We start from the raw sequence: 137,307 nt of genomic DNA, 5'->3' as shown, positions 1-137,307 counted from the left end.
ATGGGTGGTACAGCAACCAGAGCTAGTGCACTTGCTGTTGTTTTCTCCGGCGATGATGGATCGATCGGAGAGTGAAATGAATCGTGATCCATCTCAGGGCAGGTCTGTACAGATTCCGTGGAGTCAGGTCCCCTCTGATCTACAGCAGCAGCAGCAGGGGCAATTGGCGGCATCCTACAAAATGTTCACAGTATATTAGCTTATTTGGTTGGAACAAGTAGCTATGACGATTACGACACGGCAAAGAAAGCAGATCACCGCCCCAGTAAAAGTTCATTCTTTCTCATTTTACTAAACTAAGGGGGTTGAATTGTATGTGCCATAAAAATTGGTCTTATTATAGGACATTTCATATAAATTACTTGAATAACAATGAGCACAAAAATGCATGCTACCAGAATTCACAACCATAAGGGAAGAAGATTTGAACAAAATGCATTTCTAATGAAAAAAAAATGCAAAATTTAATTACCTAGCAAGTGGTTCAGGCGCACAAGCAAGACCAAGGAAATCAGGATCTTCGGAACTAGGTGGTGGAACGAGAGCTTCTTCAGGATTTGGCTCCATTGTAAAACTTAGATTATCCAGTTTATCACCATAGGTAATCCCAGCCTGGCGCAGGGTCTTGTTGTCATCTCTAACCTTCTTTCCTTCTTGAAGAACACCAACACGGGGTCGACCTCCAAGGATAGCAGTAACAGCTTCCAATACTGTCCTCTGCATAATAATTACAAGAAGACGTAAACCAGAGTTAAAACACAATGTTCTGGAAAAGAAAATGTTGTTCGACTGAGTAGTCTGCTTAATTGAAGTAAATGGAAAATTATTTTCCATGATTGATGATTCTCAAGTCCGATTCAAAATCTAAAACTGAACACATTGAAAATACTTTCTTTTTCTGTAAACTAAATCAGGTACATGTTATCAGAAACTTGTAGCTAATTACCACATCCTTTTGTGACTTTTACGACAGTCAATCATCAAAGTACAAATCTATATGTTGTAATACAGTCCATGGCTGTCAAAAGAAATCTAATAATAACATTGAAGAAATGCACAATGACAGTGTTATGACAAGAGTACAATAATATTGTATACCTTCAGGGAACCAACCGTAGCAGTTTCAGGAATCTCAATAACAAGTTCAGGCACCTTAAAAGACTTGATGCTGAGTTTCACTGGAGCAAAAAAAAGAGAGACAAGATAGCACCCATTAGGACCTGATCATCATGTCGGGATCAAAATGAAAAACAACATATAATCCAACTATTTACCATGGTAGTCTGGCGATTCATAGCAACAATTTTGTCCTGTCGTTAATGACGATGCACCATTTGCTGCAAACGTAAAAAAATGAATCGTCTCAAAATTCAGAGGTACCCAAACTGGTGCATGTAGCATGTCAGTAGCATATATATATATATATATAGATAACAAACCTCCACACAAAGTGGCATGTGAATCGTCTGTTTCTAACTTGATCCTGCTACTTTCAGACATTTTTGACAGGCCTTCACCATATATCCCTCCATCATAAGGTGATACCGGGCAATGATCAAACAACTTCCTTCTCTTGAAGGAGCTCCTCTGAGTTCTTTGGCGAGTATAACACATTCTTTTGCCTCTTAAAGCCGGCTTCTGTTCTACATCTGAAATGAAAAAGGGAATTAAGCTTGCTGAATGTAGATGTGAGAGCTTACTACCTGTCATGTCACCAAGCACAAGAGGAAAACATCACACGTACCGTAGTTAGATGTCCCAGCATCCTGCAACACTGTTGGAGCTACTTTCCGGAGTTTAGATGACATAAGCTTCCTTATCCTACGATCACCTATACGCGGCATCCTAGAGGTTTTATTAGCAACGGGAGTAGGGTGAGTGCATCCAGAAGAATTTTCGTCATCATCTTTATCTGCAGCAAGATCCATACCATCTTCCTGCTTCGGAAAGGAATAATTACGAGAAATATTGTTCCTAAATAGGGGAGCTTCAACACTGCTGTCAGAGCTAACCAAAGGAGGTTTGACATCCATAACCAACGGATCATCCAAACTATACTTATATGGAGCATTCCTGTCCATGAAATTTCCAGCCACCTGTTGCTCAGCTACTAGTAATTTCTTGCCCCCATCTTCTTTACGGTCATATGATTCCACAGAACTAGAAGAAAGACTACCCTTGATACATTTTTCAGCAGCAGCACCAACACCATGTTCAATTCTACTACCATCACCTCCGATAGCATCCTCATCTGATAAATCAGATTTTATGAAAGGAGAAGCAGGTCCCGATGATGTATCTTTCGGGACATTTGAGTTCTCCTTCAACTTATATGTGATATGTTTTTCAAGGGCATTTTCAGGACTGAACACAGCCTCATTACAGCTTAGCCAATCAAAACCTTCACATTTCAGTGACTTCTCTTCATCTATTTGCTCTTGTTTAGCAGTATCCCTTCCTGCAGCAGCGTTAGACGTTCCAGTACTGTTACAAGGAGACGGAGAGCTTTTAATTTCTGACAACAATTTGCCTGCAATGGTGGCAAGCAAGTCGAATGCATACGTCTGGTTGTCCTCGACCTTCTTTCTTGCGGATCGCTTTCCCTACAGATGTACCATGATGAGTTGCACAGAGCCCAAATGCCAACCAAGAACTAAAAGAGCAAATTGGGGCTACAAATTTACCCTAGCTGATCTCGGTAAATGCGGCATCGCAGGGGCCCGGTAGCCACCGCATGCATAATCCAACCTCTTCTGCAACACCATATCCCAAACACAAAGGACAGGATGAAACTCACCAACTGCAAAAGAGAAGCAACACTGAGTTCACAATCTGCCGTCAATTCAGAAAAAGCAGGCAGCAAGGCCTCGACGAAAGGTCGATCATGCAAAATCCATGATTCGGATCAAGAGGAATTGCCAAACATCGGCGAATTCAAGAAACAAGAGTAGAAATTTCCCGCAGATGTTTTCCACGAAAGATGCTGCAAATACACGTTTTTCTGCAGGAAATCAAAATCCCCGATTACCTCTCGATCTGAATCGAATAACCCAGGAAAGCTACATCTCCAACCAACCCTTCGACCAAATGCCCCCATTTTTGGAGTTACCGGAGGAGGGAATTGCTTGGGGAGTTACGAGAGATCAAAAAGGAAACCGCGAGCTACATCTGCTTAGCATCATCACGTAATATCAAAGATGTGCCATAGCTTGCAGGCATCGGAAACCCAAAACCTCTCACACCGCCATCCAGCGAGTAATTTATACCGACATCAAAAATAAGAATAGCAGGCATCTTCCTGAATTACAATCGAGCAGAACAAAAAAAAAAAAAGAAAAAGATTTATGATTAAAAATTACGAAGTATTTTTCCCATCCCAAGGATAATCTTTAAAAAATAACGAAAACCTGGAACGAAGCGATCAAGACAAAAGCCACAAGCAAGGGGATGCGAAAGGCTCAACGAATTCGTGTTCCAGATCCAAGAAGAAAAGAAACGCAACGAGATCGAAGTAAATCTGTGTGCTCGAGATGAATTGCGCAGGCGAAGATCGGATCGCGATCGAGTTCCACCGAATTCAAACGAGAAACGCCAAAACTTTTCATCGACATCCGGATCGCTTCCCTCACGAGGCAACCAGGAGAAACTCAAGGAATTAGGCACGGAAGGGCGTAAACCAGGCAGATTTCACGATTTTGGAGATACAAAATGGACAAAAATCGTAGCTTCCGACACCAACAGAAGAATCATGCCGCGAAATGGAACAGAACTCCGTCTGCTCACCTTCCGAAACAGCAAGTGGGACTATCTCCTCGTGAAGATCTCAAATTGCCATCGGATCACCGGGAAAGCGCCAAAATTCCCGTTCGAATTAGAGCGGAAACGAGATCGGAGACTCTCGAGATGCCCAGCTCCAGATTTCAATCGCAATTCGCATCCAAATCTCTCTTCGTCGATCCCTTAAATTCTTCCGAAGAATCGCTCTTGCGAAACGAAAGAAACGAACCCCCTCGCCCTCTCTCTCTCTCTCTCTCTCTCTCTGCTTTTATCGACGGGCAGAACCCTTTTACGTCTCATTTCGCTTAAACCCCGCGGTTATACCTTTGACCCTGACAACCGGCGCTTCCGGTAACGCTCCCGTCGGCGCCACCGCCAGTGCCCGGTCGGCCAACCCAACCAGGACCAACCATCCCCCTCCTCTCCCATCCGCTCCGATCTCCTCCACGTGTCCACCTCTGGGGATCGTACGGCGACGGACAAAGCAAGCGACTTCCCACGGTTTTGTGCGTTGAAGACGACTCAAAAGCTTGGTCAGAAACGTGACATCACCGCGTTTCTTCCGGTAAGTATGCCTTGCGGACCCCATCCACGAGTTACCCGTCGACCTACCTGCATAGTGATTGCCACTGGCGTTGAAACCATGCGGGTCCCACTCCGTGGCACCTAAGCTAACATTGACGGCTTTTGGTCGGGTTTAAACTTGAACCGCTTTTACTGTTCCCAGAGAGCTGAAAGGGAAACGATACTAAAGATAAATAATCATATACAACATTTGTTTGTAACGGTTAGGATAAGACTTGCAATTATTTGTGAACCGGTAATCGAAGGAGGGAATTCGTGGATGGATGTTTTTCTCTAATTTCCTTATTTAATATAATAATTATAAAACGTTTTTTTAGTGGTTGGGGTTAATGCGAAGGTTTCAATTTATATTCCCTGCATTTGGACAGTAAATCGAAATCGTCGTTTAGCAAAAGCTAATATTGGATGCAAACTCTTTCGTACGGTGGGTGTATCGCAATCCGTCCCGTGATCGGGCCCTCACATCACTTGACGAAATTACCCTCGTGGCCGGAAGCAGTCTCCACGTGAGAGGGCTACCGTCGTCCTTTTGGTCCGGAGGAATTCTCCACTGAGGGGTGCGTTCGCTGGGCCGTCGATTTCGACGCCAAGGGAGCGAGAGATGACGTGGAGGAGACTCAGCCACTGGATCGGACCGGTCGGACCTGAATCGGAATACGGTTCTGACATCAAGCTCGAACCGAATCGGAAACAAGTCTGATGTGTCAACGAACAATGTTCGGGTCGTGGTGGAGACCGTGTCTTCGTACTCGACGACGCGGTTTAGCGGTGTGGATCAATCATTGGCGGCTTTATACTGCGATTGCATTAGGTTATTGATAAGCCAGCTGGGGAGTAGATGGGGTAGGGGGGGGTTTAAAGCCGCAGGCCACGTGCCACGGGGAATCTTGCAACGTGGAGGCATTACCTCAGGGGTGCATGAACAACGTGCATGAACAACGTGCATGGGTAGCTTTGATGTATGTTAATGGAGTGTTTAGCTGTAGGGGTAACTTTGGTGTATGTTAATGGAGGGTTTAGCTGCAGGTAATCACGTGCTACGTAGATAGACGTGGTTTATTTCGACAGGCGGGTGGGGCACGGGATCCGCGGCAGCCAAAATTGAAGGGTCACTTCACGGGAAACCGTGTCACGTGAACCGACCCGTCCACATGCGCTCACCAAATACAAAATGCTATGGATGAGATCGCCATCGATGGAATCTCCACTTGCTTACCGCCTCGCCCCTCGGTTGGACTCCGTCGTCGTCTTACTGCTGCCGTGAGGGGAAGGTACTCAAATGGGAGCTTCTTGCTGCACTTCTCGTTCGTCTCCCCTGACGCGCTTCCGCCGTCGTCCTCCTGCACGCTAGCAAAAGCTTCGTAATGTTCGCCTGCTCTCACCGTAATAATTTTCTATTTTTATTCAATATAAAATAGAATTACCATACACACGAATGTTTTTTATGTGCTTGTGCGGATTAATCTTGTTCTGTCCAATAATAATGACGGACTAATCTTTGCATCGACTCTTTGGCTTTATCATGTGCGTGAATCCGTTGACTCTATGTTGAACATGATCTCTGTTCACATGTCGGTGACCTTCCTCCTCCATGTGAGGTGTGGTATCTGTAGCTGTCTCCGCTAACCATCAAATCAAGACACCTCTCCTCCTTTCCCAAATAAAAGCTTAACACCAAGGTTTTGTGGTGTTCTGTTTCGGACATTTATTTCATGGTGGGCTCAACATATTCTTGATGGGACTACATCAGGTTTCGATCATCTAAAGCAACATTGGTACCATCGCTCCATACTTGGCTCAGAAAAGGATAAATCATTATAACTGGATTGCCATAATAATTTGATCCTGGTGCGACTTCTCAAGGTATAAATTTGATATAAAGGAAAATTTCGGTGAACAAGACTTCCACTGATGCACGATGTGACAATGATCAATGTCCATAACCTTGTGCAGGAAAAGAGAATTGTTCAGACTCAAATTTGGATCACCTATGTCCAAATCAAAGGCATTGGACATGCCAAACAAAGGCCAGAACTGTTTGCCACAGGCCGAACTAGTGGCAGGGAGAGTTTATTAAAGAGTGAGATGAGTGGTGGAAGGTAGAACCGAGAGAGGCGAGCAACCTAATCCTCATTCTTTATGTAGCGGTGGTGGTGACATATCAGCATCATCAGCAATCACCTTCGACCCTCTAATACCACATATCAAGTCCCGTTGGTTTCTTCTGCCTGCTTTCTCTGCACCAAAAATTTCAGATGAGGAATCTCCTATTGGACCACCATATGCATTAGTGACTGGTTTGGTTGTGCTCAAAAGTTGCATTGTTTATTCATGTGTGGCACTTGAGAATTCCAGTGGCTGTTCATTATTCTCCCAAGCAATAGAGTGAGAATGCCATTTGCCTGAACTGCAACACTCGTTTTACCCAGCAAAAACATAAGCTTCGGGCCTCTAATTGAAGGACCTGTAATATGATAACCTGCAATGTGTTGACAAGCAAGACAGAGATCAGTAAAATCAGTAGGGTGCAATGTGTTTTACCCTTATCATCAATAAAACTAAGTGAATCTTGAATTCTCTAGCTGGATTATGATACCTAACTGCTGGCGCGTTCCATGCTCTCTCGCACACACACGACAGGAAGGTTACAAGCTACCTAATAGTAATAGCACATTCGGGGACCAACAAATCATGACTTATTTTGGGTCAAGTCTTAAACCTTTAATAAAATATGATAATGATTTAAAAAGCACTAGGCATCAAGAGACGTCAATATCCCAAAACGCTCGAGGCGCTAGACACTCGCCCGAGCGAAACGAGACGCTCTAAAATATTAAAATATAAAAATATATAATATAATTAAAAATATATTTATTTAAATAAAAATATGATAATAAATTAAATATATATTGTTAACAGTATATTACTTACTATTAATAGTAGTTAGAGGGGGAGAAAAGAATTGTTAACAATAACAGAGGGAGGGATAAAAGAGTCACTAACAGTGGAAACTGACAGAAAGTGACAATAATAACAATAAGAAGGTAATTGTGAGAAGCTGGTAGTAGCAGCGATGGAGGGTTAGTTTAAGACAGCTACAGTAGTGCTGCGAATGACAACAACAATGGTAGCGACGGAAGCTCCAGAGAGCATTTGCTGGTGGCGAAAGAACCTACGATCCTCTCCCTCGATAGTGGAAGGAACTACACATGGAGCGACAACGGAAGAAAGCTATGGGCTCTTGCTAGGTCGTCGGACTTGTCCATCGACGACATAGGAAGACTCGGTTCGTTGCGTCTGCGATGGAGGCAGTAACAGAAAACGTCAATGGTGGAGGTAGAAACAACGCTAGGGTTGGCTCGGGATCACACGGGCATGAAGGGTGGCTTTTGAGGGTAAAAAACAGTGTTATTGAACCAAACCAGACTTAAAAGTCTAGTTCAATTCACTTATTTGAACTGGGCACTCACCCGAAGCATCCACGGGAAATCAAGGCTACAAGTTCACCAAACTTTGGACAACTTAATCATCCCAATCCAGTCTGACATCATGTTGGGCCAAATCCATACTGCTTATTGCATCAGAAATTTAGCAACTGCACCCACATATTTGTTTCAGCTAATAGAACATAAATGTTGAAAACCTAATTTCAACATTCAATACAGTAAAATATTGGTGTTAAGGAATGCTGAGAACAGTTCCTTCAGCTTGTTGTGACTTGTGACTGAACCAACCGAAACCATACCTCCTCATGATGAATCACTTAAACTAAAGAGTGACTTAACATATAAGCTGAATCCAAGTTCACCATTCCTTGCAGCTACGACAATACAAGCATTTCTAACCATTATAATTAGGGAATAAATACAAGATCTTCTCCTCTAAGACTTTCAACCATTGGTTGCCGACCAAATGATAGAGGAATGCTAGCGCAATTGTAACTTCCACCAATATTACATTACAATGACAGTCTACCTGCTACAGTTTTGGGAGCGCACTGCTTCCAAAATATTGAATAACCATGGCTGCCCACTTAGAAGGACAGAAGAAGCCTAAAAATGACACCAACAGCCACGCAGAACACAAATTGAATATCTATTTAACTTGGAGCTATGATATTAGGGGATATCTGTGACTGCTACAATTAATAGGGAATAAGCATGTCAGCAATAGTAAACAATTGGGTTGAAAGAATGAATTGCATAGTATTTAGACCTAAGATATCTTGACAGTTCAGTGTCTATGCCCTAAATCACGGACCAAATTTTACTGGAAGGCACAAGCTACAACTTTTTGAATGAAATTGAGCTCGTAATCAACAATTCACGCTCTCCGCGTTGACGCTATGTTATTCATCTCCCCAATCACAGGCATCAAACCATTTCCCTTTTCTATCCCACTATCTTCGGATTAACACAGCAGATGGTCATCAATCAAGAACATAAACACAACAAAATTTACCACAATATGCCACACAACACAACAACCAGCATAAGATTAGAACCGCAACGTCGATTTCAGATAACTACGGCGAGAAAACAAAATGAGAGTTCGCGAGGATTAAAGTACCCGACGGAAGCGCGGCAAGAAGAACGTGGGCTTGATCGGAGAACAAAAAGAAGGGCGGAGTCCCTGCTGAAAATGAGAGTTCCCCACCGATGCCGCCGGCGCAGGAACGAGACCGTGGTGGGCTTAGGGTTTCCAAGAGAGCGGGAAGTGTCTCCTTCGTCCTATATTTCCGTTATTGGATAACCATTTTGATGGTAATTGTACAAATCACATCTTTAATGATCATTAAGAATAATTAATGAGAAATTCCACGTAATATAAGATAATTATATTATATTTCATTTACTCGTGTAAAATAGTTAGTCAACCCTTTTATTTTGACTCTTTTGATTCTAACAATTAATTTCGTCAAATTACAATTAGCTAATTTTACCGGACTAAATAGTAAAATGGATGAGGAAAATACAACGAAGAATAGGATTGCAGGGGCTTCCCTACAAGTAAGAATATTTAAAAGGACTTTCATGCAAAATTGACAATGAATCCCGCACATGGCAACATTTTGGGCCGGGTTGGTACCCAAACGGGTTGAGCTCTCGTGAACCGGGTCTATCTCAAGATGACAAATGATTAGGGACCAATAATTACATATATGCGTGCAGTGATCTAATAAATATTCTGAAAAATCATTCTCATGAATCATGATAATATAGCTTAGTTGACCTCTTCTTTGTCACGCACATCAACGAAAGCACAATGCACAATATTAATGCACTGTTTTCATAGCTTTCCTTTTTCTACAAAGATCCACGTATAATTGTTCGTGCAGCCATCTGCTGTTTGACCGTCTCGAGGACTCGAACGAAGTTTGACTCTCGACGTCGTCACCAAGTGGCATATCTGTACATATATCTGCGGAAAAGAGGTGCGAAGCTTATACGTAGCCGTAGAGATATAATATCAAAGCCTTATCAGGAAAGCTAACAGCACATGGCATGCAGAGAAAAGAACACATTCTTTGTGATGTGGACTCACTAAACAATCAGAATTATATATATTGATCGATTCATCTTCCTCTTCAATTTCACAAGAATAAATTGTTGCGATATCAACTCATGATTGATCATTGGCTGCAAGAGTTGGGACTTTTCCTACTACAGCAGATGTAAGCAGGTGAGGTGTGTTACCGGTCGAAGTGAGAAGGTAGCGTCCTCCATGACTTGATGCAAACTTTTGGGATCGAATCTGGAATGCAGTCAAAGCCTGTGAATGGAGAAGCCGTCGTCTTCTTCCACACAATTGCTGCGGCAGCTGAAAGGTTCCCCAAACTTTTCTGCGCTTCCGTTGACGAGGAGGAAACCGACCTAGTGCTCCAAAACGCTTTTGTCTTCCGTTGACAGCCGCCTTCAATAATGCACCAAGCCACATGAGAGGTCCTCCTCCAAAACCTTAGTTGTATTATCTTCTCAGCACAGTGGCTGCACTGTGCCGTGAGACGTGGCACGAGACGGCACCTTTCTCGCCTCATTTGCCGTGACCGAGACGACAGCAGCAGCTCCGCCACCTGCTGCATCACTGCAGTCACGAGTGCATGCACCAACGGACGGCGATGGGTTAACCACGCATGGAGAGCAGGTCTAGTGCAGCATCAATGCGAGCGTGGGCGGCGGGACAAGTACGATGCTACCGCCACCGCATCAGCCTAGCAAGGACGACGCGGCCGATGAGCAGAAGCAAGCAGCATGGCGTTCATCCCCCTCAAACACGCACGTCCATTTCTAGAGTTTCTAGACGACAAGTCCTGATGTGGGTACTGTTAGTGTAAACACCTTTTTTTTTTTAGTTAGTGTAAACATCCTTTTTTTTTCTTAGCCGTGACCCGGGAGGTCGTCTCGGCTCGTTCGGGGTCCGAATGGCGGGGATCTCCCTGGGGCGGTACTCGTCTCCACCGGGGTGGTCGGGTGCGGCCTCGGACTCGGGGCGATGCGGCGACTCTTCCCGGGCGGGGATCGCCGGCGCGTCCCGGACGGGAGACCTCGGCTTGATACCTGCACAATGGTCGGGTCCGCTCGACCCGACCCCTCCGACGATCAAGTTAGAGAGATGCGATGGCGGTTGTTTGGGGAATCCAGCCTGACCTCTTCCCTCTGGCTTGAGGACGTTTATAGGGGAACCCGGCATTCTCGGGTGCGCCATCCCGTCGGTCGGGGCCGTATCTCTGATGGCGTCCGACGTCGCTGAGGACGTTGCGTATGGGAACGGGGGATCGCAGGGTATGGGCGAGCTTCAACCGCTACCCACTTCTGTCTCGTCCTACTGTGCTGGGTCACCTGAAGGGCTGCGGGCTCAGTGAGGCTAACGTCCGGACGCAGACCGTTGCCCTCGTTGCTCTCCCTAGGGCGCCGCGCCTGTCCACGTGCGGGGGGCGTCGCCGGGAGTGGGGTTTACCATTTTTTGCCATATCATATCCCCCCCCCCAAAGGAAGCCATGGCTCGGCATCGGACGGTGGGGATTCGAGGCATGGCTTTTGATCGGTAAGCGGCGGTTCTTTTCGTGGGTCGCGATTGGGACTCATGTCCGGGGCGAGCAGGCCGCGCTGCGTAGGTGCTTTGGTCGGGGAGCACGTCTCGGGCGGGCTGGCCGCGCCGAGGAGGTGGTCTCGGGAAATATGCGGCCGAGGAGCACGTCTCGGACGGGCTGGCCGCGCCGAGGAGGTGGTCTCGGGAACATGTGGCCGAGGAGCACGTCTCGGGCGGGCTGGCCGCGCCGAGGAGGTGGTCTCGGGAAACATGTGGCCGAGGAGCACGTCTCGGACGGGCTGGCCGCGCCGAGGAGGTGGTCTCGGGAAATATGCGGCCGAGGAGCATGTCTCGGACGGGCTGGCCGCGCCGAGGAGGTGGTCTCGGGAAACATGCGGCCGAGGAGCACGTCTCGGGCGGGCTGGCCGCGCCGAGGAGGTGGTCTCGGGAAAACATGCGGCCGAGGAGCACGTCTCGGACGGGCTAGCCGCGCCGAGGAGGTGGTCTCGGGAAACATGTGGCCGAGGAGCACGTCTCAGACGGGCTGGCCGCGCCGAGGAGGTGGTCTCGAGAAATATTCGGCCGAGGAGCACGTCTCGGGCGGGCTGGCCGCGCCGAGGAGGTGGTCTCGGGAAAACATGCGGCCGAGGAGCACGTCTCGGGCGGGCTGGCCGCGCCGAGGAGGTGGTCTCGGGAAAACATGCGGCCGAGGAGCACGTCTCGGGCGGGCTGGCCGCGCCGAGGAGGTGGTCTCGGGAAACATGCGGCCGAGGAGCACGTCTCGGACGGGCTGGCCGCGCCGAGGAGGTGGTCTCGGGAAACATGCGGCCGAGGAGCACGTCTCGGACGGGCTGGCCGCGCCGAGGAGGTGGTCTCGGGAAATATGCGACCGAGGAGCACGTCTCGGGCGGGCTGGCCGCGCCGAGGAGGTGGTCTCGGGAAAACATGCGGCCGAGGAGCACGTCTCGGACGGGCTGGCCGCGCCGAGGAGGTGGTCTCGGGAAACATGTGGCCGAGGAGCACGTCTCGGACGGGCTGGCCGCGCCGAGGAGGTGGTCTCGGGAAAAATGCGGCCGAGGAGCACGTCTCGGACGGGCTGGCCGCGCCGAGGAGGTGGTCTCGGGAAACATGCGGCCGAGGAGCACGTCTCGGGCGGGCTGGCCGCGCCGAGGAGGTGGTCTCGGGAAAACATGCGACCGAGGAGCACGTCTCGGACGGGCTGGCCATGCCGAGGAGGTGGTCTCGGGAAACATGTGGCCGAGGAGCACGTCTCGGACGGGCTAGCCACGCCGAGGAGGTGGTCTCGGGAAATATTCGGCCGAGGAGCACGTCTCGGGCGGGCCGGCCGCGCCGAGGAGGCGGTCTCGGGAAGCGTGAGGCAAGATCGTCGTTCTTTTTAGGCGTTGAGAAGTCGTAGTGGCCGTTCTCCACGTCGTTTCCTGCAGCGGCTTTGGGTCCGCATTTATGATAGGGTGTTCGTTGGTCTTCCCTGATGCGAGCGGGTGTGCGGATGAGCTGTCGGCCGCTAGGGGGAGACGAAGGGACGTCTCTTTCGGCGGGTTTTTTCTTACATGAATGGCGTATCCTGCCCGTTTTATGATTTCTGCTGCTGAGTCTTGGACCTCGTCGTTTCTTTCTGCCATCGCACCTTCTCCTCTCCTACGCCACCATCCCACAGTCGCTCCCTCGTCGTCTCTCTTGTTCGTTCCAAAAGCCGGTAAGGAATGTCCTTCTCACCTGTCTCTTCGCCTTCGTCCCTCGACAGAGTTCGGGAGAGCATGCCTCCGTCTTCCCCGGACGAGGAGGCGGCGCGAGCCCTTGAGGCGCTAATGTGGCCGTACGACCTCGACTCGGTGGTGAGCGGGTCGTCGCTGGAAAAGCTCCGGGAGCGTTATTACATCCCGGAGGAGTTTGTCCTGGTTGCCCCTGATCCGGGGCAGCGGTCATACGACCCGATCCCCCGAGGTTTTGCGCTGACCCAAGATGCCCTAGAGGCTGGGTTGCGCCTTCCCCTTCACCCCCTCATTGTTTCCTGCCTATCTCTCTGGCGGATTTCGCCTTCCCAGGTGACGCCTAACTCATGGCGGTACCTGGTAGCGTTCTTAGGGGAGTGTTACTATGCTAACATCACCCCTACCCGAAACCTCTTTCTCTCATGTTTCCGCCTTCTCAAGGGGCCGGGGGGCTATTTCGTGTCGGCCCGGGCTGGCTTTCGCGTCGGGGGAGCCCCTTCGAATAATAAAGGGTGGAAGGGGCGGTTTTTTTACGTTAGCTGGCCGAGGGATTGGGGCTTCGGGGTTCGGTGGGCGGTGAGGGTGATAGATAACACAGTCCCGGACTTGAACGACGAGGAGCGTCGGGATTTGAAGAGGCTTCGGGCAATCCTTCCCGGTTCTCAGGCCATCCGAGCTATGACCGAGGAGTGGCTAGCCGAGGCGGGTCTTAGCCCGGCTTTCGGGGGTATGTTTATAGAGGGTGTTCTCCACGTTTTATTTGTTTCCACAGTTTGTGACGGTTTTGCTTGTCTTCTTCGTAGGAATGAAGCTCCTGTCCCTCCGTGGTGGTCGCTCTTCGTCGGCTTCTTCCCCGCGCCAGTCCGCTGCTTCCCCTCCGCGTTCCCCAGCCGACCCGTTGCCCGGTTCGGCGGGTGCCCCATTGGAGATCCCCGAGGGACGTCCGTCAAAGAAGGCGAGGACGACGGGTCCGGGGAAAACCAAGGCGGGGACCACTCCTTCAACAATCGTGGGCGCCAAGCGGACCACTCGGGAGGAGGGGCCTTCCCGATTTGAAGGGCCTAGCCAGGGGGCGGCCGGGAAGAGGGCGAACCTGCCCACGGTGGATGATCTGTGCGGGCTACGCATGGGGGCCGACGAGCCCCTATGGGCAGCGGTGATGGGCGAGCTTCCGACAGGGGAGGCTTCCGACCCGCTGGTCGCCCGATGGAAGGGGCTGTCCCGAGGGGACAAGGTATGGGCCGGGGGAGATCCCTCGGCCGCCTTCCTTCGAGGCGTGCTCCACCCCGACCTGGCTCGGGACCTGTACACCCTGCCCTCGGAGACCATGCTCAGCAAGGCGGGGAGGTTTCTGACATTGGTAAGCATTTCGCTAACTCCGGGCATCCCTGCGACTGTGCGCTGACCCTTATTTTCTTGTGGCAAGGCCTCCATTATTCGACGGCGCTGATGGACCGAGTGCGCGACGCTGGCCAGATAATCTGGGACTTCAGCGAGCGCAACTCCGAGTTGTGTCGTCAGCTAGAGGAGATTCGGACTGGGTCGGGCCATGAGGCGGTAGCGGCTGCGGAAAAACGCGTGACCGATTCCGAGGAAGAAGTGGCACGTTTACGAGCAGAGCTCGAGCGGTCGGGCGATTCGGTCAAGGAGCTCCGGGAGTTCCTCCGTTTGGATCGGGCCGAGCTCCGCTAGTCGAAGTCAGAGGCGCTTGGTCTCTCCAAGAGGGCGGAGAAGGCCGAGGCTGAAGCCCGCGCTGCTTCCGAGGCGTTGGCTGAGGAGGTTCGCCTCCGCCCGTCAAAGGACAAGGAGGCGATCGAAGCCTACAAGAAGTCCGAGAACTTTGAGCTCGGACTGACCCGAATGGGGCGAGTATCCTACGAGTACGGATACAGAATCGCCCTAGGTCGCTTCGGTTCGTGCCCTCCCGGCTCCGAGGTGGAAAGGGATCCGTTCGCCTCTCACCCCGTGGACCTGGAGGTGGACATGCCGGAGGACGTGCCGTTCGACGACCGCCCGAAGACTCCGGGAGAGGGGTGAGGGTCGTTTTTGTATGTCGGGGTCGAGGGTGTGAGGGTTTTGTGTATGGGTTTTGGCTTCTGTATCCCCTCCTTTTTAATAAGATGATCTTTTCCTCCGATTTTCTGTGTTTGCGTAGTGTCTATGTCTTCAGACGAAATATTTCCTAAGGTTCTGTATATTTCAAGTCCGGGGCACGGGGTCGCCATCCATTGTTGCGAGCCTGAATGTCCCCGGTCGGGATACTCCGATGACCCGATAGGGTCCCTCCCACTTTGGGGCCAGTTTCCCCCTTACTCGGGTGGGGTGGCTGACCTCGATTTTGCGCAGGACCAGGTCCTCTAACTTTATCGACCGGGGTCGCACGCTCCGGTTGTAGACCCTCGCTACGGCTCTTTTGTAAGAAAGGGCTTTCTGGTGTGCGTCGGCCCGTCTTTCCTCGAGCAGGTCCAGGTTTGATCGGAGCCCTTCGCCCGAGGCTTCTTCGCTGTAGTCTGCCGTCCGCGGAGTCGGGACGGCTACCTCGGGTGGCAACACGGCCTCGGTCCCGAACGTGAGGCTATAGGGAGACTCCCCAGTCGGGGTCTTGGGGGTAGTGCGAAGCGCCCACAGGATGCTCGGGAGCTCGTCGATCCAAGCCGATCGGGTAGCGGATACCCTTCTCTTGAGTCCGTCGACGATGGCCCGGTTGGTTACTTCAGCTAGCCCATTCGCCTGGGGGTAAGCCACCGAGCTGAACCTCAGTTGAATTTTGTGCTTGGCGCAAAACTCTTGGAATTTCCTGCCGGCGAACTGAGGTCCATTGTCGGCGACGATGGACTGGGGCAGGCCGAAACGGGTTATGAGGTTTCTCCATACGAACCTTTCCACTTGCGACTCCGTGATGGTTGTTAGGGGCTCGGCTTCGACCCATCTGGTAAAGTAGTCCACTCCCACGATGATGTACTTCCGCTGGCCGGAGGCGGGCGGGAGAGGCCCGAGTATGTCCAGTCCCCATTGCGCGAATGGCTAGGCACAGTCGACGGGGGTGAACAGGACCGCCGGCCGTCGGGCGGTACGGGCGTGCTCCTGGCACGAGCTGCATCGCCGCACGAGAGCTTTTGCGTCCTGGCGCATGGTCGGCCAGTAGTACCCCTGTCGGAGTACCTTGTGCGCCAGGGCTCGCTCGCCTATGTGTTCCCCGCAAGCCCCTTCATGCATGTCGGACAGAACCGTCCAGGCTTCGCTCGGCTCCAGGCAGCGCAATAGGGGGCGCGAGAAAGACCGTTTGTACAACCGTCCTCCTTCCTCGGTGTACCACGCCTGCGTCCGACGCAAGCGCCGAGCTGTAGTTGTATTGTCGGGCAGGGTCCCGTCCTGCTTGAAGCGTAACATCTCCTGTACCCAAGTGGCCGGCGCGCCGTGAGCGACGGTGGCGACGACCTCTATGGCTCGGCGGGGGAGTTCTTCGGTCTCGGGTCGAGCCCAGGGGGACGGGCCGGACGCCAGTTTAGCCAGGGTTTCGGCTCGCTGGTTCTCGCTCCTGGGAACATTCGACAATTCAAAATGGGCGAACTTGGCGGCAAGGCTTCTTACCTGTGCTAGGTATTTCGCCATAGTCGGGTCCCGGGCCTCGTATTCGCCGTCGAGCTGCCTAGCCACCAGCTGTGAGTCGGTGATGACGCGTATGTCAGTCACCTGCATTTCCAGTGCCAACTGGAGCCCCGCCAGGAGAGCCTCGTATTCTGCCTCGTTGTTGGTGGCTCTGAACCCGAAGCGGAAGGAGCGCTCGATCGAGCGGCCGTCAGGTGTTGCCAGTACCAGACCCGCGCCGGCGCCTTTCGCGTTGGCCGAGCCATCTACGTGGAGGGTCCAGGTGTCGCGCAGCGGCTCGAGTTCTTCGCCGGTATTCGGGGTCAGCTCCGCAATGAAGTCTGCCACGGACTGGGCTTTGATGGCGGTCCGAGGTATGTATTGTATGTCGTGCTCGCCGAGCTCCACTGCCCATTTGAGGAGACGCCCTGCAACATCGAATTTGGACAGAACAAGCCGAAGCGGCTGATCGGTTATTACCTCTATCGGGTGGGCCTGGAAGTAGGGGCGGAGTTTCCGCGCCGACAGGACGAGCGCCAGCGCCAGCTTTTCGATCGGCGGGTAGCGTTCTTCTGGCCCGCTCAGCATGTGGCTGACGTAGTAGACCGGTAGTTGATCGCCGGAAATTTCTTTGACTAGAACCGAGCTGACCGCGTGCCGAGAGACGGCAAGGTAGAGACTCAGCTTCTCCCCCGGGGAGACCGAAGCAAGTCGAGGGAGGCTGGCCAGGTGTAGCTTCATCTGCTCGAAGGCCGTCTCGCATTCCGCCGTCCATCGGAAGTTCTTCGGATCCTTCAGGGCCCGGAAAAAAGAGTGGCAGCGATCTCCCGATCGGGAGAGGAAACGCGATAAAGCGACTAGCCTCCCGTTAAGGCGCTGCAGGTCTCTGATCGTCCGAGGAGGCCGCATGTCAATGATGGCTTGTATCTTTTCCGGGTTGGCGTCAATCCCTCTCTCGTGTATGATGAATCCGAGGAATTTTCCCGAGGTCACGCCGAAGGCGTACTTGGCGGGGTTGAGGCGCAGGCCGAACCTCCGCAGAGTGTCGAATGTTTATGCCAGGTCGGAGGGATGAGCCTCCGCCGTTCGGCTCTTTACGATCATGTCGTCGACATATACCTCCATGTTTCGTCCGATCTGGCGGGCGAACATCTTGTTCACCGTCCTCTGGTAGGTTGCCCCGGCGTTTTTCAACCCGAACGGCATAACTTTGTAAAAATATATCCCTTGCTCGGTGAGGAAGGCTGTATGTTTTTGATCTTCGGGTGCCATCCTGATCTGGTTGTACCCGGAGAAGACGTCCATAAACGAGAGTCGGGCGTGGCCGGCCGTGGCATCGACCAGCTGGTCGATCTTCGACAGGGGGTAGCAATCTTTTGGGCAAGCATTGTTGAGACTGGTGTAGTCAACGCACATCCGTCAGCTTCCATTAGGTTTTTTGACAAGGACTACATTTGAGAGCCACTGTGGGTACCTTGCCTCTTCTATGAAACCGACCGCCAGAAGCCGGTTTACTTCTTCTCGGATGGCCAGTTGCCGATCCGGGGCCTGCCGCCTGGGCCTCTGTTTCACCGGTCGGGCGTCGGACGAGATGTTCAGGTGGTGCAGCGCGACTTCCGGGTGGACTCCTACTAGGTCGGCTGGCGTCCAAGCGAAGATGTCGGCGTTGACTCGCAGAAGGCCGACGAGCTGCTGTTGTTCTTTTTCGGGGAGTCCCGACCCGATTTTGACTGTTTGATCGGGCCTTCCTTCGACCAGTGGCAAGTCGACGGTGGATTCCTTCGGCTCGGGGCGGGGGGTTGGTTTTTTTCCCTCCCGGGGGTCTTCCAGCGGGGATTGGATCCTTGCTCTCTTGTTTAATGACACAGCGGTCAAGTAGCAGCGACTGGACTCCCAGGAGTTCCCCGCCACTTCCCCGACCCCATCGTGGGTCGGGAACTTGATGGTTTGATAGTAAGTTGAGATGACGGCTCGGGTCTTGTTGAGGGTTGGCCGTCCTAGGATGGCGTTGTATGCCGTGGGGAGGTCGACCACCAGAAAGGAGGTCATCACAGTTTTCGCCTTCGGGAAGGCTCCCAAAGTTAGGGGCAGGGTGATGACCCCTAGTGACGAGATTGAGGCGCCGGTGAACCCCGTGAGTGTTGAGCATACCGGCTTCATGTTCTCCTTTACCAGGCCGAGCTTTTGGAACGCGTCCCAATAAAGTATATCGGCCGAGCTTCCAGTGTCGACCATGATTCTTCTCACTTGCGCGTTGGCGATTCTGGCTGATATCACCAGTGCGTCGTCATGCTCGGCTAGTTCAGATCCCTCGGTCGGGAAGGTGACTTCGGGGCCTTTTTCAGGTTTGGAATCCTCAGCCCGGGAGGCCCTGGCGTATGCCCTTCCACCCGCCGTGGAACTCCCTCCGGACGCCGGCCCGCCGGTTATGACATCTATGTGTCGCTCGATGGGGCCCTCCGGGCGTGGCGAGAGCTCCTTGTCTGGTCGGAGGTATGAACCGAGGTGCCCTCGGCGGATGAGCTCCTCAATTTGCCTTTTTAATTCTCGACACTCCTCGGTGTCGTGACCGGGCTGCCGGTGGAAACGGTAGTATTTAGAGCGGTCCGCGAGCTCGCGCGGACTCCTCATCGGGTAGGGGTCTTTGAGAAGGCCTTTCTCCTTAATATGGAGAAATATCTCGGTCCGAGAGGAGTTCAGGCCCGGGGGAGGGGACCTAGGTACCGCATCGTTGAGGCCGCCGGCCCTGCGTCGGGAGGTGGCGGGCTGTTGCTGTTGGGACTGCTCTGGCTTGACCCTTTTGCGCTCGTCACGCTTCCCGACCATCCATGCCTCGGCAGCGATGTACTGGTTCGCACGCTGCAACATTTCGGGAACCGAAGTAGGGGGTCGCTCCACCAGAGACCAAAAGAATCGGGTAGGGCGCAGGCCCATCATGAATGCCTGCATCATCAAAGAAGGGTGAGCATCAGATAGCCCGCGGATTTGTGTGGTGAAGCGGTTCACAAAGTGAGAAAGGGGCTCATCCTCCCTCTGGTTGAGCCCGAGGAGCATCGCCACCGACGGTTTCGGCTTGGCATGAGCCAGGAAGTTAAGCTCAAAGTCCCTGGCCAGCTGGTCGAAAGAGGCGATGGTCGCGGTCTTCAGATTGCTGTACCACGCTCGGGCTGGGCCCCGCAGGGTTGTCGGGAACGCCCTGCACATCAGGGCATCGGACGTCCCGTATAGCGCCATTTGGGCGCGGAAAGCAGCCACATGGTCTGCCGGATCGGTGGCACCTTCATAGGCATCTAATGACGGGAGCCGAAAATGCGGCGGGATGGCCTGCTCTTGAATCTTGGGGATGAAGGGGGACCCCTGGTGTTGTTCGGCCCCCGGGTCTCCCCTGGTCCGGCGAACCTCGCGCTGCACCTCGTCCAGCCGGCGGCCTACGAGGCGTAGCTGGGCCCACAGGCCCTCTGCCGAGTCTGAAAGTGGGGCTACGACCGTCGGGTGCGCCGCTGGTTCCTCCGCTCCTCGGCTCCCGGGTTGGGTCGATCGGCCCGGAGGCGAAGCGGGAGACTCGGGGAGCGGTGCGGCGTTTTGAGCGGCGGGCCGTTGCCGCGGTGGGGGTAAGGTTGAGTGTGAAGACGTCGGGGGAGAGACCAGCGGGATGATGGTCTGCATTACTCCCGTAAGGGCCCGAACCTGGTGCGTGAGGTCGTAGAAGGCTTCGGGTGGCACGGGTGATGGGCCACCGGGATTGGCGACGGGAGGCGATAGGCCCGGATCGTTGAATAATCGCCAATAGCGCTTCGAGGTCGCGGCGGGGCGCTCGTCCCGAATTCCCTCCTGTTGGGGGTGCTCCTCCGTCGCGTCGGTCGTGTGCGACCGGATGGCTGGGGGTTCGTCGGAGTGAGCCTGTGGATCGCTTGACATTCGGACCGACCCTTCCTCTAGCGCCATTATGTTAGTGTAAACACCTTTTTTTAGTTAGTGTAAACACCCTTTTTTTCTTAGCCGTGACCCGGGAGGTCGTCTCGGCTCGTTCGGGGGTCCGAATGGCGGGGATCTCCCTGGGGCGGTACTCGTCTCCACCGGGGTGGTCGGGTGCGGCCTCGGACTCGGGGCGATGCGGCGACTCTTCCCGGGCGGGGATCGCCGGCGCGTCCCGGACGGGAGACCTCGGCTTGATACCTGCACAATGGTCGGGTCCGCTCGACCCGATCCCTCCGACGATCAAGTTAGAGAGATGCGATGGCGGTTGTTTGGGGAATCCAGCCTGACCTCTTCCCTCTGGCTTGAGGACGTTTATAGGGGAACCCGACATTCTCGGGTGCGCCATCCCGTCGGTCGGGGCCGTATCTCTGATGGCGTCCGACATCGCTGAGGACGTTGCGTATGGGAACGGGGGATCGCAGGGTATGGGCGAGCTTCAACCGCTACCCACTTCTGTCTCGTCCTACTGTACTGGGTCACCTGAAGGGGCTGTGGGCTCAGTGAGGCTAACGTCCGGACGCAGACCGTTGCCCTCGTTGCTCTCCCTGGGGCGCCGCGCCTGTCCACGTGCGGGGGGCATCGCCGGGAGTGGGGTTTACCATTTTTTGCCATATCAGGTACAGTACCAGTTTAGGGTTTGGGGGTGATAGTGATCCTTTACATGGTGGTAGAGCAAGCTGGCATGGTTTGGTTTGGTCCTGGATGTCAAGATCGTTCGCCTCTGGTGGGTTGGGTTCTAGCCCTGGCTTCAAAGTCGGATGCTCGTTGGGTCTGACTGCCTATTCCTCGGACACCGATTCCTGCACACAAGTCGGGGTCGGGAAGGAGCTCCTAACATTGACACCTCCGAAGATCTTGTTAGTCTAGGAGTGGCTAGAGAGGGACCTCCTGTCGATGGATCCCTCGAGGGATTTTTATCTTTCCCTTGCGGGAACCGATCGTACTTGGGTTGTTTTATCACCATCGGCGTTGTACTTGATTGGCGTCGTCCCGACCTTTGTGGGACGGCACTGTGCATGGTCGTCATAGTCCTAGGCTTTGCAGGATGGCGCTATGAATGGTTGGCGTTGTCCCGACCTTTGTGGGACGACGTTGTACTTGGTTGGTGTTATCCTGGCCTTCGCGGGACGACGCCGTGCATGGTTGGCGCCATCCCGACCTTTGTGGGACGGTGTGGTGTACGGTCGGTGCCGTCCTGGCTATGGCGGGGCGACGTCGCGTTAAGGGGAATTGTGCTGGGTGGGTGTTGTCTCGTCCTTTGTGGGTCGGCACCATGTCGGCCTTTGTGGGTTGACATCATCATGACCTCTCGGGGATGGTATTGTGCTTCGTCAGTGCTGCCCTGATTATGCAAGAATAGTATTGACTTAGACGTATTGTCTTACATGCTGATATAATTGTGAATAATAGTAGGTTCCCTGTCCTGTCAGGGGCCAACCCTTTCTGAGGGTGTCATGCCAACCCAGATGGGTTGGATCACAATGCATACTCCAAATCCGATGTCAAAATTTTGGTCTAATTAGGTTTGTATATCTTCAATTATAATTACCAAGAGTCAACAGCCCCATCCCTTTCTCCTGATGATAATTACCGAAGACGACGCTCGAGTCGTTCCCATCACACATAATGTGTGTGCGCCCCATGGATACGTTGAAACCTACATCAGTTTCATGTGGACCCCTGTGTTTTGTCGTCCTTTTGCGGCTCTGTGGGGTCAATCTTATAATGCTTTTTATTGGTTTTCCATTACCAAATTGTGTGTGCATATGCGTATATCGAACAGCGATTTCACCCTCGCGAGTACCAGTGCGTTGATTGGTTGGAGTCTGTGTCGCCCACGCCTCCGACGGGGGAGTCATTCGCTATGAGGAATGCGTAGCTCCACGTGCCAGTACTGCGGTTCTATACGTCGGTCACGCGGGGGCCACGTGTTGCGTTTGGGAGATCGGTCGAAACGTCTTGACCTCCGCACACCCGCGCTGCGGATCCCACACCACCCACCATCGGGTCGTCATCCCATACGCCAGGACACGTGGCCAACGGTGGCCGCGCCCTCGTGCCGCGGAGACCGAGGTCGACCCCTGCGTCCACGACGAGATGGCCAAGCGCACCACCTCGCCGACTCCCCGTGTGTCCCCGGCGTCACTGAAATGGCAACGCTTCTTCGTCACGTGTCCCGTTCTCCTGCTTCCCGGATCTGGTGGCCCCCTCGTCAGTCTCTCATTTTGTCGAATAACAGTGCAGGTCCGGCTCGCGGGTAACGAATGGCGAGGATGGAAACAATCTCCTTTAATGCAAATCCATTGGCCGCAAACCGGGAATCGTGGAACAGCGGGCAGCAGCCGGTGAATCACCATCAGACGGCTCTGTGTCGCCCACGTTTCGGTATGCAACTCCCGATTAGATTCCTCGGGATTTATTTTCTTAATAATAATAATAACAATAAAATATATTATTACCTTTAACTGTTTGCCTTCGTGCGGGAAGCAATAAATTACATCGCAGACAAGAAGAAGGTGGACCAAAAGGCAAGGCAAGCAAACCACTATTTCTCGAGCTCGGCCACCCTTTCCAACTCCATCTCCATCTCCCTCTCCCTCTGCTTCGCCTTTTCTTTTGCCTCCCACAGTAGCAGGATTTTGATAAGGCAAGCCTCTGCCGCCTCTGTCTCTGCCTCCTCTTGCTCCGCGGCCGGATTTGGGGCCGCCAACCTTTGTTTCCGTCTGGTCTGACTCTTTCCTTGATCGTAAAGTTGCCTTCTTTGGATCGTTCCATGGTTCTTGATGGTGGATGAAATCAGTTCATGAGGATATAGGGCTGAACACTTCGTTTCTTACATATTTTCTGTCTTCCTCGATATATACCTCCATCCTGTTATTTGTGTTTTGATTGATCCTTTTTCTTTGACTGCTTCGCTGTTCATGTTAAGGATCTTATTTCGTAGAACTGCAGATTTTGATTCGTGTCAAATTAAGTCTGTGGTAGCTTTAGTTCCGTAAAAGTTAGAGATTGGCAGCTATCCGGAATCAACTGGTGGCATTCCACCAGCATTTCACCGAACTCTGGTTCTTCGTATAACCCTTGACGAGAAATTAGGATTTGTAGATCTTATTCTGGTTGCTGGACTGTAAGAAGGGTTAGTACCAGGTGATTACTTAGGGTTTATCTTGATCTAAATTTAGGTAGTGTAGAAGATATCTGGTTCAATGGTTATGGATTCTGGCCTCCGTGAATTGTCCGGCATGATTAGCGGACTGAGTTATGATGATTTCTATTCCGATCAAAACATTTTCCGGGCTATTGGGTTAGGAGAGTCGCAGCCCTTTCTAGGGCATGTTAACTATGTAGACTTGGCACAAATGTCTTCCCTGACCAACCAAAGTAGCTATCCGACATCCATTAGCACAAGTGTCGGGGGTGATAATCCAGAAGATAGTGATATCTTCTACTCGGACATCGCCCTAAACTACATAAGCCGAATGCTTCTGGAGGAGGATATAGATGAGAAGGTTAGTACTTACAAAGAAGACTCAGCCCTTCGAGCTGCGGTGAAACCCTTCTATGACATCCTTGGCCAAAAGTACCCACCATCCCCTGATCGGCCACTGTTCGATGGTCACCATTGTTCAGGGAGCCCTGATGAGAGAAGCAATGATCGGTATGGGAATCTCTATAGAGGTGGTGCCAGTAGTAGCAGCAGGGTTGCAGACAATAGCTCCGTCTGTGATTCTTCGGATTACCAACAGTCACTCACTTGCCCGGGTTCTGTTGATTATTCACCTCAGACTCCATCTAGCTCCTATAACAGCATCAGTAGCATAGAGGAGCCATTTAATAATGTGACCATATCTCCTAATTTGTTTTTCGGAAGCATGCCGACCTGGCATTTCAAGAGAGGAGTCGAAGAAGCACGCAAGTTCCTTCCCAGCAATGATAAATTGTTTATCAACTTAGAGTCTAATGGTGTTTCATCGGTTCAGATACCAAAAAGAGATGGTAAACTGTGCAATAGCAAGGGGAAGGTGGAGAAAACAATTTCGTCAAATGGTTCCAGAGTTCGGAAGAATCCAAACATGGAGGACTTGGATTTGACAGAGGGGAGGAACAATAAACAGTCGGCTGTTTCATCTGATGGAGAAGTCAGGTCTGAAATGTTTGACATGGTTTTGCTTTATCAGGGAGATAAATGCTCTAAGAAGATGTCTGATCTACGGGAAGCAATGCAGAATGAGGCAAGCAAAAGTGCCCAGAATGTTCCAACAAAGGGTTCAAGTGGTGGCAAGACACGACGAAAGAAGCAAACAAAGAAAGAGGTGGTGGATCTCAGAACTCTTCTCATCCTGTGTGCGCAAGCTGTGGCAGTTGATGACAGGCGAACCGCTAATGAACTGCTGAAGCAAATTAGACAGCACTCTTCACCTAATGGAGATGGGTCTCAGAGGTTGGCACATTGCTTTGCGGACGGTCTTGAGGCTCGCTTAGCTGGCATGGGAAGTCAGATCTATCAGGCTCTTGTGGCAAAGAGGACCACCGCAACCGATATATTGAAGGCTTATCATTTGTATCTTGCAGCATGTCCGTTCAAGAGGATTTCACATTTTTTCTCTAATCAGACGATACTTAATCTGGCAGAGAAGGCATCAAAGGTTCATATCATTGATTTTGGCATCTATTTTGGGTTTCAGTGGCCATGCCTTATCCAGCGTCTCGCCACTAGGGAGGGTGGCCCACCAAAATTGCGAATAACTGGTATCGATGTGCCTCAGCCAGGTTTCCGTCCCACAGAGAGAATTGAAGAGACAGGGCAAAGGCTGGCAGCTTATGCAAAAGGTTTTAATGTTCCTTTCGAGTATCAGGCCATTGCCTCTAAATGGGAGAGCATTCGGGTTGAGGATCTTCACATTGCTAAAGATGAGGTTGTGGTGGTCAACTGTTTGTACCGCTTCAGGAATCTCATTGATGAGACTGTCATTGTGGATAGTCCCAGGAATCGGGTCCTCAACACAATTAGGAAGATGAACCCAGATGCTTTCATCCATGGAGTCGTAAATGGATCATACAGTGCCCCCTTCTTTGTAACACGCTTCCGAGAGGCTCTCTTCCACTTCTCTGCTTTGTTTGACATGCTTGAAACGAATGTGCCGTGCGACGATGAACAAAGGTTATTGATCGAGAAGGATCTCTTTGGAAGGGAGGCTCTTAATGTTATAGCATGTGAAGGCTCAGAAAGGGTCGAGAGACCTGAGACATACAAGCAGTGGCAGGTCAGGAACCTCAGGGCTGGGTTTGTGCAGCTTCCGCTGGACCCCGACATCATGAAGAAAGCCAATGATAAGGTGAAGAGCTGCTATCACAAGGATTTCGTTATCGATGAAGATAGCCGATGGTTGATTCAGGGATGGAAGGGAAGGATCACTTATGCCATATCCGCATGGAAGCCTACTGAAGCTTAGTGTAACCTTTCGGTCATTGCCGTAAAAGTTAAACATGCTTCCAGGCAATTGGTCCTGATTCATCTAACCAATCTCTGATGAGGTACATCTATCTATCTGTAATCAGGTTTCTCTTGTCATCATGTATTCTAAATATCAACATGTTGACTAATCATATAATCTTTGGCTTGCGTGATGCAGGCAGATGGGACCGGACTTCTGTCCCAGAGATCGGCATTTGTTGGCAAAGAAGTCATGAAAATTTTGGACTGCAAAGGAAGTGATGTTAGGAGCTGCCGACAACAACAAGAGGGTACTGAAATATTCTGGTTTGCAGCCAACAAACACAACAAAGAATACGTTTGTGGGTTTGCAAGAATTTTATGTATTTGAACTATCGAAATTAACAATCAAATGAAGTAGCCATTTTAAGTTCAGATTTCTGGCACATCTGGTGAAAGCTTATCCACCAGCTTATTACATGTAGTACTTTGTCTGATGGGTCCATCGTTGTCCAAAGCTTCTGCGTCTCCTCCTTCCTGTGTCAGCCACTCCGCTCCCTGCATTGTTCTGCAGCACATTGTACGACTGCGTCTTGATGGCAGCAGCACGCGGATGTGGTCTTCTAGTGTGAATTGTTTCTTGCATTGCTTCAAGCTAGTCTTTGTAACAGTCAACGTATCGTCGTTCTTGTTGGTTTAATTGATGGGGTCGATGACTTACTAGCGTACATGCGGACAGAGGTACGCATAGATGTACATATGCGGCCGCCCAATCATTGAGGCTCTCGAATCATTTTAATTTTAAGGTATTAAGATGAGAAACTTAATTGACAGTTACGGGTCGAGTCGAACCAGGTTAAAACCCTACACGCACGCGTGCCTGGTTCGTGTGGGGGAGACGAGGAGGATAAGCTCGTTTGGAGTCCCGACTTCTCTCCCCTGCTCGGTCTCGTCTTACCCGATGGGAACTACCGCTCGCTTCCTCCACTTCCCTCCTCCCCTCCCTTCTCCTACCCGGCCCAAACCCCGACCCCTCTTCTCCCTCCTCCGCCCTTCCCTCGCCCTCTCTCCCAACTCTCCCCTCCCGCACAAGTTCCCATCGCTCACTCTCTCTCTCGGACCCAACCACAAACACCTTGCCCTCCCTCCCCAAGCCCTCTCCAAAACCTCCTCTCTCCCGCTGCCTCCCTTCGACCTCGACCTCGACCGTGTTACCCCTCTCGCCATCTGCAAGTGGTCCGCGGTCCTCGCCATCGCCATCGCCGCCGTCAAGAAGGCCGTCTCTCTCGTGCTCAACCCCTTCTTCTGGACCTATTTTAGCTGGACCTGGATCTTCTGGCCCTGGATCTCCGCCGCTGCCCTCGCCGCCTATGGCCTCCTCTGCTTCCGCAAGCACTCCCTCGGCCGCGCTTCGATCCTCGAGCAGCTCGCCGTCGTTACCGCCGCCGTCGCCTGGCTCACGGTCGTACCCCCGGCCCACTTCAATGGTTTTCTCGAGGGCTGGCCCGTTGTCCTCTTCTTCGTTTACCACTACTTCTTCTTCTTCGAGTCGTCCGTCCGCCGACGCCTCTACGGTGACCTCTACGCCCGCCCGCACGACACCAAGTGGGACGTCCGCCTCCCCGGCCCTTTCCAGGTCGGCTTCGCGGTCCTCGTGTTGGTCGGTCATTGGCTTGCGGCGTACGAGGGGCCTGAGCTGCACACGATATCCGGCGGGTGGGCCAATGCGGGTGTCTGGGCTCTGGTCGCGGTGACGCTCTTCATGCGGTACCACTCGGTTCTCTATCTGGCGAATTACTCAGAGAAGGTGGTGGTGCCGACGGCGGTGGTGCAGTTCGGCCCCTACAGGTGGGTGCGTCATCCCATCTATGCTTCGACGATGCTGCTGTTCTCACTGCATTGCATCACCCTGCGGGCGCCGCTCAGTTTGCTGTTCCTCGTTGCTGTTTGTCTGGTCTACTACGGGCGGAAGGCAGAGTTTGAGGAAGCGTTGATGGTGGAGTCCTTCGGAGAAAGGTATACAGAGTACATGAACAAGGTCAGATATAGGCTAATCCCTTTTGTTTATTGACTTGTAATTTAGTCTATGACATTTGCTTGGTTCTCTCAATTGAAATTTTGCTCTTTCTAGTTGAGATGTGGTTGATGGTCTCTTGTATTAAACCTTGGTGATCCTAATACTATCATTGCCCTGAGATCATGCAAACTACTCAAGTATTTAAATCTTTCAACAACATTGTGTGAATCATTATCATTAGTCATCTTTTTAATGTTTGAAGGCTTGCTATATAAGTCAGTCTCAGAAGATACCTCCTTTACAGGGTCAATGCTTCCACTCCCACATGCACTTATAAGCTTTAGCTATTTACATCATTTCCCAATACTTATATAAAACTCAGACCGCTTCTCCTAGGAGGGTTTGTGACTGGTTAACAATTGTCACAGCTGCTACACTTGCAACCAAGAAACTTTCTTTGGAATTTCTTTCTCTCTGAGTACATTCTCCAACTCGCATCAAATATTATTATCTTCATTTCTTGTCATTTTTGCTACATACTGGACAAACACACATCTTCTTCAAATGTTAAGGTGTGATAAGAAGTCACATGGCACATTTGAGTCAAAATGTCCATTCTTTCATGGTCTTGTTCCTCATTCAAAGTCCTGCAAATACCAGGGACTCTATTGGTGCATGTCAGAGTTTCTTTTTGTTAGTCCATATGTAATTCAGAGGATAGCTTCTGCTTCATTAACACTGTGCTAACCAGTGAAAAGTTAGATTCCTTGTTGTTTAAACACATAAATGGTCGAATTTGTTTCTTTTTTGTCATTTATCATGAAAGATAACTCGGCAGTTAGCAGTTGTATACTTCAGTATACATACATCAACCGTTATCTGCCTCTTTATCTTCAGTATATGGAAATATAGATTGCAAAATTAAATTTATTTGGGCATAATGCTATGGGCTCGGTATGTATGTTATTTCCGCGGTGCTGGACGTGGATTCTGTTTGAAATGGATAAGGTGAGGGCATGGATTTGGTTATGTTCCCAACTTTAGGTGATTAGATGGCACTTGTAGGTTTCCAAAGGTGACATGTTGACTTCTATGGTTTTTAATAATTCGAATGCACTTTTTCTGTATGAGGATTAATGCCAAATTCAAGAAGACATACTCCAATGTATGTCTAAGCTGAGGCTTTGTTAATAGCAACCTAGATGCATACTGTATAAAATTACGTTAATATTTGATTAAGATGTGCAAAGACCATTTCTGAGAGGTTAGAAACAAATAAAAATCCATGGGAAGAAGAATTTGGTTATGAGATGATTTTGTCAGAGTCATGGGAAGCATGACAGGATATCTTTGTTGAGGTTATCACCTTCATGCATTGCTGTGACAAACCTAAGGATAATTTGATTTAACTCATTAAGATCTTATTTGCCATTTGAGACAAAAAAAACATAAGGTTGATTGGCATATGAGATAATTAATGCACATTGGTTAATAGGTATCAGATTGTACTATCGTGCATCATGGGGCTTGAACTCATGCATGTAAAAATGGGTTTCAGAAAATCTGAACAAAGTTGATTATTGTGCCTTTCACTATGCCAATGATCATAAGCAGTAAAAAATTGCAATCCAAGACTTAAGCTGAATGTTAATGCTAAAGGGTGCTTCCCTGTCACTTGTTCTTTTACCCCAGTTTATTGTGTTTGTGCTTGGTCATCAACTACAATAGTGACCGATTACATTTGCATGTTTGAGTTAATAATCTTTCACTATAATGAACAAAGAAATTGGTCAGATGCTGTCTTTTCTAAATGCATCACAAACCCATATTCAATCCTATAGGATGGATTTTGGGTGTTATATACATGAATTGATGCATTAAACACCATCATAAATTGTTGGGGAACACATTGATCTAATGCAATCAAACATCTAGTTTGTCCAAATCAACTCATGGTATTATGCTCTGAACAAAGGTCATCCCGTATCCATTTCTGCAGAAAAGTATTCGGAGTTACTACTCCAATAGCTAAAATTCCGGAACTTACAGAATTTGTTGAACTATTCAAGTTTCCTAGCAGTCAGCAAGATCTGTGTGGTAAAAATTTTCATTTTTGGGATCTGTCTGATGTTCATTAGCTCGGGATGTGCTTGTATAAAACCATTATGATAATGCATATTTGAATTCCTGTAGACACAAATACATCTGGTGATTTGCATTAAACTTAAACAACATTCTGATATCCTGTCTCATTGGTGACATCCTAAATGAGATCTGGAGTAACCATATTTTCCATTCTTGGTTCTCAATTGTAATATGTGTGAAGTATTTGATGGAGTTTCTACTTCAATACTGAAAAATCTGGATCCTATACGAGTTGTTGAACTTTTCAAGCCTCTAAGCAGTCAGCAACCTGTGTGATAAGTATTTTCATTGTCGGAATCTGCATGATGTTCATTAGCTTGTGATGTGCTTTGTCTAAAACCATTATATAATGCATATTGGAATTCCTGTAGGATACATAATACATTTAGTGATTTACATCAACATCTTAAGTGAGATCTGGAGTAACCACATTTTACACTCTCAGTTCTCGATGGTAATCTGCAGAGATAGGGGTATAGTGCTTCCTCTACCTCATTGTCACTTGATTCTTGGCTTTATCCTTGCATCTACTAATGTGATACTCACAAGATGCTGGAAAATATACCCACATCAAGGCAGGGAGAGCTGGGGCTCCAAGAAATGGTAGAAGAAGATGGAGGAGATTCATGTGACAAGAGATTGTTGCCATATGAGTAGATGGTTGAGTTGCATGGCTTTCTTACCAGCAAAGGCACAATATCTTCCAGCAGGCCTTGTGATCTCTGCATGACATCCTCATCGAGCCCATGCCGCAAACTGTCATCTGTGGTGTCTTTGCTCTGATCAAGTCCTTCCACCAGGCTTCGTGCTTCAGCCTGTGATTGCTGCATCAACAACATGGATGGGCTGTGCACCGTAGGTTCCGGTGGAACACAATCTGGCACCTCAGCATGAAGGTCAGTGGATTGGAGTTTTGGCTTCTTTGCAGCATGACAGGCAGCAGTGAAGAGATCCTGGGGCCGAGGCAGGAGGAAGTGTGAGGTGTAGTGGAGGTGGAGACCTTCATAGGTTACAATGAGCATCTCTGGATCTTCCAAGGACCTCTCCACTTGCTTCTTGGCATTGCACCTTGGGTTTGTGCACCTGTAGTAACTCCTGTGCTCCAATATAGCAGATTAGATGATTGCTGCTGTCAGTTCAAGTCATCATCCAGATTACTCTTTAAGTTATGAGTTTGCTTTGGGGCAAGGCTTTCAATTCTTGCATGGATATGCATATCATACCTGGAAGCAGGTTACGGACTAAAGCTTGGAGCAGTTGAACATTAATTACAGTGTTCATGGTGTGGCAAAGCAGATACAATGATTCATATTCCTTTTGCTGGAACTAGAAACATGCCTGTGTATGGAATGGGGTGGGTTGCAGACTTAATAACAGGAAACGAAGCATTTAGATGGTGAGATGATGCTTTTTTGTTCATGTTGGAGTTACTTGTGGTACTATTACACATACATCAGTCAGTGGTGGAAGGTGCAAGTTTAAATGATCTGGTGGAATCAGTGAGAAGCGTAGGTGAAGAGGATGGTTTTTCTTGTTTTAGACGAGGATTGAAACCTGGCAGAAGAACCCTAATTACATTCTGGAAATGTCACGGATTTGGGTGGTAGGGACATGTCTGCCAATACGGTAATGGAAGCATTTGGATCTCTCAAGAAATGGAGCTCTTATAGAATGGACTTTCTGCAAACTACTCGAAGCTGATGCTGAAACAGTTGTTTCTTTCTTTCATTCTTCACACTGTCATGGATATTAATCACCTGATGATGGAGGAATTGGGACAACGGATAGCAGGTGAGAGAGTAGATGATCAGAGTATTGTAGAGCTTCAAACAGTATATTATTTCTCGACAGATACTCTCTATGTTATCTCATCGTGACGGTACCATTTAGATTTAAAGGTAAATAGCAGAACAGAAGCCAGCAAGTTCTTATGACTTGCGAGAACACCTACCTCGGATTAGGACTGTTCTTGATGGATTTCTGGCCATACTTCCTCCACTTATAACCATCATCGGCGACCCCATTCCCACATATCTTCATCCGAAGTGTGTACTTGCTGTCCATCTTCCCGGTGCTCTTCTCCGGCACAGAAACCCTACAGGAGATTGCATCAGGTCGATGCCTCATTAGACATGGGAAACACTATCAGGTTCCGATTCTGTGCACCTGCAACTGGAATCCCCAGCTCCAAGGGTCGTGGAGAGTGCACTTTCCACGTCGCGGATCGTCGGACCGGAGTAGACAGTGGAGATGAGCTTGTTGACGATGGACGATTCGTGGGAGATGATGGTAGCGCTCGTCTCATCATCATCATCCTCCTCCAGGAGCTCCCTCATCAGCTCCCCTGCAGAAGAGTCGAGCCAGTTGATCTCTGCCTCATCCGGCTCCTCCGTCTGCATCATAAGTTGGTGTGAGAGAAGAGTGACACAGAATGTGGCCTTTTAACGTTGGAAGCCACACAGAATTACTGCTGCTCTTCAACCTCTACAATGACCTTTCCATGTTCTTAAATTGTGGTGTTATGATAAGATTGGATTTCTGGCTGCATGCGTTGTCTTGGTGGAGAGTCAAGAATGGCAATTTAACTAATGCAGGGGTCAACCACTAAAAGGTATGATTTGATAGGCCATTCAACTAATGCATCAACGTCGTTCATGTGTGCCTCAGGATCATCTCATTGTCATGGAAAAGTTGATGAGGTCATTGAATCAGTAGAATGGCGGTCTTGGATGGCATGATGGGTTTCCCTGTATGTGCAGCATCGTCCTAAACCACAGCAGTGGGGTAGGGTTTACTGACTCTTCTCCACCAAGCAACCACCACACTATGGCAAGGCAGGAGTCGGATGTAATTAACTTCTCGCACCTAATCAGACCCTTCCTTCTCCAACAACATAAATCAGTCAGCCCCCACACCGCTGTCCTAAAGTGGCATGCTCTTATGGTGCAAGTACGTGCGCCATTGTTGCATGGGAGTGAGGAAAAAGGATGGGAATGTGGGGGTGGATTTCTTTTACGTGGGTTGAAACTTTCCGTGAAACAAGAAAACAAAAGGACCGGTTGACCAACAGGCTTGAGCGGGGCAGTTTGTGTTGGGGAGCAGAAGTCAAACATACGACATATGAAGCAGGTGGATCATCATCTGCCCTCTGCGGCTGCCTGCAACTGCTCCCACGTCGATCCCATCCCATCCATCCCCTAAGTTGCAGTGGTTGTATAGCATAAGCCACAATGCTCGTCTTTGGAGGTAATCGATTAACTGCGGCATTCACCGGTCTTCATTGATACGCATCGCTTTAAGATTTGCAAACATGTACATGTCATTCGGATACACTCTGATGGTGATGTGATGCACGTCTTCGCATGCGATGCTTTTCGTGAATCTCGACAAAAAAAGAAAAAAGGCATCCTCAATAGAGCTTCTTGAGATGCTATTAAACCAGCCTTACCTCTCGCATCGATTTTATCGTGGCTTGGATTTCTTCATTTTATTTTTCTTACCGTATCAATGGTAGAACTTTTGAATGATTTCATTTCAGATAAGATGATCCAGTCTCTTACCTGTTTGTCATTATCTATCAAATCCTCTCTGACCTTCTTAATAAGCTTAAAAGGAAACGAAGAATACCTTTTTCAAATCAAGGGTTTTGACTATTTATTTACGATAGTTTGATTGTTTTTAATACCTATTAGGGTATTTGTCTGTTGAAAGAGAAATAATTAATGGATAATTAATTATATTAATCATATAATTAGTATATATAATGATGATTTCATCATAATTTAAATTATATTATATTAAAATTATATATTTAATAATTTATTTGATATAGTTATGATGGTAAAATAGTTTTAATTATATTTTATTAAAGTTATTTAATACTGTAATTAGTTATTTTAATGATAATTTAATCAAAATTTGATCGATTTTAGATCAATTTAATATCTTTAATACCTATTAGGGTGTTTGACATGTTTATAGTATTGAAAGAGAATTAATTAATTAGGTTATTAGTGTATATAATGATGATTTTATCATCTAGGATCAAAATTATATATTTAATGTGCATGTAACATATTTATGATGATAAAATAGAATTAATTATGTTTTAATAAAATTATTTAATGCTTGATTTTTTATCGATATTTGATCAATTCAATATGTTTATACTTTATAGCTTATTTGATTTAAATTTGATAAGAACATGACAGGAACAACCACATGATAATGCATGGGTTTATGTCTGAAAGATAGATGAGAACTATCATCATTGACAATATAATTTATTGTGACTAGCTTGGCAAAGGTAGAGGAATAACTTGGGTGAATATACATTTGGTCGACGGGTATCCTGATGTTGCAAAATGCAAGAAAGTTTCGACAGAGATCCATAAATTATTTCAAAGCAAGCTACAACAAATAAAGGAAAATATATTTAAAAAGAAGGTAAGAGTTGAGGAAGAATATTATAGGGCTACGTAGAAACGAGTTTATAATCAGTATGAGGGTTACGACGATCAAGTCGACTTGGATCTCACAATTGGGATTTGTGGATCATTGGAGCATCAGTATATGATCGATAAAGCAATGAGGCATCGACGATCGATAAAGCAATGAGGCATCGACGACCAAATTCACAATTGGAGCATAATAATGGTAGTGGAATTCAGAGGTCGACCAGTATGAGGCAGCCAACTGCTCCTCGTTAGTTAGGCTGAACTAGTAGCATAAGGTATGATAGACTTTGTGGTTTTATGAGAAGGCTTGGTAGGAGGTCCGCACCAGATATTGTTGATATTAATCCATAAGCCTATCCCCCACAAACAGTGAAACAAACACGAATTGACGATGTATACATAAAAGAAAAGAAGTTGGATATTAGGAAGATAATTTCAAAATGGTTCTAACTTCCATAGGATTCCAGACAACACAGCCCAAGGTCTATATTATCAGAGCATGGTCTCTTCTATTTAAAAATCTAGCACAGAGATCCAACCTTTAACATCGAGAGAGATTTACGATATGTACTTAGATGAGGAGGTGGCAGAACCGAAGGATTGGATCAAATCTTTCAAGAGGTAATAAGACAAATATGAGGTGATACTGATGTGTGACAGTTGGATATGACCAACAAGAATGAGTATTCACTTTCTTATTTATTGCAACAGAAGAGTGGTGTTTAATAAGTTAATTAATGCTTCTGAAAAGATACAAGATGTAAACTACATTGAGAGCTTGATGGATACTATAGTAGAAAAGATATTGTCCAAATAATAATCGATAATAGAGTGAATTTCAGAAAGGCTAGTTTGTAATTGATAGAAAAAAGAAAAACTTTGTTTTGGACTCTATGTGCAACTCATTGCATATATATAATACTGAAGGATATTGGTGAGCTAGACACGGTCAAAAATTGTATAGCTCAAGCACAATCAATTATAAAGTTATATATAATCATCATTTGGTCCATACTTTAATACAAAGTATGTAAATGGTAAGATACTATGACCTGGAAGTACTTAGTTTACTACTAATTTTATTACATTAAAGTCATTACAATAAAAAAGATATGACTTGAAGGCAATAGTCACCTCACAAGAGTGGTCTGATTTTAGATATTCGAGAGATTGAGTGATGGAAAGAAGATAGAAAAGTCTATTCTTTCCTCTAGATTTTGGGAGTCCACGACAAAAATCATAAAAGGTGTGGAACCACTTTATATTATTCTCCGTAAGGTCGATATGGATAAGCATCTATAGATACTATATCTTAAATATATGTTGATTTTAGTAAGAGAGAATGTCAGAAAAGTATTCAAAGATGATTTTAAGTCCAACCAATACGTATGGATCATTGATCGTCGGACCGAAGTTCATGTAGATGAAGATATTCGTAATGTAAGTAAATTCATATTCAGAATAATTTAATTTATTATTTTTAGATAATAAAAAATCATACTAATAAAATTATGTCTTGTAGTATATTATCTAAACTCGACAATTCAATATCGGTATGCTCTTAGAACGCATAATGATTTACTAATAATACTACGAAATATTATATTTCGGCTCTTGCCAAACACTACTGATGCAACCGATGCTCTTATGGATGGTCGATTATTTAGAGAAATAGTTGGTTCATTATCCGACGTTATAGTTGTATCGTGTCATTACACTATGGATCCTGGTAAGAAAAAGTTACACATATTGATTATCAATTATATTTAATATTAAATATTTATAATATTAATAAAATTTTATTTATATCTTCTTGTAGTCCAGTGGTGGCTACAATTTGGAGGTGATGCACCATATTTAAGGAAGGTTGTTATTCGTGTACTTTCACAGACGACAACATCTAGTGGTTGCGAACGTAATTGGTCAACGTTTGTATTGATTCACACAAAAGTCCACAACAAACTCTCATATAGATGATTAGAGAAACTCGTATATGTCTATTATAACATACGACTAAGATTGCGATGTGCTGAGATGGATAAGAAGCCAGAAGAATCATATATTGATCCCATCGACTTCCAATTCTACAATGAAGATTCAGAGTCGATGTTAGATTGGATTGAAGCAGTAGAGAACTAAGAAGATTATCTACTTGATGAGTTAGAAGATCCTCATCGTCCTTCGCGTTTTATCACTGAAGTAATAGAAGAAGAAGAAGCACAACTCCAACAGGTAGAAAATCTCCCTCAATCACAACGTGACAAGAGTCAAACAACATAGAGTCAAATTGCTTGAGGAACTATAAACACCCAACGGTCATAGTCATCCGCCCAACGTGTAAAGGCATAGGGGAAGGCAGTAGCATTAGTTGCATCGTTAGAAAGAATCAAGTCGGATGATGAGACACCTTCACAATCACATTCAACAACTTGCTCGGTTCATAGATATGATAGTAACACGAATAGTAGTGCCTCGACGGATGATGGTGATGATGTCGGGCAGTCATTAGTCTCGTCTACACAACTTTAGGGTGGTGCATGAATCGAGGAGCAATATTTTACATATGCCACCTAAGATTCAAATCATGAAACTCGACAAGGTGCTAGTTAAGTTTATGTACGGAAGGGGAAGGGGAAGGCAGTGGATGAATTTGAGTAGATACGACAGAGCCTATATGATGTAGATACAGAAAGAAGCTCATCGTATTCACAACCATCATATTATGGAGAATCATATGGGCAACAATAGTACGATGATAGTTGGTCATCCTTCTTTGAGCAATAGTATGATATAGAGCAGTAAATAGTAACAAAAATAGAAGCTCTAACATTTACCAATATATGCCTCAGGAGCTACCTTGGACAAATGTGATTTATGACGATGAGCCTACGATCATCATCATACTGATACATCAATGACATACGGTGTCTTAATACACTATATCGTGAGATTAATTTTATGATTGAGTCCAACAAACATATTATATTAATATGTAGATGTATATGATCGAAGAACCCGATCCACCACCCGTGAAGGCTCGTCGTTTGTTTTGGTGGTAAAATTAGTAATCAAAGTATATCTACATATATGATTATTTAATTTATTTAAATTTTAGAGTTTATATTATAATAAAATAATCTAATAATTTAAGTAATTTTTCTATAGATATTTCAATATTTACATAAGGATAATTCATAACAAACTGAAATATGAACCTTACACAAGATTATTCCTCAAAGTCCAAAAAAGATACATGATACTATTCTTATATAATTTATATTGATTTTGCTAAATCTATACTATTACTATATTTATTTCTACCTTAAAAACTCTATCTTTAACCTTTTTTTTTTTGAAGGATTTTACACCTAAATTAGGTGTATCGTTCAGTACGCCTTGACATATCGCTCAATATACGATATCGTACCGTATCAAGCAAAGCTCGTAACATCGATACGGTATGATATTTCAATTAGAACCAATATATTTTTTTAATTAAAACATTGTTAAGGCTTTAGAAACCTTCAATGTGTACTAGTATCAAGATTATATTTTGTTTAGATCCGTAAATCTATTATATTTTGTTTAAATGTTGTGATCCCACCACTAAGCATAAATCTATAACTTTTTATGAATTCAAGAGGTGGATGTCCCTTGAAATATCTTGTTGTTTTATGTCCCGAATAGTTTATAAAATAGTTATCAATAAATGATAATTAATAAAATCACCCAAAAGACCCAAGGATGGTACAGTGGTTATGTTTCACGGGCTGAAAAATCTATTTTAATCAATTCGATCATTAATATTATTCCTACTAAAACTTTGCTCACTTCTAGCATGGCTAACAAAGTGCTTAGTAGAACCTGTTTGATTAGAGTTTGGGTGGTTTAGGAACTATGAATATTCATGCTTTTGAGAACACCATCTATGCCAAAAGAGCTCTTTCCTTGCTGAATAATGATACTTCTTTATATGGTTTCTAGAATAATAATGCCAGTATAGTTGTCTGAACCCTAAGATGGACGAAGACAAAACCTTTCGCGTTGTTAGGACCATGAGTCATTTTGTAATATTCTAGATTAATAATACTAGTATATGAAATGAACATTGATTGGGTTAGCAATATACCTGTTTATGCATGGCCTACTTACATTAATTAATGTTCTAAAAATAAGAAACTTTCAACAGGTGACCGAGTTCTTAGAAGATAATTAACGAAAAATTCATGTCTTGAATCAATTGTTCCATCCTATCTTGGTAGCTAAGATGTTAAACATTCATAATCCCTTAAAATCCAATGGACACTCATTCCTTCATACATGTATATGGCAAAAAATGCATATTAATTGATGAAAAAGAATACTTATCTCGATTAAGGATAGAGAGGATAGATTGATGACTCAGTTAAGAGGCAATTTGGAATCTCCGTACTCCATCAAAGTTAAATTAAAAAAAACTTCTCTAAACTTTCACATAGGTCAAATATTTTCGAAACATATTACACCAAACATGCATTATTTGATTCCTCCTTTGCCTAAGAATTTTGAAATTTATTGTAGCTAAAAACAAATATTACTTTTAACATTGGCAATGGTCGGTGGCGAGACCATTAAATTGATGTAAGCATAAAAATTATGATTATATTATTGTTATATAAAAAAAATTAATATCAGAATCGAAATCAAATAATAATATATTATGATTAAGATTATGTATCTTTGGATGTTATTCAAAAAATCTTTATCTAATATATAAATATATCATTTAGCGCTTCCGTTTAGCTTAACTATGATAAGAGTATATTCTGAGTTGAAGTTAATAATAGTAGACCCTTATATAAATCTATTTTAATATTTTTTTCACTTATATAATGTGGTACTCAATTGGGGAGTTAATAGTATGCATTTTCTTTCATGTTATTAAATCGGGGGATAAATTTAGTACCTATGTCATAGTAATTGTTTCTTGAACATAAGACAAATTTATGTTCTCCTCCACATATACCTAATACAAGTATAAGCTCCTCCACATATACCTAATATAAGCAGAAGCATGGAAGGATGATGCTGTAATCTTGGCTGGCTACATCGAGAAGGTGTAACAAAGAGGAAGGCTATCCATACATGTATATTAGTATTATACATGTCTTCAAACCTCACAACAGGAACAGGAATATGCAGTACAACATCTCAAAGTCAAAAGCGTACTACACAACTCCAAGTTAGAACAATTCGATCGATGATAAAAATGCATGAGTTGGAATCATGTACGCCCCCATATACCTCATATAAGCCAACACAGAGCCAATCTGCTATGCGAGCAAGGCAGCAATCTGTCATGGCGTCGACCACCATGAAAGCTGGACCTCGGTGGGCAATCCTGCTAGCGCTTCTCCTCCCCTTGCTGTCTTCCCAGGTCTACGGCCATGGCGGGGGCGACGACACCGACTCCGGTGATCAGCCGGTCAACCTGCGCGCTAAGGGCTTGGTCGCCGTCAAGATATGGTGCCTCGTGATCCTCCTCGTCAGCACCTTCGCCGGCGGGGTGTCGCCCTACTTCTTCCGGTGGAACGAGAGCTTCCTGCTGATGGGGACCCAGTTCGCCGGAGGCGTCTTCTTGGGCACCTCCCTCATGCACTTCCTGGCCGACGCCAGCAGCACCTTCATGGACCGCACGTCCAACCCCTACCCTTTCGCCTTCATGCTCGCCTCCGCCGGCTACCTGCTCACCATGCTCGGCGACTGCATCATCATCACGTTGACTCGGGGCGGGACGAAGGAGGAGAAAGTGGAGGCTGAGAGAGGGGGGGACTCTGACGGCCACAGGAACGAGGACGACCCCCATCTCCATCCGTCTTTCCTCAGGACCACATCCTTCGGAGACACACTGCTCCTCATCCTCGCGCTTTGTTTCCACTCTGTGTTCGAGGGGATAGCCATCGGAGTCTCAGGTTGGTGGCACCTCCTCCCGCAACATGGCAACTCCATTCACCCACTGACGTCTAATGCTGTGCTGCATCTTCTTCTTCAGACACAAAGGGCAGCGCATGGAGGAACCTGTGGACGATCAGTCTGCATAAGATCTTCGCCGCTATCGCCATGGGAATTGCACTGCTGAGGATGTTACCCAAGAGGCCGTTCCTGACGACGGTGGCCTACTCGCTGGCCTTCGCCATATCAAGCCCAGTGGGAGTCGGCATCGGGATCGCCATCGACGCCACGACGGAGGGATCAACGGCGGACTGGATATACTGCATCTCCATGGGTCTCGCCTGCGGCGTGTTCATCTACGTGGCCGTCAACCACCTCATAGCCAAGGGATTCAAGCCATACAAGCCAAGTTCCTTGGACACTCCCTTCTTCAAGTTCTTGGCGGTGCTCGCAGGGGTTGGAGTGATAGCTGTGGTGATGATTTGGGATTAATCATGGCGTGTTCGTGTTGTGGTCTCCGTGTTTGTATGTTTTCCTCTCACCGTTGGTTTCTTTGTGTTCGCTCAGCTTTATTGCTCGTTCGTCGGTGCTCATTTCCTCCTATAAGAATGATTCTCTGAATTGTGGATTCGAATAACACATTGGGTTCTGCTTTGTGCCACAATCATCAGATGGGAAGAGTAGTGACGATCGATATCGATTTCTAATATGAACATCTTATCTATGGATCACTACATATAGCCTCGTAATAGTGGCAAAACTAAACTGCTCTAGTACACCGATATGGAGCATTATTTAGCTAAAGGGCTTTATATTAACGAGGGAAGAATAAACATGAATCAACACTGCTTTTGAAACTTTGAGCATTCATTAGGGAGATGAGAACATAAATCAATATCGGTAGGAGTTGTTTTTATGAATAATCGACAAAGGAATTTATTTGTAGGGTTCGGTAAGTATTTCTATGAGTCCTAATCTTATTCAGAACATAAACTCCTTAGAAAATTAGGATTTATTTCCATAAATATAACCTGAGTCTTAAAATTATAGTGAAAGAGAGGTGTTGCTGGGAGGATCTTTATAGTAGATGTAGAGAGAATTAAGAGAATATATTTATTTAGACTTATATGAGAATATGTACAAGAGGAGTCATGCTTGAATTAAGATAATTTAAGTGAATTATAATTTTTCTCATATAGTAAAGAATTTATTTATTTATTTTTTCTGTAGATGCGAATTATCGGATTTCGTTAATATATTTTTTGATTGTTAATCTTTACATTTTCTTTTGGTTTCTAAATTCTTCTCTCCTTACTAATGAAATATCACATTAATTAGTATAAGTACATCGTAGTAGATTTCTGCAGGCATTTCCTCTCTCTCTCTCTCTCTCTCTCTCTTAGTAACTTGTTCTCTACCATGAGCATGCACGAGAAAGAAAAGGAACGGAGGACTATCGTGTACCATATTCAACACAGTGAACCACATGAACTAACACACCTTCGAAGAAGAAGAAGAAGAAGAAGAAGAAAGAACATTTGGCTAGAGAATGACTCCATGGTGATGTACCCACTCATCTTCTTCCTCCTCTGGTGATGCAATAGACAGCAGAAACAGAAGAAGAAGAAGAAAGAACATTTGGCTAGAGAATGACTCCATGGTGATGTACCCACTCATCTTCTTCCTCCTCTGGTGATGCAATAGACAGCAGAAACACGTAGAGCGGCAATCCGACCACCAAGCTCAAACTTATTTATATTATCCGCAGAAACATCTGGTGGTGATGTACCCACTCATCTTCTTCCTCCTCTGGTGATGCAATAGACAGCAGAAACACGTAGAGCGGCAATCCGACCACCAAGCTCAAACTTATTTATATTATCCGCAGAAACATCTGGGGGCGGAACTCTTGGGATCCACATGCCATGCCTTCCATTTGACCTCAGAAAGCTTACGACCTCCATAAACTAGCATATTGAGATCCGTCGCTGGAGAGATCGTAATCCATACAACGACGACGACGAGCCGCAAGTCAAATCCTTTCCTGTTGCTTTCCGACTATAAACTAGTCGAAATCAGTGTATCTGCTCATGTCATATATTATCATCAGAAACCTTTGTTTGAAACGAGTGCAGATTATTGCCACAAACATCACTTTCATAGATCTCATTTTTGACAGATACTTAATTAATTCTATTTTATTTTTATTCTGATATTGTGTTCTTGTGATAAATGGTTTTTATTGTTTCCTCTTATGTTATTCTTTTATATCATTTTTTTTTCTTTCTGATGGTGTACATTTTTTTCCTTGGATTTGAGTTCTATTCCAGTTGAAATCTATTATTATTTTTATTTTTATTCTGATATTGTTTTCTTGTGTTAAATGGTTTTTTATTCTTTTATTGAAATGTTTATTATAAATTAGTATGTCTATTTAAGTTTTTTCTCTTACATCATTTTTTGTTCTATCTGAAAGTGTACAATTTTATCCCATTCTTGAAATATACATACATACATATTATTTATTTATTTATTTTCCTTCTGATGTTATCTTCTTGTGCTAAATGGTTTTTATTGTTTCCTCTAAATGTTCATCATGCATACTTATGTGTCTATATGTTATGCTCTTACATTATTTTTATGTTCTCTCTGATAGATAGTGAATACATTTTTCTTCCCCTTGGATTGGAATCCTGTTCTTGACAAAAACTTGGACATTTTTCCTTTCATTTTTGTTCAGATACTATTTTCTTGTTCTAAATGGTTTTTTCTATTGTTTCCTTGAAATGTTTATTATACATCATTATGTTATTTTCTTACATCACTTTTTGTTCTATCCAATTGTGTGCACACTATTTTCTTGGACTCGAATCCCATTTCTTGATAAAATCTTGGATTTTTTTTCTTTTATTTTTGATCAGATATTATTTTTGCGTGCTAAATGGTTGGTTTTCTTTAAAGTTTTACTACACATTTTTTATGTTTTTGTTCTATCTGATAATGTATATATATACATATATATTCTTGGCTTCGAATCCACAAAATCTTGGATTTATTTTATTTATTTTTTTCATTGTGATATTATTTTTCTTGTTTTCTATAAGTGTTTATTTGTTCTATCTGGTACATTTTTGTTTCTTGAATTCCAGTCTCATTCTTGAAAAAAACTTGGATTTTTTTCCTTTCATTTTTGTTCAGATACTATTATTTTCTTGTTCTAAATGGTTTTTATTATTTTCTCTAAATGTTTATTCACTTTTTGTTCCATCTGGTAGTGTTCATTTTTTTTTCCCCCTTGCATTCGAATACCATTCTTTACCCAAAAAAAAAAAGGATTTTTTTTCCTTTTATTTTCGTTCCGATATCATCTTCTTGTTCTAAATGGTTTTCCATTTTTTTTAAATAAATGCTTCTCATACATTATTATGTTTCTTTATTCAGTTTTCTTACATCATCTTTTTTATTTTTTGGCAAAAGGGTAAGAGAAAATTTGTTGACAAGTAAAGAAACATTATACTTTACGACTAAAAAAAATGAAAAAAAAAATAATTTTAGCATGAATATATGTCGGATGAGTTTTTGAACCTTCAATTATTTTTGTTTTGTTTACCCTAAATATTTGTCTCACATTAACAATATTTTTCATATATTTTGTTTTTTCCAAGCTTTTTTTGCTGCTTTTTGTACCATTTAATAGCAATTTATTGCTCACTGTTACTTGCACTGTTTTGAAGATGTTGTTCCGACTAGATTCTTCAACCCATGACTTTGACAACCTTTGACTTCTCTAACCCTAGTTTTGGTCAACAAAAAGTTCTTACAGTTCCTTCCAAAAAGTTCTTACATGTCACTGACAAAGTCAAAAGCCATATACTGCGAGCACCAATGCATGTCAAACATTCTCCCCCTTCTCTTCAATCTGTAATCTGACAGATGTTTTCCAAAACCTCATTCCTCAGTTCTCAAGCCTGTAATCACTATGTTCTGTTCACAGCATGGTGTCCAAAACTTGTTCCTTAAGCTTGTCCAGAGAAAGGCTGATACATCAGTTCTCACAGCACAACAAAGAAAGCAAGTAGAAATTAAACAGGATTTAAGCTTGCAACAAAAAAATAATAATAAAAGAGAGAGAAAAGAAAAGAAAATTCTGCACTAAAAGTTAAATGGTGGCAGATACTTCAAGCAAGCCAATAAATGCAAAGTTCAGCGATCACAACTGATCTCTGAAGTCTTCTCTGCAAAACAACAGGATTCACAAGATGAACAGTGTGCAGAATCTAAGCAGGTTTGACAAGGGAAGTGTTGTGGTTGAGGTTACAAGCCCAAGAGGACACACATTGCATCATGCACAGATGCTGTCTGGCACATCTCTTTTAGCTCACTGGCCAAGTAGGACAACAGGCTTTAATCAGTAGAAAGTTATGCCATCTAATTAGCTGGAAGAGGAGGTACAGAGGACAAATTTTGGAAGGAGCAGCACCAATCAATCCCCTCAATGATTAAGAAAAGCCAAACTACATGACAAACAGATTTTAAGAAGGCCAACCACCACCTATCAGTCTGTCTGTCTGTCAAGTTAATTAGGCCAAAAAGGTTAAGATGGCATCTTAAAAAGCTGCATTCATTCAAGATATAAGAAATCCTCCAGAGCATGATCCTAACATGAAGCCAGGGAATAACATTTCATAGCAATTCAACAATGTCACTGGAATCAGTGATGCTGGAGTCAGTCTGGCTTGATTAATGATCACATATACAACAACAAATTTAATATAACCAAAACAAAGAGTTGCTCCGCATCAATCTATACTAAAATCAAGTTTTCTAACGTAATCGATCTATACTAAAATCAAGTTTTCTAACGTAATCCCTCCCATGTTCAATGGCTCAAATCGGTAACCGATAAGAATGAAATAATAAAATATTTCATGAAATATTCTCTAGGTATTTTGGATCAAGTTTTATCTTCTCACTACTGACCGTATTGTCGAACCCGAACCACTATCAGAAAAAAAATATTTCCGGTATCAGCATGATAAGATGATCCTATCATTCATGCTTTGTGTACAAACCTGCTTTCCAGTGCAAGTGTAGCCATTAAGCTCCAAGTATCCCTTCTGTTGTCATAGATCTCAGCAAGGATTTTAGAATCAACCTCAACAAGGGGTTTGATCCCAAGATATGCAAATTTTAGCTGAGCAAATTCGAGTTTTTATTTTTATTTTTCTTTGCTCATGCAATCTGATAAAAGTGGAGGGTTCAAGAACAACCTCAGATTTTACAGGTACATAACTATCAGCCACCTTCAAGCAAGTTCACATGATCCAAGACAGGATATAACTTTGACTGGTCCCAAAAGGAATGATGGATTCAGCTCGCATTCTTCAACTCTGTTACAATCTGAAGGAAGAACACAAAAGAATTGGTCAGTGGATAGAGCAGACTGTAGTCAGGAGATACTGCTGAGCCTCACACAAGGATAGGAGCTTTCAACATGAACATCTACTTGATTCTTTCGGACGACAACTTCAGTGATACAGAGCAGGAAATGCTACTACAATGTTCAGAGGTATCCATTTATATACAGCGGTAACATATGTGAAATCTTTCGCATACCGCCATCAAGCAATCACATTGGCGTTGTCATCCCAATTGGTGGATCGATTCCTCGATCGCCTCCTTAGAAATGAACCACTTCCGTGCCTGTGAGACGACGCAGGATGAGATGCTGAGCTCGGCCGCGAAGAAGATGAAGCCGAACGTGACAGCCTGAAGGACGAGAAGAAATTGCGGATAGCTCGACCAATTCCTCCGCTCCCCCTCGACCGACTACTTGTCGAGGACCACGAGATCCTTCTTGGAGCTCCGCTGCTGTTGAACCCACCATCCATCTCGGTGTACACCACCGGAAACTCTCGTTCCCCGGCTCTCCTACCACCTGAGAACCTCCCCACGGCAAACCCCCCACCTGGAAGTCGCCATATCGTCAGCCCGACTGTCTCCTCCTCGTTCCCGGCAGCCGCCGCCTGCTCATCTCCTTCTGCCCCCGTCGCACCCTGTGCTTGCACGTCCGTCGGCAGCTCATGGCGGCAAACGGGGCATGAGTTCCGGAGCGAAAGCCATGGCAAGATGCAATCTTGATGATAGATGTGCTTGCAGGGCATCTCCCGGGCCTCGGTCCCAAGCTCGAACGCGTCCATGCAGATGGCGCAATGGCAGTCTCTCCCGATATGGTCGTCGACGATCTCTACGGTAGGCATCGACTCGATGGCGGTCTTCGATGCTGGCGGGTGCTCGCACCCCCTTCCTCGACCGATGCCGTTGATCTCGATCTGGGCGAGCTGCTCGAGCAGGCGGTCGAAGCCCGAGCCCATTAGGAAATCCGAGATGCTTTCCGGCAAGGGGCGGAGGCCGGATCCGGTACCGTCGTCGTAGTAGAGCTCGAAGCTGGTGGTGGTGGCTCGATCCGCGTCGCGGGCGCCGCCCTCGGACGGGCCGCGGAGGACGATAACCGGATTAAAGTGGAAGCGGTTGCCGGCGGACGTGCGGCGGTTTCGACGGAACCTGAGCTCCGAGGTGTGGCGGGGCGCGGCGGCCGCCGCGGACCAGTCACCGCCAAGCGCGTGAGCGTCGGTGGAGGGCACCCGGCGCCGGCGGGGCTCAGCGGCGGGGAAAAGGCGGGGAGGAGGGCTGCCCACCTCCTCGAGGAAGCCGCCGTCGCAGTTGGGGCAAACGATAGCATCCTGCGGCCACACCCGGACGAATCGGCTACATCGATAGCACCAGTAGGACGACGCCATCGCCATGGAACAAGGCACCGAAACGTATACGAACAGCCACAAAGATCCCAACTTTCCCTCCGAGAACGAGCAAATCAGAAGCAAAAACCCCTCAAAAACCGATCTTTCGAACGAATCCCTCAAAATAACTATTCAAACGACTCTCCGACCCTAAAAAAACTCAAGATTTCCAGAATCGAAGGTAAAATCCCCCCCGATCCCTTCAACGATTCGTGACCAGATCCTTCCGAAGCGGAGGCAAAAACCACGTCGGGTGGAGAAGCAGGAAGAGGACAGGGAGGAATGCGGGAGAGGGAGCGAGAGGGGTAATTGGGCGCTTTATTACTGGCGACGACGCATCGATGGCGGAACCGGGTGACCGCGATTGATACTGACGCCGTCAAGGTGCACAACGTGGACCGGATGCCGCTGGGTCAAAGTGGAGAGGAGGGAGCTGAAGCCGCTTCGGAGTCAGAAGACCCGACGCAGACGGGCCCTCGTTGTCCCCTCAGCCGCCTCCATTCACGTTCCTGGAAGATGCTGCGAACGCGCACAAGCCTTTCTTTGTGCCGTTGTCATAAAAAAGCCCCCAACTTTGAGCTACTCACTCAGCATCTCTCGTAAAGACTCCGCTTTTCCTCTCCTCCCTCCCTCCTTTCCCCACTCTTTCTTCCCCTCCGGAGCTCAGACCAAGGATGGTTGACTGCACGTGAGCCATTCCCGTTGCCAGGTGTGCCCAAAATGCTCCTCGTTACACTGTTTCTTATCCTCCTCTGCTGTCGCCGCTGCAGCCCACTACCGAGACCAAAACAATGGGCTGAGAGACTTCTGTTCGATTCAGGGCCACCAGTTTGGTGCCAGAGATCTTTTCGTTGAAGTGTGAGCTTGTCATCTTCTCCATCATCCATTTGTCCTCGGACAAGCCCCATTAGAATAAGCAAGACGAAAGCAAATTGCCAAGAGCAAAAGGGTAGCACAGCATTGGCATGCCCAAAACCTGTTCTGTAGTGCCGCTTCTCTGACCTTTTCCTGTGGATCGTGCAATTTGTGGTCCGAATCGCGCATGACTCGAGACTCAACGGTGGAATGCCAGCTGATGGCTCAAGTTTATTCCCATAAACAAATCTCGTTAAGCAAAGTATTAATCCCTCATAGGAGTAAGAATGATTCTTAGCGATGGGACAAGTTGCTGGGGAACTCAATATCCAAAGCTTCTTGATCGATGAACTAAGCAACAGCAATTATAAATCTGCTACTTGCCTTCACCTCAGAATTGCCCCTAAGCAACAACATCCTGACATCTCAGAGCTGAAAGTGTTGTTGATTCACATCAGCATTTTGACAGCAAGACAAGAGTGCTCACCTTCCACAGTTCCTGAAGTCTTTGACTGAGAGTTCTTGAAGGAGAAGTATCCTCCAAATGATTAAAATAGGTTGATGGCAAGTTCGCTTCAGGGATCAGCTGCCATCCTGCTGTCACACTGAGGTCCATCACATATCTCAACTTGGTTGCTTGTATATATAATAGATATTTGTATTGGTTTTCATGGATTATGGGTTTCCTATAAATTCTTTTTGAAATATATGTGCCCTAGACATTTATTTATTTATCTGTTTATTTTATTTTATTTTATTTATTTATTTGTTTTCTGAAGTTGGTATGGATTTGACTCTTCTAGAAGCAGACTGAGCACCAAGTAATGTGATCTACAAACTGAAGCACTGGATTGGGTGTTGCTCTAATGTAATGGATAAGAACCTGATTCAAGTGGGTCCCACTTGGGCCTCATTCTTTTATGCATGGTTGATTGTAAGATCTTCCAAAAATATTTTATTTTTATTATAGAGAAGAAGGAAAAGAAATTGCTGATGAAGTCAGCAAAGCTGGCAGATTAGGATTAGGGACCTGATTAGGTAAATAATTTATTTACCTGTGAGGTTCTAGAGAATTCTTTTGTAAAGCAACATCACATCACACGTAACAGTTTGAAGATACGTCACACTTATTTGATTGATACATTTGTGGTCGCGAGTTCAAGACGTGTCATTACCTTATGATCATAGTCTAATGATTCAATGACCGATATCACAGTTTATTAATAGTCGGACAACTCGCATAATATTTATTGTAGTCTCAACTTAATGGTGATATAAGAATAAATATAGGCCTAATAGAAAGTCAATTCCAACATAAGAATAAATGACGCATATAGCAAGAGATACTATACCTATGAGTTAAGATGAAGATGCCAAAGTATTGAGCTAAGCTGTCTTAATAGCTAAGACTCTGGACAGGTCAATCTCATAAAGTCTGCCACACACCATCTTTGATTCCTCGAACGATCGGATAAACCATTTGGAATTGACCCATATACAAAATGAAGTCATTGTGCCATGAAGAGAAGTGACGGAAACTTCTCTCTCTCTCTCTCTCTCTTACTGGACATTCTCCAAGAAACTTCGCTGATGCCGTGCTTAGAGGAATGGAAGCACCTAAACTTATTGCCCAGAAAACGTTTGATCAATCAAATGAGTTGGTGGTCTATTTACTTTGAGAACAACCCTCTTTTTTTTTTTTTTTTCTCTTGTGTTTGACTTATAAAGATGATACAGTGGTGACTCTATTTGGTAATCACCATACCAAATATTCGACTGACAGTGATACTGTTGGGATCCAGAGATCGGCACTAAGAGGTAGGGGGCTGAATTAGTGCAGCGATAAAATTATGTCTTCGAAAATTTTCGTATGATAAAATCTCTTTACGTTGAAAACGATTTTAGAAATTTAACTTGAAAGCATATGAAAATGTAGTGACTAAGTAAAGTAGTTTGCAGTATGTAAATGACAACAATAGAAATACAAACTAGATTTTTAAAGTGGTTTGGTCAACGTGACCTACATCCACTTTCGGCTTCCTCTTCCGACGAGGTTACCGGCATCCACTAGAGGCATTCCTTTAATAGGCGAAGGCTAATATCCACTAGAGGATATTTCTAGAGAGATTACAACAGCGTTTTTCTACTTTTAAACTCTCTGTACTTGTGTACTTTAACCAGGGATGAGAAGGATATTTATAGGCTTCAAGTTGATTCAAACTTGGAGCCTAAAACTTTCCCATCCTGGGTTCCCCGAGCACGGGTGGTACCACCACCCAGTGTCAGTCTGACACTGATACTGTACCACTGCCTGACATAGTCTCAAAGATTGTGCCATGACGGTGAGACTTCTTAGGGCACTATTTGGGCTTCTTATTGGGCCCAACATAGTCCTTTTACGGGCCTAGTTGACCCAAATCCAAACCCAATTACGTGCTAATTACGATTCCTAAGACATTTGTTAAGCTAATCAAGTCCCTATGTCTTGGTTTCTTCCGGCGAACTTCTGATGAGCTTTCGGCAATGTTCCGGTCGACTCCCGGCAAGCTTCTGGACTTCACGACGATGTTCTTGGTGAGTTCCAACCAGCTTCTTTAGCAAGCTCTGAGACTTCTTGACTGGATCCGTCAAAACTTCCGACGAACTCCCAACTGTTAGGATCAGAGTGGCACTAAGAGGGAGGGGGGTGAATTAGTGCAGCGGATTAAAACTCGTAAGTTTGAAAACAAATTCGTAAATACAAGGAGATTTTATTTTGATAGTAACTTGAGTAAAATGAGAAAATGAAATCCGAAAGCTAGCAGTAGTGTAGATAATAATTTCAGGAAGGTAAATACTCACACATTCAAGGAACGTACCAATTTAAAGTGGTTCGGTCAAAATGACCTACATCCACTTGCGAAGCCTTCTTCAATGAGGCTCCCAACTTCCACTAGCAAATCACTTTGAAGGGGAAGGACAAATACCCCTCTTACAACCTTTTTACAAATGGTTCACACTCTTACAAATCTTCAACGAAAAGGAAGGAGGTGAACACTCAAGCAATTGAAAACAAGGCTTGCCAAAAACTTTACAAAGGCTTTTGTCTCAATCTAATGCTTCTCAAAGGTTGTAATCTCAGCTGATAATTGAGGGGTATTTATATGCCCCAAGAGGATTCAAATTTGGGCTCCAAATTTTGAATTCTCTTGCGTTCCCGAGGTTGGCGGTGCCACCGCCCGACCTCTCGGGTGCTGGGCGGTGCCACCGCTTAGTCCAGCGGTGCCATCGCTTAGTTCTCAGGTTTTGGGCGGTGCCACCACCTAATCTGGCGGTGCCATCGCCTACACTATTTCAGCTCAATGGTTAGGCTCCAAACTTGGCCCAAACCAGTCTGAACTCGGGCCCAATTGGCCCCTACTTGGGTTATAGGATTAACACCTAATCCTAACCCTAATTAACATGCTAAATACGAATTTAAAGACATTTTCTAAGCTATTACAAAGTCTACAAGTCAAGACTTTTTCCGCGCGAGCTTCCGGCGGTCTTCCGACGAACTCTCGAAAACCATTCTGCGGACTCCCGACAAGCTCCTAGACTTCACGATTTGATCTTGGCGAGTTCCGATAAGCTTCTTCGGCAAGCTCCGATCTTTCTCGGTAAGCTCTGCAAACTTCCAACGAACCTTCTGGCGAGCTTCCAAAAAATCCTTTGGCAAGTTCCCTACTCATTCTTGGCTAGTTTCGGCAGTATTCCCGACGAACCTTCGGACTTCCGTCGAACTCTCGAACTCGCAACGAATCCTTCGCGCTTGACTCCGACACTTTGTTTCACTTTATGTCTTCGTCGTTATCGTAGTTAATCCTGCACACACAAGCCAAAACTCTACTCCGATCTAGACAATTATTACAATGCGAATTGACATTCTGTTGCCCGGCACGTCATTGGTTGGCGCTTCGTCCGATTCTTCAGCGCATCATCCTCTCTTGCAGCTTGTTGCCCAATCGACGGTTGACCTCTACAACCCCGATATCCTTGGCGCAATTCCGCTCTCCTTGGCCCGATGCCGGACGTCCGAAGCCTTCTGCCGTCCAATATCCTAACGTGATCTCCTTCGTCGCAACGTCAATTCCTCCTGCGTCAACTGTCTAATCCTGATCGAGTAGACCTGCATCACTTAAAATGCAGTTAAACATCTAAACATAATTAATTAGTTTCATCATCAAAATCCGAGATTCAACAATCTCCCCCTTTTTGATGATGATAACTAATTGATGACTAACGGAGTTAACCTTAACTCTCCGGAGTTTAACCAAACTCCCCCTATCAATATGTCATTGATAGAACACTTGGTTTATCCCAAATCCAAGTAACATTCATCACATGTTATGATAAACATTTAAACCATCATGCAAATATATAAAATATTCAATTCAATGCATGAAGTCATCAATATACTTTTCCCCCTATGTCATCAACAAAAAGGAGAAGTAGCTCTAGCTAGTTTAAAAGATATGCAAGTTTTTGCAACATGAAACTAGATTTTCATCACAACATATAAGCATAAAAGCATAGCAAGATTCTTAAGTTCAATCATGGCAATTCAACACTTGATTTTTTGTGTAAGATTGCACTTTGTTTTTCTTTCCGAGTAACAATATTTATGATGTTTGATATAGCAAATTTCTTCATTATAATGATCGAGCTATTAAATTCTTCATTCAAGTATGCAAGCTAGCAATAACTTTCTCCCCCTTTGTCAATGTCAAAAAGAAGGAGAGGAACCAATGATTTAGACTTTTACATCAACTTTGCATCAATCAATATTTCAATCATCACATGATGCATATAAGACAATAATACAAAGAAATCATTTCATGAAGGATATCAAAGTGAAAATTCACCAAGGATCACATGATACAATCGCAAATCATGATATCATTATGCGATACATCATGAGATGATAATTTATCATATCAATGAAAGATATCAATTGTTAAACATGATATGATAATAGTCTCAAAAATTTCAATTTGCGATACATTGTGATACACTAAAAAATTTAATGCAATGCTTTTAAGGATATCAACCTATTTTTGATACAAAGCATGGCAAGAGCAATTTTATTGCAAGTTTTCTAAATTTTGCACTTTTTGCTTCTTTCGATAGGCAAGATCTTTCTTCTCTTTTTGAGAAGTGCAAGCTTGCAAGTTTTACTTCCTTAGCATGCTAGGAAGTTTATTTTCATTTTCAATGCACAAGCTAGCAAAACCTTCTCCCCCTTTATCAAAGTCAAAAAGAAAGGAAGGACTCAATGACTAAAAATTTCAACCATTCAACAAGCTAAATATGCAAAGAATTTATTAAATATATCAATAAGGATCAATTCATGAATACCAAAGATATGATTCATGGTTCATTAAAATTCTTCTTAACAAGTTCACGATCAAGATTCATATAATTCATAATAAAGCAAATTGATGTACAATAATCACATAAGGCATACAAGACAAAGAAATCTTGTTATTTCTATATTATGAAATATATGATATCAAGGCTCATGATTCATTTGAAAAGATATAGCTCAAAGAGCAACTTAAACATTCTTATCAAGATCACATTTTAAAATATTCCAAGTATCAAGTGTTTAGAGATAAAAAGTTCAATACATTGTATGAAAAAAATATAATATCAAGTTTTTTCATCATGCAATGTAGCAATTAAATATTTACAAGTTCAGCATTTTTGCTTTTCTTGAGATAGCAACCGTTTGCTTCTCAACAGGCTAGCAATTTTTACGATATGCAAGTTTTACTACATACAAGCTAGCAAATTTAAAGATTTGTAAGTTAGCATATTTGCTTTTCTTTGCGATGTGCATGATAGCATTTCTTTGTAATGTTCAAGATAGCACATTGTACATTATACTAACTAACAAATTAAAGATGTTCAAGGAAGCAAGCTCTTTCTTCTCTTTTGAGAAGTGTCATTTTTGCTTCCTTAGTAAAATGCCAACCTAGTAAGGGACAATGTTTTACATGAGGCAAGCAAACAATTTGCGAAGTGTTACATTTGCATCTTCTCTTTAGATGTGCAAGAAAGTAAGCAAGTTTTTGCATTTTCTTGACTTGTGCAAGCTAGCTAATTTCTTTTTGAGATGACCCTTTACATCAATTCAAGATAGCACATTAGCAACTCTTTCTCCCCCTTTGTCATTGGCAAAAGGAAAGGAAGATTCAAGTCATGAATATCAAAATAATAATTTTATCATGAATATTTCATCATTGCGTGCATCATTATCATACGTTAAAGTATTGCATATATAATACCAAATCATCATATATATTTTTAAAACATATAAACTCATCATGCATGATTCCAAATCATCATTCATATTATTTCAATCATTGTTTCAATCATCACTATAACTGATCATGCACAAAATGTAAAATCATCTAACATGAAACAAACATTTATTTTCAAAATATTTATCACTATTTTCATGTATGATAATAAAGTATTCATGATACCGAACATTAAATCAATATTTTTAAGTATTTATCACTTCATGATTGTTGGTACCAAACATTTATCATTTAAAGCATTCATGATACACATCATATACAATACATCACATACATCATCATAATAAAAAACATATGCATCATTCCAAATCATAAACATTTCAAATCATCATGGTATTAATCTGTTAAATTGCATCCTGCCATGCATGATCATAATTTTTTCCCATTTTATCATTGTAAACAAGAAAGAATAAGGGAAGAACAAAATAATGCATAATATTTCAATTATTTCAAGGCATATAAGCCATAAATCCAATGGCATCATGTCATGAAAGATAAGACCTCTTGAATTACAAAAGACATGATTCATTTTATCAAATATCTTCTTTAAATAAAATATTAAGAAAAATCGTAGGAGTACAAAGAAGAGATCTTGTTTTAAAAGAAAATCAAGTAATAAATCCAAGAAATCAAGATCATAATTTGAATACAAACTCATTCAAATTCAAATAATCAAATTCATCAAAATCTCAACATTACTTTCAAGAGATTCAAAATGGTATACATAGATTTAGCATAATAAACATCAAGATCAATAGGATAGAGAAAAATGATTTTTCAAGGAAAAACTATTTTTCTCTTTTTAGTTATTTCAATTCATATGATTTTATTTCACTTATACCAAATAAAAACATGTATCATGTTTAAAACCGAAAGTGTAAGATTTATTATAACAAAGATTAATAAGGTACTTTCATTATGGTAAAAATCAATAATCCATAAATCACAAGATTCATCATGCATAATTTTGAAATTTATTAAGCATGATCATTATGCATGACACTAAAATATGGTTTCAAAATGTTTAATATTTTTATTACATCATTATGCAATGGTTTCATTGAACATAATTTTGAATGATTCTTATAGATAACTAAAACTTCTTTAGTTTTAATTTATGTGATTTGACTTTATATTAGCATGCTCAAGTTTTGTTCTTATGTCAAAAACATACATCATGTTTGAAAACCAAAGATAAGGTTCATAAGAAAATCAAGCATTCCATATAAAAATCATGTATCATCATTGAAAGTCAATATGGAAATCATCGAAATACACATTCTTACTTCTCAAGCACATATATATGATTATTTAAATCTAACATTTTATTCTATTAACATAAAACATATAATTTTCAAGAAAAATAATTATTCAAAAAAAAAAGAAGAGAAAATGCATGATGGAAAACATCAAGTAATTTCAAAATAATTCAAGAGAGTTGAGTTACTTACCTTGTAGTCAAAGCCCGTCAAAGCCCAATTCGTCGTTTCACCTTTGGAAGTTCTCGATTCATCCTTAGTTGCCTTCCTCTTCTTTGTCCTCTTCCTCCGTTCAAGTTCATTGTTTATTTTAGATTTTTGTTTAATGAACTTATTAAGATTTAGTGTTCGAAGTTCAAGTTCATCATTGTCTTCATCACTTGAGTCATCGCTCAAGTGGTATTCATTTGTCCGGAGTTCCAAATCCTTCCTATTCTTTGGAAGGCGGTTCAAGTGCTCATCGTGTTCATCATGTGCATTGCGCACCATTTCATATGTCATCAATGAGCCGATAAGTTCTTCAAGTGGAAAAATATTTAAATCTTTTGTTTCTTATATTGCCATTACTTTTGATTCCCAAGCTTTAGAAAGTGATCGTAAAACTTTACTAACAAGTTCAAAATTCGAGAAACATTTGCCAAGAGCTTTTAAATCATTGACGACGTCCGTAAAACGGGTGTACATGTCAACAATGGTTTCGCTCGGCTTCATTTGAAAAAGCTCGAAATCATGCATTAAAAAGTTGATTTTCGATTCTTTAACTCTAGAAGTGCCTTCGTGTGTGATTTCAAGAGTGTGCCATATGTCGAAAGTCGTTTCGCACAAAGAAACCCGATTGAACTTATTTTTGTCCAAAGCGCAAAATAAGGCATTCATAGCCTTTGCGTTTAAAGAAAAATACTTCTTCTCCAAATTCGACAATTCGTTCATCTGTTTAGAGGGAAGTTGAAAACCGTTTTCAACAATATTCCATAAATCCAAATTCATAGAAATCAAGAAAACTCTCATTCGAGTTTTTCAATAAGTGTAGTCCAATCCGTTAAACAACGGTGGACGAACAACCGATAAGCCCTCTTGAAAGCCATAAAGAGCCATTTCTCTCGGGTGTAAATTCGAAATGAGAAATACCGGGCTCTGATACCAATTGTTAGGATCGAAGCGGCACTAAAAGTGGGGGGGGGGGGTGAATTAGTGTAGCGGATTAAAACTCGTAAGTTTGAAATCAAATTCGTAAATACGAGGAGATTTCGTTTTGATAGTAACTTGAGTAAAATGAGAAAATGAAATCCGAAAGCTAGCAGTAGTGTAGATGACAATTTCAGGAAGGTAAATACTCACACATTCAAGGAACGCACCAATTTAAAGTGGTTCGGTCAAAATGACCTACATCCACTTGCGAAGCTTTCTTCAATGAAGCTCCCAACTTCCACTAGCAAATCACTTTGAAGGGGAAGGACAAACACCCCTCTTACAACCTTTTTACAAATGGTTCACACTCTTACAAATCTTCAACGAAAAGGAAGGAGGTGAACACTCAAGCAATTGAAAACAAGGTTTGCCAAAAACTTTACAAAGGCTTTTGTCTCAATCTAATGCTTCTCAAAGGTTGTAATCTCAGCTGAGAATTGAGGGGTATTTATAGGCCCCAAGAGGATTCAAATTTGGGCTCCAAATTTTGAATTCTCTTGCGTTCCCGAGGCTAGCGGTGCCACCGCTCAGTTCTCGGGTTCTGGGCGGTGCCACCACCTAATCTGGCGGTGCCACCACCTAATCTGGCGGTGCCACCGCCTACACTATTTCAGCTCACTAGTTGGGCTCCAAACTTGGTCCAAACCAGTCCTAACTCGGGCCCAATTGGCCCATACTTGGGTTATAGGATTAACACCTAATTCTAACCCTAATTAATATGCTAACTATGAATTTAAAGATATTTCCTAAGCTATTACAAAGTCCGCAAGTCAAGAATTTTTTCGACGAGCTTCCGGTGAACTTCCAGCGGTCTTTCGATGAACTCTCGGAAACCATTCTGTGGACTCCCGGCAAGCTCCTAGACTTCACAATTTGATCTTGGCGAGTTCTGACGAGCTTCTTCGGTAAGCTCCGATCTTTCTCGGCAAGCTCCGCAAACTTCCAACGAACCTTCTAGCGAGCTTCCGAAAAAATCCTTTGGCAAGCTCCCTACTCATTCTCGGCTAGTTTCGGCAGCATTCCCGATGAACATTCGGACTTCCATCGAACTCTCGAACTCGCAACGAATCCTTCGTGCTTGACTCCGACACTTTGTTTCACTTTATGTCTTCGTCGTTATCGTAGTTAACCCTGCACAATTATTACAACGCGAATTGACATTCTATTGCCCGGCACGTCATTGGTCGGCGCTTCGTCTGATTCTTCAGTACATCGTCCTCTCTTGCAGCTTGTTGCCCAATCGACGGTTGACCTCTGCAACCCCGATATCCTTGGCGCAATTCCGCTCTCCTTGGCCCGATGCCCGACGTCCGAGGCCTTCTGCCGTCCAATATCCTGACGTGATCTCCTCCGTCGCAACGTCAATTCCTCCTGCGTCAACTGTCTAATCCTGATCGAGTAGACCTGCATCACTCAAAATGCAGTTAAACATCTAAACACAATTAATTAGTTTCATCATCAAAATCCGAGATTCAACACCAACGAAATCGTGTCCTTGACTCCGGGACTTCATTTTGCTTCATGCTTTGCTATCGTAGTTAATCCTGCACATGTAAAAAAAATACACTTCAATCTAGACAATTAATACCAAGGATTAATCATGTTGTCCGGCATGTCATTAGTCCCTTGATGCTTCCTCTGATTCTTCGATTCATCATCCTCTCTTGCGGCCTATTGCCCAATCGGCCAGTTGACTCCGCAACTCCAATATCCTTGGCACAATATCTGCTCTTTTTGGCCCGATACACGAATCCATGGCCCGAAGCATTCTGCCAATATGTCGACCGATTCTCTAGCCCAATGTCCAATTTTCTAACATGTTTTCCCCAGCACAATATGATTTTTTCTGTTTTAATTGTCTCATCCTGATCGAAGTATCCCGCGTCACTCAAAATACAGATTAAAACATAAACATTTATTAATTGGTTTCATCATCAAAATCCAAGATTCAACATATACCATTCATCACAATCAATCATGATAGGATAATTTACTTATTAGTGAGCCTAAACAAGTGATCTAAAATGCTTAATATACTCGTCAGTAAAATTGATTTTTTAAAGTGACTTTTGAAAGTATTACAATTTAGCTAAAATTTGTTCATTGCCACTGTATATCTATAATTCATCTATATAAACATCATACCTTGAAATTAGGACTTTGAATCTCAATAATACTTTTAATCAATTTATAACACCAATTCTAATAAAATATCAAATAAATTCAATATACTATTCCAACATTTGGTGTTCTTCAAACACACAAATACAAATATGCTTAAATTTAATTAGAAATTAAAGGAATTGGGAAGTTTAATCCCTATCTCAAAATTAAACATTCATTTAATGGTAGACACTAATTTTCAATCCATCCTTTACCCAAATCACAATTGGGCCGAGAAATGGAAGCCCAATTGGAAAGGATGGGTTCGACTTCAGTACTTGATTAGATCAAACCCGAACCCGGTCCGGCCCGCTACGACCCAAATCGCCATCGCCTCTCGTCTGGGTAGGGTTCTTTGGTTCTGCTTTCGGGAGAAAGGAGAAGGATTCATGGCGGGCAATGGGTTGAAGTGGGACGGATTGCTCAAGTGGAGCCTCTCCCACGCCGATGGGACTCGCGCTGCTCGGATATTGAGATATTGCGTCGGACCCTTTGCTTACGGTTGGTCGTTCTTCTTCCAGTTGATTGAGATTTGCAGGGTTGGGATCGAAGTTCCCATTTTCAGAGGTTCTTGATGGCTTTAGCTACAAATAATCTTTATGTGAAGAGCTTCCGCTCGAATAATTTGTTTCTTGCTGATGAATTCATGTTTGGTTGTTGCAGCTAATCGATGTTGGGGTTGATGTTCTTGCTTCGTTGTAGGTCAATGAGGAGGATAGGAAATGGCTCGTGGAAGCGATGCAAGCTGATGAAGGAGGATGTTCTGGAGCTGCAAGGGATCGAGTCGCCGGATGTAGTAGGTAATGTGTCTTGTTCGAGCTATCAGTAGGTCATTTGGACTCGGGTAGTATTGCTAGAGCTTGTTGCTTACAAGTATTAACTTGGTTTTAGATTAGCCATAGTAGGGGTCTATCATTGATTGTCCCATCTGAATTGAACCGTGATAATTGCTGAGCTGAGACATGCTTTAAATTGATTATTTTCATCTTTATTTGGGTATCTTGAATCTGGTCACTAAAGTCTTTTTTGCTTTCCTAACCTTTTGCATGATCTAGTTGTGAGTTAATTCTAGTGAAAGTATGATCTCAAAGAGTCTAGAACTGGAAATCATGGTTGTGGAGTTATTTGGAACTTTATGAATTTGGAGTCCCACCAGGCACAATTTACTGTGTCAGGTGGGTTGATTATGAGAAAGCCAATTGTTCAGAAGACTCTGCTTATAGGATTCTTTTTAAGTTAACTTAGTGAGTCACAACTTAATGAAACCTTTAAAGTTCTGCGTTGCTATCTATATACATCGAGAATTTAAGATTACATGAATACACAAAAATAGGCTGAGGATTAAGGCAATTAACTTCTTCTAGAATAAAGCAATTTCTCTACTGATTTCTATTCTCAAGACCCTAAAATTCAGTGTTCTATCTTCGAAACCTTTATGTTAGTGTTTTTAGAAAGAGAAATGGATGTAGGCTTTCAGTTAGTTTGTCAAATAAGTTATTTTTCCTGCTGATAGATAGCAAGATGAACTTGAAACATTGAACTTTTATTCTTTAAAGGTATAGTCTATATTAAAGACTAGTGAACCATTTTTCTGTTCAAGGGTATAATAACTCATTTGTTTATGAAGATTGATCTCTTGACCAAGCTATAGCTAAATCGTGGTAGATCTTAGACTGCTGAATTTCCTTTTGCCGTTTTAGGTTGTAACTGTAAATGTCATCCAGTTTCATATTCTCATTGGTGTATTGATTTCTTGCAACATCTTTTTAACCCTAAAGAAATGTTGGATGAGCTTGGAGAGCATGTTGAGTCTATTGATATGACAAATGGTAAGTGTAAATGACTTTGCATTTGCTTTCTCTTGGCTTGGTGTTTCACACATTCTGTTGAACAAATTTATTTATTTCATATTCTTCTTGAGCACACACTTCATAATAGTTGGAAATGTAATATATTTTCAGTCAATCTGTTTTAGTTTGGCTTCTAATGTTTCCAGTGTCATGCATCTTGAACCTGTTCACCCGTATCTACGTCTAATCACACACATCAGTTGCTCTCAGTTGGATTTTAAGTAGCTTCTCATTGATTGGTTCCATTGAAGAGGATCAGAAGTGCTGGCTATCAAAAGATGATACGCTTATCACTTCGTTGTTTTGTCTGAGGTTATTCTTTGATGATGCGCATTTCCATGCTTTTCTTGTTTAAATGTGCATTAAATGCATCTGATGTAGCACTTGAGAGGAGTCCTAGATATGTGGCTGGTTTGATGATTGCCTGTCATGGATCCAACAATTTTTAATATCTCTAAACAGCCTCACAGTCTGCTGTCTGATATGGAAAATTTATAGAATAATCACTGGAGATGATAGTTTCCAAAGTGCTTCTTGTAGGCGTATATAAGCTATATCACCCTTGTTGGCCTCTGCATTTGTAACTGCATGAATTTCAATAGTTTGTGGTGTTCTAACATTTAGTTCAACTGTGTTCAAATGAGTTTTTAGGAACATGTGGATCGACTGTGATTTTCTTATAATATAAATGTTTTTTTACTGCAAAAAACTATTTTGTGATGTTTACATTCCTTGTTGGTGAGAAAGAAACAATTGAAATACTGAACCTGGAACTTGCTGCTGCTGCTGCTGTTGTTGTTGAACCTGGAACTTGCTTCCCTTGATTTAGAATGTACACTCCATTTGGTGGCTAAAAGAAATTTCATAATTTGTGAAATCTTAAACATTGACACCAAATGGCTGTGTTCTTTTTGGTAAGCTTGAACTTGAATCAACTCTGATTTTACAGGAACTCAGTTTTGCTTTGACCTTTGGTGCTCCAGGAGCCTATTTTGGCTAGTGTTTTTAAAAATGCTAGGCACTTGCCTAGGAACCTACTTGAGCGAAGCGAGACGCACTAGAATATTAAAATATAAAAAATATAATACAATTGATAAATATGATTATATAAATAAAAATATGACATTAAATTAAATTTTTTGATGAATCTTCTGTATTGCTTTGTACACTTGTCATTAATCTAGAGACCCTAATAACAGTTCTAAATAAATAGAGATTAACAATGTTAAATAAGGACTAATAACAATTCTAAACAGTGATTAACAGTGCTAAATAAGCATTAGTAATTATAAATAGGTCAATAATTCTAAGAATTAATATCAATTGTAGTTTATTATATAATAACAATAGTTTTAATATTAGTTAAGGAAGGATTAATAATCCAGTGTTAATAGCATTTAATCCACTGTTAACAGTAATCATAACAGTAAAAAATGAGTCACTGGTTGTTGAACATAGGGAAGTAGAGGGTAGCAGTGGCGGAGGAACCTTTAAATTGTGGCAATGGCGGCGGAGGAAGCTATGGATGGTGGCAGTAGTGATAGAGAAAGTTACGGATTGTCACGAACAATCATTGCGCACTTGCAGCAACTTCGTTCAACGAACTGTTCATCACTTTTGCATGCTTGTACAGAGACATGACAACATGTTTTGTCTTGGTTTTGTGTGTTTTTTCTTAAAAAATGTAAGCAACGACAGTTTGCAGCGCTGCAGTGCGACCGCTCGTCGCACCAGGCCAAACTGCCCCAAAATGGCTCCGTTTTCACGTGCCACGACCTGTTTTCTGCAGATCGCAGCCTCACGCGACACGCGAAAGCCATCTCAGCATCCTGGAACCCCTCGGGCGGCACTAAGGGGGATGGGGCTTCGGGGTAGCGTCGGGTGTTGAACAATCTTCACAAGTTCACACGTTAACTTGACGGGAACTTGCCTTTGTGCCCGACACCCGGCACTCGGTGAGCAGTTGTTTGTGGACTTGCAATTGTTCGTTCAACCTTCTAAAGTCCTTGTTTTCTCCTTCCTCTCTTTTCTCTCTTGCACTTAAGGTGCTTGTTGAATTGCTTGTTATGCTTTCCTCTTCGCGCGACGTTGAGACTTGTCCGTCGCTCATTTTCAGTCTAATCAAATTTCAGTTTTACAGGTCCTTCAGGACCTGTATGAGGTTGCAACTAGGCTGACCCTTTGCGGATGCATATGTCGCAAGGGCGCCTTATGACTTAGGCAATCCCAACTAAATCTCAGGAGTTGGCACAAGGGTGCTTCACGACTTAGGCAACTCTTGCTAAGTCCGTGACTTTGCCGCAAGGGTTCCTCACGACTTGGGCAATTCTAGCTAAGTTCATGACATTGTGGTATCAAAGCAGGCAAACAATTCGAGCTAGCAGTGAAGAAACTTTGCAAATCTCGCCATGGCAAAGCATCATGGCGAATCGAGCCAGACGGGGCAAGCCAGACCATTACCCTAATTAGCCGCAAGTGGGCTACAAGTGTAAACTCGCTCTCATGTTGGTGGAACCACTCTGGAGGAGCGTGGCAGCGAACATGATGAGCGAGAAGTTGGCTACTCTCCTCGAGCAGAGGAGGCGCAATCTGGAGCACCAAGCGAGAAAAAGAGCCATAAGGAGAGACTCACAACGGCGGAAACCCGCCTGGATGTTCTTGAAGCGAGCTTGGAGGAACTCTACCAAGGCCAACGAAGGCTTCTTGGGGTAGAGAGCTCGCAAGAAAAAGCCGAATCCCGATTCAACAAGGTTGAGGCCCTAGTCGATCGACTGACGGATGATACCAAAGACTCTGTGCAATATTTACACGAAGTCGTGGCGGAACTTACTTCCAGAGTGATGGCGCTCACAAGGGCACTAAATGAGGGAGGGAGCAACACTCGTGTTGCACTGCCACAAAACTTGAAGGCACTTGAGTCTCATGGATTTCTTATTTGACATGGAACAGTACTTTCGAGCTACAAGTTCTGATTCTAAAGATACCAAAGTTTCAATAGCAACCATGTATCTGAATGAGGATGCAAAACTTTGGTGGCAAACCCGTTGGGAGGAGATCCAACAAGGTCGGTGTTGAGTGGACACATAGGAAGACTTGAAGCGGGAGTTGAGAACTCAGTTCCTACCCGAGAACACAGAGTTCGTCGCAAGGAGGAAGCTGAGACAACTCCACCAAAGTGCTTCCATTCGAGACTACGTAAAGCAGTTTTCTGCACTAATGCTGGACATTCAGGACATGTCCGAGAAGGATAAGTTGTTCAGCTTCCTCGATGGCCTAAAGCTATGGGCTCAACAAAAACTGCATCGAAGGAATGTCACCGAAGTGATCAGGGTAATTGCGGCAATAGAAAGACTCACCGACTTTGTTTCCTCAAAGAACTTAGGGAAAAGGAAACAATCTTCAGAAAATCATCATCCAAAATATTCTCGAGGGAAGGAGCCCGGGGGGCAAGCAAAGGAAGAAGAGTTCCTACAAAGGGCCAAGCTCAAAATGCAAGGCCCCAAAACCTTGCGGATGCTTCTTGTGCGAAGTAAGGTCTGCCATACTGAATTGTACTGTCTGGTACAGGCGGTACGTATCGGTTCGACAGGCTATCGGTACACGGAACGCTCGCTATTGGGCGGTACGTTCAAAATAACCTCGTATCGGACGATACGGGGTAATACCGGGTGGTAACGGTCAAAATTTCGACCGTTACCGCCCGGCACAACTCGATAACGGTTGATTTTGACCGTTATCGCCCGATACCACTCGGTAACGGTCGAAATCGACCGATACCGCACTGTAGCAGTGCTACAGTGTTCCAACGGTCAATTTGACCGTTGAAGCCCTTTCTCATTTTATTTAAGTCATTCTTCTCTCCCCTATTTAAGCCAAAGGGGAAGGCAGTAGCATCAGTTGCATCGTTGGAAAGAATCGAGTCGGGCGACGAGACACCTTCACAATCACATTCTCTTTCTTGGTCGGTCCAGAGACATGACAGCAACACGGACAGTAGTGCCTCAACAGATGATGGCGGTGATGCCGGGCAATCGTTGGTCTCGTCTACACAACTTGAGGGTGATGAATGGACTAAGAAGCAATATTTTACACATGCCACTCAAGATTTAGATCATGGAACTCGATAAGGTACTGGTCAAGTTTATGCGCGGAAGGGCAAGGGGAAGGGGAAGACAGTGGATGAATATGAACAAATGCGATAGAGCATGCATGATATGGACACAGAAAGAGGCTCATCGTATTCACAACCATCGTATTATGGAGAATCATACGGGCAACAACAGTATGGTGATAGTTGGTCATCCTTCTCTGAGCAACAGTATGATACAGAACAGCAGATCAGTAGTGAAAGTAGAAGCTTTGACATTCACCAATATATGCCTCAAGAGCTGCCTCGGACAAATCTGATTCATGACGATCAGTCCATGATCAGCACCACATTGATGCATCAATGGCATACGGTGTATCAATACACTATGTCATGGGATCAATTTTATGATTGAGTCCAACAAACATATCATATTGATATGTAGATGTATCGGATCGAGGACCCAGATCCACCACCCGTGGAGGCCCGTTGTTCGTTTTGGTGGTAGAATCAAGTAATCAACAATCAAGTATATCTACATATGTGATTATTTAATTCATTTGAATTTTAGAGTTTATATTGTAACAAAATAGTCTAACAATTCAACTGATTTTTCTGTAGATATTTCAATCTATAACGGGCTGAAATACGAACCTCGAACAAGACTACCTCAAAGCCCGAAAAAGATATGTGATACTATTCTTACCTAATTTATATTGATTTTGCTAAACTTATACTATTACTATATTTATTTGTAACTTGAAAACCCTATCCTAACTTTTGTTTTTAATTTTCGGGTATTTTCGGAGGGTTAAATCTATGAAATTAGGTGTACTGCTCGGTGCACCTGGGTGTACTGCTCGGTACACCGTACCATACCGTACCGAGCCCAGGTCGAAACGCCAGTACGGTACGGTAATGTGAACCTTGGTGCGGAGGACCGCATATGGTGAGTGAGTGCCCACAGAAACAAGCACTCAATGCAATAGCTTCAATCTACCGCCCTATATCGGACAAGGGTAAGGCTGTCGCTCTTAGTTCGAGTAGTTCGGAATCCAGCAACGACGATGAGGAGTCACAAAGACCCTTGATGGGAGCAATGTGTTTGTTGAATGCTTTGCGGGGTCAAGTGGGGGAGAACACGAAGACAAAGCCACATAAAGTAAGGAGCAACGAGCTGATGTACGTGGACATCATGCTCAATGGCCAAACAACCCATGCAATGGTGGACACGAGCGCTACCCACAACTTTATTGCCGATCGAGAAGCAATGCGACTCAGGCTGATCTTGGAGAAGAACCCAAGTCGGATGAAGGCGGTGAACTCGGAGGCCAAGCAGATCTCCAGGTTGGCAAAGGGAGTCCCCATCAAGATCGGAACATGGAGCGGGAGCACAAACATGATGGCAGTGCCACTGGACGACTTCCAAGTGATTCTTGGAATAGAGTTCATGCACGCGGCGAAGTTGGTGCCAATGCCATTCCTAAACTCCCTATGTCTGATGGGAGGTGACGACCCCTGCGTGGTTCCCGTCTCTCGAAGATGAACCAATGACCCCCAACAAATATCAGCATTATAACTGAAGAAAGGCGTACGAAAAGGAGAATTAACCTTCGTGGCTGCTGTGAAGCTTGAGCCATTTGACGGGGAGGCCATTCATGAACCTGCTATGGTGGCGAACGTTCTGAAGGAGTTCACAGACGATATGCCACCCGAGTTGCCGAAAACTCTGCCGCCACGCAAAGACGTGGATCATCATATCGAGCTGGAGCTGGGAGTGAAGCCTCCAGCGAGACCACCATACCGCATGTCCCCTCCAGAGTTGGTAGAACTCATAAAGCAGCTAGATGAATTGCTAAGCGGTGGTCTCATTCGTAGTTCCAAAGCACCTTTCGGAGCTCCAATTCTCTTCCAAAAGAAGCAAGATGGGAGCCTCCGACTATGCGTTGACTATCGAGCCGTCAACAAGGTGACGATGAAGAACAAGTATCCCATCCCGCTCATCGCGGACTTGTTCGACCAACTGGGCAAAATAAAGTATTTCTCCAAACTTGACCTCCGGTCGGGGTACTGGTAGGTACGCATTGTTGAAGGCGACGAAGCGAAGGCTACCTATGTGACCAGGTACGTAGCGTTTGAGTTCTTGATGATGCCTTTCGGCTTAACCAACGCTCTAACCACATTCTGCTGAATCCATTTTAGCTGATCGCAAGACGAAGCTACCCAACGAAGCTGAGCATATCAAATACTTGGTGAAGTGGCGAAAGCTTACCCGGACTGAAGCCAGTTGGGAGCCTGAAGACGCCTCAAAGCCTTCCAACATGCATCGATGAGGACGTCAACAGCTTAAGTGGGGGAGAATGTCACGAACGGTCGTCGCGCACCTGCAACAACTTCGTTCAATGAACTGTTCGTCGCTTTTGCATGCTTGTACAGAGACATGGCAGCATGTTTTGCCTTGGTTTTGTGTGTTTTTGTTTAAAAAATGTAAGCAACGATAGTTTGCAGTGCTGCAGTGCGACCGCTCACCGCACTAGGCCAAACTGCCCTAAAATGGCTCTGTTTTCGCGTGACACGACCTGTTTTCTGCAGACTGTAGTCTCACGCGAAACGTCAGCCATCTTAGCACCCTGGAAACCCTCGGGTGGCACCAGGGGGAATGGGGCTTTGAGGTAGTGTCAGGCGTTGAACAATCTTCACAAGTTCGCACGTTAACAATCTTCACAGTTGTTTGCGGACTTGCAACTGTTTGTTCAACCTTCTAATGTCCTTGTTTTATCCTTCCTCTTTTTTTTCTCTTACACTCAAGGTGCTTGCTGAATTACTTGTAAAGCTTCCCTCTTCGCGAGACTTTGGGAGTTGTTCGTCGCTCGTTTTCAATCTAATCAATTTTCTGTTTTACAGGTCCTTCGGGACTTGTATAAGGTTGCAACTAGGTTGACCCTTTGTGAACGCATATGTCGCAAGGGCGCCTCATGACTTAGGCAATCCCAGCTAAGTCCGAGGAGTTGACGCAAGAGTGCTTCACGACTTAGGCAACTCCAGCTAAGTCCGTGGCTTTGCCGCAATGGTGCCTCATGACTTAGGCAATTCCAGCTAAGTCCGTGATAGGACGGCGATAGTGGCGGCGAAGGAATCTGCGGATTGTGACGTCATGTGTCTATCAGTGATCGAGGAAGTTGTGGTCCTGTCCCTCGATGGTGGAAGGAGTTGTACATGGAAGCAATGACGGCGGAGGGAATTGCACATGAAAACTACAATAGCGGGAGCTTCGAACTCATCTGTTGGTGGTAGAGGAAGCGTTTGACCTGTGCATCAGCGACAGAGGCAGCAATAGGACTAAAGCGGCAAAGTATCTAGTGTTTATGGGTCGAGGGTCGCATGAGGGGTGGTTTACTGTTACTATTCATTGTGCTTAGTTGGTTCGATTAAACCAAGTTACTATCTAATCGAAACAGAGTTGACCATTTGCTTCGATTGCTCACCTTCAACCGGGTGCTCGTCTGAGGCGCCCGGCGCCTGGACTGAAGCAAGTGCCTAGGCGGCACTTCACTAAAGCGCATTGCCCAATAACTGTGCAAGGTGCTCGGGCCTAGCCTCACCTTGCCCGACAACTGTGTGAGGTGCTTAGGCCTAGTCTCGCCTTACCTGAGCTCTTAGGCGAGTGCCCGAGCACCATTTTTAAAATATTGGTTTTGGCCATGTTGTTGCTCATTGAACACAATCCATATAAAACAGCTTTTGAGGATGAAAAAAAAAAATATAAATTTGTCTATAGTACTTATTTTTTTTCTTTTGACTAAACTGACTCATGATTACATATTAATTTGTTTTTTGTGCTCTTATTGACAAGTCCCCTTGTCATGTGATACATCAGTTTTTCTGTCCTATCAGTTTTAGATAAACTTATATGTGATTTTCCATGAGATTTAGTCACAGCCTCAAATTTTTTTATTTTCTTTTGGTTTGGTAGCAAAGGCATGTATTTCTTGTGGAGGACTTGTCATTCATTTTGTTTGAATATGCCAGACTTGCACTTAATCGGCGGCTTAGTCCCTCTGCTTGGTTACCTGAAAACCTCTGATGCTGGTATTGGAGCAAAGGATGCAGATGTTGTAACTACCATTGTTCAGAACAATCCTCGAAGTCGGCAACTTGTAATGGAACCTCTCCTGTCAAATTTTACATCACATCCTGATTTAACAGTTCACACAGAAGCTCTTGGTGTGATATCCTGTGAGTATCCTTTCTTCCAGGCTGATATTTCTCTGCTTGATCTGTCTTGATAATTTGAAATGATCATTTTTGTGCCTCCTAATGCAGCTTTGATTCAGAATAACCAGGCAGGAATTGCTGCATTCGATCTAGTGAATGGTTATGCGGTGCTCGGAGATGCATTGTGTTCAGAGAGAGTTATGGTCTCTTTTCTGAATCTCTCATCTGTTGTCTTGCCTGCTAGAGTAATGTTGCGTTGATGATCATTAAGAGTTTTGACATTTCAACCTCGCTTTGCTATGGTCCAACCGTGATTGCTAGTCCAACTCTTCTATGATTAATTACAATGCTAGGTGTGTGTCGATGACATCTTTGTGCTCTATTAACCTTCAAGTGATGAGCCTTTTTTGCCTGTCATCTTCCAGGAGGGTGCTTAACTTGGTGCAATCCCTGCTGCTTCAGGAGAACAATTCAGATTGCAGCATTGTGGTTTCCTCGGCTCATGTGCGAGAAGCAGCTGTAGGGTGTCATCTAGAGTTTGCTGGGGACAGGACGTCCGGTGGCAGCACTGTTGTAGCCGAAGAAGACAAACTGAAGGAAGTCCTTCAGCGACGTATCGAGGGTATCAGTGGCTGAAGATCTCGGAGCTGCCGGGGAGGAGCGGCAACTCGTGGGCTCCTTATGGAGCACACGTTACGGACCAACCATCATCGCTCCCAGAGAAGGGATCTTATGGTGCTTCCAGGGGTGTAGGCCTGATGTGGCTGGCAGGCAAAATCTTCCAGCTGCTGTTTCGTGCATGGCCAGCAAAGCAGCAACAAACGGGGGGATCAAGATCCGGTGACGATGGAAAGAAAGAAAGAAAGCAAGTCCGCTGCTGCGAACGAGAGTAGCATTGTATTCCAGCCACGAGTCAGGTGATGAAAGGGTCAGTCACGATCCCGTGAAAGAGAGTAGCAATGTATTTTAACGATGCTATCTCAATGGAGATAGCCCATCAACATATTTACGGAGATTCTTTGAACACGAAGTTTTCCTGATGCAGAGCTGATAATGATGAATAAGTGGAGGAACAATAACATAACAAGGGAAAAATGTTGATGATGTCTTGATCAGTCATACTGTGTGTAGGAATGTTTTAGGTGTTTTTAAGATGAAAATATCATGTTTCGAAGGTGGATCCGAGATGACTCCGAGGTTGATCCGATGTGACTTTATGATAGATTCAAGATAGTTCTGAGGTGGATTTGAGGTAGATCCAAGATGGCTCCGAGATGTCGAACTCCCAAGGCTCCAAGGTGGATTCGAGAGAGGTTTCTCGACTCAATTTCTCTGACGCTCAAGTTAGTAATCTGAGGTCTCCAAATGTGGGTTCGAGTAGTTCAAAAGGAGTGAGTTCTCTCCCCATTTTAAAATATGTTTTATATCTTGAAGGAGTTAAAGTAAGTTTTTTTTCATTGTCATCAAAGAAGAGAATAAAGTTTAGGATTATCTTACTTGTCATAAAAGGAGATAAATGATTGTCTTTTGTGCCATAATGAACGAGAAAGAAGTTTATATATATTTTTTCCTTTGAATCTTTCTATACGTGAGCAGATAAAGGATGCCTTGGATGACACATGGGGAAGGTATATTTCGGGCTCTTACAAGAGAGATTTGAAGCACGATGTTTGATTTTTTTCATTGTGGGAATATTTGGAGATTTTATTTTACAGGTCAGGTTTTCTCGATTTATGTGTCTCAGGATCATTGGGCTCATACTTCTATCGTAACGATTTTTCCTTAGCAATGATTGGGTTTCTCGATTTGCACACTTCGGACACATTTGGCCTATGCCTTTGTAATGGGGGATCGGTTGGGTTTCTTGATTCACACATCTTTGGTACATTCGACCTTACGCCTCTGTTGTAACATATTTATTTCATTGTCGATTAGTTTTTTCTTACTCATACATCTTGAGTGTATTCAACCTTATTCCTTTACCGTAGCGGATTTATTTTGGTATCGATTGAGTTTTCTCGACTCATGTATTTCAGGCATATTCAACCTTATGCTTCTATCATAGCGGATTTATTTCGATGCCGGTCGAGTTTTCTCAACTTATGCATCTCAGGTGCATTCAGCTTTATGCCTCCGTAGTAGTGGATTTATTTCTATGTCGATCAGGTTTTCTCGACTTATGTATCTCGGGCATTTTTGGCTTTATGTTTTTGCCATAGCAGATTTATTTTGATGTCAATTGGGTTTTTTTGACTGATGCATATTGGGCGCATTTGGCCTTGTGCCTCCATCATAGCAAATCTCGAGTCTTTCCGTCATGGTGGGCTTCAAATCTTCTTTCACTATGACAGATTTCATGTACGTTCTCTACCATAGTAGATCTCAGGTCTTCCCATCGTGGCGGACTTCAAATATTCTTTCTGTCATAGTAGATTTTATATCCCTTCTCCATCGTAGTGGATCTCGAGTCTTCTTGCCGTGAAAGGCTTCAAATCTTCTTTTCGCTATGGCAGATTTTATATCACTTTTCTATTGTAGTGGATCTCAGGTCTTCCCGTTGTGATAGGCTTTAAATCTTCTTCCCGTCCGGTGAATTTCATGTCCCTTCTCTACCATAGCAAATCTCAAGTCTTCCTGTTGTGATTGATTTCGAGACATCCCTCTACCATGGTGGGTCTTCAAATTCTCCCTCCGCTACGGTGGATTTTGGGACCTCCCTACACTATGGCAGATTTTAGGTCCTCTCACTATGGCGGATCTTCAAATTCTCCCTCTATCATGGTGGATTTCAGGACCTCTCTCTGCTATAGCAAATTTTGGGTCCTCTCACTGTGGTGAGTCTTCAAATTCTCCCTTTGTCATAGTGGATTTCGGACCTCCCTCTGCCATGGTCATAATCGCAATAGATGTGGCAGTACTTGGATTTGTTCTATCTCTTTAACGATGTCTTTATCGGTTAAGGGTATTTTAAGAACTCTTTTCTTGTTTATCTATAAAAAGATTTTGATTTTAGTCATGTACAAGGGAGTATACTCGAACCTCGGCAAGGCAACTCAGGTTAGATGTTTCTTCTTCATCTCATGTTCTTTGCTAGGTCGATCATTGTTTTCTTCGTTGTGGTGACCTCGGGGTTGGGATGATGGTACTCACTCTTGTCTCAGCCTTTTATGAATCTCCTTGTGCTTATTCGAGATCATTGCCTCGACAACTATGTATTGGTTGAACTTTTGGAGGACCTCGGGTATAGTCACCGACAACCTCTCTACCAAAAACCATAAACGAGAGAAGGCCTGAGCCCAATCATGAAGGCTTGACTCACGAGTGATTAATGGGCTTCTTACATGCCTCGAATTTCGTTGGTGAACCGAGCGACCAAGTTGGAGAGTATCTCTTCCTCCCTTTGCTTGAGTCCAAGCAACATTACCGCTAATAGTCTCGAGCGTACATTCTCGAAGAAGTAGAGTTGGTATTGCTGTCAAATGCGATAGTGTGTTCTCCCGGGTTGGTACTACTGCCAAAGGCTTCCAATGATAGAATGCGAAAGTTGGTCGGGATTGGTTCCTCTTAGATATTCTGGATGAATGGGAATCAATCCAAGGTGGGATCGATTGGATTCTCCCTCCTGTACTATTGAAACTCTCGTCGTATCTCATCTAGGTGTTGGTCCACTTTAGGGAGTCATCCATTGAATCTACCGATCGAGTCTTGAATTGGGGTGGAGTAGAGCAGAGGTGTGGTGAACTTAAGGAGCGAGGTGCTCCTTCGGCTGACAGTTCTGTGAACCTAGGCAATCATGAGATGCTGACATCGCTTAGTTAGGGGGATTCCAACGAGTGCTGGTGTCAGTGGCGATTGAGATGTTATCCATGGTTAAGATAATGGCACCATTTGCTGGGTTAGCTAAGATAGAAGCAGCGCAAAAACTTGGAACATGCCCATAAGCGTCTACATCTAATGGATGAGGTTCATGAACACCTCGATGGGAACAAACAGGTGGCTCGAGTTTGTCCTTAAGGGTGAGGGGTCTAGGTCGTTAAACAAACACTAGTGCCCCATCAATGTTTGTGCTAAGGTTGATGTATCAACATATGGGAAGGATGACAGTTTCCCCACGAGCAAAAGTGTTATGGGTTGGAGATGGGGCCTCCTCGCTAGAGCGTTTGTTGAGAGGGTTGGTAGAGGAAAATGTCATTGACGTCTTGGTCAACCTAATATGGTTTAGACCCATATGAGTAAGAATGTTTGAGATGCCTCCAAGATGAAAATATCGTGCTTCGATTCGAGATGCCCCTAAGGTAAATATGAGGTAGATTCGAGATGGATTTGAAGTGTCGAGCTCTCGAGATACCACATGCACTAAGACCAAGGTTGAAAGAGATATCCTGACTCAATCCCTCCGATGCTTAATTTAATAATATGATGTTCCCAATTGTAAATTCGAGTTGTTCAAGAGTAAATTATTTCTCATTGCCTTATTTAGGATATAATTTTATACCTCAAACGATGAAAAAAAATTATGATACCTTTTCTTATCATAAAAAAAATTACGTGACAACTATCATCACGACCTAACACGTGTCACCGCATAAGCAACCCAATATCATTTACAATTTGAGCAAAGCATATATATAGCCCAATCCTCTTCGGGTTCTCATGTGGTCAAACATTCCTGTTAGTTGCACCACAAATCCATCTGATTTAAAATGAAAATCCAACTCTCGGGCATCCTAAAAAATAAATAAATAAATATTTTTTTTCTCATGTAAAATTTAAAATATCATATCGTACTGATATATAATTAACTATTGATACGGTGGTACATTCTGAGTTGTATCAAATTATACCGAATATATCAATACACGATACAGAAAAATATACCGATATATGATCGATCAATCTTTTATCGGATCGATGCATACCACCCAATACCACTCGTACTGAATAGTACGGTACGATAAACCATGCAGTTCAATGCAACATCTGTCGATTTGTCCCACCATTCCTCCAGAGGAAGAAACAAATTTACAAACGTTCAGACTGATTTAGCGCATCTTTACAAAGGAAAGAAACAGCAACTGACAGCGGGTTGGAATTTTCCTTAACAGAGTCTCCCAGTGAAAATGTCACGTCCCAGAATCACAGCTCCAGCAATAAAAACTCAGCCCAAGCTTCCATTTGATATCACAGGATCTTGAAAGGGCTCCTCGTTAAGAAAAATCAAAAATCAAACTCCCCAGTGGCCTGCAAAGCAAGGTAGAGTTTACCAGATCAGGAACTCACAAGACTACAGCTCAAAGAAAAAACACTAACAAAATGTCTTGTAGAATGAGCAGTATTGATTTTCTATATATGAGAGAATTTTTTTTAAAAGGAAAACATCTATTTAGCTTGCATCATGCATGAAAATAGCAGAACCAAAAAAAAAAGAGTGAATTCAAGAGAAAGAACTAATAATGAAAATGATAGTTGAGATGTTCCCATGGAGTACTTGCAGAGAAAGCAAAAAAACAAAATGTTTGCATCACATAGATATTATGCTTAACACTCCTTAAAACCAAACTTCATGCAAGTCCAAAGGGAGCATGACAGACTAACTTAGGACATCACTCTCTGAATTGTTGTTGGTCATCAGCTTGTAAAAACCAAACTAGGTCTTAAGCAATATTGAATGCAAAAGGAGCTTCGCTAATTCCATACCAATAAGCATTACTTCAGGACAGAAGGTGAAATCTGATCTAAAAAGTTTGATATTCGCCAAAACCAAATTAGGAAGTAACGGCACTCAAAAACTAAAATCTTACTACAACCACCCTACATCTACTCACTCCCTAGTTTTGCCACTTTACTCATCAAAGCAGACATCATTTTTAACTTGCCGTTTCCAATGCAATTAAATGTACATAACAACATATGTTGAAAGAATTTCTTCTAAACATTTTCAAATATTACAGAATCATTTGGCACATTATATTTACAGCTAAGGAAAACTGGTGATGCAACCATATAAAGCCATAATAATATTTCCAAAATTTCCGATAACCTTTGTATGAATGTTCTTTCCAATTTCATGGATTTGTTCTCGGCAATCAGCATAATTAGACTAATATTTATACAAATCCACATCACACTAGCTACATTTATTGCCTAGTAACTTAAGAAAAGATATACTATGCCAGTAATTGAGAAGGGATCTCTTTTCTCCTTGACATTTAGTGCTTTAAATAAATCGATACTGACAAATACCGAAAGATAAGAATCATTTATGGATGTTAACACCCATGTGAGCCAACTCAGTTACATTATGAGTGGAAGGTAAAATCTATTAATTACCTTCTGATAGCAACACTAAGAAATTATTCATCATACTTCTACAAAGTACACCATAATACTAGCTTCATTAGAATATAGTAGATCTGAGTTGGCCTAAGAAAAAGGAAAAGAAAAAGAAAGCAATTATCAGCACAACAAAGCCACTGTCTCCCACAAAAGCACTTTTGCTACATATATTACATCACACAGATGTGGGATGTGGGATGACTTCCAGTTCATGATGTTCAAACTGCCATCTTGCAATGATATAACAAGATCTTAAGCATTCTCAAACTTGAAATAAACAATCCAGCTTTGAAACATCAAAATTGCTTATGAACGCTAAATCCAGCTACCATGTACATCCCAATTTAATGAAAATTCAAGCATACAAGAATCATTAACACCAAGAAATATACATCCTCTTGAGTCATGAGACAATTTAATCACAAGCTTTTTGCCTAGCATCATGATAAAATCACCAAAGAAAACTACTTTCTGGACACTGTAGCTTACCGATCAATTTATATAACACTATAATCGATTGCAAACAAAAAGATCATGACAGATTTCCAATTTCATCAGCTTAATATCCAGTGTATACCTTGTTAAAAAGAATATCCCTATTGTTGAGATGCATTATTCCATCCTTGAGGGTGCATTTCCATCTGCTTTTTGTCCGAGTCACCTAATCCCGAGGCAACAATCAAGTGAAAAAGAAAAACATCAATTTCTTTTCATGTTACTACTGTAAAAAGGGCTACATATTAGAGCAAATACCTTGTCAAACAAGGCTAGAACCAAATGTTGGGTATTAGGCTCATCCTCTTCTTGGTCAAGATCATCCAACTCATCATCATCATCATCTTCATTAAGAGAAGGTTCATCATCTTCTGCTGCTTCATTTTTACCTGGTTTTGGTGTGCCAACAGATGGGGTAGCAGCGCGTAGTTCAACTGGAAAAAAAAAATGATGCAGAAAAGAAAGAGTTGGGGAAAAGTCCGAATACCATCCGTATATCAACTTCTACATTTGACACTATAGAATTACCATGATCTCCAGGTGTATTGTAGTCTTCACTGGCAACTCCTTGGAATTGAAATATCTTCACCAAAATTTAAAAAAAAATAAGTAAAAATAGAGGGAAATGGGCATTTTTAAATTAAAACTCTTCAAAAGTTTTATTGAGTACATCATCATAGTCATCATGTATTCCATCATGCTGAGGAAGCACTGGAGTTGGTTTTGCATCCTTATTGAAATAGAACTTGAAATTTGCAGTTCCTTGCCCATCCCTAATTGATGACTTCTGACCTTGGGTTACCGCATTCTGTAACCACAAAGAGAGAGATCAGATATTACCACACTAGCAGCAAAATGAATATAGAGAATTAACTGAAAGAATCTAAATTATATAATTATTAGGTTCTGGTGCACATGATACAGGATAACACCTTGCTATTATATCACCACAATCTCTATTTTTTTACTCAGTCATGTGACTGTTGCACAGGTTCACCGTTTCCCATTGCCTATCAGATCGGTAAGCATCATAATATGCCATATTACAGAGTAAGTATTGAAATAATAAGAAAAAAGAGAATGATCGGACTCTTGGCAAAAAGTCAACTACCATAAAAGACTGTAGGCAACCACCACAAATATACCTTTGATTTCCTTATATCTTATATTTTCTTAGCAAAACAATCAATAATGTAAGTATCTAATGCCAAATAAATCATTCTAAATCTCAATAGCCACTATACTGCATTTTACAGGATCATTAAATCAGTGTGTAAGAGTTAATGATCTCCAGTATTGGTCAGAGCTGCCCAGACCGGAACAATCTCAGCTGTTTGGTGCTGACCAATTTCCAAACATTTAAAAAATATTCAATGACACATCCAAAGTCAATCCTATGAACCCTGTCCTCAACCAAGGGTTTCAGTGCCAGCTTTTACTTTTAATTGTAATTTTCAAAATGGCTCATCTACAACAGTTCATGATTTCGTCAATTTCTGCATTAAAAGTGCAAACATGTGGTATATGTAGTAAGTTCATCCATAAGAAATAGAAATATGTTAAGATTTAAGATTTAGTTGACCTTGGTGCAACTTATAGTGGGTCACAGACTCATTTGTCTCACATGCTGTTGTCATTTCACTTGTTGTTCTATCATACATATCTTATATACATTAATACAGTAATAAGAACCCATGTTTCTTTTTTCTAAAATTCATACCATTATATTTCAGAGACTACATCATAAATTTTATGGGTCAATAAGAATCATGTGCAGAACTTTCTCCCCTTCATTAGGCTTATTAGTTATCAAAGATTGGATGAAGACAATATAGACTATGGAAGATGTTTGTAACCAATCCCATAACATATCACGTAATCAACCATTTAAGTTTGATACCTTGTGACATAAATACATCTTTTGTAAACATTAACACAGTAGCATAACATTATGATTTACATTGCCTTGAGGTCAGTGGTATCAGAGGCAGACAGTAAATTAACTGTTTGGCAATTCGAAAATGCAGTTACCTGCGGCAGAGAAAGCTCTACTGTCACATCTCCACTTCCATCTTGCTGTGGTACATAACCTCCTGAATTTAAGCGAGAAGCATAGTCATCCCTTTTACGTTTTCCAGTGGAATTCACAAAAAAGTCCTGCTCTCACAGAAACAGCAGCTTCAAAACTAATATAATGAACCAGGGTAAGATGACAAGTTCAGTACTACAAGTAACATATAGCCAATGAGTGTTCCCTCAGAAAGTAATTTCTACAACTAATTTCTATAAACCCCGAAAACTGGCAATAAAATGACATGCAAGGAACAGAAGTACCTGAGTGGATTGATGCGAAGAGTCTCCAGCTTCTTCACGCCCTTCAACATAAGCTGACCACAATAACAAAGGAGACCACTTAGTCCAACCACAGTCAATAAAGCTTAGTAGTAATTACCACTAGTCCAACATGCACTCTAAGAAATATAGTGATAGTCCAACCACAGTCAACAAAGCTTAGTAGTAATTACCACTACTAGTCCAACATGCACTCTATGATATATAGTGACAATTAGCAGCAGGACCATGCTTGATATTGGTAACTCCTTTATACTTACCTACATTAACGTCAACTCCAAGAGGTCTTTGGCTCATCCAAGGAGAAGGTGGTTGCTGTAACAATGAGGTAATACAAGTCGATGTGATTTCAATTCATATGCAATTTATGTCCATAACCAGCGCATGACTTACCACACTAAGTAAACGAGATATATTATAGGAAAACTACCTAAGATCGCCCATTTAATAAGTTATGTTGTCATACCATGTACGGACTTGGCCTTCCAGCTTTCAAATCGATGCTATTTCTGATATCACTTATCGGAGACGGCGCGTAATCTGAGGCGCCTGTGGGTATGTTGTACATCGCAGTATCAGCCGTTCCAGGCAGAGGAGTCTGGATGGGAGTTTGCAAGGGAGTCTGCGAGAATAGCAAGTACACACAAATGGGAACGCTACAACACAATCCTATGCAAACAAACAAAGCGGTGCCCTCACAGGTGGAAAGAGCATCTCCGCGGTGGGGGTCTCATACTCCTCAGCCGGTCCCTCGTACGGAACGTTCAGATCATGAACCGGAGTGATCGGGGCCGCATTCTTCCGCAGGGAAGACCGCTCGACGTCGCTGAGCGCGCCGCACTGCATCATCTTCATCTCCCACAGCTGGGTTCGGTCCCAAAAAAAATCACAATAAGCCAATAATACTAAACTAACCGTCACCGACTTCCCAAAAAGTGACGGAAACCCTAGAAATGAAGCAGACTCAAGAAAGATCGAAAACATTATGAGGAAATATCGAACCAAGAAACGGGAGAGGAAGAAATTACCGCCTGAAGCTCGTTCAGCACGCTTTCCCCAGCGCCGTAGTTTACGAACTCCTCGCGAACCTTGCTGATGACGTCGTCCACCACATGTATGTAGACGGCGGAGACGTTGGTCGTCATTCCCAGCGATCGATCGCCCTAGCCAGCCGCGTAGGGATCCCTGCAAGGAATCGAATAGCAGAGGCGGGATATGGGGGCGCTTAGAGCGGACTCGGGGTGTGCGGTCGGGGGTGCTCTCGTCCCGAGAGCTCAGCGAGCAGTGGAAGGGAGACAGCAGAGAAGGTTCGATCTCGGACGGGAAAGCTGGGAATTAAACGAAGAATATAAATAGGTTTGCATCCGGAAAGGAGCAGCACCGCCACGTGTCAGAACCTGAGGCGCGTGCGTTGATGGGAGAGGCCACGGGCAGTGACGGAGTAAAACCAACGCGACCGGCTTGGGCCGTATTGGCGAGTGCGTCAGGTCAGATCAAATCGAATTTACCTGAGCCAGATCAAACCAATCGAGCCAAATCTTGCGTTTTAATGGGAGATTTCGATGAAATTTACTACTAGAATTAAGCAGATTAATGTGTCCACATGCAGAATCGAAGATGGATTTGCAATGTCATCAACTTAATACGACATATTAATAAAGGATGTTTTTGCCCCAATGTCGCAGATCTGAGAGAATAACGTATCATAAGAACAAGACAAAGCAATGTCTGTGGTTTCTTTGACCATGTGCAGAACCGCGTGGAACAAGTCAACAAAGAACAAAGGTGTAACTATCAGAGAAGAAGACGAAGGCATCGGATCATACTTGGAAGTATGGATAGTATTCACAAACGTAATCTAAAGGATGACAAGGGGAATTCGCAAACGCACTCCGCTGGTTGGAACTTCTCGAATTCAGGAATGTTCATACGAATTCCCGCGGAGCTGTTCATAAAGAACTCGATCTAACAAAAGAATCGTAGGTGTTTGCATCTGTCACTTGTGATCTTCTTGATGGAGCTTAAAACCTTAGAAGCTCACGACCCCGGTCGTCGTACCAGCACATGCAGCTCAACCCGACGAGCACCTCGACGATGGCGGCCTCGGTCTTCTCCCTGTCCGAGAAGTGCAAAGTCTGCAGCAGCAGCGCCCTCGGCCGGGTGTGGAACCGATGATGCCGCTCGATGTTACGCTCCTCCTGCCACCGCAGCGTGTCGTGTGCCACCGGCCCCAGCCAGGACAGGATCCTCCCTACCGCTTCCTTCCACCCCTCCGCCAGCGACCCGTCCACCGTCCCGCCCTCCCTCCTCCAGCACTCTCTCAGCTTGGCCCGCACCGAGGCCCGCATCGCCGACGGCATCATGTGGTACAGCTCCTCCCTCGCCGCCGCGTCCTCCTCCACCACCTCGTCGTTTTGTGCCGCACGGCCCTCGACCGACCTCGTTATGAGTATCTTCTCCGCGGCCACGATCACATTGGCGTACCGCGACAACAATCCCGAACCGCCAACGGTGCTCGGACCTGCTTGCAACATACTGCTCAAACTCTCGAATGGCTTTGCGAGCGATTCGTTGGTCATGAACATGGGAGCTGAATTCCTCAAGACGGGCACATCCATCTTCGACGGTTGCTCCAGGGGCCCCGACGAGTGTTTGCAGAGGAAATCTGGGCTACCCCGGAGCATCAGAGTCGGACGGCTTCTGTCCGGTAGAGGAGGCAAGCCGAGGACGCAGGGACCGAAGACAGCGGAGATCCTGGCGAAGACAGTGATCACCGCGCGGACCATGAAATCCACCGCCTCATCGAAGGTCTTGTTCCAAAGGGAAATCTTCTTGAGCCGCCGGACCTTGTGACGCTGGGACCGGAGCTCGAGCTGGATGGGGGAAGGTGCGGGCGACACGCCCGGCTTCTGCACCGGGATCGGGCCGCTGTGCCGCCGCCACTGCTGCTCCATCCGCCGCTCCGACGCCTCCAGCGCGTTCAGCGCCTCCATCTCCGCGTACAGCAGGGAGGTCGCCGCCACGTACCTCTCCAACCTCTTGACTCGCTTCTCGACCCCCTTCGCGGTGGAGCCCAACCCGAACCTCTCCAATTCGGCGACGCGGCCACCCCTGAGAACGGGGCAGGCCACGCCGGCCTTGAGGCCATCGTATATGCGATCAAAGCCCCGGAGGAGGGGATCTTGGCACTTGGCAGCAATGCGGGAAACGGCGGCGGCGGCCTTGTCGAGCTCGGCCACCAGCTCGGCGCAGGCGAGGCGGAGGAGGAAGGGCTGGTCCTTGGAAGTTAGATAAGCGACGCCCTGGGACCGCATATCGGTGCGGAGCCGGCGGACCTCGTCCTCGGCGAGGGAGCGGTGCAGGGAGACGAAGCGCGACATGACGGCCGCCACCTCGAAGGCGAGGATCCCGACAACGGGCCGCTCGGGGTCGATGCTGCCCACTCGGGCCCGGAGATCCGCGAGCACCTTCGGAACACCCATGTAGCAGAGCAAGGAATGGAAGAACCAGAACCACAACACGAGGCGGACTGCTTTGCTGCTGTTCGACTCTCAAAAGAATGCCTCTAACTACGGGTGGGATTGAATCTATTGATGGCAATGTCTCAATATATGAGGGAGGAAGGTGGCGAGGGGATGGATATGGCCATTTTCGACTTCCGAGGACTTTCTCTCCTCGCGGACGCGGTTGCGCGATATCAGACGGAATCGCAGCTATGGAAACGCATAAAATATAATGACATCAATCAATCACGTCCAAGTCATGGAGGGAGACGACGGCGTAGAAGGCGCTGGGTGAGGCCAACGCGTACAACAGTAGCATGCATCCAAAAGTACACCCTTCCCCCAATGTATCCTGTGATGAAAATAATAAGAACGATAAAACTCGATTTAACGTCAGTCACCTTGATGATATCTCGTACCTCGATTGATCTAATAGCATCTGATCAAATATATCGGAATATCGGTCGAGGCACATTAACATCCTACTCAGACTCGGTCTTCACGTCACGCCAATACCGCTATCAGACGTTACCAGGAATACGATCCTGGTCCCTGCAAACAGGCATATAAGGCAACAGCAACCTTTACTATAAAAACCCCTGCGCTCCGAGGAAACGAATGAGAGAAAAAAAAAACTTCCTAAGACTATCTACTGACTCGATCGTCGGAGGGGTCGGGTCGAGCCTCCCGACCCAACCTGTATGCAGGTGCGAAGACGGAGCGCATCCCACCGCACGTCCGACCGTGGAGTTCCTCCTCAGTGAAAACAACGATCGTTCCATCCCGATCGGACCACCGAAGGCGACCACCTTAGCAGTCTCAAGGATCGTCCCAGGAAGATCTCCAATCACTCGGACTCAAACCCAACCGTGTCGGCCCCGAGGCCACGGCTTAAGGTTGTTTACACAAACATCCTGTGTCCGTGAATTGCGCCTTACATCAAGCACGCACCGAGTCATGTCTCATGGGAAGGCTCTTTTGGGAAGAATATGAACACCTTATTAGGTAATGATGGAGACGTTAAAGGATGCTTGGTCAACGGATTCGGTAGCTGTTCATTCCAAGGGCGATTCCACACCTCGAGATGGCTGAGCAAACGCAGGCAGGAGCAGTGGTTAGGACGAAGCTGCGGCCTTCGAGAAAGTAGCGTGTGCGTTGGGTCGCCGGCGTCTAAACTCTCGGTGACATGGCTGAGCCAACGCAGGCAGGAGCAGAGGTTGAGACGAAGCTGCGGCCTTTTAGAAAGTAACGTGTGCGTTGGGTCGTCTAAACGCTCAGTGTACGTCCGGCCCGTTTCAGTTGTTTACTGTGTCTTCTTTGGACTGGTAACGTTGACCAGGGAGGTCACAGGGAGATGTCGGTTGACATGGCTCGGTCGAAACATCAAGCACTTCTGTGATGAGCCAGAAACGGGTCTTTGCCTTGAAATGGTCCAACGCGTATTATCCAAATCAAATGGCATCGACCTACTCGTGGGCCAGTCCACTAAGAAAGCCCGTGGGATCGACGTCGAGATTGGTCGAGGCAACAATATTTACGGAAAGATTTTGACTCGAATCCGCTGACCGGAGCTAGTTTGACTTTGACTGCATGGTTTGTAATAGAATGGTGGTGGTGACTAAAGCTCGAGTTCGGTGCCTCGAGGATGAAAAAGCGCGCAGATGAAACGAAAACATTCGATTACATGCAATAGTGTACATCAAAGTTCGTGAGATCCGATCTTGCAGAAGAGATGAAACAGGCGCTGAGTTCTCATTCCACTTCTCGGGCGGCGTAGTGTCGGCCGAAGAGTTCTACCAATAGGAGAGCGGCGGACGAGAACTCGCCAAAGCCCATGCGCCGAACACATCTTGCTTGCCATGGCGCAGCAGATCGGTTGGGAGCGACATGGACGACGGATCCGCAGCTGAGAAGCTGTCATCGCTCGCGCCGTTGCCTCCTTTACTTTGCTCTGTCCCTACCGGCTGCTCGTCGTCAGGGAGAGGCAGCCGCTCGTAGATAACGTTTGCGAACGTGGCTGCTATTATCACCACCGGTCCCGAGGCCACCAACTCCCCCACCACGCTCCCGCCCACCACCCGGCCCTGCCCCCTGGCCAGGTACGCTGACAGGCTGGTGGCGCCCGACGGCGCTGGTGCCGGGAGGAATGCCCCCGAAAGAGAGAGGATCTCGAACCTGCCAGGGAGCGCCACCACGGATCCCGGCGGCGCGTCCGGCTGTCGGAGCTTAACGTCGGTGACGGCGCCCCTGGCGCTGAGGATCGCGACCCCGCGCCGGCGCCGGAGGGCGAAGGTGGCGATCGTGTCCATGATGCCGGCCCCGCTGCCGACCTCGAAGACGTGGGAGCGGAGCGCGTTGGGGCTCTCGCGCGTGACGATGACGGGCGGCTTCGGCTTGTTCTTGGACCCGCGCGGCCGGCCACGTGGGCGCCGCCCGGAGCTGCAGCCGCCGGAGCCGGCTTCAACGAAGTCGTCGGCGCTGGAGGAGCGGTCGTCGCCGTTAGCATCGTCTTCGGAGTGGTTCCTCTTCTTCTTGTTGTCGTCAACTTGATCATGGAGGAGGCTGAGATGGGATTTGGGGTTGAGGAGATGGAAGGAAGGGGCGAAGGTGGTGGTGGTGTCGACTCCTCCCATCACCGCACTCCCGGCCTACCGCCCTTTTGCCAGCTCTCTCAGACCCTTGCTACTCTTCCAGCAGATATAGAGACAGGACTCTCTCTCTTTCTCTCTCTCTCTCTCTCTCTCTGCTTCTGACTCTCTTTTGCAGTCTTCTACCATCCTTCGGCGCTGTTTATGATCCCGTTAACGTAATTAATATCCATGATCTTCTTCTTTCCAGGAGAGAGAGTAATTAAACTCAGATGAGCATGAAAACAGCAGCATTTCCCAGCAAGAAGACGCCAGTGAAAAGAGCCCATATTTATAATTCTCGTCCTCGCTCTGGTAGATCAAGCACCGATAGTACTGTTCGGTACTTTCTTCTGCGAGCACGGACTGCTTGTCCAGGTCTCCACAAGACCTGGCTCGTCCCCGTCCACATCCATCTCCCTCGCATTGTCAATATCGTGCAGCACCACATGAGGGCTGTGGCGCTCGCTTTTGGCTGCCGTACCAGAGGAAGTGGGGTTGGGCTGGCATGGTGACATAGCGTGGCACCTAACATGTTTGTTGGATTCACTCGGACACGGTAAGAGTGGGACAAAGCTCCGAATGCCTGTGTTCAAGACGAACTTGTCTTTCTCTCCCCCGGTCTGCGGTAGGTAACTGAAGAAAGGAAGATGGACTTGCATTCCTCTCTCATGGAAAGCCTCAAAACGCCCATCTTTAAGAGAGATTTGTATTCTACAACTCTAATTCGAGTTTGATTCGTGTTTATACGTCAGGACAGGTTTCGAACGTCAAAGAGTGGACTTATGATTTGATGGCACGCCAAGAAACCACGCTCCTTTCGATGACTTCTGTTCCTCAACTTCATCATGAACTCGAGATACAAAGGGGTGGTGCTGATTGACGGTCGGAGGTTCAAGTTTGCAGGATCGGGATTACAGACAGAGAGGTTCCTCAAGTCTTCTTTAAGATCCATCTCTGGTTTTTTTTTTTTCTTTTTTTAACAAAAACACAGGAACGACCTATTTTAATTTGGAATCTTAAAAAAAAATCTGAAGATACTCAGATAAGACCCCAAAAAAATTGACATGCTCATAGTCCAGGGTTCTATATAACAAAAAAAGTTGAAGTTAATCACATTTAATCGAAAAACAAGTGATTGAATGTTCAAATGAGATAGTGAGCTTTAGTTGGAGAGTTGAACCAGCTGAAGGTAATTGATCTAGACTTCTAGTGAAGGGGGGAGGGGGAGGGGGGAGACGACTGACAGGGCTCAAGCATGTTGTTAGTCACCTCAGACAAGGCCCCTCCTAACATGAGATATTTTGGTAGTTTTATGATCATCCCAAGAGTTGAAATCTTCATATTTAGCAATAAGGATGTTGGCCCATAGCTCATGTTTTCATTGACAAGTTCAAAATCTCCCGGAGGAGTCATTTCAGAAGAAGCTCCTACGTATCTTGCCCATATTCGCATGGAAGTGAGAGCTCGACTCCCAACAAACCAAGGGCCCAACGAAAGAACGTCCGATGGATCATCTTCCAATTTGACTGAAGTAGCTGAGTTACAATCCCCTCTCAAGTCTCGTTTCTGGTTTGGCATGCTTCCATCAGGCTCCAAGACATCATTTCTATTTCATTTCAGTCACAACATGATATGAATCACTCGTAAATTCAAAACCGATATAAGCTGAGCTTAACATAAATGCATTACTGTCCTGTTCGAATTATGAAATATTCAAACATACTTTTAGGTCAAAATTATGAAGCCACTGAAGCTGTCTTAAGAACATGTAATAATAATATGCTAAAAAGCTTGCAGATTGCAGCACCTCAATTTGGCCTTGGAGTCGCCAACTCAACCCGTAGGATAAGGTTGTCATAGCCATAGCCATTAAGTTTGTTGATGGCTCGCTCCGCATCTTCCCTATTGACGAAGTTGACAAAACCAAATCCTCGACTAACTCCAGTCTTCTGGTCCACAGCAACATAGACACGAGTCACAGGGCCAAATGTCCGAAAGAGCTCCAACAGGTCAGGCTCACGGGTGTCTTCCGAGAGATTGGTTACACGAACCGAGTTCTCATCGTTCCGACGCCTCATCTCAGTGCCACTCCTCTCTGCACCGGCTCTCATGCTTGGGGGCACGTAGGCACCCTTGCCAGTGCCCGCAGATGAAGCTGCACCTTCAGCACCTGGGGGCTTGTCAACGAAACTGTCTGTTTGCGGGGCGAGATCCTTGTAGGGGCACTTGGACGTCCAGTGGTCACCCTTCTTACCACAAGTCCTGCACACCATGAGGACAGCACCGGCTTTGCCCATGGCAGCCAGTGGATCCCCTGCAACCTTTGGTTCTTCTGCTTTGCTGCCTATTAAGGATAGGACCAATCGACATCAAAAAATAAGAGATGATTAGAAGGAAAGCAAGCATATTAGATTTATCTTAAGATTTAAGAACACTTGTTTTCTTTGCTAATTAAATGTTAAAAATATAATAAAAATAAAAATAAATTTTTTTTTCTTAGGCATACAAAAAACATCCGTTTATTCCTAATGATTAATTAAACAAAGACACTTTTTTTTCTAAAGAAATACCAAAATTGTCCCATTTATTAATGGTACCCTCACAGAGGATGTAATATGTGGAGCTTTTGATGCCTAAAACACCAGCCCCAAATGCTCCAAGTACCCATAATTTCCCTCTGAGATGCTAAAATGATTAAATGGGTATGTAAAAAAAAATGAAACTAAAAACAGCACAATGATGATCAGCCCTAACAGAGATGGAGATCACCTTGCCTACTCTGAAAGAGAGTCTGCCATAGAAAGATAAAGAATCTACCCCTCAACCAAAGGTTAAATCAGAACATATATGCTTTCGATCATCGCATGTACCCGAGGAATCAGCGATATATGCTGTTTTACCTGCTTAAATTAGTAAAATAACTGTATTAAAGTTTTCATGTACTCGCCAAAAAATTACCAGGTTCAATGCATTATGAAGGTACCGTATCTTCACCAGTTTATAGCTATTCCTTGAATCTTCAAAGACACAAGATGCTTCACAGTTATCTCTTCAATAGATTTGTTTCCAATATTAGATATGGACTTTCAAAACAGTATTTAAGTATCAATCAAAACAATTGATGTCCATGTTCATTAAATAGTATTGTCACGAACTTAGCTGGTTTTGCCTAAGTCGTGTGGCACCCTTGCGTGTCCATCCGCAAAGGTCAGCCTCCCTGAAGCCTCCCATGGTCCCTTAGGACCCACAAAAGATAAAACGGGTTTGAGAAAACGCCTCACTCAAGATCCACAAGCAAACATTTCCAAAAACACTTCATAGACAATACAAATTACAAACAGACTTTACAAGCTCTGAACAGTTGTACAACAAAGGGTTAAAATGATCCACTACAGACCAAAGATCTCTCACAAGTGTCCACATGACACAACTTTTATTTACAAGCCTAAAGCGACCACCAAACCCAACTAAAATGGGACTATCAAGCCTTCGACCGTCCCTCTACATGCTGTTCAAAGCATGAACATACCAAAAGACACGGACATACATAAGTATTACATCAAACATCTTGTTTAGAAGTTTGTCCGTGACATTCTCCCCCACTTATTCCTTCGATGTCCTCGTCGAAGCCTTTGCCAACACTGCAACTCCTTGCTTTTGCTGAGTCTTCAATCTTCTGCTCCAGCTGCAATGTGCCTCCTGGCTCCTAGCTGCTCTCCGCTACTGTTTTTGAGTAGTCGAACCTTTGATCCGCTATGCTGCTTCAACTCGCCAATGACTCTGACTATAGTGTGGGATTGACTGAGTTGTGTTGATCCATGTTGGTTCTTGCGGATCCTCCAGATGAAGGAAAAGACCATCCTTACTATGCGCTAGTCTCTCAAATGCCTTATGCTGCTTGAACTGGGTGGATGCTTGTTGGAGCTTTAACGAGCATTGCCTCGCAAACTTCTGAAGTTTTGGGTCCTTCCTCCACAAAATTTGTCCATTGACTCTTCTTTCACTTAGTTGTCACTTCCTCTACAGAGCTCCTGTTATCTTCGAATGGTCACTTAGTTATCTTCGAAAGGTCTTTGAACCTGTGCAAAGCTCCTCTACTGGATAGATAAGAGAATTATGATACTCGGTTTCACCCATTCTCTTAAGAGTTGAGAAGGTAAAGGTTACTTGACTTCGCTCGCCTCCTTGAGGTTGTACTCCATACATCGAGCTGGTTACTGGTCTTCGCCTACTCTTTGCTCATGCTTCTGAAGCACTTGAAGTGTTTGCACTCCTTGCATTGAGTTAGTTACTGTGATTCACCTTCTCAATGCCATCGAACTTCTAGAATGTAGGAAGTTTTCACCCCAACTTGGAGTAATTCTCTAATAGATTTGGTCGCCTCTAGGATTGTACCGTCTTCTCCATCAACCCTGCCGCCTACTCCACTGAGTAGCAAAGGTACAGCACCGCGCACTGCCTGCTTCGTTTCTTGGTCGTGCACTCTTGCATAACCCGAAGTCCTTCACTTTCGGCTATCTTGATGAGAAGCTCGTTGACACCGGTCTTACGAAGTTCCTTAGCCTCTGCCCTTCAGTCTTGTCTCGGTACTTGGAGTTTGCCTCTGCATGCTCCACCTCCACGACCCCTTTCACGACCAAGCGCTCTCCCTCCATAAGAGCAAGGGATCATTAACTTTCATGGGCGTTGCCATGGGCGTTGCCATGCCCATGGCCCTACTATCCGTTGCCTCGCATCTGCATCCCTTTTCTTCACGATCAGTAGATATGTCTCTGTGGCACTTCTCCGAGTCCACCTCCATTTTAACTGATGCTTGGCTTTGAGTAGCTAAGTCCCTCTGGACTCATTGTCGCTTCCTCGCCCCTTTCGACCCCCTGCTTCAACACCTCTGTGTTCTCCAAGCAGCTCTCTTTGGTCGATGGAAAGACAGACTGCAACTCCCAAGCATAGCCTCTGCCATCACGTTGTAGGATTTGCACCGATCCTGTTCTCCTTAGCTTCCTTGGTAGAAACGTTCGCTTACTCGACCTTGTCCTCTGACTTGTCGGGCTCCCTTAAGCGAATATGGGCTCTAGAGCAGTCCAACCCTCCAACTGCTTCGATCATACCTCTGCATGATCAAGTCCCTCCCATGGGACTCACTGGTACTTGTATTCAAACTTTTTCCTTGGTGGAACACATCCCCCATATGCTAATGACCAATGCTTTCATCCGATGCAAAATTCGATGCACGCATGTAAGACCCGCCTCTGCGGTACCATGACCTTCACTCCTTGAATCCATAGCCCTTCTTGTCATCGTGTTGTTCATCAAAGTGGAGCTTCCAGTAGCTCCCGATCATACCTCCGTATGATCTAGTCCCTCACGGGACTATGTCGTGTGTATCGCATTGCCACGAACTGTTCCACCACGATCCGCTGCACCATGTCGCCTCCTGGTGACATCTCTATTGTATTCTGATCCTTGTGTGATGAACTCGAATTGTGATCCCTCCATATGTGGCCTCTACCAATACATCGCAGAGTCTCTTTCACCTTTGATTTTGTTCGCTCCTTTGGCAATCGACCTTCATCCACCCGCTCTTGGGTCACACCTAGATGAAGCACCGCTCTAGGACAGTCCGTCGCCTAGTAGCTCCCGAAGTCCACCGACTTCGCTGAAAATGGTGCACCATTGTCTGGATCCTGGGCCTCTGCCCCTTCCAACACAATTTTCGCTGCGCATCGCTTCCTTCATGGCAACACTGTAGCATATTCTTCAAGAGTACCCGCCTCTACGTCCTCTTTCCCCGTGCCAAGGCCTTTTAAACCCAACTTCGCCTTCGCAAATTGAGTCGCATTTGTTCCTCTATCAAATGCTTCTCCGAGATAAGGTGCATGTGCCCAGAAGCTCCCTTCGTCTTTGGCACAATGCAAGATGAGTCCGCTCCGTCAGAATGAAGGACCCATGGAACAACATGATCCTACTCTTGCCTCTGCAAGAGTTCATGTCCTTGACCTCTGTCCAAGGAAAGCACTGTGCCTTCGCTCTATGTTCCAACTTCTATGCTGGCTCCCTTCATGCGGCTTGGGTACTTCGCCAAGTTACACCCAAGTTGCTCCGCTCCTCATTTTTGCATTGAGTTGATGGTGGCCCTCGCGCCCACTATTCCACGGGTCAACCCTCCCTTGAGTTCGACTCCAAGTATGCCTTCATTTGTGTTGCTTTGGGTTGCTCCCCTACTTGATCTCGCAATGCATCCACTAACGCATTCTCTCAAGCGAGATCATACGACGACTCATCGCCGCTTGCTCGGTCCATTGAGCTTCGTGGAGTTGTTGTTTGTTGAGGTACTCCTCCTCAACATGTGCGGTCTGTTGCATATGATTCTCCTTATGGAGAGCCGGGACTTATCCCTCCTGGATATCTATCCCGTTGGAGCAACATCTCTCTTCGTTTTGGAGACCACCATCCCCTTGGACTACTCTGATTTGCTGAACAAACTGCGCATTGTTCTGCCTCCTGCAAACGCACTTGCTAGATTGCGATTCCACGTCAATAGAACCCCCACTACACCACTCAAGGCCTTGCAACATGCTGAACTCGCTGCACACTTTAGCCTCCTACGAACGTATCCTTCACATGACGAAGAGAAAGTTTCAATGCTCCATGGCGCCGAGTTTCGATCGCCTTAGGATGGCCACAAACATTCCATCGTCCGCATACAAGCCCATGCATGAGTACCGAATTCTTCGAGTTAGCAATTCCCCTCACCTTTGTGAGCTTTGCACAACTCTTTCGGTCGTTGAGCAACTCATTCCACCTTGCATGGTCTCATCCTTTACCAAGCGCCTTGCTTGCCTTGAGCACCAACAAGTATAGTTGTCAACGTTAAGCCGTAGCTCAAACTCAGCCATCCCAACCTTTGTGCGCCCCCCATTCTTCCAAGCTTGCTTGTTCTCGTGGTGCCTCTTGCACGAAAGGTTGTTCATTCCTCTGAATGCCAATCTCAGATGCCCGCTCCTCCGAGCGACTCTTTTTCCCTACATCTCCATACCCGTTTTCACCCAAACGGTCGTGCGTGTGCTGACTGCCCTCAACGCAACCCCGCTATGTCCCCCACGTTTGCATGCTAAGTGTTTCTATGAGTGCTTGTCCAGCTCTGATACCATCTGTCACGAACTTAGCTGGTTTTTGCCTAAGTCATGCGGCACCCTTGTGTGTCCGTCCGCAAAGGTCAACCTCCCCGAAGCCTCCCATGGTCCCTTAGGACCCACAAAAGAGAAAACGGGTTAGAGAAAACGCCTCACTCGGGATCCACAAGCAAACATTTCCGAAAACATTTCATAGACAATGCAAATTACAAACAGACTTTACAAGCTCTGAACAGTTGCACAACAAAGGGTCAAAATGATCCACTATAGACCGAATATCTCTCACAAGTGTCCACATGACATAACTTTTACTTACAAGCCTAAAGCGGCCACCAAACCCAATTAAAATGGGACTATCAAGCCTTCGACCGTCCCTCTACATGTTGTGCAAAGCATGAACATACCAAAAGGTACGGACATACATAAGTATTACATCAAACATCTTATTTAAAAGTTTGTCCGTGACAGTATGACAATCATAAATATATAGATAAAAACGAATAACCTAAGAGAAAGGATACAAAGCGGAAGTCATTCTCTTAGTTTCAGACTAAGGTATAGGAGGACAATCTAAATGTAATATAAAAATCCCCAGTTTATTCTCTCCCAGATCAAGACTTTCTACATGCAAGGCATGCATTTTAAGCAATATTATCCTTGATGATTAAAAAGTAAGACATACAAAAGGATCAAGAAGCACTCTGTTTATGTCCTATCCAAAAACATATCAGATACTAGAAGCATGATCTTGTGATTTGCTTTTCGACTCTAATCCAGTCTTATTCAATGGGAAACAAACGCTAAGGACGCAGTTTGGGGTTAATCCCCCCTAAATCGCACTCGGCACCCTAGAGATTATGGATGGGATCTGCCGAAATATAACCTATGAAATCGAATCGAAATAATCATGCAAAACCCTAACGAAAGAGCGATCACAAGGCGATTAAGAAGAAGAAGAAAAGAGGAGGGTGGGAAAGGGTCGAACCGGGAGCGCGGGGGCGCTCGAGGAGGATCTCCTCGGTGGAGACCATGGTGAGGCGGGCGCCGGCGTCCTCGTGGGCGGCGTCGCCAAACTTGGGCCAGGAGCGGCGCTCGAGGGCGCGCTTGCTAAGGCGGGCACGGGTGAGCTTGCGGACGCGGGTGGTGGTGGTGACCCGGACCTTGTTGCCCTCGTCGTCGAACCGGTACTCGGTCACCTTCTTCACCCCGTTCTCGTCGGGCCCGACTACCACCCGCGGCGGCAGCAGGAAGTCGAGGTCCTCCGCGTCGTCCTCCAGCTCCCCCCACCGCAGCTTCCCCATGTCCACCGCCATCACCGGTCTCTCCAAGCACGCAAGCGGTCTCTCTCTCCGAACGCTTGCACTCACGGATAACCCCGGCCGGTTTCGGAGTCCGAGTCGAAACGGAAGCCTAGTAACATCGATTTGGTTAACGCCGATTGAGAATTCATGGCGTCAGTTGGACGAGCCGTCTCCATGGGCTCGCCATAAATGCCCAAGTTCGGCTTCAGCAATTGCTATTTGGGCCTCTTATCAGGATTCTCCCGCTTGTGTACCTACTGCGATCAACGCATCAAGCTTTAGTGGGATTGTTTATCCGCGTAGAAGTCTTAGTCCCACATCGGCAACTTTCGGCAGAGGGGAGCAAGAGGCGGTCTTTAAGTGGGGGTCTCCGCCTCAGTTGAACCATACTTACCTGGACGGGGTCGACGGGCGAACAAGAAGGCTCGTGGCCTAGGTCAGTGGCCTCCATTGCACTTCGGAGGAGCACTGGCTTACCATCTCCCCAAGAGGGAGAGTGGACGTCATAATTTGTGGTAGAGGGGGTACGCGCACGCGCGGCCCCTGCCCAACACTTAATCTTAAAGTTTAATTGCCTTATGAGGTTAATAAGTTGCTCTTATCTTTTTAAGGTTTTGGTTAGTCTCAGTATAACACGTCGTAAGTTAAAACCTTGGCTGGAACAAAATTTGTCAAATTTATTTTCTCCATCTTAAACCATATCTTAACCCCGGGAGACGTTCGATCAATCTCCTACAGAACAACGCTTCGTGTGGTGACGATATCCGGCAAGGATCATAATGCACGTTAGAGTCCTTTCATCTCGACCGTCCATGGCTTGAAGCCCCACTTCTGTCACTGGAACCACGCCAGAGGCGGCTCTCTGAGGAAGATTTCGTTGGAGGCCAATCACTTCTTCCTTCCTCGCCGCCTCACGCTCGGCGCCTCCCTCCCGCTTACCGCCTCTCTTCCCTAACCCTCTTCTCGGTAATACAAACTCCCAACTCATCATCATATCATCTTTAATATTGTTTTTAACTTCAGAAATTTTTGTTTATAGTTCCGATCGGTTCTGTTCTTTCCCTGCTTGGCTTCTCATTTCATTGGCCTGATTGTTCATTCCGATTCTTATTAGTTTTTTCTGTTCTTTTTTTCGTTAAAATTCCGACTCACTCTTATGCTTAACCAATCTGTATCTGTTTTCTTGTAATTAGAATTTTTTGAGCCGATTCTAGTATCATTTTATAACTTTCTTTTCCTTGGAGCAGATTAGGGTTTCTCCTGAGCAAGAGTGGGTTCGGTGAAGTGATTCAGAACATATAAAGCGAGGGATGGCGCTGTGTTGTTCATCCGGTGAAGGCTACCTTGGAACCAATCTTATCAGTTGCCGAAGCAGAAATGTGGATTTCGAGGTTAAGAGATTGAGATATAATCTCAGACCCACACCTGAGCGCTGTTTATTCTCGAAAGTCACTGTCTTGGTCACTGCTTTTAGAGCTGGAAAAGGTAACCTTTGCTGTGGGAAGAGGAAGCTTAACGCTGGGATCAGATCTGAGTTGCAGCCTTCCGCTGAAGTAAACTCTGGACATTTGGATCTCAGTAGTTTAAAAGAGTGCGGTGATATATCTGTCAAAAAGGTTTCGGGAAACATCGAGTCCGACGATCGTGTAGACCTTGATCATGGAAGTGGCAGTATGGATTTCCCCAATGGATCCGGTGGTAACGGGAAATTTCCACCTGGAGGAGGTGGAGGCGATGATGGCGACAATAGTGATGACTACAGAGAAGAAGAGTTTGGGCCATTGCTGAAGTACGAGGAGGTGATTAAAGAAGTAGATGCTCGTGGTGCACGTCTTCCTTCTGACATGTTAGAGGCTGCAAAAGCAAGTGGGATACAGAAACTCCTCCTATACAGATACTTGGATTTACAGGTATTTCTCAATTGTGAGTTCATGTCTAACAACAACATTTCCATGTTAAAGTTATTTAACCTTTTTTGTGACAAAATGGAAGGCATCAGCTTGGCCTATTGGTGTTGCTATGAAGTCGTGTGCAATCTTCCGCAACCGGATGCTTGCTGACCCATCTTTCCTCTTTAAAGTTGGAACTGAGGTCTGCTTAATTTTGTCCTCTGTCATCGTTAGTTGGTATCATGCATATAATCTTGATGTTCTTGCTTTCTTGAATGACACAGATAATTATTGACTCGTGCTGTGCAACTTTTGCGGAAGTCCAAAAGAGGGGCAAAGATTTCTGGGCAGAATTTGAGTTGTATGCTGCAGATCTTTTGGTAGGTGTAGTTGTTAATGTAGCTTTAGTGGGTATGTTAGCACCATATGTGCGATTTGGACAGACATCTACTTCAAACAGTTTACTGGGTCGTGTTGCACGTGCTTATGGAGCTCTTCCTAGCAGGTATGACTTTGGCATTCATGTTTGTCAATCTAGCAAACAATGTGAATTATATTTCTGAAATGCAAGTCAGCTCTTTATAATCTTTAATATCGTATCCGTTTTAAGAAATCTATTCTGATAATTTTTTTGAGTCATCTATAGTGATATATATGATGCATGGTTTGCAGTACCGGTCCGTACCGCCCGGTATGGGCGGTACATACCGGTCCGACAGACTTTTGGTACGCGGACCATATGTTACCGTTTTTGAGTCATCTATAGTGATATATATGATGCATGGTTTGCTGCTACAGTGCTCGGCACGCCTGAATATATCGCTCGGTACACCTGGGTGTACCGAGCGGTATACCGTACCGTACCGGTACAGAGCCCAGATCGAAACTCCGGTACGGTACGATATTACGAACCTTGATATGATGGAGGCATTACTATTCTATGGATACTAGAGGTTGACACTCATAATATATGTATATGATTTGTCAGCACCATTGGTTTGGTTCATGGTATATAATAGCAAAAATTCTCCAACTAAGACCACAGAGACAAACATTATAACTTTTTTGGAAATAACCATCATTATCAAATAGGTGTTAGATTAATTAAGATTAAGACCAAATGCACAGAGTGTAACTTTTTTGTGTAAATAAAATATGGATAGATAAAGTCGGAGTTTCAGAAACTTAAAAAAGGAATGAAGAAGATATTGCTCAAAAGTTAATGCGTGATGAGTATGATTCAGAAGGGCGTTTAGAGTGTTTTTCTTACTGCAGACGTTTTCTCAACATTTGGCGCATTTAGAAAACTAGTTGTCCAGAAAGTTGGTGCAATCAAAATGAGAATGACGAGATGGATGTTTCATACTATTCAATATTGTAGAATAAGAATGATTCACGAAAAGTTAAAATCCTTTATGGACATATCCGACAAAGTCAATAAACACATTGGTAATGTAGAGTTAATTTGAGATCAATGATTTTAGAAGACGTAGTTTATTGGTGAACTCACGTGCCGTGGCTGAGGAGTCAACACGGCTTGGTCCACGCGTCGATGTCCGGAGTTCCCGACGCTCGGGAGTGCGTCTCTCGGTTCGTTGGAGGAAATGCCGAGACCGAGTTGGATCAGAGATCGGGATGGCCGCATCTTGAGTGCGGGGTTGAGCCGGCTTGGGGGGTTGCCGAGTTCCTCCACACAGACCTGGGTCGAGAGATTCCTAACTTGGGCCCCTCGTAGAATAAGTCAGTGGTTTTGTTCTCCTTTTTCTTTCTCCCCTTGGCCAGATGCTGGTTGGGAGCTTTTATGTTGTTGTTCGAGGATCGGTCGTACGCGGATTTGGCGTATCGGTCGACCCCGCTCGAGTGGCGAGTTCGTACCTTCATGCGGTCGTCGTCCGGTATGTGCGGAATGGCGCCATGCGGCGTCGTCCCGAGCTTTCCGGGACGGGACTTGCCGAGTGAACGCCTTCTTGTACGGGCTTCGGCAGGATATGGGAGGGAGGCGACCCCTTGTGCTGAATCTGCATGGGGTGCGACGTGGCGCCTGGTGCGTGTCTCGGGAGCCCGTGTTCGCTAATGAAGTGGCCGAGGTCCAAAATATGCCTTATCACTTCTCCTCACAGCCCCCCCCCCCCCCCCCCCCACACACACACCAAGGTATGCCTTGGGGGTCCGTGCAAAGGTCTAGGGGCATGCCTGGCTAGTGGAAACGCTGGCGGAGTTGTTCGACTCGGGCGGAGGTTGAACTGTCTTGCTAAGAGGCTGCTCGGTGGATGGTGCTGCGCGATTGGGGCCAAGGCTGGACTTGTTGGCTAAGCGACTGAACTCGGGCGCAAGTTGGACTGATTTGACGAGTTGCTGCTTAGCGGACCGAGCTGCGCGACTCGGGCAAAGACTGGACCTGTTGGCCGAGCGATTGAACTCGGGCGCAGGTTGGACTGATTTGGCGAGTTGCTGCTCGGCGAACCGAAACCCACGTGCCACAGCGCACGTGCGTGCCACAACGCACGTGCCATAACAAGCGAAGCAACTCTGGGGGTCACGCAGGTTCTGGCGGGAAATTTCCTATCGCGAACGGACTTTGGCGGGAGCTCGAAGCTAGCGAATCTGGGGAGATCCGGGGAGTTATGGCGGGTTTAAATGCTGCGATCATCTCTTCCCTCGGGGAGCCTAAACGTCGCCTCAAGGAGGAGTCCTTCCTTTATAAGTCTCTTCTGGAGCGATCGATGTAACAATGTCTAGTCTCCTGTTCCACACTTCAGATCTCTCCTCCTAACCTCGAGGTTGGGATGTCTTCGTCTTCCTCCTCTTCTTCCTCGGGTCGGTCGGTTCCCGAGGTCCATGAGTCGATCCCAAGATTGCCCCTCGGGCTTTTTCCATCCTTGGCCTCTTGCTATCTTCGCGTCTTCTCGCCACTAGGGTCTCTGCGACGACGTACCGATTGGCGTGTTAGAGCATCTCGGGGATGGTTGAGGACGGCTTCTCAATTAACGACCAGAAGAACCTTGAGGGTCGTAAGCCCATTAGAAATGCCTGCATGATCAGGGAGGGATGAGCGTCCGGGAACCCTCCGATTTCGATGGTGAAGCGGGCGACGAATTGGGAAAGTGATTCGTCATCGCACTGGGACAATGCGAGAAGTGTGGCCATGGAAGGCCTGGGTCGCACGTTGGCTAGGAAATTTTGCTCGAACTCCCTTGCGAGCTGGTCAAAAGAAGAGACTGAGGCCGGCTTTAGTCGGCTGAACCACGCCCGCGCCGATCCTCTGAAGGTGGTCGAGAACGCCCGACACATCAGGGCGTTAGAAGTGCCGTAAAGGGCCATTTGAGCTCGAAATGCGGCGACGTGTTCCGTTGGGTCGGAACTGCCGTCATACGTCTCCAATGTCGGAAGTCTGAAGTTAAGCAGCACGGGCTTGTCCAGTATTTCTTAAGCAAAAGGGGATCCTCTCGAGCCGCTTTCCCCATCATCGCCGCGCGACTTTAGGAATTCACGTTAGAACTCATCCAAGCGACGGTTGACCACGGACAACTGGACCCTGCATGAGTCATCGGCCAAGTCCGATGATAAGGTATCGGGCTCTTGGACCGGTGGTATGACTCTACGGGATGCAGGCGTGCTCTGCTCGGGGAGGTTTCTTGGGGCTATCTGCTCTCGGGCCTCTCCTATCCCGACTTGTTCCGTGTTCGGCCTCTGTGGTGTTGGGTCGGTCAGGAGAGCCGCTAGCTGTACGATCTACGGGATGAGCGGGACGACCGTTTGCATCATCCCCGTCAAGGCCTGTACTTGCTTGGCTAAGCTGAGGAACACCTTGGGCGAGACGACCGAGGGTCCTAAAGTGTTTCCAGGAGGAGAGAGTCCTGGATCGTTGAACAGGCGCTAGTAGCGATCCGGCGTCGGCGTCGGGATGCCGCCATCCCTGGGAACGGGGTGGGGCTGCTCTCCGAGCCTGAAAAGGAGGTGAACATTTGGTGGTTCTCCTTCGGGACGTTCCTGCAACATTGGCCCTCCTTCTAGCGCCAAAATGTTGGTGAACTCACATGTCGTGGCCGAGGAGTCAGCACGGCTTGGTCCACGCGTCGATGTCCGGAGTTCCCGATGCTCGGGAGCGCGTCTCTTGGTTCGTTGGAGGAAATGCCAAGACCGAGCTGGATTAGAGATCGAGATGGCCACGTCTCGAGTGTAGGGTTGAGCCGGCTTGGGGGGTTGCCGAGTTCCTGCACAAGGACCCGGGTCGGAAGATTCCCGACTTAGGCCCCTCGTAGATTAAGTCAATGGTTTTGTTCTCCTTTTTCTTTCTCTCCTTGGCCAGATGTCAACCGGGAGCTTTTATGCTGTTGTCCGAGGATCGATCGTACACGGATTTGGCGTATCGGTCGACCTCGCCTGAGTGGCGAGTTCGTACCTTCGTGCGACCGCTGTCTGGTATGCATGGAACGGCGCTATGCGGTGCCGTCCCGAGCTTTTCGGGACAGGACTTGCTGAGTGAACGCCTTCTTGTACGGGCTTCGGCGGGATGTGGGAGGAAGGCGGCCCCTTGTGCTGAATCTGTAGGGGTGTGACGTGGCGCCTTGTCACGGACTTAGCTGGTTTTGCCTAAGTCGTGCGGCACCCTTGCGCGTTCGTCCGCAAAGGTCAACCTCCCCGAAGCCTCCCATTGTCCCTTAGGACCAACAAAAGAGAGAACGGGTTAGAGAGAACGCCTCAATCGGGATCCACAAGCAAACATCTCCGAAAAACACTTCATAGACAATGCAAATTACAAACAGACTTTTACAAGCTCTGAACAATGGCACAACAAAGGGTAAAATGGTCCATTACAGACCGAAAAGCTCTCGCACGTGTCCACATGACACAACCTTTATTTACAAGCCTAAAGAGGCCACCAACCCAACTAAAATGGGACTATTATGCCTTCGGCCGCCCCTCTGCATGTTGTACAAGGCATGAACATGCCAAAAGACACGGACATACATAAGCATTACGTCAAACACCCTGTTTCAAAGTTTGTCCGTGACATTCTCCCCCACTTATTCCTTCGACGTCCTCGTCGAAGCCTTTGTGAACACTGTAACTCTTCGCCTTTGTTGAGTCTTCAATCTTCTGCTCCAGCTGCAATGCGCCTCCTGACTCCCAGCTGCTCTCCGCTGCTGTTTTTGAGTAGTCGAACCTTTGATCCGCCATGCTGCTTCAACTCGCCAATGACTCTGACTCTGGTGTGGGGTTGGCTGAGTTGTGTTGATCCTCGTTGATTCCTGCGGATCCACCAAATGAAAGAAAAGACCATCCTTACTGCGCCAGTCTCTCAAAATTTCCACATGCTGCTTGAACTAGGTGGATGCTTGTTGGAGCTTTAACGAGCATCGCCTCGCAAACTTCTGAAGTTTTGGGTCCTTCCTCCACAAAATCTGCTCATTGACTCTTCTTTCAGTTAGTTGTCACATCCAAGTAGGTTCGCATCACTTCCGCTTTCGATTGGCATTTTGTTGGGAAATGAGGCGGACAATCTACTCTCAGTAGCACTGATCACCGTTGGTGAGGATTTGACAACTATTGTCTTCCATTATCTTCGAAGGGTCTTTGAACTTGTGCAGAGCTCCTCTGCTGGATAGATAAGAGAATTGGGGTACTCGGTTTCGCCCATTCTCTTAAGAGTTGAGAAGGCAAAGGTTACTTGACTTCGCCCGCCTCCTCGAGGTTGTACTTCATGCATCGAGCTGGTTACTAGCCTTCACCTGCTCTTTGCTCACACTTCTGAAGCACTTGAAGTGTTTGCACTCCTTGCGTTGAGTTAGCTACTGTGATTCACCTTCTCAATGCCATCGAACTTCTGGAATGCGGGAAGGGAAGTTTTCACCCCAACTTGGAGTAATTCTCTGATAGATGAGGTCGCCTCTGGGATTGTACCGTCTTCTCCATCAACCCTGCCGCCTACTCCACTGAGTAGCAAAGGTACAGTACCGCGTACTGCCTGCTTCGTTCCTTGGTCGTGCACTCTTGCATGACCCGAAGTCCTTCACTTACGGCTATCTTGATGAGAAACTTGTTGACACCGGTCTTACGAAGTTTCTTGGCCTCTGCCCTTCAGCCTTGTCTCGATACTTGGAGATTGCCTCTGCATACTCCACCTCCTCGGCCCCTTTCACGACCAAGCGCTCTCCCTCCGTGAGAGCAAGGGATCAATGACTTTCACGGAAGTCCCGCCTCTGCGGTACCATGGCGCTGCCATGCCCATGGCCCTACTATCCATCGCCTCGCATCTGCATCCCTTTTCTTCACAATCAATAGATATGTCTCTGTGACACTCTTCCGAGTTCACCTCCATTCTAACTGATTGCTTGACTTTGGGTAGCTAAGTCCCTCTGGACTCGTCGTTGCTTCCTCGCCCCTTACGACTCCCTGCTTCAACACCTCTGTGTTCTCCAAGCAGTCTGTTTGGTCGATGGAAAGACAGACTGCAACTCCCATGCATGGCCTCTGCCATCACGTTGTAGGGTTTGCACCGCTTCTGTTCTCCTTAGCTTCCTTGGTAGCAACGTTCGCTTACTCGACCTTGTCCTCTGACTTGCCGGGCTCCCTTAAGCGAATATGAGCTCTGGAGCAGTCCAACTCTCCAGCTGCTTCGATCATACCTCTGCATGATCAAGTTCCTCCCATGGAACTCCCTGGTACTTGCATTCGAACTTTTCCCTTGGTGGAACCCAGCCCCCATATGCTAATGACCAAGGTTTTCATCCGATGCAAAATTCGATGCACGCACGGAAGACCCGCCTCTGCGGTACCATGGCCTTCACTCCTTGAATCCATAGCCCTTCTTGCCATCGTGTTGTTCATCGAAGTGGAGCTCCCAGTAGCTCCCGATCATACCTCTATATGATCTCATCCCTCACGGGACTGTCGTGTGTATCGCATTGCCCACGAACTGTTCCACCACGATCCGCTGCACCATGTCGCCTCCTGGTGACATCTCCATTGCATTCTGATCCTTGTGGAATAAACTCGAATTATGAACCCTCTATGTGTGGCCTCTGCCAATACATCGCAGGGTCTCTTCCACCTTCGATTTTGTTCGCTCCTTTGGCAATCGACCTTTATCCACCCACTCCTGGGTCACACCTAGATGAAGCACCGCTCTAGGACAGTCCGTCGCCTAGTAGCCCCCGAAGTCCACCGACTTCACTGTAATTTGTGCACCATTGCCTGGATCCTGGGCCTCTGCCCCTACCAGCACAATCTCCGCTGCGCACCGCTTCCTTCATGGCAACTTGAATGGAAACACTGTGGCATATTCTTCCAGAGTACCCGCCTCTGCGTCCTCTTGCCCCGTGCTAAGGCCTTCTGAACCCAACTTCGCCTCCGCAAATTGAGTCGCCTTAGTTCTTCCATCAAATGCTCCTCCGAGATAAGGTGCATGTGCCCAGAAGCTCCCTTCGTCTTCGACACCATGCAAGATGAGTCCACTCCGACAGAATGAATGGCCCATGGAACAACATGATCCCGCTCTTGCCTCTACAAGAGTTTATGTCCTTGACCTCTGTCCAAGGAAAGCACTGTGCCTCTGCTCCATGTTCCAACTTCTATGCTGGCTCCCTTCATGCGGCTTGGGTACTTCGCCAAGTTACACCCAAGTTGCTCCGCTCCTCGTTTTTGCATTGAGTCGATGGTGGCCCTCGCGCCCACCATTCCACGGGTCAGCCCTCCCTTGAGTCCGATCCCCACATCGACTCCAAGTGTGTCTTCATTTAAGTTGCTTTGGGTCGCTCTCCCACTTGATCTCGCAATGCATCCACCAATGCATTCTCTCAAGCGAGATCATGCGACGACTCCTCGCCGCTTGCTCAGTCCATCGAGCTTCGTGGAGTTGTTGTTTGTTGAGGTACTCCTCCTCAACATGTGAGGTCCGTCTTACATGATTCTCCCTCTAGAGAGCCGGGACTTATCCCTCCTGGATAACTGTCCCATTGGAGCAACATCTCTCTTCGTTTCGGAGACCACCATCCCCTTGGACTACTCCGATCTGCTGAACAAACTGTGCATTGTTCTGCCTCCTGCAAACGCACTTGCTAGATTGCGACTCCCCGTCAATACAGCCCCCGCTGCACCCCTCAAGGCCTAGCAACATGCTGAACTCATTGCACACTTCAGCCTCCTACGGACGTATCCTTCACATGCCGAAGAGAAAGTTTCAATGCTCCATGGCGCCGAGTCTCGGTCACCTTGGGATGGCCGCGAACACTCCATCGTTCACATACAAGCCCATGCATGAGTACCGAATTCTTTGAGTTAGCAATTCCCCTCACCTCTGTGAGCTTTGCACAACTCTTTCGATCGCTGAACAACTCATTCCACCTTGCATGGTCTCATTCTTGCCAAGCGCCTCGCTTGCCTAGAGTACCATCAAGTATGGTTGTCAACGTTGAGCCGTAGCTCAAACTCAACCATCCCAACCTTTGTGCGCTCCACATTCTTCCAAGCTTGTCTGTTCTCGTGGTGCCTCTTGCGCGAAGGGTTGGCCATTCCTCTGAATGCCAATGTCAGATGCCCGCTCCTCTGAGCGACTCCTTTTCCCTACATCTCCATGTTCCATGTCTGTTTTCCCCCAAACGATCGCGCGTGTGCTGACTGCCCTCGACGCAGCCCCGCTAGGTCCCCCACGTTTGCATGCTAAGTGTTTCTATGAGTGCTTGTCCCGCTCTGATACCATGTGTCACGGACTTAGCTGGTTTTGCCTAAGTCGTGCGGCACCCTTGCGCGTCCGTCCGCAAAGGTCAGCCTCCCCGAAGCCTCCCATTGTCCCTTAGGACCAACAAAAGAGAGCACGGGTTAGAGAGAACGCCTCAATCGGGATCCACAAGCAAACATCTCCGAAAAACACTTCATAGACAATGCAAATTACAAACAGACTTTTACAAGCTCTGAACAGTGGCACAACAAAGGGTAAAATGGTCTATTACAGACCGAAAAGCTCTCGCACGTGTCCACATGACACAACCTTTATTTACAAGCCTAAAGAGGCCACCAACCCAACTAAAATGGGACTATTATGCCTTCAGCCGCCCCTCTACATGTTGTACAAGGCATGAACATGCCAAAAGACACGAACATACATAAGCATTACGTCAAACACCCTGTTTCGAAGTTTGTCCGTGACAGCCTGGTGCGTGTCTCGAGAGCCCGCGTTCGCTGATGACGTGGCCGAGGTCTAAAATATGCCTTATCACGGTTGTAGGCTAGAGAGGAGCAATAAGAGAGGTTACATATTGTCCCTAAGTTATTTAGTGATGTTACCCTCAAATGAGTTCTGTGGTGGGAGGAATTTATATAATTGTCCCTAGGTAATTAGGTTCTGGTGTTTTTCTTCTGTTTTTTTTTTCAATGCAAAGGTAGAACTGTTTGCTAATAGTAACAAGCCATTAGTTTAGGCTAGAGTTTTGTTGGACTGAGTTACCCAAGAAGGGAAGCTATCTTTCGTCCATCATATAAAATGTCATGAGAAGATGAATTTCTGTGGTATTTTTAACAATGACATCATGGTAATGTGACATTTGAATTGTTAGATCTGCTTAGACTGACTTATCATATATGTTATGAAATGCAAATAAAATGAATGATCATCTGGTTGGAATTTATCTTATGGGAACTTAAATAAATTATTACCTGAAAGCCAGAAGTTTTATATCATTTGTCCACATTAAGGGCTCAATCTTTTTGTTACGTTTAGATCAACTTCTTAGTAATCAGTTTGCTTATCATGTTGCTGTGTGTCTCTTGTAACTTTGTATTTAAGCTTGTTGCTTCTGAGACAAATGACCAAAGTTTGTTGTTAAGCAACTTGAACATTCAATGTAGTGTATTTGAAGCTGAAAGACCAGGATGCAAATTTTCAGTCCAACAGCGAGTTGCGACTTATTTTTATAAGGTATTGATGATGACTGTTTCCAACATTCTCATACTTTTATATGCATTTTGTATTGATTGATTATTAGATGGCTTGGTGGCACAGTTTCCTTGCTGTTACTTGTTATACAGTAATTCTTACATGTATTGGATGCAGGGCTTATTATATGGTTCAGTTGGATTTGCATGTGGCCTCATAGGGCAAGGAATTGCAAACTTCATTATGACCGCAAAAAGGTCAGCTGCTTTGTTCCTGTTTATCTTATGTTTCGTTTCTGCAAAAAGGCTGTTATTTATCTTATCTTTTAAATGTCACTCTTTTATTTATTCTAATTTCATGCTTTTGGAGGATCATGATGCCACTGTGCTAAAGGTAAGAGGTATATGCCTTGACAATGGTGTATGTGAAAATGTGGTGATTTTATGGAGCTATTTGGATTATCTAGCATATATTCCTAACTCAGAGAAATGGAGAGGTACAGGAATCAAAAAAATATTCCAATATGTCAATTTTATCTTGAAATATGAGCTAGATCTTCTTTCAATTGGTGTAGTGAACATATTATGGAGCTTCTTGTTAGGATGGAGCTTCCCACAAAAGAAAATTCTTTGAAATCTATTTTTATAGGCTGGTTTGATGAAATGTATGGTATATCACAAAATTTGAACCATAAATGCAACATTGCAAGTATTCTACATCACTTGCGTGCTGCAGATTTGTGGTGCATAATTGTTGTCTGAATCCAGTAACCTTGTATGGTATCTCAAACCTTCGGTTCACAACAGATTTTGTTTTTTATTGTGTACAGGACTGTAAAGAAAACAGAAGAAGATATTCCAGTTCCACCGCTGATTGAAAGTGCTGCTCTCTGGGGTATGGCTTCGACAAAATTACTATATAATGTTAATCTTGAACTTTGCAAATCTTTCTGCTACAAGTAGTGAGGTCCACATATGCATCCAAGATTAAGTGTGACAAAAAAAGTGATTTTGTTTCCATGTAACGAGGTCTTTATATGCATCCAACATATGTGTGACAAAGAAAGTGATTTTGTTTCAGATTTACTTGAACTCTCGTATCCACCTTGCACAAATCATTTTGGACATTTCTCTCTCATTTTAGATATGTATCTGCTGGTCATGCATGTATGTAGTATATATATTATGGATGTTAAACACCAACTGAGACGATACCATCCAACTCGACAATTTTGGTTTTCATGACTTCTTTTTCATATACTATGACGTATCACATACCCACAAGTGAAACACAAGTCCCATGTGTATCTATCTACCTGTGTCCTATTTATTCCCCTATCTCATTTTCATCTGTTCAATAGAAGATACTGGAAATTTGGAAAATGCCTCTGCATCTGATATATGCATCCGGATCATTAGCAAGACCGCTTGTGGTATTTATGTAAGCTTCACATTGGCCATTAAGTTTTAAGAGATGCTGTCAGTTGCATCTGGTCATAATTGCTTGAATAAATCCATAGCCCTTTGGAATCTTTAGATCTCTTTAGGGCTTCTAGATTTTTTTGCACATTTGATCTGTGCCATAAGGCTGCAACCTGGCAATTAGAGTGAGACACTATAAGACTTTTCCACTATGAACTACTGGCTCTAAGCCAGAACCCTTTTCTTCAGGAGGCTTAGAACCGTGAGTAATGTGGCATCCACAATTCATTAACAAAAAATACTCATCTAATTAACAGGTTTCATGTCAAAAGTTCTGTAATGGTTTCATGGTTTGATGGATTGCCTAGTCAAGGGATATCAGCATCAAACAGTTGGTTTTTATCCTATGACTAATTGGTTTAGCATGCATCTTTAGCCGGTAGTCATGCATCACATTCTGTCTGGTCAACTAATATGGCTTAGTAGTGTATTTTATCTGTCATCGATACTTACAGCTTTTATCAGAGTTTTTTTTCCCTTGGATCAAGCTTAGTTAGCTTAATAGGCTGCTTTCTGATTGACAGGTGTGTTCCTTGCGGTTTCTTCGAATACTCGCTACCAGATCATAAATGGCCTAGAACGCCTGGTTGAGGCTTCAAGTTTGGCGAAGCAAAGCCCACCCATCGCAATGGCTTTCACGGTCGGTGTTCGGTTCGCCAACAATATTTACGGGGGAATGCAATTTGTTGACTGGGCCAGGTGGAGCGGCGTCCAGTAAGGTAATGTGTTTTGTACGTACCATTTGTTATTCCCTTGATTGCTTCGATTAGATAGGTATGCTGGTCCAAGTTCGGCTTTTGCTGATTCTGCCCGTCAAATACTTGCAGGGATCGTCAATGACCAAAGTGCAATCAGAACGAGCAATCAAACGTCCATCCCTGCTGGTTTTATTAAAACCAAAGTGTTCCAAACTTTTCGTTGAAAGTTCTCTGCAATTTGAGCTATTGTTTTTCTTGCCTCATAACGGAACAGAGTCGAATAAATACTGAGCCATATTAAAGCTGTAACAAGGACAGGCAAAGGTGTTTGTTCTTGATGTGCAACTCATTGTTATCAGATGATTCCCGCAATTGATTGTTGGTGTAGGATGGCATCTCTTTTCCTGTGCTTCGATTCTATCTATCTTATCAAATGTGGGCTCCACACGTCTGAACGGTTCATTGCTTGAGCGGGACCCACTCTCCTGGTCCCACAGCAAAATTTTCAGGGGCGAATCAGTCCTGGCCAACGCAGCTCTTCCCCTGCGGTCTAGAGGAATTATTGGAGCCCACCTTTTGGCTCCGCTGTCAGACCGCGCACAGCCGGCACCACCATCGACGACGCAGCGAGCGGCGACCCGTGTCCTGTAAAAAGAACGAGCAGTGGTCGTATCATTGCCCACCGCCTCGGTCGGTGGCACCTGTAAAGCTGGCGTGTCATTTCCGAGACCAGCACTTATTTGTAACCCATCACCACAGTACATGTCATTTCCAAGGACACAGTGTCCCAACGTGGCCGCTCGACCCCACTTCTTCATCCATCCCTAAACCCTGGCAACGAACACGCACGCATACCCATCGACATCCATGGAAGCACGAACCGGATCCGATCACCAACACCGCCATTGGAGAGCTCGCAACCTTCACCTCTCTCTCATCCCTAGGGCGCAAAACTTGCCTCCCAACGAATACACACGACCTCACAGTGTCCGCTACTTGGAATACATGACTTCCTCCATTACTGAAGTAAAACATGATTATACGACCACCAATGCTGAAAAGCCATGGCAAGAGATCTGATGTTTGTATGCAACAATTGGCGTTACCGAGCATGTTCAATCATATACGTTCATCTTACAACAAGCTGAGGCTGCCACAACCATCCTTCACCCCACAAAATCATGAAGCAGACGACTGCCCACATCCTTTCCAAACTGCCTCTCTTGGTCCCCGAATGCACCCACCAGATAGGTGTCACTGCACTCGTCCAACCCGAACCGTCGGGCGACGTCCAGCGGCAGTGGTTCGGAGAAGCACACCCCGTTGTTCTGGTGGAGGCCGAGGGTGAGGGACACACCACTTCCTCCGGCGGCCACGCCGACTCCGCCGCCGATGTGGTGGTCCGATGTGTCGAAGTTACCCGGCTCCGGGATGTGGTTGGGCATTGGCGTTAGCTCTTCTTGAATGCCTTTGGACATCGAGTACTGATGGCTTTGGGTGCTCAAAATCTGGAGCGGCTGTGGATCAAAGGCACTTGTCTTGGAAGATGATGGCCGCGGAGGTTGTCGCTCATCACAGTCACTTGCAGACATTTTGTTCTTCTGACGCATCTCTAGAGAGTGTATTTCCTCCACCATTGGCTTCCAAAGCCTTACTCTCGCATTAATAAACCAGTTAGAGACCTGCTCAAACCAAGAATGTAATTGGAGTAAACACAAGATCATCTTACAAGTGTATACTTAAAAGAGACTGTTTCCGTGTGAACTCAAGAACATGTCCATCTCAAAAATGTGCTATACCGAAGCATATGCCAACGAGGGAGTAATTTTGAAGCATAATGCAGATGGATTCCCAAACTAAACAGAAATTTTCTCTTACTAACATACTACCCATTTCTTGCATATGTAGAACATGAGAATTGACCATTTGATGGAATCACACTTTACCTGGTTTCTTGTAAGGCCTGTTTGTTTCGCTAAGTTCTGCTTGTCCACATCAGTAGGATAGCTGGAAATCATAAGAAATGATCAGATAAATAGCTTCATTAAAATGTTGTGCCCGTCAAGCTCTATGCAATAAGGATTCTACCACTGCTAAATGACTAAAACACTGCCTAATTATTAGGTATCATTGCCTAGCACGCTATATAAAAAACATATGCATATTAATGACGGGTATTCTGTGCTTGGTTATAATGCATCCATCGGGCACCATGAATCTTAACAAAGAGTAGCTGATTAAGTATTCTTCACCATCTAGAAACAACCTGCAAGTTCTGTACAGTTCGATCCATAAGTTAGGATACTTACGGATGCAAGAAGTGTTCGAAAAGCCACGATCGAAGCACAGACACTGCACGTTCAGGAAGCCCTCTCTGAGGTCTCCACACATGTGGTTGAGCAAATGTGTTAGTGCTATTTGTTGTTCTATGGAGATAACCACTGCCATCTAGAAGCCCAAAGTTCGACATCTCTTCTCGACTGATGCCTTCGTTTCTGAGACCCTTGTTTGTCTGACGAAGTTGGTCAGATATTATATTCTTGAGGCTTCTGAAGTGTTTGGACATGGCCTTGAGGGCCATCGAGGCGTATGGAGCAGCAGTACTCAATCCCGCAACCGACTCGAATGATGTAATAACAGCTTGCACCTGCTGGTAGTATTGTTTGTATCTTCTGTACACCTAGAAAAGTGTCATTTGAACAAAGAAGAGATTTCAGATCAATGCGACAAGGTTTATCATTGATAGCAGAGAACTAAAGCTATGAAAGGACATCAATTTCATGTTACGCATACAAGACAATTTATCCTGTTAGCAAAATCCCGCAGGCAATTCTCATCACCAAACAAAAATAAACATGCAACAGACTGAAAAATCGCCATATGCATTTTTTAGGATTGCTAGTATACAAGTCATGTGAAAACATTCGGGCAGAGATATACTACTGATAGCCTAATACGATCATCTACTGTAGCAACTTATATGCACCTTAAAAGTACTAAGTCGGTTGTATCACAGACAAACATCCTTTACATACTCAATCTTGTCGATCTCTAATTTCATTTTGACTGTCCAAAAGTCCTATGACATACATCAGCACCTTTAATTTCATTGCAGCCGTTACTCCTGCCAACGTTGCTTATCATGTAAATTATCTTCGGAGGCACAGCTGAAGTCGACCTGCCATTTGTCACATGTTTATTATTATCTTCTTCGGGTTTCTATTACTTAAAACATACCTAATGGCCAACACTATTATTGAGGAAGTCCTTCGAATCTAAACAATGTTGATAGTCATGGTGGTATATAAATGCTTTGAGGAATCTAACTGCTACAACACTGTTTTGAAGAATCTACATAAAACAATATAAAGAAAGCAGATAAAAAACATATCTGAAAACCTGTTTACATTACTCTTTAAGATTCATAATAATCTTGCAGTTTCAAATGTTTAAACAGAAATTAATCATCACTTCTAATGTATCCATACTGCTTTCGACAAATCATTGTCTTATGACACCAAAAGGAGGCTTGCTGACCAGACAAAAAGACTTAACTGATATGACTCCAAACACTTGAATAACTTCTACTGAATAAGATGAATCTTAAAAATAAATTAAGCAAATTCTAATCTGAAATGTCTCATGATTATCATAAACAACACTGAAAGTCACCTAAGAGTTCTTATGAGAAACCTAGAAATATAATTTAGTGTTCGGACTTGCTACTATAAGTTTTCTTCGTCCTTGTTGAAGCTTCATATGGAATATGACTTGTAGCGAACCTAATTGATATATATATCTTATAAATACTTTTTGTTTGTGAGTCACAGAACTATTTTAACAGTGACCTGAGATCACTAATTTGAAGGTAATTAGTAACAATTAGAAGCTCAGCTAAGGAGAAAAGTACAAGTTACTCTTTTTGAGCATGCATATATTTCCTCTCTCTCTCTCTCTCTCTCTCTCTCTCTCCCCATGTATATATAGACATCCTTTGGCTTAGAAAATTTGGTTTACTATTCTTGCAGTAAATGGTCACCAAATACCCCATTTACTGATGCACAAAAAATCATACACAGATGTACACAGAAACATAATTTTGAAGTTATAGCACACTATTTCAATGGTCCCTCGACTGGCATCACACCAAAACCAAAGCTAAATTACTCGATCTACGAATAATTCACAAACTGAATTGTTCAACATGCACCTAATTTTAGCTCAGGTAATCCTAACTCATGGCGGTTCCATTATGAAATCATAACATTAAGTTCATCACTAACTATCTATTGTATGCTACCTTCACAATTCCACATCATTGTATAGTTAGCAAAAACCACTACACAAGTAATGCATCAAGCTCAAATCTTCTTCTACGACATGCAAATCGGATAATGGACTACATGAGGCACCTGCAAATGCTATTCTCTACCATCAAAGGCAAACATATCATTCTCCTCTCTTCTTCTCATCGACAAGATAAAGATTTGTTGCTTCCATCTAAAAGATCACTGAACTTTCACGTCAAAGGGAATAAATTTGCAGCAAATCCTACATAACAAAGATTAAAACCTGTCATATCATCACACACAAAAGGGATTCCTGCCATGGCAGAATCACGACCAATCAAGTCGACGGCCGCACACAGTGATAAGATCGCACCAGCTGCTACGAGATCTTTGACATGAAAGAACACGAAACCCTTCAACACAGTGAACACCTCGAGAGACTTGCACGAGCAGGAGGATCCAAAGAGAGCGAGCGAGCGAGCGAGAGAGAGAGAGAGAGAGAGAGAGAGAGAGAGAGCAAACAGATGAAGTCCTCTCAAAGCAGTTGTCAGTTCAAGCCGCTCACCTCGTCGAGCATGGAGATGAGCATGGTCTTCTTCCACTGCTGCTCCGTGCCCGTGATGGGGCGGTCGTCCTCCTTCATGCCATGCTCGGGCAGCCCGTCTCCGCCGTGGTCCACCAGCGAGTCCCTCGGCGGATCCGCGCCCAGGAGCATCTCCCGGCTGCTGCCGCCTTCCCCTGCCGCTTGGTGCCCAACATGGCACACTTCCTCTAGGAGCTTCCTCGCCGGTTCCAGGAACCTGGAGCGGTTGAGGACGGCTGCGTAGCCGGTGAACGGGCCCAAGGGGACAGGCCGGGACGCGAGGTGGTGCCGTGAAGCCGGGGCTTGGGGCGAGGAGGAGGAGAGGGAGAGGGAGAAGCCTTGGCTGGAGATCTGGTGGTGGTTCTGCGCGGGGATCGGGAGCGGCCCGTGGCCGTCGAATTGTGCGACACCGTAGGTAAGGGCAGGGTTGTGAGAGTAGCTGGGGGAAGAGGAGGACGACGACGAGGAGGAGGAAAAGGAGGGGTGGAAGGCCGTCAAAGAATTTGCCGGGTAGAGCGGCGGGGCGTTGTTGGGACCATAGAGGAGCAGGAGGGAGGTGGCCGGCGTGGACTCTTCCGCCGGGAACCGCAGCTTCTCCCTCCGGCTGTGCTGCGGCACGTGGTAGTACATCTGGGGGTGGTGCAGTAGCAGCTGCTCCTCCCCTCCTCCTTCGCCTCCTCCCATGAACCGATCCGCCGCTGAAGAAGTCATCTCCCTCTCTTTCCGCTCGTGCCAGCTGCTCTTCTTCTCCTTCTCTTGGCCAAACCCTGGAGAAGGTAAGGGTGGAGAAGCTCACAGCTTTTTGTTTGGTCTCTTGCTTTCCACACAGCAAGTGACAAAAAAAGATAGGAGGGAGGGAGAGAGAGAGAGAGAGAGAGCGCGAGCGAGTCAGTGAACAGTGATCAGTGAAAGCGAACGGAGTGAGAAGAATATGTGTGTGCAGACATGATGAGAACCGGAGTGCAGTGAGCGATACAACTGCCACTGTTGCTCGATTTTATCCACACATTCCAACTATTCCTCATTAATCTACAATAAATTAGAGAAGGCAGAATTCAATTCATATGCCTTCTCCATTATGTCGTCCTTTCTGAGAACAGTGGGCCAGAAAAAGCTGGGGAACGCGGTAAACACGTTCGCCCTTCTTAACGTGTCCACTGCTCGCCTTGATTGCGCCGAGAGAACGGGAAGGAGAGCGAGAGCGACTGCGAGTTTAATTAGGGATGGCACGCACGTGGCAGGAGGCCTCCCTTCCGCACGTATGCCACGGTCGGACGGGGCCCCCACCGCGAGAGAGACGTTCCATCGACCAAGAGCTGTCACGGGGCCCATTCCGGCGGGCCTTTCGGGACGGGAACTCGACCACTAGGAGAGCGCCGTGTCAGCGCTAGTGCATGTGAGAGAGAGAGAGAGAGAGGCAGTACGTACTAGTTGTTGATAGCTGTGGCGGGGTGGATGATGAAGGCCAAGTTGGTGTCCAAAATATGGGAAAGATTGCATTAATTAAGCCTATCCGCCAGTTAGGTGTCGAGCGGGGAGACGAGCAGGCCGTACCGAGCCGCTGGGAAACCATTATTGTCACGTCCCCTGCGTTGGGTGTAGTGAAGAATCGGGGTGGGTGTGCAGTGCAGGAGAGGGGAAGGCATGCATACGAGTCGCGTGTGGGGGTTGTGACGCGGCTGTTACGGAGGTGGGGGTGACGTCGCCGCCCGTTGTTCCCCACCCCTCTGAACCGAGGAGGCACAGCGAGCGCGTACTGCCACTGCTGCTGCTGCTGCTGCTGCTGCAGCTGCAGCGACTGGCGCTGGTTTTCAATCGGCGCTTCTTTAATCGCTTTTCTTTCTTTTGGGGGCTCCTCTTTCTCTTTATCTCTCTTTGCTGGCTGGCTTTCTTTTCGAGTGCAGGAGTCAAAGCACACAGCACAGCGACATCTTTTGCTTGGCTTGCCCGTGGGAGACTGTTGTTCGAGGGGGGAGCGCCCGGGTTTCCCGTCGACTCGCGGATACCGAGGCCCGCCCTCGGTCCACCTGGTCCTGCCCTGTGCCACACCGCCCCTCACATTTAAAAGCGCTCTGTCTCTCTCTCTCTCTCTCTGGGGTTAGAGATGGTGGGCTTCACACCACGATTTCTGGGCCCGGAACAGGCCGGACCAACTTCATATTATCCAAGCTGATATTAATTGCTTGCACTGCAACTTGAGACAAGCAACGTACATAACTACCAGCATATGGCAAGGAGTGGCGGTCTAGGCGTCAGCTTCGGGGGAGCTTGCCACTCCCACCGCCTCTGTTTGCACTCTCTTGTAAGAGTATCTGCTTGCTAGAAACACGTAGCCGAACAGATTCACTCCGCTTATGGCGGCTACCAACCAGTAGTAGAGATCCAAGCGGCTCTTGTTCAAGTCCTTGGCAAACCAACTTCCCCTGGCTTCCTTCGAGGTCACGTGATCGACTGCGGTGATCAAGAGGCTGCTAAGGAAGCTGGCCACCCCCAGTGCACTCAAGTAGAAGGCGATGCCCAAGCTCCTCATGCCGTCGGGGACTTGATCGTAGAAGTACTCCTGCAAGCCAACCAGCGCGAACCCATCGCCTATTCCCAGCATCATGAACTGAGGCACCAGCCAGAACACACTCATGGAGACCACACTGGTTTGCTCCACCTCGGCCACCCTGAGTCTCCTCCTTTCCACCAGGGCAGCGGTGACCATGCCCATGGTGGAGAACACCATGCCGATCCCAATCCTTTTGAGGATGCTGATGCCCCTCTCGCTGCCGGTGGCTCTCCTCAGAAAGGGCACCAGGACTTTGTCGTAGATGGCAACTGAGATGATGATGCCAACGGCGCCGAGGGCGAAGATGGAGGCCGCGGGAATCTTGAACCCGTTCACGACCTCTCTGTTCATGATGCTCCCTTGCTTGATGAAGAAGGTATTAGCTTGTACGACGCAGATGCTGAACGGCAGTGCAGTGAGCCATATGGGCACCATGGATAGAATTAGCTTGAGTTCCTCCACTTGGGTCACGGTGGCCAGCCGCCATGAATTCAGCTTCTCGGCGGCGAAGGCAGCTTCATCGTATTTGTGCTCGATAATGGCAGCTTTGTCAAAAAATCTGAGATAAGGTACATGAAGAACTACTAAGCTTCATATTTCCCGTGAGTTCCATCGATCGACTGTGGCGATGCGTTCGTTACCTTAGCTTACTAGTATGGTAGAGGAGCCTCTTGTCCGGCTGCCGCGTTTTCGGGATCTCATAGAGTTCTCCAGCATCCGAAGGAAGAGGAAGGTGTCTTTTGGCCATGGCCGCCACCACAACCTGTAGCATGGGCGTCAAAGGGCTTCCCTCCGGCGCTCGGTAGCGGTAGAATGGCCTGCCACCGACGAACACCATGAGGCTGAAGCACATGACGGCGGCGAGCACCACATTGGCCAGCCACCAGCTGACGGTCTCCTGGACGTAAACGATTACGGTGACGGCAACCGACAGCGCGGTGCACACGGCGAAGTTCCACCAGTTGAAGAAGGACATCTTCTTCTTCCGCTCCCCCGCGTCGTTGTCGTCGAACTGGTCAGCGCCGAAGCTCTCGAGCGACGGCTTGTGGCCACCTGTGCCGACAGAGATCAGGTACATCGCCAAGAAGAAGAACACCTCGTGGGGGCGCAGTGATCTGCCGCAGCTGCTGGGGTCGCACGGTTTCAGCCGCGGGACCAGTTGTGACATCGTCAAGAGGACGAGACCCTGCAGAGACATTCGTAGAACACGAGTTGAGTCTGTAGTAGTCATCATCATGTTCATCAGGCAAAGAGACACATGCATGCACCAATGGACTGCGGTAGCAAACATCGCTCGTTGACTCTACACCCACCAAAAAGACCACAATACAGAGTTAATCCAAACTGCGGAACCATTGTGAGTGGACCAGTTTGCACCAAAAGCACCTTTCTCTCATGCCAAAAGTCAGCGCTTATCTTGAAATGGCTCTCACACTCACGAGACAACCCAAAAGAGGACACACAATGATCGAAACCATCAATCTCACATATGCATATTAGGTGGTGCCTAAGGAGTGTTTGAGAGCTCCGTTGGTGGATTCCTCCGCACTGTACTTTTTAGATCGATATATAGCCAGCCACTTGCAGCTTCTTCAGGTCACCATCTTCTCCCATTACTGTAGTGAACCAATTCTTTTCAGACAATACCTATCGAAAGTAGCTTTTCTTTCTTATTTCGTGGAATTTGTTCTCCACACTCACTATGTTTGGTTGGATTGAAATGGATATCATCAATTCTTGTGGTTGTCTTGAGAGAGACAATTATGAAGGAGGAAATGCTATTGATGTTATCTTAAGAGGAGGAGTTTACCACGATGTAGATGAGGGAGGAGGCGAGAACAGTGATGAACCTCCCCAAGTATGCGTCGGCGATGAAGCCGCCGAGGAGGGGCATCACGGTGGTGACGCCGTTCCAGTAGTTGACGTTCTTGGCCGCCGTCTTCACCTCCTGGTGCAGCACCTTCGTCAGGTAGATGATGAGGTTGGTGGCCAGTCCGAAGTAGCTCAGCCTCTCGCCGAACTCCATGGCTGCACAATCAAAAGATGCACAAGAATTCAGCATAACTCGATCGAGAGTGCTCCCGCAACCTCAAAAACGTACAGAAGTAGATTGCCATGGAGTCGATGGATAGGTTTTGGCAGTTCAGTTCCTTACCTATAATGAAAAGGGACGCCTTCCAACATCCAGTGGAGGATCTGAGAGGAACCCTTCCCTTGTAATCCACAGAGGAGTCACACACCCCACTCTTCTCGGCATCTGGTGACATCTCCATGGCTAATATTGGAGTTGCAGAGAAGAAGAAAGCTGGAACAGAATAAGAAACTCTACTGCAGATGGTGGGAGTGGAAAGAGCAGCTCGACGTTCCCTCCTTATATAACATTCCTTCGACCTCACGCACTCTCACTCAACCCAATCTTCTTCTGGGCTATCATTTCAGAAGAGGCGGACCACTTCACCAGTCTTTTTCTGGTTCGGAAAACAGGAACTCGATCCTTCCAACAAAGAAGAATGTGAAAGCTTTGGTTGGACCACAGCATTCATAAGGTGCAGTCGCCCATTTAACCTTCATGGCAGGAAAAAGATTGAAGGGGATGACCTTTTGCACTGCTAGGATGGATGTCACCAAACATGACAACGTGATGACGCTTCATTGTCCTCTTATTAAGCTCGTACGTTTTAGGGTTTCTTGAGAGTTAGGTAGTGCAGAGATTTCATGGCGACAAAACAATGTTTCCCTCAATCAAAATCGCACTAGTTACATCCAAGAGTGATGGTGGAAACATACGAAGAAGCATCGGAGTCGCCGGCACAATGTGTGGTGTCCTTTGGTGATGCCTCCCATTTCATCTTGTGCACATGAGAAGCATGATCAGGTTCCCTGGCTAGTCCTCCTCCTCCTCTGTCATGTTTTTATCTGAGCCAATGCAGTTCACTGAGTTCATCCACTTAACTCCTACAGTCTGTAGTAAATGAAGAAGAACAAAAGCAAGAGTAGAAAGCAGAGAATTCTGTGAAGAGTATTGGAATTCTGCGTAGGTTTAAGTCATTTCAATCATCAGCAATCTCAGCAGCAGGCTTTACAGTGACCAAACCTCGAAGGATACTGGTGATCAATCGAATGTAGGAAGGTCAAAGATGCATGATATCAGCAGCTAGCACTACTATTCTCCGGTAGTGGCAAACAGGATAAGCATCAGCTCCTCCATTTTACTTGCACAAGCGACTTGCTACAGTGGTGGTGGTATCATTAGAAGCCGACTTAGATTGCTTACTGCTTTTGGGAGAGAGCAAGTAATCTGTCTTCTAACCTTGGTCACAAATCTTGCTTGGACAAAGTGGAGAACCCACTTCCACGGGTGTCTAATCCGATAAGTTCTGTCGAAGATTTCTTATCTTGAGCACCCGAAAGTGGCTGCTACTGTTCTTTGTTCAAGCCATAGCTTCCGGACCTTCCATCATTGCGCTCTTCCTCGGTTTTAGCTCTTCTGAGCCACACAAACGCCATTATTTCGAAGCACTCACGAGCCGCCATGGCAACTGAGCTCTGTAACCTTGTGATTCCTGCGCAAGTGTTGCAGCTCATCGGACTATGCTTCCTTGCTTTCATCACTTCTTCTTCAACTGAAATGGCGACACAGATGCTCTACTTTATTCGCTGGTTTTACAGTATGTTGTTCTCCGAGAGGATACACACGAAACATGAAATCTATCAAAAAGTAAGGGAATCAGCATAACGCAAAGTGAAGCCCAAAACCAAAGCTAGAAAATAAGATGCTTATCCACCACGACTCATCATGTGACTGTCGCCATAATGCAGATACGGCCACGAGTCCGGAAGCGATCTGGAGAAGCTTAAGCGGCCGAGCTTTACGAGCAAGATTGCAGAAAAGGAAAAGATATCAGCAGTACTTAACAGGCGCATCTCACAGAATTCCTTGCTTTTCTTTTTTTGGTTCTGTGGCATTCCATGGCATCCCAACCTTGACGACGACCCATCCATAACATCTTTTGCTTTCATCTCCGTCACGTCATTCAGAATGCACGGAAGAAGGCTCTTCGGATATATCCCTTGCTCAAATCGGAGACCGTGATACGAAGCCTCATGTTTGATTTCGTTACTTAACTCGTGATGGATATACGACCTGGCCTTTCATCTTGATAGCGTATTGGAAGTCGTGGCGTTGGCGTAATGATGTGGCACCGCCACATGCACACGTACCTCTATCAGCAACTGGGTCGTATCTCAAGTGGTTCCACTTGCAGCAACTGATATGCTACAGAAGATGGACCTGTCTCTGCCAACTGGGCTTCATCAATCCTTATCAAGCCCATAACTCTATTGGGCCAGACCAAATATTGTTTTTCGAAAATTAATATAAGAAAAGCCGACAATATTCAGTAAATTAGTACACGTCATTTCGATTCTTGACTCGTAATCACAAGAACCGGAGACCTCACCGAGTCTCTGAGCTGTCTCTGTTGCCATGTGGATAGCACGGAGTGCGACGCGACGTTTATCTTATCCAGCATCTCTCTCTCTCTCTCTCTCTTTCTCTCTCTCGACCCGACAAGTCGATGACCACGACAGAGGCTGTCCATACCGCATCGTCTAAGCACGGTCAACTGCTCTGGCCAGGTGGCGGCGTCGAGGAGTACCCACCATACCGAGGCCATGCTTCAGTCGGCGAGTCTCCCACGCCATATTGCAGACCGGAACTTATTCCCGGCGGGGATACGTCCATCTCCATCTTCTCGGCACATGGGAACGCAAGGCGGCCACATTTGACCATGGAGTGAGTTCCATATCCCTCGAGGTTCCAACGCGAAGAGGACATGTATTCGTCCACCCTCACCCCATCCCCCCACCCCCCATGAAATCGATGGATAAGAACGAAGTGCTGCACTTTTATTGCTCTTCTCGATGTACCAATTAGTATCGACTCATCATTCCTGAGAGGGCGTCGGGTCGTCATGTGCGGGGAAAGGAAGGTGAGTGAGGGGTGGGCGCCCGCCTGAGGCTTATCCGCAGCATTTAAGGATTCCAAAGGCGACCAAGTACAGTGGAGGCTGGGGGGGTGGGGGGCCGCTCTGTCGGTGGATAACCACCGCCCCGTGGATGCGGTGTGTATCCACTTGATAAGGGAGGGACAAGGGGAAGGGATGCGCTCCGTTTTGGCGAGGCCCTCTCATGTGCTGTGTCGTCGTGCCACGTTACGGCTGATTCCGCCGGGTGAGTTAAATGTTAGATTGCAGTGAGCAAACAAAATACGACAGTGGATGCGTTATAAATGTAGAGAAAATGACATAAAAAGAACCGCTGATGAGAGGCGGTTGACCACTCACTCCGGCACTCAGTTTGACCGTAGTTATCAGCGTCGCTTGCGGCCCAAAAGACAGCGAGGGAGCGTGGGAGCCGGTGACGCTGACACGCGAACAGGAGACTGAGGGGGTGGGGTGAGGCGCGCCTGCCGGCCCTGAGGTACCGACCAAGAGATGGACGTTTGTCAATGGCCGGAATCAGTGGGACCCCGAGTGGCAGCCAGTGGGAGCGGCTTGCTTTTCTGGGAAGGCGGCTGGCGGGAACCTGAGCTGGGAGTTGCGGGCGTTGTCTGTTCGCTCGCACACGTGTCGGCACGGCACGCAGCGACTGCCTTGTCGGATACGAGGGCCCCACCGGGTGCCTTATCCTTTGTTGACAGATAATTTAAGGAGAGGCAATAATAATAATAATAATAAATAAATAAATAATACATGAATAAAATTGGATCAGAAGATTTGGGAGCAGAGGAGGGGAGGGAGAATTGGAATTGGAATTGGGATCTCGATTCGAGAGAGGAGGAGAAGGGAATTTGAGAGAAAGGGTGGAGGAGGTTGTGGATCGAAGGAGGAAGCATATATTCCATTGGAATTCTCGAGGATTTACTCTGCTGGGCTTTCCACCACCACCACCACCATCATCATCATCGATTTGTCGAGGGGGAGCGATACGGGAGGGAGCAAGCGAGGCCAGCAACGTAGGAGCCGAGTAGGAGACGCCGCCTTGTATGCCTTCTTCGCCCTTCACGTGTCCATCTGCCCCCCTCGCTTGTCCTCTTATATATACCCCCTTGCTTCGTCCCAATACCTCACAGAGCTGTTGGTGGTGGTGGTGGTGGTGGTGATCGTGTTGGAGTTCGGTGAGAGAGAGAGAGAGAGAGAGAGAGAGAAGGCTAATAGGGCTGATGGAAGGCAAGAACAACTCTCCTCCTCCATCTTCTTCTTCTTACCGGTCGTTCACGTCGCTTGCGGATGAGAGCTTCGGACGGAAGGATGCGGATCCCTCGGCGAGGTCCTCATCCTCCTACCAGGGCTATTTCAGCACCGTCATTCCTCCCGCTTCTGCTGTACGATCGCCTTTTTCTTGATCTCTGTGCACTGATTAGGGGTGTGGAATTGAAGGGGTTTTCGTTCTTTCCGGTTCCCCGCCCCCAGGCTCTAAACCCATTGGGTAGAGTCGAGGTTTTCCCTATGTGCACATCACGATGGGGTTCCTAATCGTTCTCTTTGCTCGTTGGCAGGTGATTGCGAAAGATTTATCGCATTCCGATCTGTGCTGGACTTTGAACAAGCAGAGAGTCGAAGGTCGCATTGCGAGTGCTCGCTGCACGAATGCAGGTACTCGACCTCATTCCTCATTCTTTCTTCTTTCCTATCTGCCCGCATCTGCACAACACGGACGCTCACAAGAGTCCCCTGTTCCCCTTCCTCCAGCACACACCCTCACCAAAATGACAGAAAGATATAGATGCCTGGTTTCTTAGATATTTACGTTCTTTAACTTCAAATGATGAGACTTCTATAGAACATAAAAGCATTGAACATGAATATAGGACACATCTTTTCTGTACTCGTGAGAATATGTATTAGTGATCAGAATGCATATGCGGACATTGTGTCCGGTTCATTATACATCAAACCTTGTACAGAGGATAAAAGACCATTCACTCTTAACTAGACTGGAGAGAGTCCAAGATTATTGTAGGCACATGCAGGTTAGACTTTGTTGGATCAAATTGCTGCAGATCTTGGTCTAAAATTATGAGTCTTCGATGACTGAACAATAGCTGTGTAAGGGTGCTCCACCTTCATGTTATGTTGAAAGGTACTTCACTGTGATCTTTTTTTTCCCTGACGAGAAATCAACCATGTTTCTAGAGCCTAATATATTCTTCTAAAATTAGTGATAAAGAGAAATAATGTTCCTTATGTCTTGATCATGGATCCTTGCTTCAAACAAGAGGGAGATGCAATCTCTTTTATTTGTCTTACTGAAAGTTCAATTGCCTTTTTGTCAGAAACCTTCATTTGCTGGCTAGCTATGCTTACACAGAAATGCAACTATATCAATTTCTAGTTCGAACTTGATCCTTTGTTCATAAATATCCAGTCGGTCTGATACAATTCTTGTGAAATTCCAGCTGGCAGGTCTCAAGGCAGTCCAGGCAAAAAACCAATCACACAGAACAAAGATGGGAAACCTGTATATCCCAATGAGTCGACAGAGGCACCCTATTTTGGCTCATCTGTGAATTATGGTGCCAGAGATTTCTACACGAGCTCTTCATCTAATCAGACCACTGAAAGTTCAACAAATGTATGTTACTGACAGCATGGAATTTTCTTTTTTCTGTGCTTGGCCATTATAAGATTCTTTTTTTCCTCTTGTGCTTCACATTTTGAGATTTCGCATTTTATATTACTTATTACTCTCGCCATGTTTGAAATGCTACCAGTATATAAATAATGCTGGAGAACACCTGGGCAATCCACATGCTGCTGACAGAGGTGAATGGTGGCAAGGTACAGTAACATTCTAGATAGAGTTTCATGTGATATTCATGGCTTAAAGTGAAAGATAAACCTTTTATTTTCTCCAACTTTACTCATTCAGGTTCACTTTACTATTGAAGATTCGAGATCATTATGCTCTTCTTTTATATAGAAAAGGTACACTAAAGCCGTAAGCTTTGAGCTAGTTCCCATATTGTATTCTTTATCTGTGCCTAGATGTCAACTGTCTTGGATCATCGAGGCAATAAGAATCGTTTGACAATAGACCTTATGGTTCTTTCTTAATTGTTTGCATTACATGTGAGTTTAACAACGGCTATAGTACCCACTGATAAATACCAAGTGAAGAAAGGAAAAGGGGAGGGGAATGTTGTTGTAATGTTTCATTATGCTGTCTGCTTTTAAGTGTTTGACTGTTTGCTTAGTGGAGACACAAGGTTAGGTTAGGATGGATAATTTTTATCATGTAGCTTTCAAAATAAATTGTTTTTGTTTGCCAGCAGTTTTGCAGAATTTTCTGATCTGATCATTAATGTCTGATAGATGTAGATTAAATCTTCATTTTCAAAATTTCATCCTTCTTGTTTACTACGGCCACTATTTCGTGTGTGACAGTCTATTCTAGTTCTGGTTTATTAGATTTCCAACAAGGAATTGCTTTCTTTGGTAGGTGTTCTGGCATGTAATCTTCATACTATCACTGCCTTGGTAGGAACAGTAGGCATAATAATATAGGTGAATAAATTACCCAGGAAATCTTAATTATTTTATTTAGGTGACTAAATTACCAAGTGATCTTGATAATTTTGTTTCCAGGACTAAGTAATTCGGTTCATCTAGGCTCATGCAGACTATGGAATTAGGTGGAAATATTTGGGTCTGGTTTCTCACCGGCTTAATACTAATGTCTACTACTACTTTCTTTAGCAAAAGCTAAATGAATTTGCTGCTCTGCCTGCCTGCTTGCTTTCCTTTTGTGATTTAAGATGTTTATTGCTTCAGATATTTTAAATATCAATAATATGAAGTTTACTGCCTCCAGCTATTTGTAAACTATCAATTTTAACGGTGCTATGACAGGTCCAGGAAGCTAAGAAAGTTGATGGCTATCCAAGTGATACACAATGTGACCGGCCTAGGAAGCTGAACTGTCTATATTCTACTATGTAATCTTAGTCTGTAGTAAACTGTTCATATTACCAGTGAAAGAGCAGACTCCGTGTCTAGTTATGTGACTGCTGCTGTTTTTGAACTCGGGTAGGTAGTTTGTCTTTGTCATCGAGTTACAGAGATATATGCAGGAAACTGTCTCAGGTCTCCCCCTCCCAACTTTACTGCAGTGAGGACGCAGGGTAGCTTTGTAATGTTTTCTTTAGTAGTATAATGAAAGCATAGTAAGCAGATCATAGAAAGCTGTTTTTGTTGTCTTTGCAATGAAAGGCTTCCAGAGAACTATCGGTTCTTCTGTGCCTCAAAATTGTCCGGAATTTAACCAATTCAAGTTTTCAACATGGATGCTAAATTATGATGAGGAAAGTCGATGGATATCTAAGAAACTGGTGATGCAGCGAGATGATTGATGTGCCAGCAAAAGATCTTTTGGATCTCGGTGTCCAAACGGGTTGGCCAGACGTAACACCTCAGATGATACAGAGACAGAAGAAGCGAACCTTTGTTTGGGGCTCACAGCCAAGCTAAAAGTATCGTTCTTGGGAGTTCATATTTGACATGCACTGCAAAAGGCTGAAGCCCACAAGAAACTGACCCATAACATGCTTCATACATCTGAAACATTTTAGTATGGCATCATGAAAATGTGACTTCCAAGAGATCATATAAGCTACAGCAAGAATGTGTTATTAAGATAAAAGAACACTGGATAATGATGGTAGAATGGTGAACAAAGGAGAGACAATTACAAAATGGCAGAACCATACAACAAGGGACAATAAAGTAAAGTGGAAAGTTGGCTTTGGTTTCACTACAAACTTGATGTCTACATCTATAACTTCTTATGTGCCTCATCACATCCAGTATGCTTGATCATTTTCCCTTCAATGCAAAACAAGCTCATTGTTTTGGTGGTTTTAATGGTGTTGCAGCTGATGGTTTTTGAGCAGCAAGAGAGAACTGCTTTACCCTTGTTTCTTTAATACCCACAAACCTGTCCATTGTTCAGCCTGGAGCATTGAAGTGGAAGAGCCAGGAAACAACAAAGGCAAGCACCAAACATGCAACGAGGAATTTAAGTAAACGGTGCCCCTGCCAAAAGCTCCGGGTTTCAGATGGCGGCACGGCAGGCGGTGCTTGAGAAGTGTTAGCCTCACTCCACTGCTCTATGGGCTCGGTGTCGCTCACACCGGCCACATTCAGTGCAGTCGAGCCACAAATCTCACAGATCCTAGAATGAGAAATATAAACGAAAAAAACAATTTTACATGTCAGACTTAAATGATCAAAACAAATAAGAACGAGTTGCACAATTAGCTGAGAGGATATGACATAAGATTGAACATACAAAATAAATGCTAAACCACAATGTCATGTAAATAATGCTCACCCAGAGAGATGTAATGGGGGCTTTGGCACTAAAGCAGAGCCAAACACAAATTAGAATCTGACTGTGTGTTTTAAAGTGACCTCACATTTACCCATTTTTGTTTGCACACCATGCTAAAACTGTGTTGCATGGTGGTCAAAAGAAAATTAATAAAATAAAACAGGCCACGGATAACAGATAGTCAGACCTGTAACAACAAATAATTCCAAAAAATGAAAACACTGCACCTCTAAAATTCGAGCATTGGATGGATTCTTTTCATGTTTTTTTCTATTTGGATATCCTTCAAGAAAGTGATAGAGAATGATGATGGTGTCCACCAGAAGTCGCAATAGGTGCAAGAAGGAATAGCAAGATGAAATCCTCTGTCCAATCCAAAGTTAGAGAATAGAGAAGTTATCTTTAGACTCGAGCTACATATACTTAGCTATGCCAATGAAGGAATAACAGAACAAGTAAATAAATCACCTACAAAACCCATGTTAGGCTCAATAAATCTAGCATGCCCTCTTAACTACAACAAAAGACAATAGGCCTTCCTGTGAACATGAGAATCTAATTATCATGACTACTAACACATATAACCTAGACAATAAGGAAGGCATATCGGCTATCACAATAACAAGTGCAGCTATTTCTTTCCTTTTTTCTTTCTTTCAAAGGATAAGTGAGCATGGAAACACTGTACAGAGGGACCAAAGGGAGCATTTTTTTCCCAACTCGAGTTGAAACTGGAAGACAAAGGGAGCATGAAAACACTGTACAGAGGAGAGGGACCAAAAAGGAATCCCCTGAAGTTATACTCGTAATATTCTTTTAGCTCCTCTGCAGCAGTTTGATACCTCAGCGATACCCCTTACTTTATCATTAGAATATAAACTCAATATCTTGTTTAGTATTGCTTCATTCTACCTTTTTTCTCTTTTCTTTCAATATCAAAGAACACGGTTCTCACGTAATTATGATGCCAATTTTCGCATATACCAAATGCATGAGTTATGATTTATGTGTAACAAATAAATGTGGCATCAAAATGTTACCGGTACTTTTCAGGTCCTAAAGAAGTAACAAAAAATTGCAGAAAGAATACGCTCAGGTAAACTGCAGGCTTACTTGTTTCCTTTGATTTTAAACCATGTCTCAGCACACTGCTTGTGTGCAGCAGCTAAATCACCCTTGCAGGAGCAGCCCAAGACAATTGTTACACCCGACTCTGAAGCCGCCTTCTCCAAGCTGAGATGACAAATCCTGCAGTCTCGCTCAAATTTATCTATATTCATCTTTACCTCCGAAGCCCCCATCTCCGTATCATCATCATCATCATCAAGTGAAGACTCCGAGACACAGGATTTTCTACCATGCTCTCGAGACCCATCAATCTCAAGGCAGGAAGCAGCCGAGACCCGACCTTCATCATAAGTGGAACCGCCGCCGTTGGAGCCATATGGCGACTGCCACGAATGTGCTTCTGCATCAGAGAAGCAAAGGCTATCTTCATCGCTCTGAGTCTGGTGAGAGCGGTGCGTCCCTTCTTCAATATCCCCGGAGGATTTGCCACCCATTTTACTCATTTTACAAAGGACCTTACGAATGAAAGCTTGTGATATCGCATGAACCACCCTAATGATCTGTGTATCTTTGGAAAGGCTAAATCTAAGATGAGCAGTTTCACCAAGAACTTGGTGCAAGACTTAACTGATCGGTATATAATTCATTCGCGGAGGAGAAAGCCCAACAAGAACAAGCACAAGAACAGGTCCCTGGTCAAGTACCAAACAAGAGAAATCCCCCCACCAGAAAAATGATTCTTTTTTACCTATTCCTTCCTTAATGTCAACAGCGAAAATGACCCCTATATTAGCAACTCCAGGACGACATTGACATGAAACTGGAGGTCAACCAAGAGAGGGTTCGAGGACCGGCCTGATCCAAATCACCCAGCAGCAGCAACAGAGCCCTAAAACGCCATTACACTAGCCAAGCTCTCGAACTCAAGACTTGTCAATGTGGCTTCCATTCTACGATTAAGAAGCAAATAGTGGAAATACTCAACAAAAGAAGGAACAGAAAAGGAAAACAAGAGGAGGAACAATCAAGCCATCGTCACCACATTAAGATCATGCAGAGGTTTCAGCCACTTTGGGTCGAAGAGAGGCCGATGTATATAAGAGTCTATCAGCAGCCGCAGCAGAGGAGGTCGTAAACTCCCTCTGCTTGCCGGAACCACAAACGAATACAGAAGGGGGAGGCGGGGGGGGTGGCGGTGTTGGGGTGTGGGAGGGAGGGGGTGGAAGAATAAAGTAAAGCTGCGCTGCAGAGCAAAAGAAGAAAGAGACCCGACGAGATGTTCATACTTTGGTTTCATGCTGACAGTGGTAGGACCGTAAAAATGACAGCAGAAAATTATATATATATATATATACAAATATAGATATGCACAAAGACGTGGAGGAAATGACTAGTGTCAAAATAGTAGAAAGAGGTTTGCTTACCTTTAACTCTTGTAATCAAATAGGGTTAACGTGCCCATGAAGTCAGTGTGAAGGGTCAAAAGATATGCAGCAGCGCCACCCGGACGCGTCTTTGTCTTTTGACTATATCAAGCAAGCAGTTCCGGTCTCTCACCTCGTTCCTTTCTCCTGCATGCCCGGTAGATTGATTGTTACAAGTATAGAGAAATTGCATACTGGCAACGAAGAATAACATGTGAACCACACTGTGCCTGTGAAAAAGCCTTTGACAACCTTGGGAGTAATTCGAGCCATCGGGATCACAATTTACCATCTCCACATCTGGATTCGCCATACTCATTCGCTGTTTGTGACCCACTTGAGTTTCCGTCGATGCGACACAAGCCAAGTAAAGCTCATAACTGTTCCACATTGTCACGCCCCGTCGGTCACGGAGTCATCCGGAGATTCTAGGACAACAGAGGACCACCTTTTGTGTAACTATCACAACTAGTGTGGGTACAAGTGGATGGATCAAGGTACACACCTCATTCATTCCCAAAAGCATGCGTCCCACCACACTAAAGTGACATTTAACCCGAGATGGTAATTCATCCTCGAACCTCCGGGCAAATCAGAGCTGTTCTGCTGCACAGGTGTAATGCCAAACATGAGCAAACATAGGAATTTTACGGGAGTATTCGATCGATCAACTAAACAGAGGGAGGACAATAATCTAAGGAATCGAAGAATCTAAAATAAAGACTAGTGTCTGTGTGATGGCAATACTTGATGATAGACTTTACATCAAAAAACCTGCTTGGCAACTAGGTGACTAGATAATGGAGTTGTCAGTATACATGACCTGTTCATGGAATCTTGTGTCTGACATACAACTCCACTTTTGGAGGCATGTGAACCGGAATCATTGAGGAAGACAAGCTTCTTTTTCTTTGAAATGATGATCTCTTCTTTTCTTTCTTCAGATGATGTAGTTGGACCGGTGGCATTAAACAACAAGAAGCATTATGATGATATAATGAATTAAACAATAAAAACAAAAGCAACATGATATTAACAAGGACTAAGATCTATGTACGATCGTTTGATAAAGTTTTTGGTATGCTTCTTTTTCTTATTCAGGGTAGTTAATATTCCTATTATGCTAAAAATTGACATGTCTCTATGCATAACCTTAATAGCTTATGCAAAATCTCCTTAGTCTTTTTTACTTTTGCAGATCAATATAATGAAAATGAAATGAAAGAGTAGCATTAAGTTGAACATCTCCTTGGGCATTTTGCAATCAAAAGGTTGGAAGCCCATGTGGTGATGTAGATATGTAGAGAAGCAAACCCAATGATAAGCACAAAGAATAATCAGAAAGCCATTCCCAGTCACCGGATAAGCCGACAATACTTTACCCAAGATCTTGCAAAGAGACTTGACACATGGAACTCAACTTACTAGACGAAGCACATGCCTAAGAGATTAGGGACTGTGGATGAGAAAAAAAGTATGCAACAGCAATAGCAGTGCTTTGACCCAGAAACCTCACGTAGGTCATATTGTCGTAACGATCAAGCTAGTAAGCATTGATTGCTTCTGATAGGATAGGAACTTTCTTGTCTTAATTGTCTCTCTTATGATAACAACATCCTCACCTTCCCAGGAAGTAAACTATTACAGAAAAGGACTGCGAAAGCTGAAGACCATGTGATGATGCTGCAGACTCCTTTCCTCCACATAAACGTTAAGTTTAAGCAAAATTTTGATACCCCTCAAATGATGACCAGCATCTAAATGGGTCTAAGGCGGATGTCTTGGTGTTGAAAAATAAGCAATTTGGATCCAAGGCCAATGCAGCAATTTAGGGGAGAAAAGAAACTTGAAAACAGTGCCTAAACCATGATTTGATTATAAGTTGGATTGTCAATCACTGCAATTTAATAATCCTGGCTAGAACAATAAAAAAAAGCAGAAATAATTGGCATACCTGATTGGTGCTGGGTAGGGGCCCATTCCATGGATTCATCAACTCTAGGCATGTTGGACCCTCTTCTTTATTGCCTCTAAATAAACATCATTCAGAACCAAAATATCAAAATCTAGCACCAATGGACACAGAGACCTAGCAAATTATCAAACAGTGGTGCATGTAACTGGTTAACAAACTCAGATTCATGAACAAATTTAAAGATAAACACCTAGAAGTACCACATCATCCTAAAGCACAGAGGCATTCAAATATCTCAAAAGAAAAAGGAAAGGAGCATATTGTAGTGCTTCGAACATTAATGATGGATCTTGATTGTCACCCAGAGGGCCCAGTGGTGTAAAGGTTATCCTTGAATGTGGTAGCATGGGTTCAGAAACTCAGATTCTTGATGCATGGAACAGATCTAGAGGGATCAATTTAGAAAGATGCTAAGACTTGGAAATGGGACTTCTGAATGATGGATGATATGCTGAGAAGAACAATGTCTGGCATCGGAAAAAATATAGCAATTTACTGTTGTTCCTCCTACAAATCTCTGAATATTGATGACATTAATCTCATTACATTTCACGCATTCGATCTTGTTCTCTCATAGTCAGAGCTTGTTAATTGCTCAGCTATCAATAAATGGTAGCACTATGTTGCCATCGATAACCTTGCTAAAAGGAATTTAAAAGAAGATCAAAGCGCACTTGATGTGATCGACGGCTTCTGTCAATTGTTCTGGCAAGCTTGCAACTATCAGGATTTGGATGGTCCTTATGGAGGAAGAACAAAACAATTCCAGAAGGTTTTGGATGTAAGATCTCTGGCATCGAGAATTAAGATCGTTTTTCTATTTTGTTATGAAATGTTTGAATTTATTTTCCTTGATTAGGAAAATCCCAGAGTATAAGAACGACCACTACCATTTGGCACAAACCAGTCGTATAAAATAATTGATCCATTAATTTGATGAGTCTAACTCAAAGCACATAAGTAAAATTTAATAATAATATATTCATCAGACTTTTGTAAGTCAATACAAGATCAATTAGTATCGGATGAACAACAAATTACTTTTATCTTTTTCTAAAAATTTATTGCAAGTGTTTCTTGATATGGTATTACTAAATCCGGAAAGACCCGGGAGACAAATAAGTATTTACGAGAGAGAACAACACAACAAGATAAAGTGTAATTATGAGAGCTGTCTTTATCTAAGATCAAGGATGATTAAGCCTGCAATTGAATGCATAGTTTCCTTTGCACTAAAGGGTCACCTGTAGTAGCATAAACTTCCTTGCCTTTTAGGACATGAACAGTAGTTTTGATTTCTGATGAAGCAGAACGGTTGATGGCGCATACTTTGACAGGTGATCTGTTTACTGCATGATCTGCATATGAATAAGAGCATATCCTTTCAGGTTGATAAAAGATGCATGCACTTTAAACTGACAGCACTCTCATCAACGAGCATGCACATGAATCTGCTAAATCACCATATGTTGCAATTTTATTCACCATAATATTATTTTTCAACCCCAGTTTGATCTGACATGCAAGCAAAACAACAAGCAAATACCAAAATCAACAAGAACAGACCAATGCACGATGTCAGGCTTGGGAAGTGATCTTACATGCAACCTTTACCATTCTAGGCTAAGATGTAAACAAATAAAGAGTATTTGCCCACACTCTACGAAGATTGCTTTCGTTGTACAACAAGATATGAATCAAGCAACTCCCTAAAATGGACCCATAAGAAACTTCTTGTTGACGGGAGGGCACCTTACCAAAACCAATGCACCACATCATGATTCATTCAGAACGATTGCATTGAAAAATAACATTCAGCAAAATAGCTAACATCTCTAAATTAAATATAGGACCATGGCGGAATCATAAAAGGGATTTGTTATTTCATGGATTTGGGTTCCTACGTTGTCACCTTTTGAAGGACAAACGACAAACAGTTTCAGGGTGTTCAAGAAATTCAATTAGGAAGCAATCTGATGGAGAACATTTGATCACGCTTCACAAACAAAAAGAACAATGGAACAAGAACATCAAATCAACAACATATTTCTCTCCATCCTCACAAAAGCCTAACACATGGTCTTGTATCAACATTAGGAACCTATTGTTACGCCCATATCAGAAGCTAAAGCTAAAAGAACATGGTGATAGAAGAGCAGCTTTAATCACCAAAGCATTATTTACTCGATCCTTGCGAAAAAGACTAAAGGAACTCCCCTTCAACCAGAGATCTCGATGGACGTGATGTCACACTTTTTGATATCGGCCTTGGGCACGGTGACGGTGAGTACGCCGTCCTTCATCGCGGCCCGCACTTGGTCCACCCTAGCGTTCTCCGGCAAACGGAAGCGTTGCAGGAACTTGCCTCTGCTCCGTTCCACGCAATGCCAGTTGTCTGTCCCCTCCTCCTTATCGATCTTCCGCTCGCCGCTGATCTGGAGGATCCGGCCGTCCTCTACCTCAACCTTCAGCTCATCCTTCTTGAGCCCCGGGAGGTCGGCCTTGAAGACATGCGCCTCCGGCGTCTCCTTCCAGTCGACGCGAGCGCCGACCAAGGCCGAGGACTCACTAGGGAAATACAATGGAGAAGGGCGGGGAAGGGAGAGGAGAGGCGAGGAGGGACCTAACGTGAAGCCGTCGAGGGGATCCCACGGGTCAGGGAAGAAGGGGTCAAAGGCGTTGATCCGCCGGGAGCCGAATCCAAAGCCGCCGGGAATGAGAGCCATTCTTGGATCGAAGCTATCACGATTAGATAATGAGGGAAAAAGTTGCGGACGAAGCGGACTTCTATGAAGCAATTCCAACGACGGTGATGCTGTGGCTATAACGACTCGGGTAGAAGACATATATAGGGAATCGAGTGGAAGCTTCTCGACGTTTCGCCAGGCTTGGATTTGCTCGCGGGTCACGATTTCGCGTGGCTTCTGGATTCTTCTCGACGAGTTGCAATTGGGTCATTTAACCGCCTTGGTGATGATCTGGGCCGGACCGATCGTGTGAGTAACTCATGAAAATCTTGGCAATCAATTGTTTTTGTCCTGCAGATATTAGGTTTTTTAGAAATAATAATAATTAAAATTTGGCAATTGAGTTCATTGAGTAAATGAAATCTAAGTAATGTGCAGAAAAAAATATAAATTAAAATAGGAAACTAATTTACTGTGAGATGAGTAACATATTAGTTACTCAGAAAAATACTAATGCAAATTCATGAGTAAAATTAATGTTACTTGATAAAATTATCCTAAAGTATTAATAAATTACTTTTAAAATGATTTCCATCTCAATGGTACAATTTATGTATTTGTAAAAAAACTGTTAACTGATTTTTTTATTTACCTCTTTTATATTTTTCATATAAATTTATCCTAATAATTATTTAATAATTTGATAAGTTTATGTCAGAATTTTAATTTGTTTTTCTTATTTTAAAGTGTAGGTCTTACTCTTATCAAAATAACAACAAAAAAATACAAATTTTATGGTAGTTTATCTTATAATCGATGACAAAATATAAATTGTTATATGAGTACATAAAATTATAATGATAAAACATAAATATCTCTTTGACTAAAAAATAAAAAACGTTTATGAACAACCCAGAAGGTTCCAGAAGCTTTGGAAGCTACCAGAAGGTCCCCGATATTTTATTTCCTGCGCGCCAACCTCCGTCCTCCTCGAAGAAGCTTCGGGAAACATCCGGAAACGTACACCCACTTGCCTATATATATCCCCTTCCCCTTATCGACTCGCTACAGTAGTTTGCGATCCGTTTTCCTCCCTTGGCACCAGCATCGTCGCCTCGTGAGATAGATCAAGGATGTCGGTGATCCCCCGCGGCTCTGGGTCTGGTTCCAGGCAGAGCAACCTGTTCGACCCTTTCTCCCTCGACCTCTGGGATCCGATCGATGGCTTCCCCTTCGGCTCTTCCTCCTCCCTTGCCCGCCCCTCCATCCTGTTCCCTAGCGAGGTCTCTGCCTTCGTCGGCACCCACATCGACTGGAAGGAGACACCGGAGGCGCACGTCTTCAAGGCCGACATCCCGGGGCTCAAGAAGGAGGAGGTGAAGGTGGAGATAGAGGATGGCCGGTTCCTCCAGATCAGCGGAGAGCGGAAGAGTGAGGAGGAGGAGAATACCGACACCTGGCACCGCGTGGAGCGGAGCCGCGGCAAGTTCCTGCGACGGTTCCGGTTGCCGGAGACCGCCAGGGTGGACCAGGTGAGGGCGGCCATGGAGGACGGCGTGCTCACCGTCACCGTTCCCAAGGAGGAGGAGATCAAGAACTCCGACGTCCGGTCCATCGAAATCTCTGGTTGAAGAGGAGAAGTTGAAGCAGTTGCCTGCGGTTACATCTTTCAATAAAATGTGTGTTTATTAAATGGCTTGGAATGTGCGCAAAATTAGGACTAATGTCGATATTGGCTTTTTTGCGCTAATTTTATGGACTTTTGTGATGTGAAAATGAGATAAAATCATATTTCATGCTCTATTCCGTGAGTTGCAGCACTGGGAGGAGCACGACGAGAAAAGAGTAACATGTTTCAAGTCATCGACATATCTGATCTACCACTAGCCCACTTTTCATTTCGTTTAAAGAACATTTAACTTAATGAAATCAAATTAATGCTTTTCACATATATCCATGTCCAATTGTGATGTATCGTGGATCCTTCTTTAAGCTTGGGGTGGACCAGAGCTCGACATGGACTCGTGTCAGCTAACTGAGTCCACTTGGACCCCCAACCCAAAACGTGGCGGCATGGCCGCCTCGACAAGTCGACGTATTCAACTCGCTTTACTTTCCTATGGCGTCCGCATCTCCAGAAACTTCGCGTCGCATCTTTATTTTTTCTGTTTGTCTTCACGGGTAACCGCTCGCGAGGAGACGACGGATGAGAAAGAGGCGAGAGAGAGAGAGAGAGAGAGGCCGTCTTCGGCGATCGATCAAAGCTACGCGTATGATCTCTCTCGTGGAAATCGTTTCTGTTTCTTAGCTAATATACACTTGTTTATTTGTTCTTGATTTCATGGATCTTGATTTCCTTCAGTTGTTCAAGCATTGTTTTGGCCCACTATTGTCCGATCTATTAGACTACGCGGTGACAAATGTTTGGAAGATGCCATTCGCAATAGAATAGAATCAGACGATGCGATTCATAAAAATACACATGCAAGCGACGATATAGTTCTACTTTTGATGTTTTACTTCATTTTGGTGTGTCTCAAGCAAACTAAGTTTGGTGGGGAGTCTTGATTCATAAGCCGGTTTAGATCCAGCACAACTGCACAAAACAATATGGGAATTGCTTCTCGATAAATAAGTCGATGTGTTGCCATTGTAGGATGTTCCTTCTGTCGCTTCTTTCAAACCCTTCAAACTCTCAAAGAGGTCTCGGGTGAGGCATTGGCGAACTCTTACCCATAATATTTAATTATCTTTGTTAATCTTTTTGAAGTAAATTTTCTCAAGTTTGAGACGCATGTTGCAAGTGAAGGAAAGGCATAATTACTTCATTCCTGCATGCTTATCAATAGGAATGAAAATGTGGGCATTGTATGTACTTGCCTTTTCTTTGTTCTGTGGCCTTGTAGATCTTGAAGTACCCCTTTCATGTTATTCGGTGCAATGTGGTGCATAAAACCATGTTTAACCTTTGGTCGTGGTCCTTGTTGTCTCTTGATCAGCATTCATTAGTCTGAGGATGTCACATTTCACTTCAGGTTGAGGGTGGGCTCATTTGGTTGGGGTGTTGGTCGGGTAGGCAGTGGACACATTATTGGTTTTAATCGTCCGATACATAATTATCATTTAAGATGGAAAAGACAATTATAATTTTTTTTATTTATAACGAGATAGATAATAGTAAGATTTTTTTTCATCATTTATGATGAAAAAAATAATAAAGGAGGGACTTTCTTTGACTATTCATGGTTACTAATTTAACATCGGATAAATTTGAGTCAGTAAATCTCTCTCGATCTCGGTTTTTATGTATGATGGATCTCGAAGACATCTTTGAGAATTCTGCGTAGACGAGTCCGATCCATGTCAGAACGATCAAGACATCAATGATATTTCTCCCAACAATAGGTATTTCTTGATCAATATTAACGAGTTTGATAACATCAAGGTCTATTCTAGCTGGTGTGTGGGCTTGGGAATAAGACCCTGTCTTGACATATAAAACATTTTTTTATGTCTTTAATCAGTGAATAGCAAAATAATGAGGCTAGTAGTAACTGTTAATTCCATTGGTTTGGATTCATGACAATGTCTACCATTTTTAACTGTTGCATTAAGTACCTCCGTCAACTTTTTTTGGTTGGGTTATCGCTGTTGCAAAAGGTAAAAACCAGTTCGCTGTTGCACTTCTTTTTATACTCTGAATTACTCAATGTTAGTAGGTATTGCTTCTGAGCTCCTTCCTAACCGAATCTTTCACGATAAATAGAAAGAAAAAGTCAGGCCATTCCATTTGAAAGTATCGGTTTCCTCGTTGATCTTTAATGTGTTCATGTGATCGGATTCATCGACCTTTGGCTTTGGCAGGTCAGGAGACGGCGAGAGATGGACACCAACCCCTGGCAGATATCTTGCTGTGAGCACTATCATTTCAAGGTAATTTTGTTCGACCCTCTCATGCTATTTCACTTCGGTATGCAAGCTTCTCTCGACATGAATTATGCTTTCGGAAAATGTTTTGTTGCTTAACCTATTTCCATCGTGGTATTTGTGACTTGAGCATTTGTTATTTCATATTTATGATAATATGTATGACGCATAAGAAAGCTTGTTAGTACAATTTACACCATCAGGTGAAGATCCGAGTGAAGTCCCGTTGGTGGTAAAGTTCATTGGGATCTTGAGTATCATTTAAAATCAAACTAATTATAGATTATTTTATGTAATTAATTACTTTTAGTATTTCGATATTTATATTTTTTAAAAATTATATTGAGATCTTTATACGTATGAAAATGAAACATTTAATCTTGTTACTTCAGCAAAACCCTTCTTTCTTTCTTATTTTTAATCTTATAAAATTATTTTTTTAATCCTGTATAGGGATCTTAATATTTCACTTTCGTAAGTATAGAGATCCCAATGTTGTTAGGATCGAGAGCACTAAGAGGGGGGGGGGGGTGAATTAGTGCAGCGAAAATCTTACAGCGATTTAAAAAAGAAAGCTGCGTTCGTCCGATAAAAACCGATTTCGATATAAAAGCAGAATCACAGTGCAGTTTGCGTCTAAGCGCAGTTTTGCGTCTAAGTGCAGTTTGCGTCTAAACACAGTTTGCGTCTAAGCGCAGTTTGCGTCTAAGCGCAGTTTGCGTCTAAACTCAGTTTTACGTTCAAACGCAGTTTTACGTCTAAACGCAGTTTTACGTCTAAACGCAGTTTTACGTCTAAACGCAGTTTTGCGTCTAAACGTAGTTTTGCGTCTAAACGCAGTTTTACGTCTAAACGCAGTTTTGCGTCTAAACGCAGTTTTACGTCTAAACGTAATTTTACGTCTAAATGTAGTTTTGCGTCTAAAAGCAGTTTTGAACCTTGAAAAGCGTTTTACGTAGAAAGCAATTTGCAGTTATAAATGGAATCCGAATGTAAGCGAAAACTGCAGTGTGAAGATCGTACGAAAACAAGATTTACGTTTGAATGCAGATTCTGAAAGATCAGAGCTTAGGAACTCTTTCGTAAAGGCGCAGAGGGCAGTAGCAATGTAGGAGGTTTGCAGTAATGATAAAGTGCTCAAGGTAAAAGCAAACCAGAGATTTAGAGTGGTTCGGTCAGTCTTGACCTACTCCACTTTTGGCTTCCTCCTCCGACGAGGTCACCGACGTCAACTAGCTGCCTTCCTTCAATGGGCGAAGGCTAACTGCCCTTTTACAGTTTCTC

At 45.0% G+C, this 137,307-nt stretch overlaps 18 protein-coding genes, 1 long non-coding RNA gene and 1 other non-coding gene across 28 annotated transcripts in view; 8 read left to right on the top strand and 12 right to left on the bottom strand.

The window, feature by feature from the left end:
* The window catches only part of LOC103991709 (telomere repeat-binding protein 5), a 5,450-nt gene extending 1,397 nt beyond the window's left edge, over positions 1-4,053 (bottom strand). The window contains exons 1-9 of one of the 2 annotated variants that reach the window (XM_065159989.1): positions 3,784-4,053; positions 3,029-3,298; positions 2,685-2,800; positions 1,745-2,603; positions 1,440-1,649; positions 1,275-1,337; positions 1,099-1,178; positions 473-717; positions 1-174 (exon numbers count right to left, since the gene is read on the bottom strand). The exon at positions 1-174 is cut by the window's left edge and continues 141 nt beyond it. In XM_065159989.1, coding sequence (XP_065016061.1) covers positions 1-174; positions 473-717; positions 1,099-1,178; positions 1,275-1,337; positions 1,440-1,649; positions 1,745-2,603; positions 2,685-2,765 — 1,712 coding nt within the window. In that variant the 5' untranslated portion in view covers positions 2,766-2,800; positions 3,029-3,298; positions 3,784-4,053. The remainder of the gene's footprint in view (positions 175-472; positions 718-1,098; positions 1,179-1,274; positions 1,338-1,439; positions 1,650-1,744; positions 2,604-2,684; positions 2,801-3,028; positions 3,299-3,783) is intronic. The other variant, XM_009411240.3, reaches the window with a different exon arrangement.
* A 2,196-nt stretch (positions 4,054-6,249) lies between these two features.
* Positions 6,250-9,086, bottom strand: LOC108953338 (uncharacterized). The gene is made up of 2 exons (XR_001978991.2): positions 8,932-9,086; positions 6,250-6,841 (listed from the first exon to the last, which is right to left on the bottom strand). It is a non-coding gene; the product is annotated as an uncharacterized LOC108953338 (long non-coding RNA).
* Positions 9,087-23,202: 14,116 nt separating this feature from the next.
* On the top strand, positions 23,203-28,259 carry LOC135642110 (scarecrow-like protein 9). Its single transcript, XM_065157973.1, has 2 exons — positions 23,203-26,225; positions 26,324-28,259. The coding sequence occupies exon 1, from the start codon at positions 23,897-23,899 to the stop codon at positions 26,141-26,143; it is 2,247 nt and encodes a 748-aa protein (XP_065014045.1). The 5' UTR covers positions 23,203-23,896; the 3' UTR covers positions 26,144-26,225; positions 26,324-28,259.
* On the top strand, positions 27,086-32,920 carry LOC135642111 (uncharacterized). Of its 3 annotated transcripts, none has more exons than XM_065157976.1 (2): positions 27,086-28,162; positions 30,752-32,920. In XM_065157976.1, exons 1-2 carry the CDS (start codon positions 27,086-27,088, stop codon positions 30,755-30,757), a joined length of 1,083 nt encoding a protein of 360 aa, XP_065014048.1. In that variant the 3' UTR covers positions 30,758-32,920. The 3 variants fall into 3 exon arrangements, with proteins under 3 accessions (XP_065014048.1, XP_065014047.1, XP_065014046.1); XM_065157975.1 differs by having other exon boundaries at positions 30,658-32,920; XM_065157974.1 differs by lacking the exon at positions 30,752-32,920 and having other exon boundaries at positions 27,086-28,259.
* LOC135642112 (probable WRKY transcription factor 49) lies at positions 30,829-32,688 on the bottom strand. Its single transcript, XM_065157977.1, has 3 exons — positions 32,453-32,688; positions 32,238-32,381; positions 30,829-31,381 (listed from the first exon to the last, which is right to left on the bottom strand). The coding sequence occupies exons 1-3, from the start codon at positions 32,686-32,688 to the stop codon at positions 30,829-30,831; spliced, it is 933 nt and encodes a 310-aa protein (XP_065014049.1).
* A 7,092-nt stretch (positions 32,921-40,012) lies between the features above and the next one.
* Positions 40,013-41,311, top strand: LOC103991705 (zinc transporter 1). Its single transcript, XM_009411234.3, has 2 exons — positions 40,013-40,694; positions 40,775-41,311. Exons 1-2 carry the CDS (start codon positions 40,058-40,060, stop codon positions 41,164-41,166), a joined length of 1,029 nt encoding a protein of 342 aa, XP_009409509.3. The 5' UTR covers positions 40,013-40,057; the 3' UTR covers positions 41,167-41,311.
* Positions 41,312-46,021: 4,710 nt separating this feature from the next.
* LOC135643508 (E3 ubiquitin-protein ligase RDUF1-like) lies at positions 46,022-48,925 on the bottom strand. The gene has a single exon (XM_065160539.1). The coding sequence runs from the start codon at positions 47,478-47,480 to the stop codon at positions 46,296-46,298; it is 1,185 nt and encodes a 394-aa protein (XP_065016611.1). The 5' UTR covers positions 47,481-48,925; the 3' UTR covers positions 46,022-46,295.
* Positions 48,926-59,648: 10,723 nt separating this feature from the next.
* LOC135642657 (uncharacterized) lies at positions 59,649-70,017 on the top strand. The gene is made up of 6 exons (XM_065158967.1): positions 59,649-59,784; positions 59,986-60,083; positions 60,984-61,112; positions 69,250-69,456; positions 69,544-69,638; positions 69,861-70,017. The coding sequence occupies exons 2-6, from the start codon at positions 59,990-59,992 to the stop codon at positions 69,870-69,872; spliced, it is 537 nt and encodes a 178-aa protein (XP_065015039.1). The 5' UTR covers positions 59,649-59,784; positions 59,986-59,989; the 3' UTR covers positions 69,873-70,017.
* Positions 70,018-74,402: 4,385 nt separating this feature from the next.
* Positions 74,403-79,906, bottom strand: LOC135643473 (uncharacterized). Its single transcript, XM_065160477.1, has 11 exons — positions 79,647-79,906; positions 79,318-79,482; positions 79,085-79,240; positions 78,879-78,933; positions 78,601-78,653; positions 78,298-78,423; positions 76,937-77,074; positions 76,795-76,849; positions 76,525-76,700; positions 76,349-76,432; positions 74,403-74,676 (listed from the first exon to the last, which is right to left on the bottom strand). Exons 1-11 carry the CDS (start codon positions 79,761-79,763, stop codon positions 74,653-74,655), a joined length of 1,149 nt encoding a protein of 382 aa, XP_065016549.1. The 5' UTR covers positions 79,764-79,906; the 3' UTR covers positions 74,403-74,652.
* Positions 79,907-80,441: 535 nt separating this feature from the next.
* LOC135643472 (protein PSK SIMULATOR 1-like) lies at positions 80,442-82,216 on the bottom strand. Its single transcript, XM_065160476.1, has one exon. The coding sequence runs from the start codon at positions 82,098-82,100 to the stop codon at positions 80,640-80,642; it is 1,461 nt and encodes a 486-aa protein (XP_065016548.1). The 5' UTR covers positions 82,101-82,216; the 3' UTR covers positions 80,442-80,639.
* A 1,567-nt stretch (positions 82,217-83,783) lies between these two features.
* Positions 83,784-85,526, bottom strand: LOC103991700 (AT-hook motif nuclear-localized protein 26). The gene has a single exon (XM_009411230.3). It carries the CDS (start codon positions 84,752-84,754, stop codon positions 83,915-83,917), a length of 840 nt encoding a protein of 279 aa, XP_009409505.2. The 5' UTR covers positions 84,755-85,526; the 3' UTR covers positions 83,784-83,914.
* An 891-nt stretch (positions 85,527-86,417) lies between these two features.
* On the bottom strand, positions 86,418-93,367 carry LOC135643257 (uncharacterized). Its single transcript, XM_065159996.1, has 2 exons — positions 92,870-93,367; positions 86,418-87,095 (listed from the first exon to the last, which is right to left on the bottom strand). Exons 1-2 carry the CDS (start codon positions 93,195-93,197, stop codon positions 86,560-86,562), a joined length of 864 nt encoding a protein of 287 aa, XP_065016068.1. The 5' UTR covers positions 93,198-93,367; the 3' UTR covers positions 86,418-86,559.
* A 200-nt stretch (positions 93,368-93,567) lies between these two features.
* Positions 93,568-107,522, top strand: LOC135643256 (protein RETICULATA, chloroplastic-like). 2 transcript variants are annotated; one of them, XM_065159995.1, is made up of 10 exons: positions 93,568-93,768; positions 93,924-94,151; positions 94,433-95,095; positions 95,178-95,276; positions 95,359-95,579; positions 104,921-104,990; positions 105,126-105,205; positions 105,778-105,842; positions 106,954-107,148; positions 107,257-107,522. In XM_065159995.1, the coding sequence occupies exons 3-9, from the start codon at positions 94,496-94,498 to the stop codon at positions 107,145-107,147; spliced, it is 1,329 nt and encodes a 442-aa protein (XP_065016067.1). In that variant the 5' UTR covers positions 93,568-93,768; positions 93,924-94,151; positions 94,433-94,495; the 3' UTR covers position 107,148; positions 107,257-107,522. The 2 variants fall into 2 exon arrangements, with proteins under 2 accessions (XP_065016067.1, XP_065016066.1); XM_065159994.1 differs by having other exon boundaries at positions 93,568-93,824.
* LOC135643877 (U1 spliceosomal RNA) lies at positions 93,572-93,731 on the top strand. Its single transcript, XR_010498369.1, has one exon. It is a non-coding gene; the product is annotated as a U1 spliceosomal RNA (small nuclear RNA).
* A 642-nt stretch (positions 107,523-108,164) lies between the features above and the next one.
* Positions 108,165-112,907, bottom strand: LOC103991697 (BEL1-like homeodomain protein 9). The gene is made up of 4 exons (XM_009411226.3): positions 111,982-112,907; positions 109,437-109,807; positions 109,074-109,134; positions 108,165-108,809 (listed from the first exon to the last, which is right to left on the bottom strand). The coding sequence occupies exons 1-4, from the start codon at positions 112,708-112,710 to the stop codon at positions 108,294-108,296; spliced, it is 1,677 nt and encodes a 558-aa protein (XP_009409501.2). The 5' UTR covers positions 112,711-112,907; the 3' UTR covers positions 108,165-108,293.
* Positions 112,908-114,124: 1,217 nt separating this feature from the next.
* On the bottom strand, positions 114,125-116,945 carry LOC135643096 (protein NRT1/ PTR FAMILY 5.7-like). Its single transcript, XM_065159672.1, has 4 exons — positions 116,706-116,945; positions 116,361-116,578; positions 115,192-115,736; positions 114,125-115,109 (listed from the first exon to the last, which is right to left on the bottom strand). Exons 1-4 carry the CDS (start codon positions 116,821-116,823, stop codon positions 114,245-114,247), a joined length of 1,746 nt encoding a protein of 581 aa, XP_065015744.1. The 5' UTR covers positions 116,824-116,945; the 3' UTR covers positions 114,125-114,244.
* A 3,377-nt stretch (positions 116,946-120,322) lies between these two features.
* Positions 120,323-123,794, top strand: LOC103991696 (uncharacterized). Of its 2 annotated transcripts, XM_009411225.3 has the most exons (6): positions 120,323-120,935; positions 121,110-121,206; positions 122,010-122,185; positions 122,325-122,391; positions 122,483-122,538; positions 123,463-123,794. In XM_009411225.3, exons 1-5 carry the CDS (start codon positions 120,774-120,776, stop codon positions 122,497-122,499), a joined length of 519 nt encoding a protein of 172 aa, XP_009409500.1. In that variant the 5' UTR covers positions 120,323-120,773; the 3' UTR covers positions 122,500-122,538; positions 123,463-123,794. The 2 variants fall into 2 exon arrangements, with proteins under 2 accessions (XP_009409500.1, XP_065016129.1); XM_065160057.1 differs by lacking the exon at positions 122,483-122,538.
* A 419-nt stretch (positions 123,795-124,213) lies between these two features.
* Positions 124,214-131,233, bottom strand: LOC103991695 (uncharacterized). Of its 4 annotated transcripts, XM_065160054.1 has the most exons (8): positions 130,654-131,233; positions 129,389-129,464; positions 128,258-128,372; positions 127,940-128,040; positions 127,687-127,862; positions 127,435-127,581; positions 126,056-126,570; positions 124,214-124,783 (listed from the first exon to the last, which is right to left on the bottom strand). In XM_065160054.1, the coding sequence occupies exons 7-8, from the start codon at positions 126,511-126,513 to the stop codon at positions 124,558-124,560; spliced, it is 684 nt and encodes a 227-aa protein (XP_065016126.1). In that variant the 5' UTR covers positions 126,514-126,570; positions 127,435-127,581; positions 127,687-127,862; positions 127,940-128,040; positions 128,258-128,372; positions 129,389-129,464; positions 130,654-131,233; the 3' UTR covers positions 124,214-124,557. The 4 variants fall into 4 exon arrangements, with proteins under 4 accessions (XP_065016126.1, XP_065016128.1, XP_018684827.2 ...); XM_065160056.1 differs by lacking the exons at positions 128,258-128,372; positions 130,654-131,233 and having other exon boundaries at positions 129,389-129,784; XM_018829282.2 differs by lacking the exons at positions 127,435-127,581; positions 127,687-127,862; positions 127,940-128,040; ... (1 more) ...; positions 129,389-129,464; positions 130,654-131,233 and adding an exon at positions 127,050-127,205 and having other exon boundaries at positions 126,056-126,960.
* A 137-nt stretch (positions 131,234-131,370) lies between these two features.
* LOC135643284 (18.1 kDa class I heat shock protein-like) lies at positions 131,371-132,218 on the bottom strand. Its single transcript, XM_065160058.1, has one exon. The coding sequence runs from the start codon at positions 132,133-132,135 to the stop codon at positions 131,629-131,631; it is 507 nt and encodes a 168-aa protein (XP_065016130.1). The 5' UTR covers positions 132,136-132,218; the 3' UTR covers positions 131,371-131,628.
* Positions 132,219-133,169: 951 nt separating this feature from the next.
* LOC135643012 (18.1 kDa class I heat shock protein-like) lies at positions 133,170-133,899 on the top strand. Its single transcript, XM_065159508.1, has one exon. The coding sequence runs from the start codon at positions 133,230-133,232 to the stop codon at positions 133,725-133,727; it is 498 nt and encodes a 165-aa protein (XP_065015580.1). The 5' UTR covers positions 133,170-133,229; the 3' UTR covers positions 133,728-133,899.
* The last annotated feature ends 3,408 nt before the right edge of the window (positions 133,900-137,307 follow it).

The sequence above is a fragment of the Musa acuminata genome, chromosome BXJ3-7 (genome assembly GCF_036884655.1).
Source record: "Musa acuminata AAA Group cultivar baxijiao chromosome BXJ3-7, Cavendish_Baxijiao_AAA, whole genome shotgun sequence".
NCBI lineage: Eukaryota > Viridiplantae > Streptophyta > Magnoliopsida > Zingiberales > Musaceae > Musa > Musa acuminata.
This window is presented reverse-complemented; position numbering and strand designations above follow the sequence as displayed.

Excerpts from the sequence above, each read along its gene's own strand:
- LOC135642110 (XM_065157973.1), top strand. The coding sequence starts at position 23,897 with ATGGTTATGGATTCTGGCCTCCGTGAATTGTCCGGCATGATTAGCGGA.
- LOC135642111 (XM_065157974.1), top strand. The coding sequence starts at position 27,086 with ATGGGAACTACCGCTCGCTTCCTCCACTTCCCTCCTCCCCTCCCTTCT.
- LOC135642112 (XM_065157977.1), bottom strand. The coding sequence starts at position 32,688 with ATGATGCAGACGGAGGAGCCGGATGAGGCAGAGATCAACTGGCTCGAC. Across the intron at positions 32,382-32,452 it reads GCTGGGGATTCCAGTTGCAG|GGTTTCTGTGCCGGAGAAGA; the intron begins GTGCACAGAATC and ends AATCTCCTGTAG. Across the intron at positions 31,382-32,237 it reads AAGAACAGTCCTAATCCGAG|GAGTTACTACAGGTGCACAA; the intron begins GTAGGTGTTCTC and ends ATTGGAGCACAG.
- LOC103991705 (XM_009411234.3), top strand. The coding sequence starts at position 40,058 with ATGCGAGCAAGGCAGCAATCTGTCATGGCGTCGACCACCATGAAAGCT. Across the intron at positions 40,695-40,774 it reads GATAGCCATCGGAGTCTCAG|ACACAAAGGGCAGCGCATGG; the intron begins GTTGGTGGCACC and ends CTTCTTCTTCAG.
- LOC135643508 (XM_065160539.1), bottom strand. The coding sequence starts at position 47,480 with ATGGCGATGGCGTCGTCCTACTGGTGCTATCGATGTAGCCGATTCGTC.
- LOC135642657 (XM_065158967.1), top strand. The coding sequence starts at position 59,990 with ATGAGGAGGATAGGAAATGGCTCGTGGAAGCGATGCAAGCTGATGAAG. Across the intron at positions 61,113-69,249 it reads GTCTATTGATATGACAAATG|ACTTGCACTTAATCGGCGGC; the intron begins GTAAGTGTAAAT and ends TGAATATGCCAG. Across the intron at positions 69,457-69,543 it reads AGCTCTTGGTGTGATATCCT|CTTTGATTCAGAATAACCAG; the intron begins GTGAGTATCCTT and ends CTCCTAATGCAG.
- LOC135643473 (XM_065160477.1), bottom strand. The coding sequence starts at position 79,763 with ATGACGACCAACGTCTCCGCCGTCTACATACATGTGGTGGACGACGTC. Across the intron at positions 79,241-79,317 it reads CGGAGATGCTCTTTCCACCT|ACTCCCTTGCAAACTCCCAT; the intron begins GTGAGGGCACCG and ends CTATTCTCGCAG. Across the intron at positions 77,075-78,297 it reads TAGAGCTTTCTCTGCCGCAG|AATGCGGTAACCCAAGGTCA; the intron begins GTAACTGCATTT and ends TTGTGGTTACAG.
- LOC135643472 (XM_065160476.1), bottom strand. The coding sequence starts at position 82,100 with ATGGGTGTTCCGAAGGTGCTCGCGGATCTCCGGGCCCGAGTGGGCAGC.
- LOC103991700 (XM_009411230.3), bottom strand. The coding sequence starts at position 84,754 with ATGGGAGGAGTCGACACCACCACCACCTTCGCCCCTTCCTTCCATCTC.
- LOC135643257 (XM_065159996.1), bottom strand. The coding sequence starts at position 93,197 with ATGGCGGTGGACATGGGGAAGCTGCGGTGGGGGGAGCTGGAGGACGAC. Across the intron at positions 87,096-92,869 it reads CGAGCGCCCCCGCGCTCCCG|GCAGCAAAGCAGAAGAACCA; the intron begins GTTCGACCCTTT and ends TATCCTTAATAG.
- LOC135643256 (XM_065159995.1), top strand. The coding sequence starts at position 94,496 with ATGGCGCTGTGTTGTTCATCCGGTGAAGGCTACCTTGGAACCAATCTT. Across the intron at positions 95,580-104,920 it reads TATGGAGCTCTTCCTAGCAG|TGTATTTGAAGCTGAAAGAC; the intron begins GTATGACTTTGG and ends CATTCAATGTAG. Across the intron at positions 104,991-105,125 it reads TTGCGACTTATTTTTATAAG|GGCTTATTATATGGTTCAGT; the intron begins GTATTGATGATG and ends TATTGGATGCAG.
- LOC103991697 (XM_009411226.3), bottom strand. The coding sequence starts at position 112,710 with ATGACTTCTTCAGCGGCGGATCGGTTCATGGGAGGAGGCGAAGGAGGA. Across the intron at positions 109,135-109,436 it reads TTCGAACACTTCTTGCATCC|CTATCCTACTGATGTGGACA; the intron begins GTAAGTATCCTA and ends TATGATTTCCAG. Across the intron at positions 108,810-109,073 it reads CAGGCCTTACAAGAAACCAG|GTCTCTAACTGGTTTATTAA; the intron begins GTAAAGTGTGAT and ends TGGTTTGAGCAG.
- LOC135643096 (XM_065159672.1), bottom strand. The coding sequence starts at position 116,823 with ATGGAGATGTCACCAGATGCCGAGAAGAGTGGGGTGTGTGACTCCTCT. Across the intron at positions 115,737-116,360 it reads CCTCCCTCATCTACATCGTG|GGTCTCGTCCTCTTGACGAT; the intron begins GTAAACTCCTCC and ends ATGTCTCTGCAG. Across the intron at positions 115,110-115,191 it reads TACCATACTAGTAAGCTAAG|ATTTTTTGACAAAGCTGCCA; the intron begins GTAACGAACGCA and ends ACCTTATCTCAG.
- LOC103991696 (XM_009411225.3), top strand. The coding sequence starts at position 120,774 with ATGGAAGGCAAGAACAACTCTCCTCCTCCATCTTCTTCTTCTTACCGG. Across the intron at positions 120,936-121,109 it reads TCATTCCTCCCGCTTCTGCT|GTGATTGCGAAAGATTTATC; the intron begins GTACGATCGCCT and ends GCTCGTTGGCAG. Across the intron at positions 122,186-122,324 it reads CCACTGAAAGTTCAACAAAT|TATATAAATAATGCTGGAGA; the intron begins GTATGTTACTGA and ends AAATGCTACCAG.
- LOC103991695 (XM_065160054.1), bottom strand. The coding sequence starts at position 126,513 with ATGAGTAAAATGGGTGGCAAATCCTCCGGGGATATTGAAGAAGGGACG. Across the intron at positions 124,784-126,055 it reads TTTAAAATCAAAGGAAACAA|GATCTGTGAGATTTGTGGCT; the intron begins GTAAGCCTGCAG and ends TTCTCATTCTAG.
- LOC135643284 (XM_065160058.1), bottom strand. The coding sequence starts at position 132,135 with ATGGCTCTCATTCCCGGCGGCTTTGGATTCGGCTCCCGGCGGATCAAC.
- LOC135643012 (XM_065159508.1), top strand. The coding sequence starts at position 133,230 with ATGTCGGTGATCCCCCGCGGCTCTGGGTCTGGTTCCAGGCAGAGCAAC.